This window comes from Rhipicephalus microplus, chromosome 7 (genome assembly GCF_043290135.1).
Source record: "Rhipicephalus microplus isolate Deutch F79 chromosome 7, USDA_Rmic, whole genome shotgun sequence".
NCBI lineage: Eukaryota > Metazoa > Arthropoda > Arachnida > Ixodida > Ixodidae > Rhipicephalus > Rhipicephalus microplus.
The window spans coordinates 31918126-32028055 of record NC_134706.1 but is presented as its reverse complement, the minus strand read 5'-3'; the positions used below and the strand labels follow the sequence as shown (position 1 = coordinate 32028055).

Sequence of the window (109930 nt, the reverse complement as noted above, 5' to 3'; positions counted from 1 at the left end):
TTGTGAAATCCGGCCCCTAGTGCACTTTTCAACCGCTAAGTGCATACCTATTCATATGTTTTGTTACCGTACACACGCACGCACACAAACACGCACGCAGTAGCTTGGACCAGCGCGCTTTATTATCGCCGAACGGGCTTGTTTTCATCGTGACACCTGTCGAACAAAGTGCGTTAAAGGGGCCCTGAAACACTTGTTCAAGTAATAATTGAATGAATTCGCTAGAAGAGCTCATTGGCTCACGAATTCAACGGCGCAAAAATTTTAAGAATCCGCCCAGTCCGAGTGGAGTTACCAAGGTTTGTTGCATGTCGCAATTGCAATATCTCTTCTCTCGTCCCGACAAAAGCGCTGGAAGCTAAGCAGGGAGGAGTGGCAGGGCAAAGAACCTACCGCGCCTCGTGACCTTGAGCACTTTTTTTTTCTTCGAATGCGCGGCTTTTTCAGCGTGATCGCACGCGCAACGCGTGGAGAAGTAGCGGGCCTCCCGCGGCTATCTCAGTAACTTGATTTTTCGGTCACAAACGCACAAACAATTTTTCACTCACAACCAACGGAGCCTACGCCGGCGGGGGGTTTTCTGCGACACGAGCTCTTCGACTCTATCGCTTTAATAACACGCTCCGACGGACACATTTCAGTTGGCGGCGCCTTGCTGCGCGAAGCCGCACCAACAAGAACAAGAAAGGGAAATGCTACCGGCCGGACGTGGCCACGAATAGCCACGGAGCAAGCGCTCCGTGATCGCAAGGGAGAACACGAGCACCGCGAGCGACCGATTTCACCCGGAACCGAAACCATGGCCTCTGAGATTGTGAGCGCATGGCGTGTTTTTTCGCCGCCCGCCTGCCATCTCGTAGGCAACGCCGAAACTGCAGCAGTTTTCTGTTCTGCCGCAAGAGAACGCCAGCGTGAATTTGCGCTCCGGCATTGTGACGTTATCTGGTCGCCTCAAGGAGCGGAGTTGAAGCTTCTGAACGTTCCTTCCTCCGTGCATGCTTTTGCGCTAAATTTTGGCCTAGCGAGATAGAAAAATATAGACAGGGAAACGAATAGACTAAGCGAAAGAAAGAAATAAATATAAAGGAAAAGAAGAAAAGATAGAAAAAGTATGAAAGGATAAAAAAGAGGAAGAGTGGATGAAGGAAACGGGAAACCGAAAAGACACAAAGAAGGCCGCTCAGCTCCGCAGTTAACTTCAGGCTTGGCAGCACTCAGAATAAACTACGCTAATTTTTTTACATCAGGTTTCTGGTAGCACATTTTACACGCGTGTGTACACTCCACGAGAATGTACAGTATTTTTAAAAGTCCTCCGCAACTGTTTCTTGACAGCTATACCACGTTTTTTTTCTCGTTTGTTTTTTTTTATTTCATTTTATGTTTTGCCTTAGATTTCTGTAAGCATTGTTCTTGAACCACATGCGTGGCTGCCTTCTTTTCTCCGCCATAATATGTCCTCCCCTTTCAATAAATCTCCCAGTTGTGAGCAAGCGACTTGTCCTGTAGTCTCTGCGCGCTTTCGTTTTATCTTGCGCCAAAGTAAGTTTTCAATATACAATGCAGTACGTCCGAAAGAAGCGCAATTGTCCGAGGTTTTCGTTTCTTTGCTAGACTGAACTAATGAAGCTTCCATACAGTATGTCGTAACACGTGTTGGCCGGACTACACTCTCTAACATTTGAGTTATGAACCATTGTGAGTTGGGGAGAAAGGTTTCTGAATTTAAAATGCCAAGGTAAATTTCGGAGCTTGCATAGAACAGTTGAGATGGAAGATGGGAGGAAGCTTTTTTGATGACATTCAGCGGATATTGCTACAAGCGTTATTATCAGAGTACTGGTTACCACGTTAAACAGGAGTAAACTAGCGCGGCGACTGAGTGTGCGGAATGCCGATTGATGATTTACTTCAAGAACTATAGCATGCGCTATAGGTCCACTGACGTCACGCGCTTGAATTATGTGACGTGCATTTCGTTTAAGCCGCTCATGGGACATGAAGGCAAACCGAAGGTGCTGTGCAGGTTTTTACCGCGATTATGCAGCTTTTAATGTATCTAGGGCTTCTAGTAGTGGGTCGTTGCCAGTGTGGTTGTGTAATACGTGCTTGAAAATCAAACTGAAAAATTGGAACTCCATAAAAAAAAAAACATTTCTTAGGGTATTACGTCCCAAAACCATGATAACCTTTTGAGAAACGCCGTAGTGGACGGCTCCGGAAATATCTTCTTCCCGGGCTTCTAAATCTAAACGTAAGTACATGGTACTCTAGCATGCACCTCTATAGACCTTTCTACTTAAGGCGTTCTGGGTGCTGCCATACTCCTCTCTGGGCTGGGAGATGATATAGACTCCAACCAAAAGTTTTGAAGAAACCAGATGTTTCGGAACCGACTTGGTTCCTTCCCCAGGGGTGACTGCGGAGGCTACGTAGCAGCGGCGTCTTCAAAAGAAGCTACGTAGCCTCCGCAGTCACTCCTGGGGAAGGAACCAAGTCGGTTCCGAAACGTCGGGTTTCTTCAAAACTTTTGGTTGGAGTCTATATCATCTCCCAGTTTCATATCCCAACCAGACAGACTTCTGTCGAATGTTTACATTCAAGTCCTCTCTGGGCTGTTTTTAGCGGGCGTGATGCCCCAAGAAATGCACTGCCGAGGCTGTGACGTTGTCTTTCATACTCTCGTGCAACAGCCCTAAAAGAAGGAAATCCTCCTCTCCGTAAAAAAAAAAAAAAAAAAAAAAGGTCCATACCATAAAGCGGCCGCCACCGCCGGAATTTGCACCCACGACCAAAATTGAAACCCAAGCAAACTATCAATTTATTTTAGTGACGTTAAACGTCTGTCATATTACAAAACAGTCTCTACAAACATTTGTCGAACTCTCACGAACATTTTTCGACGAGAACGGCATGTGAGATCTAATTTGAGCTTGATGCTAATTTAACGATAATCTGCGGTGCATACTGTTTTTTTTAAGTTTGCATTTTCGTGTATACGAACTTACTAGGTGGGTGAGGAGGCTCGACATTGAAGGCATGGCGCCAGAACACACGTGTCTGTGGTGTCCCGTGCCCTTACATACTGTGTGTGTCCCGTGCCCTTACATGCTTGTGCTCGTATATTTGATACTTGATAACCGTTGCGATGTTGTTCGTCACAAGAACTAGACCAATATTAATAATTAGCGGGGTTTAGCGTTTGAAAACCACGATACGATTATGACAGATGCCGCAGTGGAAGGCTCCGGAAATTTCGACCACCTGGGGTTCTTTTAACGTACACCAAAATCTGAGCACACGGGCCTACAGCATTTTCACCTCCATCGGAAATGCAGCCGCCGCAGCCGGGATTCGATCCCGCGACCGGGTCAGCAGTCGAGTGCCTTAGCCCCTAGACCATCTTGGCGGGTAAGCACTATAGACTAGGCGAGATTCGTGCTACAAGCATTTCTGCCTATAATCTATAAGACTCAGCGCAGTTAAAAGTTTGCTCTGTAAACAGGTGAACACGCGAAACAGCCGAAACAACGTTTTAGAAGCCATTGAAACTTATACGACTGGCTGAAATACGTGGCGCAAGGTAGACAATGAGAAAAAAAAAGAGGAGACAGAAAGAGCGCTAACTCACAACTCAGTTTATTTTCATGAAGCATTCATAATATTTAGGCTCTTGAAGGACATGCACAGATTAGGACATGCGCATACCATTTCATTCACGACACGTGCAGGCATGAACATTTTCATGATGTAATAACCGATAATTGCAATCGTGAGATCTGGGAACCAGCAACAACCAGATATGCCTAATGTAAAGACATCGAAAAAACCAAACACACCCAAGCCTGCGCAGAAAAAAAAAAAATGCGAGAAAAACCAGCAAAAAAGCAAAAAAACCAACAAAAAGGACGACTGGCCTCTCTGAGTATGCACCTATAGTATACTTGAGTGGAACGCAAACACTGTCGTCAGGCTTGTGTGCATCGCCCGTGTTACGTTATACTTCTCCGAACGCACATCGACTTATAACCGCCACTCTTAAAAAAAAAGAATATCACATAAACATCCGGGCCGGGAAGTGATAACGACTCGTGCAGACCCGACGCGCCAGCGGCGTCTCGCATATCGAGTCGTTTCCACGGCGACGCGCCCTTATCTACGACAATGGGGCGGATTGCGCATCTGTCGCCGATACAGCCAACGCCTCCTCTAAACAATGCCTGGCTCGCGCTCCCAGCGGAGTTGGCCTGCCTTCAGTTTTGAGCAAGCGCCTCGCGGTGGCGCTCGCGACCGAGACTATTATCACGGCAGCGGGCGGTACCAGGGACTACCACCTAAGCGTTTTTCATCTGCGGCCCATAGGGGCGCGTCACTCGAGGGTTGTTCGAGACCTGCAACTGTACACCGCTGTTTCGGAGGCTATGCAAGGTGTTGCGTTGTTGCACCGCCCGCCACAGGTGACGCTAGCGACCGAGAACATTCTAAAACAAAGAAGGGAAAGGGTGTGGCAGCCGTTTTTCTTCTCATGCGGCAGGCATCTTTTAGAGGAGGCGTTGATCAGCTTGCTCGCGGCTCTCAGTGCGTCGTCTGCCATCATGCGGTACGTAACACCGGTCATATGCTTCGCGGCTTATGTCGTCTGCTGCACGGCAACGGACCGACCAATTATAGGTTCGTACACACCTGCATGTGTTTCACTAGTATATAGGTTTCGTTTGAGCGCCCCCTTCGTACTGACGTTTACGATCGGCTGCGCACGTCAGCTAAGAAACGAGCGGAACGTTGGAACGAGTTCCCTTCGGCCTGATCGAAAATGCTTGCGGAGGATAACGCTTATCTTTTTTTTATCATTGGCACGCCTGTGTGTTTGCGCTTTGGGAACTGATTGATTGATTGATTTGTGGGGTTTAACGTCCCAAAACCACCATATGATTATGAGAGACGCCGTAGTGGAGGGCTCCGGAAATTTCGACCACCTGGGGTTCTTTAACGTGCGCCCAAATCTGAGCACACGGGCCTACAACATTTCCGCCTCCATCGGAAATGCAGCCGCCGCAGCCGGGAATCGAACCCGCGACCTGCGGGTCAGCAGCCGAGTACCTTAGCCACTAGACCACCGCGGCGCTTTGGGAACTGAAGGTTTATCGCAGTGCCAGGATGTATATGCAGATGTAGGAAAAGTTGTACGGTTTCACCGGAGCGCCTAAACTTGATTTATTCCTTTCCGATTTTATACGGGTAAGACTCGAGACAAGCGAAGAATCGGCCTTCTGTCAGTCGCGGACCGTGGGATCAACCTCTCATAGGCGTGACATTCAAATATTTGCTAAAGATACTGCTTATCTTTGTATTTCTGGCGTTCTCATCTGTTATCTTGCGCATAATATTGCCCGACTTTGGATGACCACCTGTGAACCTTTGTTTCATGCACGCAAAACGTTGAACCGATTTGGCGTATACTTAGCTTGGTATTTAGTTAAAATGCTACATAGCGGAACAACACCACGTTTACATCATTCATGGCGAGATTTTGTAGGCGGGTATACAATAAATTTTGTGCGTGACTGTCAGGAAAGTGCCAGTTACTTAGCGTAGTATACGAAATCAAATTCGGAATATTTTATTGCCCTAAACATGACGTGATAGTCAAGCACGCTTTAGTGGTTTAGCTCGGAACAACTTGGACAACTGGGGCTTTGTTTAACGTGCTCATAAATTTATAGGTATAACGGGTGTTCTTGCATTTCTCCCTCTTTAAAAGGCAGCCTTTGAGACCGCGGTGATGAAACCTATGTCATACAGCTTAAAAATTGTTTATGCTTACTCAAAATCGCGATATGATTGTGAAGGACGCAGTTGAGGAAGGCTATGTAGATTTCGACCGTCTGGGCTCCTTTATCGTGCAGCTAGAACTAAGTGCACGGACCTTAAGCTTTTCCGCCCCCGTCGAAAACGCGGTCGCCTTTGATACTGTGACCTTGGGGTCAGTAGTCGTGGCTGGGATTTGATACTGTGACCTTGGGGTCAGTAGTCGTGGCTGGGATTTGATACTGTGACCTTGGGGTCAGTAGTCGTTGCTGGGATTTGATACTGTGACCTTGGGGGTCAGTAGTCGTGCATTGTCATCACTGTAGCGGCTGTACTGATGGACGTCCGCGGGAAATGGGATGCCTCATAAATATTTGAGAAGAGCGGACTGCTGGGCGAGTCGGTAACTCGTCTCAATGGTGGTGCGCGGAAAAGTCAAGCACGAAAGGAAGAATCATTGACAGAGCGCGCACTAACAACTGAATATTTATTTGCGGCAACAGACATATATGAGGGGCTACATAAACACGAGTTGAAGAAATTGTGAGATAAAAAAAGATTGCGCTTCCTGGAAAAAATTAATTCAACGGCAAGTAACATGACTGAGGGTTTCCCGACACACATGTATTGCGGTACTGGCATTGTTCGTAAAATGCAGTTTTTGTTAGCTTTGTCCACGTTCTTCCTTTTGCGCCTCGTAAGTATATCGCTGTTTTGACGCGACCAAAAAAAAAACTATTGGGCTTAATAACAAATATCATTATTTCTACGAGATACAGGAATAAAACGCTCCATCAGACGAGTTTCCTAAAAAAATGCGCGTATAGTTACTTATTAAGTGCGCTAACTAGTGAAAATTACTTTTTGGTATGAATAATTCAGCACAAAACCGCGACTTCAATTTGTTCAAAGATGGGTATTGCGTTTGCAATTAAATAATAGTAAAACGCTGTTTGCTGTGCAGTAAACCAGTTCTTGTCACTTTGACGTGGTACGTGTTGCCGGAAAGGAGTGTCCCAGTTGAGTGCTGTGTTTAAGATTTGGAATTATATATATACTATTTTCATTTGCAACGGAATGCGATAGCGTTCGCTTACTCAGCCACAGCTGCACGTTTCGGAAGCACAGGTGGTCAGAAAATTGACTGTGAACGGCCGCTAGTGCGTCATTTCGTTTCTTTCTCCATTGTCTATTTCTTTCTTTTCTTCTTTCTTTCTTTCTTTCTTTCTTTCTTTCTTTCTTTCTTTTTTTTCTCTTTCTTTTTCTTTCTTTTTTTATTTTTTTCTTAATGTGATGTTGCTTGAAACTTTCGACTCCATATGTTAATCAGTCAAAGGAGGAGCTCTCCCACGAAATGGCTGATATACCAGCCCTCGATAGAGACACAACAGTATCCTGAGCGAGGGTGGGGGAGAGGGAGGTCAATTAAGAGTATATGCTTCTCTACCCCCAAACTTATCTGGGAAGGTCATGTGGGTTTCAGGTATGTGTCCCAGTACTGAGATATGAGGCCCAGGACTCAGCTGTATTTGGCCAGGGCTTCACTCCACAGGACCCATTCTAGACCATCGCCGTCATGACCTATATGGCAACCGAATTTGGTCGTAGACATGTAGCATACCGCTGCTAGCAACCTTTTTTATTTATTTATTTATTTAAAAATACTCTACAGCCCTCAGTTGAGGCATAGTGTAAAAGGGGCGGTACAAAATGTGAAAATTGGAATCGTTCACAAAATACAAATACGGGAACAAACTTAATGAACCAAGTGATGGAGCAGTACAACAGAAAGTATTCGTCAATATATTTCGAGATTTTTACCCTGCCAATGAGGGATTCATTTTTCTGAGTCTAAATACACTCTAAAAAAAGAGCGAGTAAAATACACTCTATTACACTCTAAAAAAAGAGCGAGTAAAAAGGGTGTCTTTTTGTCCCACAACAATAATCGTTATCTATATTGCGTTCCATCCTTGCGCTATCGCCCCGCGCCCGGTACATTCCGGTCACGATCGACATGCCCATTATCAGGGTTACATTGCATTCTCGATAGAAAAGTGGCCAGCGCCGAGTTTTCAAGAAAGGAAGCGCACGCAAGCCTGCTGACGATTATTGTTGTGGGACAAAACGACAGCCTTTTTACTCGATATTTTTTTAGAGTGTCCGTAGAAACAACTGATGATGACGAAATGAGGGCAGTATAGAGTTATGAAATAATAGGTTGTCTGTGTTAGCTGTTTTAGCGTTCGAGTTCCGCGTCTCTTTACACGCACATGTGGCTTATTTTTCTGCTTCAAACCGTGGTGCACAGTGCGTTCATGTTTGCGCCGTGGCATATTTCTTACCGCAATAACATCGCGCAGGTATCGTAGCGCAGGGCCTGGACAGTCGCACGTTCAATCTGAACGGAACGAGCACCTATATCGCCGCCTCTTACGTCAAGTACATCGAGGCCTCCGGAGGTCGGGTGGTGCCCATTTTGTAAGAATTTCCCCCCTTTTTTGTTTTAGGGGTGAAGCTCTTTAGGGTGTGAGTTGTTCCCTCCTCCGTATGCGTTATGTATCTAGTCGCCTCTAGTTTATGAATCGCTCACTAGATGGCGTTGTGTGTACGCGTTCTTGGAAATCATATCACTAGATGGCGTTAGTTGTTTTTGTATGGTTGACGATTGGAGAGGATAGATGGTGCTGTTATAATAAAAAATTCACAGCATATCCCCGGAGTGAATAATGACGAGTGGGGCGAAGCGTCCGTTAGTCAGTTAGTCAACAAACTTTACTCGTAAATTGCCATGAGGAGCCAATTTACGTCCGTCCGTCCATCCGTCCGTCCGTTCGATATGTGCTGCAGTGTTATAGGAGTGGACGGATGGGAAGACAGACAGATAGACGGACGGGCGGACGAATGCTTCGCCCCACTCATCATTATTCACTGCGTAGATAAGCTGTGAATTGTTTTCTGCATAGTTTGGATCTAACTTTCGGTGGTGCCAATACTCGCAAAACAAGGTGATGGCGTCACGCTTGAGTACCCAGTTCGAAAACTGGGAACCACTTTCACTCTACTGAATTGGTGCACCCTGAAAATTTGTGTGGCTCACCCTCTAAATTGACTTTGTGCGATTCAAGAACATAACCATGAGATCGCGTCAAGCGACATAGTCTATATTAAAGTACACATCGCTGCCGTAACTCTGAAGCAGCGTTTATTGCGTTAAAGCAACGTTCACAACCTTGCGGCAGTGCTGCGTCAACAATGCACTCTAAAGAAGTTCACGCGTATACAGGAAGCGTGAGGAAGGAGGAAGGGGGGAAGGGGCTGATTTTTTTGCACGTTTAGTCTAAGCATGGTGTGCTTTCACGCTAAGAAAACCACGCTTACTTTCCGTGACTGGAGACTTTTCTCTCGCTTAGAAAAGGTGTTAGAGAGGAGTTTTATTAGAGAGGAGAGTGCTTACTTAATGTGGCATTCTCCTGATCCTTTAGATGCTTTTCTGACCGTTAGAGGTCACATAAAACGACGTCTGAAAGAAGACATTTCTGAGGCTGTCTGGGCTTGGCGCCTGTTAGGAGGGTGTATATATGCTCGGAAACAATTGGCGAATAACGAAAGCTGATTTTCTATTTTGGTTTTGCTTTTCGGCGAACCAGAACGCTACACTGTGACAGTGCAAAACGAGCTTGCTAGCCACAATATAATTAAGTAATACTGTTTATAGTATAAGTAGTCACAGAAACTAAAAAAATCGAATCCCACAATGAATCGAGCTGAACCATTCTACACGACAATTAGGTATTTTACTGCAGAGCCACGCCAGGTCTTGAAACGGCTCTGGAACAAAGAACGCGCATTTTTACAAATGACAACACCATTGCGGGAATCTTTAGCTTCGCCTTTAAATGTTGAACGTGAAAGCGGTATTCTGTCCCAGGTGCGTAATTGAAACAGCGCATTCAATCTTTTTTCAACTTGCTATGCACCCACTAAGTGGCCTTAAGGGAATAGGCGCACTAACTTGTGTGCCTTTTGTAGTGGGTGATCGGCTTAAAAACATAAAGTCATTAGGATAATCACATGTTCTGACACTCGATGGCAATGCACGCTTGTACCACGCGTTATTACGGCAATATTTCATGATGTAAATTGTGAAGCGTGCATACAGGACGCGTGTGTTTGTAACACATGAAAGTTACTCTCACTGCAGTTCCAAGCAAAGGAAGTCATTTTCACTGTATTCACAAGCAGAGACGTGGCTGTGGCGCATACCCACTTCAGGCATGATTCTTCATTGTCGTCAGCCACTGCATTAAAAAAAACATTAAACAAAATTCCTTGCAAGTGTGTGGCGGATACTATCGCGTTTTTCTGAAGAGTGATGAAGGATAGCGTAGCCGGCCTACTACACGAAAATTATTATTGCTTATCACACAGTGGGTACCCAGAAAGTGTTCTTGTAGCAGTTAACCAAAGAGTGTTTAGGAAAGGATCTTTAGTTTATAATTAGTGGAGATGTCTCTCAGAAACAAGAGATGGTTTGACCGCTCGCTCAGCAAATATTTTTTTGTTTCTCGGCACTATTATCTCTAAACTAATTTTTCAGATTGGCTTTAACTTTATTTCAGTTTCATTTAAGTATCCAGCCACCCCGTTCTTGGCCCATCCCCCTCTGTTGGTGAGCGCCATCTATCTGGGGTCATCAGCATCAGCTCTGAAACGCTGCTTTTCCAGCTTTCGTCGTGACTGGGCTGCGCGTTCTGCGCAGGCCTGGCGGTTTTTATAGTTGACACAAGTGCGTGATGAAAACTGAAAGTTGATTATTGTAATTGGCTAATTCATGCGAGAAAACCAGTATTTTATAGCCTCCTGGCAGCCGCCAACCAATAACAAATAAGCCACTACAAATATTATATTCTTTTAGCTTCATTTCTCAGCTTCAAATATAACCCGTAAATGGTGAATTTTTTTATCAGGGTATATGTAGACTATGTACGTCACTTTCTGGGAGGTTCTCTGTATGAAGAATCACTGTACTCATATGCTGTAAGTGTGCGAGCATGTTTCGAAGTTCGATTAGCTTCTGCTTTTTTTGTTTTTTGCATGGGGTGACGTTCTTCAAGCGTCAACCAAACCAATGACTACTACAAGAAGCTCTTCAACTCCATTAACGGGTGAGTCGCGACTGGTTAGTGGTGGTTATAGCAGCTGTGGTCTAAAGGCCGTTAAGCTGGCTCACGAGTCAACTTGAGACTCGCACCACCAAGTATTGTGCCGTTTGTTCTAAGCTGAAGTGTGCTTCTCCGAGTAGTATCTCCAATAGTTCGGGTGGAGTGAATCCAACAGAATATGCTTTTTTGTTCTCATTAAACGAAAGTTTAAAACACACCAACAACACGGATTGGGAAAGGGGACAAGACAGCGCCTACACTCCACGGTTGCCCACACTGTCCACTTTCATCGATGATCCGAATATTTGGTACGATTCGAACTAATATTTAATTCCGAACGTCTAACAACTAGTCCAAATCATCACTTTGTCGGAATTGAATTTTTTTTAGTGGGCTTATGTTTGAGTACGACTTTCCTTGCCCAGAGGTGCACATGCTTATGCTATACCGTGGAGCCGCTTCGTGGGCATTCCTCAATCCACCCAGCAGCTTAGCATCGTGGTTGCACATGTGCATATCTATTTTCGGAAAGTTCTGAAGTTATTGTGTTTACATGTGCATCGTAAGCAAATGTAAGTTTGCCTGCTGTGTGTCTGGGCTCACGAATACGAAAACATTTTGTTCGTGCTGACTGACCATATTTTGTTGTAATTGACGTGCTGCGTGACTAATTTTGCGAGAATTGTTTTCCTTGCACCTGCATAGTGTTTTAAGAAGTTTTAAGTAGATATGTTAATTCACATGAACATGCGAATTTCTCTTCGCAAGCTTCATGTACTCACGCTCATGATACTGTGCTAGCGCTAGCAGAATGTATACTGAGACAGATATCGGTGACATGTAGTGTGTCAAACTTTGTGATGACATTTTTTTTGTCATGCCACGAGAACCGGTCGATTGAAGCCGGTTGCATGGTTTAGGAGTAGTCGGTTGTAGTCGAATATTTAGCCGGTTGGTTAGGTCAGAAGCAGCTTGTTTTGTTAGTGCTAACCTAGCCTACAAACAACTCTATAGAGCGTAATGTTAGGGCAGAACATATAATATTAATAATAATAATAATAATAATAATAATAATAATAATAATAATAATAATAATAATAATAAGTATTGTTGTTGGGGTTTAACGTCAAAAGCCATTATGTGAATAAGAGGCACCATAGTGCGAGGCTCCGGAAATTTCGACCACCTGGGGTTCTTTAACGTGCACTTAATTGCAAGTCCACGAGGATCAATCATTTTCGCCGCCCGCGAAAATGCACCGTGGCCGGGATTCAATCCCATGACCTGGGGGTCAGCAGCCGAGTGCCTTTGCCACTAGAACACCGTGGCTGGTTAGGGCAGAACAGCAAATGCAAGTGTCAGAACAGAAGTAAACTTTACGAAGGTGCATCGGAATTCATTTGGCTGTTCTCACTATATATCTGTGATTTATTTCGCGTTTGTCTTTGCAGTGTCCTTCTTCCCGGTGGAGGGGCTGACCTGAACAAATCTGGTTACTTGAAAGCCGCGAAGATTATTTTCGACCTCGCCATTGAGGTATCTCGAAACACTATCATATTTGTGAAGTGAAGAGTTTACAACAACAACAACAACAACAACAACAACAACAACAACAACAACAACAACAACAACAACAACAACAACAACAACAACAACAACAACAACAACAACAACAACAACAATAATAATAATAATAATAATAATAATAATAATAATAATAATAATAATAATATAAAACACATTGTCAGATTTTTTTTCAGACCTTCAACATCTGCGGCGACCGAGATTTCAGTGCACCCAAACAGAAAGGCGGTGGTGGGCTGATTGCCATTGACAGTTCGTTGAAATCCGACGAAAAGACATGGAATATTTCGAAGAATCTATCTAGTTAGAGATAAGCCTTGAGTGCCGGGAAAAACTGTTGATTGGATGTTTCCTTAATTACCACCTGGCATTCACCCTGCCATGTTTCACGATGTCATGTCTTCCCTTGAAGATATGGTATCGTCTCATAGTGGGCACAGGGTTATTGCTCTTGGTGACTTCGATGCGCCGGGAATTGACTGGAGTACGCTTACCTTATCTCTTTACAATCACTTCATTGAAAAAAAGTGCAGCCTGATCTTGGAATTGGGGGAGTTTGATTCCCTACTGCAACATAACACCGCCGTCAATTGCACATGCAAATTCTTAGAGCTCTGTTTGTCAAACGATCAACCGGCTGAAGTGTCAAGCTCTTACATCTGTCTTGTTCGTCCTGACGACTTCCACCACATCGCTTAGTGTAGGATTATCTGTATGCGTATGCGCTGAAAAAACGAGCTACAGTAGCCATTTTAACCAATCTTCAAGATTTGCTCTCAAGAGAGGTGATATACCCGGGCTTTTACGGTTACTTCTCAGCTGTTGACTGGTTACTGAGAAATCAAATGTTGATGACAAAGTTGAGCAGTTTGAGCAGCTCGTGCTGAGCAGCATGGTTTATGGTAGTATATATACACCGGTACTGACTGAAATATTTCATAACTGTCTGAATGCTTCCACATTTTCCAGCATGTGGAAAACTGCGCGTGTCTTTCCAGCACTCAAGTCTGGCTGCAAAACTGATATTTCTAATTGTCGCCCGATTTCTCTGCTGTCTGCCACGTCAAAGATCTTTGAGCTGGCTCTTCCCAGCACATTTTGCGTTAGCGTGAAAAATTCATTAATTTCTAATCAACACAGCTTTTCCCTAAATCTTGCTAGTTTCATTGTGCGAATCATTCCATCATTTCTAGGAGAAGACAGGTTGACGTAGTCCACTGTTGACTGAACAAGGCTTTTGACGTAGTCAGCCACTCACTTTTTTGGGTTAAGCTTGCAAACTTCCATGCTGACTAAGGTTGCGCGGCGGGTTTGTTGGTTATTCATCTTGTTCGAGGTATTGCGCATTCAGGACGGGACAATTCACTTGCGATTTCTTGCAATTCACTGCAAAGAATGCGGGTGTCAACCCCTCTTTAATAGCACCAGCATAATCGGAAGAAGCACTAACCAAAAGGCAAGGCTCATCATAGAAGCGAAATTCGTTGCTAAGTTTGGGGACGCGTGTATAAGCAAGCCATCGATATCATTATCATTGAAAGAATCGCATTATTTGGATGTCACATGAGTTGCAGTAGATCAGTTTTCTGGTTCTAGCACGTGATTGTGACGCGCCATGTTTGGATATAAGTATTGCTGTTTCTCGGATTAAACCGCATTGTTGAGAGTTAGTGCCGTGTATGTGTTCTGTGTCTTCTTCTCTGTCCCGTCCTGGATGCGCTATACCTCGAACAACATGAATTACACGCTGACTCGCCTGTTGTGAATCTTGGGCACAGCTGTCTGCTTAATAGATCATGCAGTGTTGCCGTAAGTGGCCAAACGTCTTCCTTGTACAAAGTTACCCAGCGGATTCTCTCAAGGGTCGGTATTAGGCGCACTCTTTTGAAGTTTGTGTTAAAGATGCTTCTTTTGCAATTGGCAATTCTTATTTTGTCTTGTATTCCAATCGCATCAAGATATTTTAGGAAATTCATTCGATTCACGATTTTCACTTGCTGCAGTCAGCGACAATCTGTGTGCTCTGCGTTTTCCCTTTGTGTTCTCAGCCATTTATTGCCGGTTTTCCAGCTTTGCGAAGAACACTCATCATGTTTTCACGTGCAACGATCTTTTATGCAGGCCAACAACCACGGCACCCACTTCCCGCTGTGGGGCACCTGCCTGGGCTTCGAGGCGCTGTCGCGACTGGCCATCGACAAGCTCGTCCTTCGATTGTGCCAGGGCCACGACCTGGCCCTGCCACTCAACTTCACCAGGGGTGAGCCGGGACCAACTGTTTAATCTGGCGCAAAGTAAAACCAAGGCGTCGCCGAGTCCCTTTAGCAAATGCTGGGAAGATGATATCATGTTGAAGGCACTCTTGATCAATTTGAATCACATTTGACCCACTTGATAACTTTAATGTAGGTTGATTCGCTCTTGATTCACTCTAAGTTGTGCTTATCTACACTTCCGTCTGTACAATTATTCTTGGTTCGTCCTTAAGTAACTGGATGATCATTTGTTGGCTGTAACGTACATTAATTCGAATATAAGTCCACAATTCGATCTTGATGCACAGTTCAAGTGACTTTATTTATAATCGATTTCCAACTCAATTTAGCCTAGTGTGCGATGACTGGCTTGGCACTCACTTTATCGTACGCTAATTCACTCTTGATTCATGTCCTTTCAGGCTGATTTACTTTGGATTCACTTTGAATAGGCTTTAATATATATACTGCCCACTATTTCACATTGTATACGTGCTTAACGTCGCAAAAATATTTGCCTAAATTCGTGTTCACGACAATACCACGCGCCGTTGTGGACACCTAAATTTCCGAGCGATGATCAATGTAAGAGTTTCGAAGAAACCGGACGTATATGACAATCGCTTTCACCGCATTCAGTCAAGGTGAAGCATAGCTTCCTGGATGCTTGAACAATGTGCTTTGTAATTAAATAGTTTCATTTCCGACAAGAGTATGCATTAAGGTTCCAGTGGTGATTTGACCGGCTCGATTTCTTCCTGCATCCGTTTCACACGTACTCTTGCCATCGCCACCTGTTCAGGTTTCCGGAGAAGCCGTATGTTCAACGGGCTTCCAAGGTCCCTGGAGAAGGCGCTGAGGACGCAGCCCATCACGTACAACTCCCACGGGAAGTGCCTTACGCCCCAGGTACGATTGTCGTACAGGAGATCTTAAAGCTAAGTTTTCTGTCAGTGAACTCTGCTGGTACTACTGACTTTAGCTGCTGCTCTGTACATAGGCAGGTCACATTAAAAAAAGCTACAGCAGACCTAACGTGTTCACACCTGCATTTTGTTTTGCTGCTTTCAATGGGCCAACCCGAAGTTCAAGGCACGAACTTGAGATCTTGTGCTCCCTACAGGTTTCCGCATCCATGAAGTCACCTTGGCGCGTAAGCTTTTGGACAAAGAACAAAAAGAAAACAAAGAGAGCAAACACTTGGAGCTGGGCGAGCTGGCACTTATTTCAAACAAAACTGATGTGTCCAAATAAAGAGAAGGACACAGAAAAGATTGGACAGGGACAAGCGCAGACTTTTCAGCTTGAAAGAAAGATGTGCTGGTAGAAGAGTAACCCGAGAGGGCACCCTAAAAACTTTGCCTAAGAACGACATCATGGGCAATCAATAAGCCCTACACCATGAAAATTGTCAAGTTATACTTCTACACCCAGTAATCTGTCCACATCCAGTTTCTTGCTTTTGGTCTCGACTTAGTTTCCTTCCAGTGTATGCATCATTGGCGTTTATGGTCAATCTAAAAAAGTCCTTCTAGATAGTTCCGGACAGAGATTATCACTGCCTTTGTGGTCGTCATTGTTGTTGTATACTGATTTTCTTGTTTGCAGAACTTTACCACTTATGGTTTGGACCACTTTTTTCGTCTGATCTCGACAAACGTCGATGAGAATGGCGTGGCGTTTATCTCCAGCATGGAAGGTAATTAAACTAGTCCATGGCGTTGTGTAAGAAAGTTACTTATTTCTAAGGATTGTTGGAACTTTTGAACACCTCTCTTCTCAACGGGTGGAAAAAGTTTTTCTGGTTCCGATATTAACGCGTTTGATGCAGGAACTGTGCTTCCTCTTCTTCGTGTTCATCTTTCAGTACCGCTCTAAAGACGTGTCTTTTCCAGAGCAGGGATAGCGTACGGCCTCCTACCAATATAATTAAGGGACGCTGTTTCTCTGTATATGTGGCATAGCAAACGGAATGTGAAAAGGGGATGCGAGTTGATCTCTGGTTGAATGTGAAGTTTAATAGGTGACAAACTGCGGGATACCTCTTTAAGGAGGGCTGCGAAAAAGGAACCGTAAGAATTCATTCATTTTTATAAATAATAAATGATTTACAGTATGGGTAGTTGTGTCAGACATCGTTTGAACGAATAAATGAATGAATGAACGAATGAAACTAGTGTCTCATTGATTAATTGTTCCTCGGCAGCATACTCGTACCCTTTCTACGGCGTCCAGTTCCATCCTGAGAAGACCAACTTCGAGTGGACGCAACGGAAAGACTACATCCACATTCCCCACACCGAGGACGCTGTACGAGTGTCGCAGTACCTGGCAAACTTCTTCCTGGAAGAAGGTATGGTACACGTGATAGAGCGCGGAGATGGTCGAGAGGGGGGGGGGGGGGGCATGAGGTCACGTTCTGTAGACACGTGACGTAACGTCTGAAGTGCGCATGGTACTCGGGGCTCAAGGGCACCATCTTCCGACAGGGACGTCACCAGGCAGAATGCAGAACTCAAAAAGTGCCAATAGGTAGGAAGGATAGCAACATCCGGGACGAGTGCTTTAGGGCCGAAGCTTCTTACGCCATGGGTCTACGTCCTATGTTGTCGTAGTCGTCTTAGTAGCCACTTGCGTTGCATTGCATGGTGTCGCAGCATATCGACGGAGTGAATGATGATTAGTGGGGCGAAGCGTCCATCAGTCCGTCCGCCTGTCCGTGCGTCCATTTCGGGTGGACTGATCTTCTATTTATGAACGATGTTGAGCTTCCAGACGCTGATGGACGAGACGCTGAGGTTTGCCAATTCCTAGTTTGCGTTACGTACTCGTATTACCAAAAGGACGGGCTGCGGAGAGCTTCACCCCACTCGTCATCATTCACCTCCTGGACATGCAGTGATGTTTTTTTTATGTTACATGAACACTCTTGAGAAAAACGTGTTTGAAATAGACCCTCATGTTCACGTAAAGTCAATTGTGGTTGCGGCACTGGCTATCAGATTTTATAAACATTACATAGGTACTCCTATCATACAGCCATCATGTCGGGTTAACGTAAATTGTAGTTAGGCGCCATCCGCTGAAGTTGATTTGTGTAGTAGTGTTGAGGGTTACCATCCTCGCGTGCACCAGCGCTAATGGCAGCGCTTCGATTGCCTGACCGCTTGCTCGTGTAGAATTTTCATACAATATTTACGATTGCTTTTTCTAAATTAATATACATTGGATTTTTTGAATACGTAACCCACTAATTCAGAGATCTTGCCGCTCGCTTCGTGGCCGCTCTTCCTTTGAGAGCGAGTGCCAGTATTATGATTGGATCATCATCATCATCATCATCGTCGTCGTCGTCGTCGTCATAATCATCGTCGTCGTCGTCATCATCATCGTCGTCATGATGATGATGATGATGATGAATCCACAGACATGGCTCGTACCCACTCAGGGGGATTGGCCAAGAATCGATGACTTAATTAAGTAAGTTTTTTTTAAAATATCGAAACCCCCACCAGAAAAAAAAAACAATGAAAAAAGTAAAGACACCCTAGTCAGAATGAATGGAGTGCAATAGTTGCTTGTCACTCGTGCAGATAAGACAACTATTCATTACCTTGAATAAGAATCAGGATAGTTAAACAATGCTCTCGTGTTCGTTGGAATTATTTTTTTTTCATGATTAATAATCACGCAATTAAAAGCTTAATTCTTTTACTTTCATTCAGGTACTTGCAAACTGCGTAGAAAACGTTCTCGTGGCTGAAGCCCAGATCGTAGGCACCGAAGGAAAGTATGTTTTCTATAGTGAAATTCAACCCCAGGCTAGCAAATGGGAGGGCTAAGAATGTTTTCCTAAGCAATTTGTATCGGCGACATGATAAAAAATAGTGCTCTATTGTTTCCAATTCTGAACAAAAGTTGCATAGTGGTGATATCGCCAGACCAGCCCTATGTGAATAGAAATTTAACGGGGGGACACGACATCGAAATCTGGTTATTATGGTTTCCAACTGTTTTGTAGGACACCAATGACTTTTCCATGGAAATCTTAAGTGAGTAAATTCTGGTGTTGACAATATTGCTTCCATAGCGTCTGCACTGAGCGCAAGCTTTCTGTATCTTGTCGCCGTTATAGTGGCCACTTCGGGAAGGACTGATAGTACTGGCCCTTCCAATGCTGTTCGTGCTAGAGAGTCGGCGATTTCATTTACTTCTAAGCCGCAATGACCGGGTGCCCATACTAATTTCAGTAGCTGCAGCTGAGGAGGAACTAGCATAAGGAGCGTCTTTAAGGCCATCGATTTTGTTGACGCCGTAATCGACGTACATACTGACAGGGAATCCGTTATTATGATCGCATTAGCGGCATTCAAAGGTAGCTTTCGCAGCGCTAAAACTATTGCCAACAGCTCAGCTTCAAAAACTGGGGTGAAATCCGGTAATCTTAATGAAAAAGACCAGTCAAGCGAATGTGAGTATATACCTACACCTGTCTTTTCATTCAATACTGAAGCATCTGTGGCTATAATGTTATTCGTTTCCGCATGTGCAAGATAATCCTGCAGTCGGCTATTTAAGACCCTATAGGATTGTAATTTGGCCTTAGAGGGAAAAATGTCATCGAATTCAATCTTAAGAATTTGATTTGTATCCTGCGCAGCAATCACATCTCGAATTTTTACATTTAACCGATCTAGTTGTTTCTGGACAAAAGCAATTTGAGGTGTTCGAAAGCGTGGCCAATGGGCAAGAAAAAAGCTGTCTGGGCCATTTATAAAATCATACTCAGATCGTCTTGGCGCATAGCTATAAAATTTCAGAAACGTCTGAACCGTTAGCATACGAAAACGGCAAGGCAATGTAGGTAATCGTGCTTCCTGATACAAAACATTGTTTCTTACAAACCTCGGAAGTCCTAGACACAATCTCAAGGCTTCTCGTTCCAGCATAACCAGAAGCTTTATTTTATAGGCAGGGCCACCTGAGAACAATACGCACCCGAATTCTAGGATTGGTCGCATATACATTTTATAGATCATCACCATTGTGCTTCTGCGTAGACCGTATCGGCGGCTGCTCAGTCTACGAAGAATTCCTAAGGCGCGTTGTGCTTTAGATGCCATGCTTTCTATGTGAGGAGTCCAGTTTAGGTTGGCATTATAAGTTACTCCCAAATATTTAAGAGATTCCACCTGTGGAATGGGCTCTTGTTTATAACATATTGAAATGGAGATGGGATCGGATAACGGGAATATCAATACTGCACTCTTATTTACATTTAAGGTCATGCAGACTGCATGTAGCCATCTCTCCAGCATATTGACATATCTCTGTAGCGTTTGATATAAAGAATATATGTCACTATGTGTCGTGAAAAATGCAATATCGTCAGCATATACAAACACCTTCACGTCCTGGCAATGCGGTATAGTGCTCATTAAGATGTTAAATAGAACTGGCGATAATACAGCGCCTTGGGGGACACCACGTGTTTGTTTGCACTTTGACGATGCGCAACCATTCTTAAAGCAATAGAACTCCCTTCCTCTCAAAAATTCCCTCACCCACGCCAATATAATTTTGGGATATTGTGGCTCTCTAATATGTCTAATAATACTGAATGTTCTACACTATCGTATGCCTTAGCAATATCCAATGTCACTAGTGCCGCATGTTGTCTTTTTTTGCGAGCAAGCTGAATGCAGCATTCTAAATCTGCGTGTGCACACCAGATTGAACAATCTCTTCTGAAGCCAATTTGATTTGGATTTAATATCGAATTTTCCTCCATCCATATTATAACTCTTTTATTGAGCACTCTTTCGATGAGCTTCACCATATTAGATGTAAGAGAAATGGGTCGAATGTTTTCTATGACATATCCGAATCCTTGTCTTTTTTGTATCGGCACTATTTTAGCTAATTTCCACTCATACGGAATCCAGGCATATTTTAACGAATAATTTACAGTGTTTAGTAGGTCACATGGTGATAATTTGAATAATATTTTTATCATAGCAGTTGTGATTCCGTCTGGACCAGGAGCTGACGAGGGCAAACCTTGTATCACTTGTGCTAACTCTTCCTTTGTAACTTCAGTAACTTCAATTGTTGACGCTGGTTTTTGTGGATCGTAAGGCTTAGTTGATGTAAATCTACACTCCAGGCCTTTAGCCATGGTTTCTAAGGATTTATTTGTTTCTTCCAAGGACATAATCTCAAACCCTATATTATTTTGAGATGGCATCATTTTACGTGATCTCATGAACCTGAACAGCGCCTTTTTGTTACAAGCTTTTGAAAGGTAATCATAATGTTTTCTATCATATTGTTCCTTAGCTAAGGAGACCGTGTGTTTGAAAATTGCAGCGTGATACTTGTAATCAGACCAGTTTTGAGGGCACTGGTTATACATAAGTTTTTTCCAAGCTGCCTTTCTTCGTCGGAAATCCCGGGCACAGTCCGAGTTCCACCACGGACTGTGGGTTGTGCTCTTTGCGGATTCCACAACGAATTCTGCATTTTTATATGTTCTTTTGATCAGTGCACTTAGTCTCATGGCTTTTGTATCTTCTTGCTCTTCAGAATGAGTTGCCAAAGCAGATTCTAAATCTTTCCTAAATTTGGTGTAATTAATAAACACTCGAGTCTGAGAGCCTGACATTATAACGTGGCAAGCAATCTCGAATAATATTGGCAAATGATCACTGTTAGTTGCACAATCACACGCACTCCATGACAAACTAGTGAGTGATGAACTCACAAAGCTTAAATCTAAGGCTGAACGAGACCTATCACTAATGTAAGTGGGTGTTCTTGAATTCAGGCAACACAAGTTATTATCCGCTGTCCACTCCCACAATCTCTTACCGCATTGATCAGTTCGGAAACCCCAGCACGTATGATGAGAATTGAAATCGCCGATTAGAATTTTATTTTGATAACTAGAAGTCACTGCAGCGTCTAAACATCGAGTATCTATTACACCTTTAGGAAAGTATGCATTCACCACCAAAAAAGGCATGCAGCCTGGTAAGGTTATTTCTAAGGCGAGAATTTCACTGTCAGGTGACATGAGCTTATACGCAATTTTTGCTTTGAGACTTATTCTATTATTAATGAAAAATGCCAAACCTCCACCTTTCGATGGACGGTCTAGACGGAAAGATCTGAATCTATTTAATTGAAAAGACTGATGCATTGAAAGCCAAGTTTCTTGCAGTGCAATAATATCTGGAGAAACTTTTGATGCCAAATATATTAGATCAGTTGCTGCAGAGTGAATTGATCGGCAATTCCAATGAAGAATTTCAAGTGACCCTATTTTTGCTCTAAAATAGCCTCAGCGATGGCCTTGTTTAGAATATTTTCTTTAAGAAAATCAGCTTTAGACAGGGTGTTCTTCTGGTACTTTTTGGTTTTTGAATCTACAGGTGCGATGCCTTTTTTGTATAAAGGGGATCTCGAGCGCTTTAGCGATCGGGGATCCATCTCCATTTCGTCTGAGTCCTCCACTTTCTTGGTAAGCTCGCATTGAGATACGCTACCTTCCTCTACTGAATCTGCAGCTACCATAGGTTGCTGTGGCGTATCGGAGCCATACTTCTTTGAAATTTTAGGGGAGTCACGAATGTGAAGGGCTTCCGTAGCCTGATGTGGCGTAGCAGAGTCATACTCCTTTGCAAACTCCGAGGAGTCACTAATGTTACGTGGTGCACTGTGGTTGTTTTCCGCTGTACCCAACATTTGAGCCATCTGGTTCGATAGAATCTGGGCCAAGGACTCACAAATATTCCCAGCGATGCGCTCCATTGCCTTCTCCACTGCCTTCTCAATCGCTTCCGCAATAGGGACAGAGAGAGCTTCCATTGTTGGCATATTACGAGCTGTAACACCGGCGTAGCCTTGTGTTCGTGCTTGTATTTCAAGTGCTGCTTCCTTCCGTGAACACCGTCTTTGTTCTACTATCTCTAGAATTTGCAGTTCACGTACCTTTGCCGAACAACTAGAGCTATCGGCCGCATGAGCTTCGCTACATAGGCAACACTTTTCTTTATCACTCAGACAGTCGCTAGAATTGTGACCTTCCCCGCATACCTTACACCTGACCGCTGATCTACAACCTTTCATTGTGTGACCATAACGCCAGCACTTTATGCATTGGAGCGGACGAGGAGAGAGCGGCTCTACTCTGTAAATTAAAGGCCAAGCCTTAATTTCTGATGGTCGGACTGATCCCGCAAAGGTCACAATTACAGACTCAGTTGGTATTTTGTTGTTATCAACCACCCGTCCACACCGATAGACTGAAATAGCACCTGCTGGCGAAAACAGCTCTAGTACTTCGGAGGGTGGCATGTTGGCATCGACGCCACGCACTAGACCTCGGGTACATGCTAAATGAGAAGGTATGAACGCGCTCACCGGCTGGGATGCAAACGTTGAGCACTTTAGCAGATCTAGGACACAGGACTGGTCTGGCGAAAAGCACAGTAGGCCTCCTCTGCCGAACTGGCGGACCTCCGTTATGGACTGGTATTGGGCAGTCACTGACCGTAATTCCGCCTGAATGATCTTCGGGTTTTTCATCCCAATGATGCCGTCATTGTTCGGGACTAGAGCCACTGGAACCGATGATATTCCGTTGTTCAAAAAAAGATCCACTGGCACCTCCTTTGGATCCGTAGAAGCAGACCAAAGAAAAGTCCCTGGCCCTGGCGAAGATAAGGGCATCTTGTCTTGTCTGAACTGCACAAAAAACACTGATCAAACAACTATTGCAGTATAAGAAACGATGGTAAATCAATTAACCAACAATAGCTACTTAATTCTTGGCCACACCCCGAGAGCAAGCTTCAACGGCTAGAGCACGGCCTGCGGACAAACGACACCGCGAAGCCTGACGGCTAGTCTTCTCCAAGCCACTCGCCTCGCTCACTTCTTCTTCTTATTGACTCGTGGCTCGAGCATCGTCGTCATTACCATTATCTTCTTCTTCTTCTTCTTCTCCTTCTTTTCATTTTTCCTTCTTCTTCTTCTTCTCCTTCTTTTCATTTCTTCTTCTTCTTCTTCTTCTTCTTCTTCTTCTTCTTCTTCTTCTTCTTCTTCTTCTTCTTCTTCTTCTTCTTCTTCTTCTTCTTCTTCTTCTTCTTCTTCTTCTTTTCATTTTTTCTTCTTCTTCTTCTTCTTTTCATTTTTCCTTCTTCTTCTTCTTCTTTTCATTTTTTCTTCTTCTTCTTCTTCTTTTCATTTTTCCTTCTTCTTCTTCTTCTCCTTCTTTTCATTTTTTCTTCTTTTTCTTCTTCTTTCTCTTTCTCTTTTGCTTATTTTTCTTCTTTCTCTTTTGCTTCTTTTCCTTATCAGCTTACCGCTTCTGGTGTTGCCAATATCAACGCTGCTTATGGCATCGCTACGAAACTGTTAAGTGCTAATATAAAACACACGTGGTTGTTCGAAGGAGCACTGACATCAAATTTCAAGATCGAGATGTGCCCGTCATTCGATCGCTTGGTATGCATGGATCTTCTTGGCCAAATTTGAATGGCATCTGTCATGTGGAAGTGTTTTTAATTCAATGTCAAACAGCGTAGAAAAGCTAAGGAGAAAAAACGGGAAATAGACTGCCCTGTGACATCGACACTAGTGCTACGTGTTCGGTGTGGTAAAATCCAAAAATACCATCCTGAGTGACGATACGCCAGTAACAATGACGTCGACAATCTGAATGTGTTTGGAGCCAACTACCGGCCAAGCTCTCACTAATGGCTCTCCTTGCTGTGTTGAAGCGTGCGTCTGATTCATCGTGTCACATGGACTGATTTGACATGTGCTCCACAGCGTGAGTATGATCATTCAGATTGACAATATGTGCCAGAATATTGGGGAACTGCTGCGCAGTGAGAACCTGCACGTCGATGCGCGGAAAAAGCGGAAATTACGTGGCGTTTCATGCCTTTTCAAGCCACGAACCTCAACACAGCCAGTGGATTGACTGTGTACGCGCCGATGGTCAGATGCACTGGATGCCTAAGAATAACAGCCACATTTGCTCGCTTCACTTAGCGCCGAGCTGCTCCACGGCAAATTCTGTGTTGGCGAACGAATTGGGTTTCACTGGCAGTACAAGTCCCCTTCTCGAGGCCTGGGCAAAAAGGAGAGGGGGAGAACGAGTTGCCGCTACTTAACCTAGCCGGCCGACAACGAATGGAGGGGCTTTAGTCTATATCATCAGAGACACAGCAAGACTGTCTGCACGGGCGCTCCTAGCAGACGAAATGGCAGTGTGCGTGACGTCACCTTTTTTTTTTTGTGCGAGCAGCATCAGCTGTGCAGCGGCCTCGACGTGGCCGCGAGGTAGCGCTGCCAGCACTACAATTTGGCGGGCTGTCGACCTATTTTGCACCACGTTGGATAGCGGATATATAAATCAATATTACAGATATTAATTCGTACCTCGGATGCGTTTTAGGTCCCGAATCGCTACTAGGGGGTCGATACCTACACGTTGACGCAAAAATCTTGACATCGGTAAATTAGATGTCAGTGCTCCTCTAAAGTAAGTGTGTGCGTGATTTTGTACATCTATTGAGCGCCACTTCATAAGGTCTCGCTCGCAAAAAAATAAACACATTCACTTTGCATTCGCAGGCTCCGCATAACATTGATTTGCAAGGTACGTGGGTTTTGCCGAATCCATTATAAATGGAGGACTCCGTATACTCATCGACTGTGATGCGGTAATTAGAGGTAGACACCGGCGCTCTTCCTTTCAAAAGGTTTCTCTTTATCTTAATACTTAATGTACATCCTTTAAATAGTTATTTACAAATGCTATGGCACTTCGCTTTGAGGTACACCGTTTTTCCTTGAGCCATTTTTTGGCCTTACATGTTTTCCTGCAATTGTTGTGCGTAAGCAAAAGTAGAAGTTGATTCATACAAAGTTAGTGATCCACTATCTAAATAATCGTTTCTTGGTCAATCCTCCAGTGTGCGTGAAAGACATTCGTTTAGGTCATCATCATCATTATCATCACCATCATATGAAGTTCAGTCTTCGATGTGGGTCATCCGTCCAGATTTTTAGCGTGGAAGGGTAGAAAGACGGAAGTAGAGTACCATGTCCAAGGTCTTCGAAGCGTCGAGGAATGGTCCTGGCAGGCTTTCATTCGAAATGTTTCTGGGGGTAAATATGCATAAGAAGTACGTTTCACTGGTGTACAGGCCGACACGCCACCATTCCCACGCCCACGTTGGGCTTACATCGCGTAGCATCGCACGTGGTACCACTTGCCGTACCCTAGCAAAGACGTCGCATTGAGGCCACGCAGATATCTTGCAGGTAATGAAGCTAAGCAAGGCGAGTGTCCTGTGCTTCGTAATGTATAGCTACACTTAATGCATTTGCGCGAAGAACTCCGGTGTGATGCTGTCTTCACCCTACGACTGTTTCGAATTTTATTGCCGTCGAACTTACCCTCGATTGTTTCTCTTTCACGCATGCGCAGCACGAAAGAACAACCACAGCTTCGCATCGGCCCAGGAGGAACTCAACGCGCTCATCTACAACTACCCGGTGACTTTCACCCAGAACAAAACACCCTTCGCCCAGATGTACATTTTTACTTCTTGACTCGGGAAGTAGCGTCGTCACCCACAAGGACTGTGGCCTACTTGTCCTAGTTGGCTTGCTTTTCTGCAGGACGTTCTTTGTCGAGAACTGCGCGTGCTTATTGAAAACGAGGAACAAAAACGATACGCAGAGAAACCATGCTAGTACCTGCTTTTTTCGCTAAGCTGTCTTGCGACGGGATTACGTTCATTGCCCGACGACAGGACAGCTACATATGGCATCGCTGTCACATGCTGCTGTCATAGTTGTCATATGTCATAGCTTGATTTATTTGTGGGGTTTAACGTCCCAAAACCACCACTTGATTATGAGAGACGCCGTAGTGGAGGGCTCTGGAAATTTTGACCACCTGGGGTTCTTTAACGTGCACCCAAATCTGAGTACACGGGCCTACAACATTTCCACCTCCATTGAAAATGCAGGCGCCACAGCCGGGATTTGATCCCGCGACCTGCGGGTCAGCAGCCGAGTCTCTTAGCCACTAGACCACCGTGGCGGGGCGTATGTCATAGCGACAAGTCTCACAGGTCCCTCATGCATTCACCTCCTACGAATCGAACTTGAGAGCCATCCGCTCGTTTTCTTCACAGTTAATGTATGCATCCTCCCCCGCCCTGCTACGAAAGCTTTCTGCACCTATCGTGTTGTTGCACTGCGTCCGAGATCGGAGGCATCGCAGGATGTTTTTGTGCTATCTGGTTTTGCACGGCATTTGTGATTGGCCTATTTCTAACCAGGCAACCATGTCATCACGTGACGCCATCGAATGTGGTGTCACAGTGGCGTCATGCTTGCACCGAACAATTCGACAACGTGTGACGCCATGAGACACCGCCATCACGTGACCATTTTTTTCATAACTAGTTCTGATGCTGATGGTCAGTTTTGGTGTTTAATAGAATATGTAAGTCTTTTGCCTTCAAAGTACGAAGCACCGCAAAGAGATATTGTTGTCGCAGTGCGCTTCGGAGAGTAAATTACTGTAAGTGACACAATGACATATGCTTGTTTTTTATACATACGCTCTAAGGGGTTCGCGGTGCTGTTACCGCTTTCGCTGCTTCTCAATTTGGCAGAATAGGCAGACGCTGGAAGCGTTTATGGAACAGCGTTCATTCTGCATTTTGAACGGACGCTGTAAGCGTTCGTGGTTGCGGCGCCGTCTTGTCGGCGTAACCCCCGGATGCGCTGACCGGAGCTGGGCCTCATTCGCCGGGTTTAAGCCACAGCCTGCACCATTCGTCACGTGGGCCACGGCCGGGTAGGAAATTGCGCGGCTGGAGCCGCAGGTAACGTGGCCGGCTCCACAGGTACTTAGGCCAGTGCAGGTTCTTCGGAGGCTGCCTGAAATTACACAGACACTGCTCAGAGTCGTAGTGACTGGTGCATCGCTTCACAAACGTGCTTTACTGAGCATATCTTATAAAATTATAAAGAAAAGGTTAAGGACGTGTTAAGCAGTACATGTGTTAGCATGCGTTGGGAAAGCGGTTGTGAACGCCGGCGGATTCCTAAGATTACTGCTGACAAATACGCCACCGCTGAGCTCATTTGTTTGTTGAAAATTTAAGAGTATACAGTTTACCTTCTCTAAAAGTTGTGTTCAGGTAAAGTATGTTAGTGATTCATTGAACTATGCATCATCATTTATTGGAGCTGCATGCGGATGGCCAGAATTTAGGTGTTTAGAAAAAAATCACAGCATATCCACGGAGAGAATCATGATCGGTGGGACGAAGCGTTTGTCTATCTATCTATCTATCTATCTATCTATATATCTATCTATCTATCTATCTATCTATCTATCTATCTATCTATCTATCTATCTATCTATCTATCTATCTATCTATCTATCTATCTATCTATCTATCTATCTATCTATCTATCTATCTATCTATCTATCTATCTATCTATCTATCTATCTATCTATCTATCTATCTATCTATCTATCTATCTATCTATCTATCTATCTGTCTGTCTGTCTGTCTGTCTGTCTGTCTGTCTGTCTGTCTGTCTGTCTGTCTGTCTGTCTGTCTGTCTGTCTGTCTGTCTGTCTGTCTGTCTGTCTGTCTGTCTGTCTATCTGTCTATCTATCTGTCTGTCTATCTGTCTGTCTATCTATCTATCTGTCTGTCTGTCTATCTGTCTGTCTGTCTGTCTGTCTGTCTGTCTGTCTCTGTCTCTGTCTCTTTCTCTGTCTCTGTCTCTGTCTCTGTCTCTGTCTCTGTCTCTGTCTCTGTCTCTGTCTCTGTCTGTCTTTGTCTGTCTTTGTCTGTCTCTGTCTGTCTTTGTCTGTCTGTCTCTGTCTGTCTTTCTTTGTCTGTCTCTTTCTGTCTGTCTTTCTTTGTCTGTCTTTCTTTGTCTGCCTCTTTCTGTCTCTGTCTGTCTGTCTTTCTTTGTCTGTCTTTCTTATCCCGACTGTGGCGGCTGCATTTCCGATGGAGGCGGAAATGTTGTAGGCCCGTGTACTCAGATTTGGGTGCACGTTAAAGAACCCCAGGTGGTCAAAATTTCCGGACCCCTCTACTACGGCCTCTCATAATCAAATAGTGGTTTTGGGACGTTAAACCCCACAAATCAATCAATCAATCAATCAATTGTCTGTCTTTCTTTGTCTGTCTTTTTTTGTCTGTCTTTCTTTGTCTGTCTTTGTGTGTCTGTGTGTCTGTCTGTCTGTCTTTGTGTGTCTGTCTGTCTGTCCATCTAGTGAACACTTCAAGTACCGCCATCTCACATCTTTTCAGTATATAATAATTATATAGAAGTACCGCCATCCAGTGGACATTCCAAGGACTAAACGAGAGGTGGGTACCTACTACTATGACAACGACTACAACTGCTACTACAACATACATCGTGCACGCACGACCCACGGCTTAAGGAGCTTCGCACTTAAAAAGCGTTAAACGATTTCGAGTACTGCGTACTCAACTATGGGAGAGCAGTGTGCCGCCCCGATAACTACAAGAACAAGCAGGGGGCGAAAATTTGATCACAAAGCTTTACAAGGACAAGCGCTCTTTCATCCACACACTTGTGGCGTCTTCATGCCATGTCTTTTTACAAAGCCTGCAAAGTCTCGTTGCCGTCTGCAAAGTCTTGTTGCAAAGTCTTGTTGCACCATCAGCGTTTCGTGCAGACGCAGACACCGCTGAGCGTTTGAGGTGGACGTAAAAAGGCGGGACTTTTTCACGCATTCAAAGACGGGATGTAACAACTGATAAATTGAAAGAAATACGAATATATTGTAGGTGTGAGCTGCGTCCTGTCTCAAATAGCTCCACGTAGAAAAAAAGGAACATGTATATTTCACGTTGAAAATACGGGTGTTACTTTGGAACTATCCTCACTGGCGGTAGGATGCATGTGATGTGGCTCCGCAGCTTGCCCTTCAGTGCCAAAAAGTTGTCGCTGAGTATAGGCACCCGGCAATGCAGTTTACGAGATCTGATGGTAGCGCCAGAACACACAGCCTAGTAGCATGTAGGCGCAGCAAAACCGAGCCTTTCAATGCGTAGCCTAGCGAGTAGACGCAGCAAAACCGAACTTGCACGTGCATATCATTTTCTTCTTTAGTTGTGAGCAAGCGGTCACGGCTGATTATGTAAGCGCCCAGGAAGCGTTCTTTGCAAACGTGCAAAAAAGGGCACTGACACTTGAGCGTGTCACTGTGTTCAGCGAACGTTCCATTATCTTAGTATCTCTGGCGGTCGGTACCAACAATGCTGAGGCGGCCCAATGAGCTTCGTTGCGCCCTGTGGTTCACTGTCGGGTGCCTATAGAAAGGTGAGTGATGTCTCAACGTACATTTCATTGGCCTACATGACAGCGAGTTGCATTTTGAGAGAGTGTGAACTTTTTATATTTATTTTTTTGGGATGTTCACGCAGTTTTTATCATGCTTCATTTTTCAAATCTATATAGATGCCGTTTTGTCGTCCTTTGTTTCAGAGTGGTCACATCGATTCGAAGGTGGTATAGGTTAATAGTTTCTGCACACTTGCTTTCGATAAACATTAAGCTGCGAGACAGCGCTGCGGTCTGTCTCTTCTTCGGAGTACGCATGGTGTGAGGGCTGTTTTTCAACTTGCTCAATAGCTAAAGCTCCAACTATCGCCCGTATTTCAATTCGTACCCTGTCCTGGCGAAGGTGCTCCAGATATCGACCATTGTTCGGCTGAACGCTCGCTCTTCGTCCGTGTACCACGAGGTCGAGAAGGGCTCGCCGAACAAGTAGAAAAGCTCGGACGTGTGCACAACGCCCATCCACGGAGGCGTGAGCGAGTTCTTGGTGCGGTATGCGAACAGGTAGAAGTAGACGTCAGCGCCCTGCAAGCATGGACATGTTTAGGGTGGACATACGCTGTGCGGGTATATTAAGAGCTCTTCAATAGACGCATCTGGTTTGTCTGAAAGCTTCTTGGTGTTCTAAGCACTGGTTAGCTGTGTGCCGGAAGAACAAAGCGAATGAATGGTTTAAGTGTGCCGCTGGGTGTCACAGAGCTCTACAAGGCACGTTTGCAGCCAGCTGTTGCTGTAAGTAAAGTCATCAACATCAAGCCATTGAGGACTCTCATTGAGGACGGACGGACGGACGAACGGACGAACGAACGGACACACACACGCGCACACACACAACACACATACACACACACACACAAAGTTTGGGCTGCAGCATAGTACCGTAGCTGTAGAAATACCGACTGTGGACCACTAAGGACATGGACGGCTGAAGTTGACGACCTGAAGAAAATGTATCTAACGCATCTATCACTTGACCATGCGCTCGACTTACGAGCTTCCTGGTGCTCTCCGATTGTAGAGCGACCGAAACAAGTTTTTGCTTGTTCAGGGTTCAAATACCGCATGAGGCAGAATGTTTCATTCATTAGAAAACTTTCCTCTCCGATGGAATTGATACGAATTTCTTTTTCAACTTCTACCTAAAAGCATATCTATGGCAATTTTCTTTTTCTTGAACCTTCCTATGCCTTACAAGCTACTTGGAACCAACGCGACACCGTTAAGGTACATTAGTCTCACCTTTCGGCTGAGTGCCCGCGCGAAGTGATGTGCCGGGCAGACCAAGAAGTAGTCGGCTATGCACGAAGACAGAATGTCGCGCAGCTTGAGGAACGTTGTGTGGCCCCGCAGGCCCATGTAGTTCCAGAAGATTCGACGTAGTTGCGACTTCGAGAAATTGTGCAGAAACGTGCGGTTGCACGTTTCGAACATCTCGGAGTTGGAGACCTTGCTATGGCTTTCACGCCGGAAGAACTGCGGATAGGCCCTGGGCAGGATGATTTGAATACATGCTTATGTGAGTATGTGTGTATGCATGCATGCATGCATGCATGTATGTATGTATGTATGTATGTATGTATGTATGTATGTATGTATGTATGTATGTATGTATGTATGTATGTATGTATGTATGTATGTATGTATGTATGTATGTATGTATGTATGTATGTATGTATGTATGTATGTATGTATGTATGTATGTATGTATGTATGTATGTATGTATGTATGTATGTATGTATGTATGTATGTATGTATGTATGTATGTATGTATGTATGTGTATGTGTGTGTGTGTGTGTATGTATGTATGTATGTATGTATGTATGTATGTGTGTATGTGTGTGTGTATGTGTGTATGTATGTGTGTATGTATGTATGTATGTATGTATGTATGTATGTATGTATGTATGTATGTATGTATGTATGTATGTATGTATGTATGTATGTATGTATGTATGTATGTATGTATGAGTGGCTCAAAGCCCTGGATTACACTTGGACAATCATATTTTAACTGACTGTACGAAACGGCTACAAGTTTGACTCAACGTCTCCACTCTCTCTCTCTCTCTCTCTCTCTCTCTATATATATATATATATATATATATATATATATATATATATATATATATATATATATATATATATATATATATTGATAAGTATCACTACTAGGAAAAACAAGGGAAGCGCGGGTAGAGAATGAAGACGACGTTGCCTTCACTGCGATCCCTCTGAGTGGGTACGAGCCATGGCGGTGGAGATCGTCATCATCAGACGGTGATCGCGGACTCAGCGCCCATTAAAAACCCCCACTAAGTTACCTTGCCTTGTGTAACAATTTGGTGGAAAGTGCTGGGTACGACGAACCCAAAGACGGGAGCTTCACTACCAGGACTTCGTCGCAGCCGCCGCCTCGCCGGACTTCCACCTTCGCCGATCGTAATGGCCCAAGAGCAGCCATCCAACGCTTCGAGGCCAACTTGGATGGGTTCTGTGCCGTACTAGAGAGTGCCGCCAAACTTCGGCGGAACCTCAGGAGAAGACGTCGACGTGTGGCTCAAGAACTACAAGCGGGTGAGCAGAAGCAAAGGCTGGGACTCGAACGAACAGCTCAATCATGTCGTATTCTCGTTAACTGACACCGCCCTCATGTGGTACGAGAACCACGAGGACATGTTCACGACTTGGGAACGTTTTGTTGATGAAGTGCAGATGTGTTTCGGTGATTCGGATGCAAAGAAGAAACGCGCGGAGCAGACATTGTCTCAGAGGGCACAGCTTCCAGGAGAAACATGTACGACATACATTGAAGAAATATTGAAGCTGTGCAAGATCGTGAATGGCAGGATGTCTGAAGAAGACAAAGTTGGACACGTTCTCAAGGGTATAGCCGAAGACGTGTACAATTTCTTGATTGGGAAAGACTGCTTGAACTTTGTGTCCGACGTGATGAAGCACTGTCGTACCTTTGAATCCCTCAAGATGCGACTAATTTCTCCAAAATTCGGCCGCCTGTCCAACGTGCCCACTGTGGCTAGTGTTGAAACAGTGCCGCTTAACGACCTTGCTTTGACCATACGGCAGATCGTCAGAGAAGAGCTGCTTCGATGTCAGCAGACCTATCATCGCCCCAGCGATTGTCAGGACGTGTACGTAAACGAACCAGAACGTGTGCGGACTCCTGTTTCTCTTCCACCATGGCAACCATCGATCAACGCAGCAGACGCTTATGAATATCAAGACACACGGCAAGCTGCATTCCCACGTCAACCACCTCCAAACTATGAACGAAGTTTTCGCCCGCTTGTTTACTCATTACTCAACATCGACTGCCTACAGTGCCCCTGAAGGGCGGCGCCACTATCCCGAGCCTTCCGAAAGGAGTCGCTACTTTGAGCAGCCACGCGCCCCTCGACCAATTCCGGTATGCTACAACTGTGGCGTCCCGGGTCATATTGCACGTTTTGTGACCACCGCCCTTATCAGCGACAGTCTTGGCAGATGTATCACCAACATTTCGACCTGCCGTACTCCACGTCACGGAAACCTGGCGCACCTACCGGGTCACGCTACCCCTCGCCGGCCTCTGATCGAAGTTTGACGCCTCCACCAGCTCCCCGTGCTCCATGATCGCCGTCGCCACGGTGACGCGCACGTACACCGCCGCCGGAAAACTAGTCGGTGCGGCCAGTGGGGGTGAAGTCGCAAGATCACAGGTGCTATCTACAGATATACCCCCATCAGCGTTCATGTTGAAGAACAAAGTTCGTGTAGTTGTCGATGGAGTCGCTACTATGGCACTTGTGGATACAGGCGCGACAGTCTCGGTGATGAGTGTAAATATTAAGAACCTGCTAGGACCAAAAGTGATGTTTCGCCTGAACCATGGGGTGACATTTCGTGGTGTAAGCGGTGACGTGTTGTGTCCGGTGGGATATTGTACTGTGGACGTCTCGTTCTGTGGCAAGGTGTTTTGCACAGAGTTTGCGGTTATTCCATGGTCTACACATGACGTTATCTTGGGTATTGACTTCTTGTGTGAGTGTGGGGCAACTGTAGACTGTAGAAGTGGGCATCTCTGTATACACGGTACTTTCCCAACGGCGCTCTTGGAAAATTCCTGTCCGGAGGAATGCATCTTTTTCGTCTCCGTGGATACAGTCGTTCCTGCATTATCTGCTATGTGTGTTCCCGTGACATGTTCCAGTAACAACTGTGGCACGTTTGACGCTACGCTCGAACCGATTTCCTCGGCATGCCTGAAAAAGAACATTCTCATTCCCCATTGTATAGTGTCAGTCGTTGATGAACGGGCAGGTGTGTGGACAATGAACAGTTCCATGGAGCCTGCAATTCTGCCAGGCGGCATGAAATTTGCAGTATTTAAACCCGAGTCATGTAGCACGCTGGTTGCGCTTGTTGATGCTACAAGCCAAAATGAACATCTGGGCTTAGAAGGTTCAGAAGATGCCCAATTGCTACAAATGGTCAGCAAGTCACTTGACCAAAGCGAACGTCATACACTGCTCGACGTTCTGTCTAAGCACTCGAAAGTGTTCGATTTTTCTAAATACAGCCAAAGACCCTTAATACCAGCATCCCGGATACGTCATCAGATCCACACCGAGTCGGCGCATCCCATTAGGCAGAAACCTTACCGAGTGGCACCATCGGAGCGCCAGATCATCAACGAGCAAGTCCAAGAGATGCTGGAAAAGGGAATAATACAGGAATCGGCAAGTCCGTGGGCTGCTCCCGTCATCCTGAGAAAGAAAGATGGTACGTGGAGATTTTGCGTTGACCACCGACGACTGAATTCTGTTACCAAGAAAGACGTCTATCCACCGCCGCGCATTGATGACGCTCTAGACTGCCTGCATTCCGCGTCCTACTTTTCATCTGTCGACCTGAGATCGGGTTACTGGAATATTCCGATGCACGCAGCTGACAAAGAAAAGACGGCATTTGTTACGACCGACGGACTTTACGAGTTCAACGTTATGCCATTCGGATTATGTAATGCTCCTGCGACATTCGAAAGATTTATGGACTCTTTATTGCGTGGTTTAAAATGGTATGTATGCATGTGTTACCTTGACGATGTCGTAATTTTTGGACGTACGTTTGAGGAGCACAACACTCGCCTAGACATCGTGCTCAGCTGCATTAAAAAAGCTGGTTTTGTATTGAATTAAAAAAAATGCCACTTTGGCGAGCGACAGACATTGGTGTTAGGACATCTCGTCGACAAAGATGGCATTAGACCTGACCCACAAAAGACAGCGGCCGTTGAATCGTTCGAGCGTCCTAAATCTGTGAAACAACTGCGTAGCTTCATCGGGCTCTGCCCGTACTTCCGCCGATTCGTACCCAAGTTTGCGGATGTCGTTCACCCCCTGACGAGCCTTCTACGCAAGAACAGCCCGTTTCAGTGGACCTCCGAGTGCGATGCCGCTTTTCACAAGCTGAAGCGTTTGTTAACTTCGCAGCCAATACTTCGGCACTTCAATCCTTCGTCGCCCACGGAAATTCACACAGACGCAAGTGGCATTGGTATCGGTGCCGTTCTCGTTCAGCGTTCTGGCAAGAAGGTACACGTTGTGGCGTACGCAAGTCGTTCTTTAAGCAAGCCTGAACGCAACTACACAGTGACCGAACAGGAATGCCTAGCGGTAGTCTTTGCCGTGAAACGGTTTCGCTCATACATCTATGGTCGCCCGTTCACTATCGTCACAGATCACCATTCCCTGTGTTGGCTGGTCAACCTTCGTGACCCATCCGGCCGCCTCGCACGATGGGCCAATTGTTTGCAAGAACATGTATTCACCATTTCATACAAGACTGGCCGTCTACACGCTGATGCGCATTGCCTCTCGAGAATGCCGCTACCATCGACAGATTGTGAAGGCGATAACTTTGACAACCTTATCGCTTCTCTGTCGTCTGGCCTTCCCGATGCCGTGACTTTCGCCGCTGAGCAGCGTAATGACCCAAGCTTGAAAGCTCTCTTTCCTGGAGCGAGAAATTCATTAGGCGAAGGCCGATTCTGCGTCCGAAATGGTCTTCCTTAACAGAGAAACTTGTCCACGACGGGCGCCCGCTTTCTGCTAGTTGTTCCTGCGTCCCTTCAAACGCCTGTTCTGCGTCTCACGCATGATGACCCCACCTCTGGCCATCTAGGCACCGCACGAACATATAGTCACACGAAAGAGCGGTTCTATTGGCCGAAAATGAGCAAGACAATTCAGAACTACGTGGCCAGCTGTACGCAGTGCCAGAGCCACAAGCGGCCCTCCTCGGGTCCAGTTGGTCACCTGCAACCTGTAAAGCCTCCCGGTTCTCCTTTTGAAAAGGTCGGCATTGATCTGATGGGACCATTTCCACGCTCCTCGAAAGGTAACGGGTGGATAATTGTATGCGCCGACTACCTGACGCGGTACTGCGAGACGGCTGCCTTATGCTCCGCCACGGCAGACCGGGTTTCGAAGTTCCTGTTGCATTCAGTCATCCTCCGACACGGACCTCCTCGCGTGATGATAAGTGACCGTGGACGACAATTTACCGCTGATATTGTCGAATCATTACTTCGTTTGTGTGCCTCCAAGTTCCGACACCCAACTGCGTATCATCCACAAACTAACGGCCTCACCGAGCGCACAAATAGAACGTTAATCAACATGTTGTCAATGTACGTCGCCTCCGACCACAAAAACTGGGATGAAGTTTTACCATTCGTCACGTACGCCTTCAACACGTCGAAACACGAAACGACAGGCTACACCCCTTTCTATCTGCTCTACGCTCGCTCACCTCGACATACGCTGGACACTATCTTTCCTTTTGTCGTCCATGACGATTTAACAATTGCGGAAACTTTGTTTTGTGCGGAAGGGACACGTCTACTTGCCTGCCTATGTACACTGGCAGCGCAAGAGTCCTCTAAAACTCGCTACGACAATCAACATAGGCATGCAACCTATGCCCCCGGTGATCTAGTGTGGGTGTGGACCCCAATACGCAGACGTGGCTTGAGCCAAAAGCTACTGGCACACTACGCCGGTCCTTTCGTGATACTCCATCGTCTCAGCGAGGTCAACTATGAAATTGCACGTGTCACCACTAGTGGCCGACGTTCATGCAAGACAGAGGTGACGCATGCTGCCCGCCTGAAGCCGTTTACACGAAGGATGAAAGAATGACTCGCCCAGCGGGCTTCGTCTGAGGCCGGAGGAATGATAAGTATCACTACCAGGAAAAACAAGGGAAGCGCGGGTAGAGAATGAAGACGACGTTGCCTTCACTGCGATCCCTCTGAGTGGGTACGAGCCATGGCGGTGGAGATCGTCATTATCAGACGGTGATCGCGGACTCAGCGTCCATTAAAAACCCCCACTAAGTTACCTTGCCTTGTGTAACAATATATATATATATATATATATATATATATATATATATATATATATATATATATATATATATATATATATATATATATATATATATATATATATATATATATCTGTAACTTGAAGTCCACAAACTCCTCCGTGGCTTCAAAAAAGACTCCGACTGAAACTCTCTATGGTGTTTATGCCTTTTACACTAAATCACTGGAATTTAAATATCGAAACTGTGTACATTTGAACCAAAGTCCATACTTCCGAAGACTAAGGATTGTGTTTGACAGAAAGGCTCGAATAATGCCTTTGAAGCTAATGTAGACCTCGATACGCAGCGAAGGGATTGTGGAGATGTTTCACGCACGTGCTGAGAATGCTGGCTCCTTCGTCAGGTGTGATGCCGATGAGCAGCTTCAGGTTCTTGTTGAAGAAGCCGTACTTAAGCGCCGGCAGTATGTGCATAGGGAGCATCTCGTCACCGAAGACTGGGACAAACACCCTGAGCATGCCAAAGAGAACCGTTGTTGCGTCCTGCGTAGATTCAAAATAAGTACAGTCTCTGAAGCTTATGCCCTACGAAGATGACAGATGGAGGTATTGCTGTTGCTGCAATTAGGCGCATATTATGATGGCATATTGATAGCGTTACGGTAACCTTCTCGGCCAGTTACGTTCGCCAACCTTCCCCCTCTTCGTAGACTTATTAAGTTTCTTGCTGATCTTCACCAATTGTAGCGCTACATTCGGAATCGGTACTTCTTTCACGAAGCAAACTCCTGGTTTGGGGTGAGCACCACCGTAATCGCGTCGCAAGTGATGGCGGCCAGTCGAACCACAATGACGTAACGAGATGACATCACTGATGGCGTCATCTTGCCACAGCGCTATTCGACATTCTGCCCAGATATTGCCAAATCGCACAGTGCCTCACCAAGACGCGCAAAGTGTCGTCAAGTTTCGTTAACTTTCGTTGTCTCCTCATAAGGCATATAAAGATTTTACCATAATAGGCGCGAAACTCGACACCGTGAGGAGCTGGAGACAGCTGTGCCATTGAAACTGCCACAAGATAACAGGGTTCATTATTTTATTTAACACCACTTTTGAAGATTCGAATCGCCGGGAGAGAATAACGTGCCCATTTTTCGTAGCTTTAAAGACAGGTCGACGACCCTTTATGGCGCACTCTTCGTGACATCTGGTCTGTTATAAAGAGAAAGCTCTCCTGCGCTCCGTGTATCACCAGCGTCAAAAGGAGTATGTAAGTAGCTATGCAAATAGCCTGTCGTAAACTTGCCGGAGGAGGTACTACGAACGTTGGTATGATCTGTGGCCAAGTCGTCAAATTCCTTAAATTCAGCGTGATATATATATATATATATATATATATATATATATATATATATATATATATATATATATATATATATATATATATATATATATATATATATATATATATATATAGATCCAATAGAATCTCGCCAGGTTTTAGCTGTCAGCGTCACCTCATGTCATATATATATATATATATATATATATATATATATATATACACTTTTAAGAGGTTTATTGGCGGACACTTCGCGATGACTCACGACAGCGACATTCAATGCGGGTTCCGACTCTCTGCACGAGCTGCTGTTCTTATGAAAAGGGAGACCCACCAGAAGGCGCTGGAGAGGATGACCCACTGTTCAAAGGCATTACCACAACTACCCCGGGTACGAAAAGGGAGCCACCTGGCGACCTAACAGCTGTTTACAATGAGCGGGTCATGGTAGTCCTTGAGGCGCTCCACGTTAACAATGTCGCGTCCTCGATGGCGCATGTCCGAAGATGGTTAGATGGGTTCAATCAAGTAGTTGACTGGGGAAGTGCGTTTGACGACACGGTAGGGGCCTTTGTATTTGGGCAATAGTTTTGAAGATAGGCCAGTTGCAGTGGTAGGGATCGAGAGCCAGACGAGCACTCCAGGGAGGAACGTGGGCGCAGTAGTGCTGGCGTCAGCGGGAATGCTTTTTTGCCGCTCTTGATTATGCGCAGTGAAGGTCTTTGCAAGCTCTCGACACTCTTCAGCAAGCTTGGCTGTAGCAGAAATAGGTGCCCACTCAGACAGATCTGGCCTGTACGGAAGTATCGTGTCGATTGTGCGTGACGGGTGCCTTCCATATAATAAAAAGAAAGGTGGAAAGCCAGTAGTGCTCTGAGGGGCGGTATTATATGCGTAGGTGACGAAGGGTAGAATGGAATCCCAATTTGTGTTATCGGCGGCGACGTATTTGGGGAGCATGTCGCCGAGCTTACGGTTGAAGCGTTCGGTGAGGCCATTTGTCTGCGGGTGGTAAGCAGCAGTTTTGCGGTGAACAACGTTGTACTCTTTGAGAATGGCTTCAACGACTTCAGACAGGAAGACACGGCCTCGGTCACTGAGCAGTTCCTGGGGTGGAGCGTGTCGCAGAATGAATCATTGGAGCAGAAAGGAGGCCACATCGCTCGCTGTAGCCACGGGCAGAGCGGCCGTTTCGGCGTATCGCGTGAGGTGGTCCACAGCGGCAATGACCCAGTGGTTACGAGCCGACGTTAGTGGAAGTGACCCATACAAATTGATGTCAACGCGCCCAAAGGGCCTGGCAGGGCAAGGTAGAGGTTGCATACCTACCGGCGACAGGTGCGTTGAAGCTTTGCGGCGCTGACAATCTATGCAGGAGCGGACGAATTTCGGCACGTAGCGGTACATGCCGCGCCAAAAGTACCGTTGGCGAATACGGTGGTAAGTCTTCGATACCTCGGAGTGCGCACATTGCGGATCAGAATGAAAGAATTCGCATATGTAAGAGCGCAGACTGCGAGGTATGACTAGTAGCCACTGGCGGCCGCCACCGTTGTAATTGCGCATGTGTAGGAGGTCGTCGCGAACGGCGAAATGGTGGGCTTGACGACGCAACGCGCGAGTGGATGGAGTGGATGGATCAGTCAGCAAGTCTATCAGTGAGGCAATCCATTGATCCTTGCGCTGTTCAGTAGCAATGGTATCAATGCTAATCGAAGAAATGGCAAGGTGAGACGCTGAGTTGTTGGAATTGTCGTCAGGCAAGGGAGAGCGCGACAGGGCGTCGGCGTCAGCATGTTGCCTTCCGTTGCGGTACAGCACGCGGATGTCGTAGTCTTGCAGGCGAAGTGCCCACCGGCCGAGACGGCCTGAGGGATCTTTCAATGACGACAACCAGCATAGTGCGTGATAGTCGGTGACGACATCAAATGGGCGACCATACAAATAAGGTCGGAACTTTGTAAGGGCCCCGACAATTGCCGAACATTCTTTCTCGGTGACGGTGTAATTAGTCTCGGCCTTAGTAAGCGTACGGCTTGCATACGCCACGACATATTCAGGGAACCCTGGTTTGCGCTGCACAAGGACAGCGCCAAGGCCGACACCACTGGCATCCGTGTGTACCTCTGTAGGGGCTGTAGGGTCGTAGTGGCGGAGTATGGGAGGCGACGTCCACAAACGACGGAGCGTTGTGAAAGCGTCGTCACACTGTGATGATCACGAATGGAGAGGCTCGTTACTTCCGAGGAGCTTCGTCAGCGGTGACATGATAGTCGCGAAGTTTCGAATGAAGCGCCGAAAGTAGGAACACAGCCCTACAAAACTGCGCAGTTCCTTGACGGATGTCGGCTTGGGGAACTCGGCCACGGCCCGAAGCTTAGCTGTATCAGGAAGAATTCCGTCCTTGGAGACGACGTAGCCAAGTATTGTCAGCTGCCGAGCTGCAAATCGGCAATTCTTTAGGTTCAGTTGCAGATTGGCGTCGCTCAGACGCGTTAAAATATGCCGAAGGCGTTGAAGATGTGTCGAGAAGTCCGGAGCGAAAACGACGACGTCATCGAGATAGCACAGGCACGTGTGTCATTTCAGGTCGCGCAGAACAGTATCCATCATGCGCTCAAAGGTGGCGGGCGCATTGCACAGACCAAACGGCATGACGTTGAATTTGTACAAGGCGTCGGGGGTGACAAAAGCGGTCTTCAGTCGAGCGTCCTCACCCATAGGTACTTGCCAGTACCCTGAGCGCAAATCGAGGGATGAAAAGAATTCTGCTCCTTGCAGGCTGTCAATCGCGTCATCTACCCGCGGTAGTGGGTACACGTCCTTACGAGTGATCTTGTTGAGGCGTCGGTAGTCCACACAGAACCGCACAGAACAGTCCTTCTTCGTGACGAGAACGACAGGAGATGCCCAGGGGCTGCTAGAGGGGCGAATAACATCGCGGCGAAGCATGTCGTCGACTTGCTCGTTGATTACACGGCGTTTTGTGGGAGATACGCGATATGGACGTTGCCGCAGCGGTGGCTGTGCGCCTGTGTCGATGCGATGCGTAACGGTGGATGTGCGGCCGAGAGAAGGCTGAGCGACATCGAAAGAAGAGCGGAATTCTTCCAACAGGCCCAAAAGCTGGGAACGCTGGCCTGGCGTAAGGTTGTCGGGTATGGAGGGACCAAATACATCATCGGATGAAGAAGCAGATGTCGAAACAGCACTAAGCGTACAGGAACTTGAGCAGTGCATGTCATCGGGTTGATCCATAACTTGCGCGTCTTCGATGGGTTCCACGCTGCCGAGACATTCCCCTCGCAGCAACGTAACGCTGTAGGCAGATGAGTTCACAACAAAAATAGTGGTGCTGCCGTGAGTGAATTGCACGGTCGCGAAAGGAACCAGCAAGCCTTTTTTTATGAAAAAACGATGAGATGGCGAGAGGAGTGCAGCGGTGTCAGAAAGGCTTGCGCAGTAGAGCGACACCGCCACGGACGAGTTTGCAGGCACTTGAGCGTCGTCTTTGAGGAGTAACTTGCTTGCAGCAGATGGACTGTCGGCCGGCGTCCAAGAAGAGAATTGCGGGAGTTCTATTTCTGCTGGTGCGCAATGAATGACGGCGTCGTGGCGGGAGAGAAAATCCCATCTTAGGATGACGTCGTGAGAGCATGAAGAAATTATGATGAATTCGACCGCATACATCACGTCCTGAATCATAAGGCGGGCTGTGCACATCGCTGTAGGGTGAATGCTTTGGGCGCTGGCTGTACAGAGGGAGAGCCCGCAAAGCGGCGTGGTCACTTTGCGCAGTAATCGGCTAAGTTTTGCGTCCATCACGGATACGGCGGCTCCAGTATGTACAAGGGCAGATGCACGAACGCCATCCACAAGCACGTCTATCACGCTCGACGGGCTTTCCTGAGGGCTTCCGCAGTTCGACAGCGTCGCAGCCCTTGCCTCGTGGACTGCGACGACTAGTTTTCCTGGTTGCCCTCGAGTGGACGTGGCCGCATCGGCGACAGTGAGCGACGTCGTGGAGATGGTGAACGGCGGGTAGATGGAACGGGGCGGGACGACGGTGACATAGGCGGCGGTTGGTCATAAGAGCGGCTTGATTGGCTGGGAAAGTTGGGGGCGACCTGCGGTTGCTGCACACGATTGCAATAGCGTGCTACATGACCGACGCAACCACAAGCAAAGCAGATGGGGCGATTGTCAGCAGTGCGTCATCGGTTCGCGGGTCCCATCCATGTCGCAGAACATGATGGGAGAGCCGGCTGCTGATATGAGTGCATGCTAGGCGGCACTCGGGGCACGTCGGTGGCGCCGGCGTATGTAGGCGAGACAGTTTCTCCGAAGGCCTGGGGCCTCGCGACGGTGTCGGTGTAACTTAGGGGAACAGCGACAGAAATCGGTGGGGGCAGCCTGGCGACAACTTCGGCATAGCTGAGTGGCGCAGATGCAGGAGGCGGCTGGTGGTATTCAGGGACGACCTCCGCGATTTCCTGCTGAATGGCTCGGCGTAGCGGAGGTAGAAGTGTACTTGATGGCTGTTGAGCATGTTGTGGGGAAGCAAAAGCCAGTAAAGAGACCTGGCGGGCAACTTCCTCACGCACGAACGACTTGATTTCGGCGAGCAAGTTTGCGTGGTCAGGAACTGCTGACAAGGCCGAGAGATCAGCATCACGTGGTGGCAGTCGACGGGTCATCAAGCGCTGCCGCCGCAGCTCGTCGTAACTTTAGAATAACGTAATTACTTCTGCCACAGTGCGGGGGTTCTTTGCCAGGAGCATGGTGAAGGCATCATCGGCGATACCTTTTAGAACATGCGTGATTTTGTCAGCTTCTGACATGTTCAGGTCGACTTTCTTGCACATGTCAAGGATGTCCTCGATATAACTTGTGAAGGACTCGATGGTCTGCTGGGCTTGTTCACGTAAACGCTGTTCAGCTTGCAGCTTACGAACGGCCGGACGGCCGAACACGTCGACGACTGCGGTTTTAAAAGCAGACCACGTCGGGAAATCAGAGGCGTGGTTGCTGTACCACATGCCGGCCACACCCGCGAGGTAGAAAAACAGGTTTCCGAGTTTACCTGCCTCGTCCCAATGATTGGGGACACTGACGCGTTCGTACATGGTCAGCCAGTCCTCGACGTCGGTGCCATCCGCGCCGGTGAAGACAGGAGGGTCGCGGATGCGGGGGACACCGGGACATGACGTCGGCGTAGGAAGAAGCGTTTGCTGGGCAGCGTCTTGGTGCATGGTTGAAGGCACGGTACGGGATCGAAGCTCCAAGGGCATCGAATTCCGACCGAAAGTGTTTGAAGGGCACAGCACTCTCCACCAAATTGTTACGAGGTTTATTGGCGGACACTTCGCGATGATTCACGACAGCGACAGTCAATGCGGGGACCGACTCTCTGCACGAGCTGTTCTTCTTCTTATGAAAAGGGAGACCCACTAGAAGGCGCTGGAGAGGTCGACCCACTGTTCAAAGGCTTTACCACAATATATATATATATATATATATATATATATATATATATATATATATATATATATATATATATATATATATATATATATATATATATATATATATATATATATATATATATATATGTATATATATATATATACATATATATATATATATGACATGACGGTGACGCTGACGGCTAAAACCAGCCGAGATTCTATTCGATCGCAATAAAATTGGAAGGGCGCGCCCATAGTTTCGTATATTATATTGCGGCGCATTCGTCATATGTCATCGGATTTCTTCATCGTGCTGAAAAAAAAGTACGACCACTGGCGTCTGGCGTTGATGGCATCAACAAAACAAGACTGATGTGAAGTAATAATCATGGGATGGCGGAACCACATGACGTCATGGGGACGGCACAGATTGTCAACACAGCGAGGTCACTGTGGCGTCACAGGGTGTCACTATGACATTCTGAGGCAGCATGACGTCGCCACTTGGTTATAGGTTGGCGATCGTAGAGGCAGCGGGGAAACGGACGAGGTGAAAAAAAGCTTGCAATACCACCGGCTCTGAAGGCCGTGCGAAAGATCGTTAGGTACAGAAAGTTTTCGGAAAGGGGGTTGGGGAAGGATCAATACGTCGACTGAGAAGTAAAAGAAGATGGATTTGACCTTATAGTCTTCTCAGACAAACGCGACATTGTGAGATTGTGACATTGTGAACCATGTGACATTTTTGGAAGCACTCAGTGTATGCGTTCTAGAACAGTGAAGCTCACCACTATCTTGTCTGCCTCGATGCGCCGCAGGCAGGACACGATCTGTCGCGGGTGGGTGGTTACGGTCATTCCTCTGACAGCACAACCGACCAGGTAGGCCAGCTTGTCAGCGATCTCCAGCGTGTTGTTCTCGCGCGCTATGATGGACACGCATGGGCTGCCACTCTGCATCACGGCACGCTTGATGACGTGTCGAGTCAGTGGTGACGTGGCCTGCGAAGAAGGGCGATAACGATTGCTTCCTGTACGGGAACGAAATGAAATCAACGCGCCCGCCCGGTGTCCTTTACCTAAATACTCATATTTGCCGGGCATGTCAGTCGCCATCGTCATTATCATCAATCTGACAACGCCCCCCTGCCGAGCAAGCCTCTCCCATAGTTCTCCAATCGATCCGGTCCAGTGCTGGCTGCCTCTGTCACACCTGTCCCGTTATGAGGGAGGCGATCGCCGGGCTAATTCCAAGAGCCGAAGTATCGGCCCCCCGAACCGCACCACGAAAGCGTGGACAATTTAGAAGTGGTCCTTTTTGGCGCGCCAGCGGACGCCGGCTGTGGCCCAAAGAACAAGTCAGAGCCGAGAGTTGATAAACAAACAAATTATATTCTCAATATTGGCAGATCGAAAATAATACACACGTATGCACACTCCACAATAGTTACATACAATACGTCACCAAACAGACAATGTACTACACAGTACAATCAACCACACTTGAAACAACGGACGCAGACAACAATACGCACTACAATGCAGTCGCATGCATTGAACAACCAAGACACTTAAAGACTAAAGAGATATAAAACCTATTCAGTCCAAAGTCCTTGGAACAAAAGTCTGAATGATACTCTTCCGAGAATCACTCACTCAAAGTCCAGCGTTGTTGTCGTTCCGCAGCTCTCGAAGTTCTCTTCCAGGAAACCTCCCGTCTTCAATTGGCCACTCTTCAAACTTCAACTTCTTCGCCGGAACACGTCGGCTTCACACTCGCAGCGGTTGCCACGGGTCTTCGCTCGATAGCGGTAAACACACACTCTTGCCTGTAGCTCGAGCCGTCCCTACGGACCACAAACTTCGCCGACTATACGGCGGACTCTCTACGCACTCTGGCGCTCACTTCCGTCTCCTCCTGTTCTGTCACTACGGGCAGAACCTTCGCCGACTACACGGCGGAATTCCTACGCGCTCTGGCGTTAACTTCCGTCACCTCCTGCTCTCTCGTCTCGGCTGCTCGATTAAATACGTTCCGCGCCACCTTCCAGAACCTTCTCATTTCGTCGGCGCGACGCGCAGTGAAGGCTGGGGAGAGGCACGAGACGGTTCGACTGCCCTCTCCGGAGAATGATTCACTTGGTCTGACCCCGCCTCCTTCGTTCTAGAAAAATCGCGGCCTTGCTGGGCCGCCGATGTGGGGTGAGGAGGTTCGTCTGCGAAGCCATGCTTCTGCGGGGAGAGCGCGCGCCCGGGAGCCTTGGATGTTTGCTTTCTTTCTTTTTTTTTCTTTTTACCTCGCGGCGTTTCTGCCGCCCGTTGTCGCAAGGATTTGGCGGCGCGCTCTTGTTTTGCGCTCGTTCTGTGACACTGCCCCCCACTTTAAGAATATTATCTCATAATATTCAAAACCACACAAACGAGCGCGAACAGTCACCACACATTCTCACAGACTGTAACACAATCCGTCGCTCATGACACTTCACATTCACAATATATCACTCAATACAATCGTACAATGTAGTTCAATTCCACAACACATGAAATATAGCCACAGGTACATGCCTACAACACTTCATCACACATTCTAAACAATACAAACGTACAAAGTTCGGTCTATCCAACAATTATACAACACTATACATCACACCATCGCACAGAACACTGACTCGCTCGACATACACTTGAGACACAGGATAACAAGAACAATAACACAACATATGGCACTCAGCACTGCCCAACACACTCTGATTCGACCTCAGCACTTATCCTGAATACTTCGAACAGCGCTTGCGCCCCTTTTTGCGGTGCTCGCTCGATCTCTTCTTGTTTTTCCTTGTACCTTTTCGGCGAGCCTTTTCCAACGACGATATCTGAGGCGTCGTCTCAGCCATCGTTGTCTCTTCCGACACCGTTAACGCGTCATTACATTCGACGGGTCCTGCCTGTTTATTTACCCGCTTGATCATGCCTCTACATTTTGCCCGGCGGGCCAACTCCGTCTCCTTTACACTGTAGGTCGGTTGAGGTCGTGCAGACGTAAGTCCGGTTGCTCGGCCCGTGAACTTATTCGACACGATCGTCTTCTCCTTCGCTGTCTCTTGCGCCGCAGCTTCTCCTTGGGCTCTAGTGAGACCCGTCACGGGATGCTCCTCCACTGTATCTCGCGGCCGCTGTGTTGGCGAGGGCTCTATCTTCGGGTCTTCTCCCAAACATTCTGGATCACTTGGCCCTAGCGCCCCGTCGATGTTTCCGATGACAAGGTCATACAGGGGGGTCGTCATGCATAACGCAGTAACCTTCCCGCTGAAGTACGGGGTTTCAACCTCAATTTCTGCTTCGGGAAGCATCCGGACCGTACGGTCAATTAGGCAAACCGGTTTCGTTCTGCCTGTCAACTCTCTTTCCCGTACCAAATTTCTCCTCACGATAACCGTGGAGCTACCGGTGTCTCTTAGAACCGTAATCTTCTTGCCTGCAATCTTTCCAGGAAGCGTTGGCATTCCCTTCGTAACACCGGTTGGCTGTTTTGACATTACAGCACCCACAATAGGAATTTTCTCCCCATTCTTCAACTCTACGAATCCATCAGTGACGGCATTATTATCAGATTTCGGTGCCGCTTGCACACAAGATACCTGGTGAGTTTGACTCACTCCGTTCCGACAAGCGTCTGCTTTGTGCCCAGTCTGACCACACTTAAAACATTTTACCACCGTAGGGCTCGTAAAGATCGTTCGACAGTTTTTCGCGCGATGACCCACTCGGTTGCACAGAAAACATCGCGGAATGCTCTCTGGTGCACGCTTCTTTTCTTCGGGAGCCAATTTCTTCGAATCATCGGGACAATCCTTCTTGACCTTGTCCAAATTAGTGCCACCTTGCGCTTCCAAGAATTGATCAGCCAATTCAAGCATGTCTTCAAGTGAGTCAGCCTTCCTCTCTTTCAAGTACAGCGACAGGCTTGGGTGGCAACTAGTAAGAAATTGTTCTCAAAATTAGGAGCTCTCTAAGCTCATCGTACTCCTGCGCTGTCCCTGAAAGTTCAATCCATCTGTCGAAATAATGGCAAAGTCGGGCGGCATACTGCGTAGCCGTCTCACCATCAGCTGGCTTTCCTGTCCAAAATCTGTCCCGGAATCCTTCCACAGTGAATCTAAATCGCTTCAACAAAGCAGCTTTCACCTTTGCGTAGTTGGCTGCATCGGTCGGCGTCAGCCTACCGTACACACTGAGCGCTTCACCACTCAAGCAGGTACTTAAAGCAGTTGCCCATTGATGTTCCGGCCAATTCTGGCTCTTCGCAATCGTCTCAAATCGGTGAAGGTACGCGTCAAGGTCGTCCTTCCTTTCATCAAACGCTACGAGCAGCTTGCTTGGGTTCAAGCGGAAGCCGTGATCTTCCCGTTCGCTGCTTTCAACTCTAGCTTGGACGGGAGTTTCGCTTCGCTGTTGCAAACGGAGCCGCTCGAGTTCCATCTCGTGCTGCCGCTGCCGTTCCCTTTCAGCCATCTCCGCTTCTCTTTCTTTTCTCGCCCTTTCGGCTGCCAACTTTTCTCTCTCCAGCTCCAACTTCAATTGCTGCTCTCTTTCTTCCTTCAGCTGTCGCTCTTTTGCCTCTCTTTCTTCTCTCGCCCTTTCGGCTGCCAACTTTTCTCTCTCCAGCTCCAACTTCAATTGCTGCTCTCGTTCTTCCTTCAGCTGTCGCTCTTTTGCCTCTCTTTCTTCTTTCAGCTGTCGCTCCTTTGCTTCTCTTTCTTCTCTCGCCCTTTCAGCGGCCAGCCTTTCTCTCTCCAACTCAGCTGCCTTTTCTTCCTTGGCCCTCTCTGCCGCCAACCTCTCTCTCTCCACCACCTCTTTCTCCTTCTGGCTTACCCATTTCCGTAGTTCGGCGCCGGAAAGACCCATCTTCTCACCAAGCGCAACTAACTTTTCGAGATCCATTGTGTCTCGCAACTCGCAAATACAACCTTGCCGCGTGCAAAAAGTATCTGCCTAAATCAGTCTATCGGAACACTCCCTTGCACTCGTTAACGAGAACACTGAACAACACACAGAATCGTTCCGATAGCAGTATCACCAACTCGAGGCTCTTTCTTACTACTTTGGACACACTGTGCACCAAAAGATCCTATGTCGCGGACGCCAGATTAATTGCCACACCTGTCCCGTTATGAGGGAGGCGATCGCCGGGCTAATTCCAAGAGCCGAAGTATCGCCCCCCCCGAACCGCACCACGAAAGCGTGGACAATTTAGAAGTGGTCCTTTTTGGCGCGCCAGCGGACGCCGGCTGTGGCCCAAAGAACAAGTCAGAGCCGAGAGTTGATAAACAAACAAATTATATTCTCAATATTGGCAGATCGAAAATAATACACACGTATGCACACTCCACAATAGTTACATACAATACGTCACCAAACAGACAATGTACTACACAGTACAATCAACCACACTTGAAACAACGGACGCAGACAACAATACGCACTACAATGCAGTCGCATGCATTGAACAACCAAGACACTTAAAGACTAAAGAGATATAAAACCTATTCAGTCCAAAGTCCTTGGAACAAAAGTCTGAATGATACTCTTCCGAGAATCACTCACTCAAAGTCCAGCGTTGTTGTCGTTCCGCAGCTCTCGAAGTTCTCTTCCGGGAAACCTCCCGTCTTCAATTGGCCACTGTTCAAACTTCAACTTCTTCGCCGGAACACGTCGGCTTCACACTCGCAGCGGTTGCCACGGGTCTTCGCTCGATAGCGGTAAACACACACTCTTGCCTGTAGCTCGAGCCGTCCCTACGGACCACAAACTTCGCCGACTATACGGCGGACTCTCTACGCACTCTGGCGCTCACTTCCGTCTCCTCCTGTTCTGTCACTACGGGCAGAACCTTCGCCGACTACACGGCGGAATTCCTACGCGCTCTGGCGTTAACTTCCGTCACCTCCTTCTCTCTCGTCTCGGCTGCTCGATTAAATACGTTCCGCGCCACCTTCCAGAACCTTCTCCTCATTTCGTCGGCGCGACGCGCAGTGAAGGCTGGGGAGAGGCACGAGACGGTTCGACTGCCCTCTCCGGAGAATGATTCACTCGGTCTGACCCCGCCTCCTTCGTTCTAGAAAAATCGCGGCCTTGCTGGGCCGCCGATGTGGGGTGAGGAGGTTCGTCTGCGAAGCCATGCTTCTGCGGGGAGAGCGCGCGCCCGGGAGCCTTGGATGTTTGCTTTCTTTCTTTTTTTTTTCTTTTTACCTCGCGGCGTTTCTGCCGCCCGTTGTCGCAAGGATTTGGCGGCGCGCTCTTGTTTAGCGCTCGTTCTGTGACACTGCCCCCCACTTTAAGAATATTATCTCATAATATTCAAAACCACACAAACGAGCGCGAACAGTCACCACACATTCTCACAGACTGTAACACAATCCGTCGCTCATGACACTTCACATTCACAATATATCACTCAATACAATCGTACAATGTAGTTCAATTCCACAACACATGAAATATAGCCACAGGTACATGCCTACAACACTTCATCACACATTCTAAACAACACAAACGTACAAAGTTCGGTCTATCCAACAATTATACAACACTATACATCACACCATCGCACAGAACACTGACTCGCTCGACATACACTTGAGACACAGGATAACAAGAACAATAACACAACATATGGCACTCAGCACTGCCCAACACACTCTGATTCGACCTCAGCACTTATCCTGAATACTTCGAACAGCGCTTGCGCCCCTTTTTGCGGTGCTCGCTCGATCTCTTCTTGTTTTTCCTTGTACCTTTTCGGCGAGCCTTTTCCAACGACGATATCTGAGGCGTCGTCTCAGCCATCGTTGTCTCTTCCGACACCGTTAACGCGTCATTACATTCGACGGGTCCTGTCTGTTTATTTACCCGCTTGATCATGCCTCTACATTTTGCCCGGCGGGCCAACTCCGTCTCCTTTACACTGTCGGTCGGTTGAGGTCGTGCAGACGTAAGTCCGGTTGCTCGGCCCGTGAACTTATTCGACACGATCGTCTTCTCCTTCGCTGTCTCTTGCGCCGCAGCTTCTCCTTGGGCTCTAGTGAGACCCGTCACGGGATGCTCCTCCACTGTATCTCGCGGCCGCTGTGTTGGCGAGGGCTCTATCTTCGGGTCTTCTCCCAAACATTCTGGATCACTTGGCCCTCGCGCCCCGTCGATGTTTCCGATGACAAGGTCATACAGGGGGGTCGTCATGCATAACGCAGTAACCTTCCCGCTGAAGTACGGGGTTTCAACCTCAATTTCTGCTTCGGGAAGCATCCGGACCGTACGGTCAATTAGACAAACCGGTTTCGTTCTGCCTGTCAACTCTCTTTCCCGTACCAAATTTCTCCTCACGATAACCGTGGAGCTACCGGTGTCTCTTAGAACCGTAATCTTCTTGCCTGCAATCTTTCCAGGAAGCGTTGGCATTCCCTTCGTAACACCGGTTGGCTGTTTTGACATTACAGCACCCACAATAGGAATTTTCTCCCCATTCTTCAACTCTACGAATCCATCAGTGACGGCATTATTATCAGATTTCGGTGCCGCTTGCACACAAGATACCTGGTGAGTTTGACTCACTCCGTTCCGACAAGCGTCTGCTTTGTGCCCAGTCTGACCACACTTAAAACATTTTACCACCGTAGGGCTCGTAAAGATCGTTCGACAGTTTTTCGCGCGATGACCCACTCGGTTGCACAGAAAACATCGCGGAATGCTCTCTGGTGCACGCTTCTTTTCTTCGGGAGCCAATTTCTTCGAATCATCGGGACACTCCTTCTTGACCTTGTCCAAATTAGTGCCACCTTGCGCTTCCAAGAATTGATCAGCCAATTCAAGCATGTCTTCAAGTGAGTCAGCCTTCCTCTCTTTCAAGTACAGCGACAGGCTTGGGTGGCAACTAGTAAGAAATTGTTCTCAAAATTAGGAGCTCTCTAAGCTCATCGTACTCCTGCGCTGTCCCTGAAAGTTCAATCCATCTGTCGAAATAATGGCAAAGTCGGGCGGCATACTGCGTAGCCGTCTCACCATCAGCTGGCTTTCCTGTCCGAAATCTGTCCCGGAATCCTTCCACAGTGAATCTAAATCGCTTCAACAAAGCAGCTTTCACCTTTGCGTAGTTGGCTGCATCGGTCGGCGTCAGCCTACCGTACACACTGAGCGCTTCACCACTCAAGCAGGTACTTAAAGCAGTTGCCCATTGATGTTCCGGCCAATTCTGGCTCTTCGCAATCGTCTCAAATCGGTGAAGGTACGCGTCAAGGTCGTCCTTCCTTTCATCAAACGCTACGAGCAGCTTGCTTGGGTTCAAGCGGAAGCCGTGATCTTCCCGTTCGCTGCTTTCAACTCTAGCTTGGACGGGAGTTTCGCTTCGCTGTTGCAAACGGAGCCGCTCGAGTTCCATCTCGTGCTGCCGCTGCCGTTCCCTTTCAGCCATCTCCGCTTCTCTTTCTTCTCTCGCCCTTTCGGCTGCCAACTTTTCTCTCTCCAGCTCCAACTTCAATTGCTGCTCTCTTTCTTCCTTCAGCTGTCGCTCTTTTGCCTCTCTTTCTTCTCTCGCCCTTTCGGCTGCCAACTTTTCTCTCTCCAGCTCCAACTTCAATTGCTGCTCTCGTTCTTCCTTCAGCTGTCGCTCTTTTGCCTCTCTTTCTTCTTTCAGCTGTCGCTCCTTTGCTTCTCTTTCTTCTCTCGCCCTTTCAGCGGCCAGCCTTTCTCTCTCCAACTCAGCTGCCTTTTCTTCCTTGGCCCTCTCTGCCGCCAACCTCTCTCTCTCCACCACCTCTTTCTCCTTCTGGCTTACCCATTTCCGTAGTTCGGCGCCGGAAAGACCCATCTTCTCACCAAGCGCAACTAACTTTTCGAGATCCATTGTGTCTCGCAACTCGCAAATACAACCTTGCCGCGTGCAAAAAGTATCTGCCTAAATCAGTCTATCGGAACACTCCCTTGCACTCGTTAACGAGAACACTGAACAACACACAGAATCGTTCCGATAGCAGTATCACCAACTCGAGGCTCTTTCTTACTACTTTGGACACACTGTGCACCAAAAGGTCCTATGTCGCGGACGCCAGATTAATTGCCACACCTGTCCCGTTATGAGGGAGGCGATCGCCGGGCTAATTCCAAGAGCCGAAGTATCGCCCCCCCCCGAACCGCACCACGAAAGCGTGGACAATTTAGAAGTGGTCCTTTTTGGCGCGCCAGCGGACGCCGGCTGTGGCCCAAAGAACAAGTCAGAGCCGAGAGTTGATAAACAAACAAATTATATTCTCAATATTGGCAGATCGAAAATAATACACACGTATGCACACTCCACAATAGTTACATACAATACGTCACCAAACAGACAATGTACTACACAGTACAATCAAGCACACTTGAAACAACGGACGCAGACAACAATACGCACTACAATGCAGTCGCATGCATTGAACAACCAAGACACTTAAAGACTAAAGAGATATAAAACCTATTCAGTCCAAAGTCCTTGGAACAAAAGTCTGAATGATACTCTTCCGAGAATCACTCACTCAAAGTCCAGCGTTGTTGTCGTTCCGCAGCTCTCGAAGTTCTCTTCCAGGAAACCTCCCGTCTTCAATTGGCCACTCTTCAAACTTCAACTTCTTCGCCGGAACACGTCGGCTTCACACTCGCAGCGGTTGCCACGGGTCTTCGCTCGATAGCGGTAAACACACACTCTTGCCTGTAGCTCGAGCCGTCCCTACGGACCACAAACTTCGCCGACTATACGGCGGACTCTCTACGCACTCTGGCGCTCACTTCCGTCTCCTCCTGTTCTGTCACTACGGGCAGAACCTTCGCCGACTACACGGCGGAATTCCTACGCGCTCTGGCGTTAACTTCCGTCACCTCCTGCTCTCTCGTCTCGGCTGCTCGATTAAATACGTTCCGCGCCACCTTCCAGAACCTTCTCCTCATTTCGTCGGCGCGACGCGCAGCGAAGGCTGGGGAGAGGCACGAGACGGTTCGACTGCCCTCTCCGGAGAATGATTCACTCGGTCTGACCCCGCCTCCTTCGTTCTAGAAAAATCGCGGCCTTGCTGGGCCGCCGATGTGGGGTGAGGAGGTTCGTCTGCGAAGCCATGCTTCTGCGGGGAGAGCGCGCGCCCGGGAGCCTTGGATGTTTGCTTTCTTTCTTTTTTTTTCTTTTTACCTCGCGGCGTTTCTGCCGCCCGTTGTCGCAAGGATTTGGCGGCGCGCTCTTGTTTAGCGCTCGTTCTGTGACAGCCTCCGTGTTATTCTCGCAAAGCGTCGTATTGTCATTCGAATAACAGCGTAACCATCTTCATTTCCCTGTCAGGGTACCAGGCCTTCGCTCTCTTGGATTCCAGTCTGTCCCTCTTATACTTATCAACAATTATCTTTGCTTTTCGCTGCATAAAGTGGCTGGCTGGGCCATTTGATTATTGATACTGAAGCTAAATAGAGCGAAAATGCACGGCCACAAAAATCAAACACATGGGACAACACCTTGTCCTGTGTGTTTGCTTTTGTCATTTGTTTGATTTTTGAAACCACGCTGTTTTTTTGCACTGTTTTATTTAGGTTCTCCCTACATGGCTGCTCACGCTCGTTTTTAATCTCGGTTTCGGCGAAGATGTCCTCAACACCCATTCATCCCGCGAGACAATATGCTCTCTTTATATATCTTGATTCTGTCGTCACATTGATATTTAGAGAAGGAAACGTTACGTTTCTGAGTGTTCCTAAAGCCGACGTCTAGTATATTGAGCGACGCCTAGTATATCATACTCCTATGATGGTTTTAGGATGTTAAACCCCACATATCAATCAATTAGTATATTGAGGTTAGAGATCAGAAGCGGAAACGGGAATAATGCATAAAGATAACGAATATCGAAAACGGACGTGGGTTAACATACGAGCACTAAAAACAGTGCCATTTTACACGGTCGTGCTCCTGACACATGGAGCTGACGCACCTTTGAAGGTGCACCTAAGAACGAAACTAACATAGTTAATGCCTTATAACAAACACTTTTACCTTACTAGCCGGTGGACAACTACATCACGAGTGTGCCTCTCAGGTCCTTTCGCCTTATGGAGATAGTGTCGCCACATTACTAGCTTAGAGGGCAGGGTGAAAGTGCTTGTGGGTGAGCTGTGCCAAAGCAGAGCTGAAAGGGCAAGTAAGTCGTACCCGTATAGACGCTATTTTAAAGCATAGTTGTTAAACGATTATGCCGTCCCAAATGATTTTGCGAGTTCGCCTTTTCGGACCATTTTGTCTTCCAAGAGTCATGAAGCTTGGCATTCCCAGTGCACCACATGACCTGGCACTTACCATTAGACCAATGGACATGGCGCCCGCACTATTCCCGAAGGCGGTGATCCTGTTCGGGTCACCTCCGAAGAGCTCGATGTTGTTGAGGACAAACAGAAGGGCCAGGTACTGGTCGTAGAGGCCCATGTTGCCCGGAGCGTATTCGTGGGCACCGTAGAGGAAGCCGAAGGCTCCCAGCCGGTAGTTCATCTTCACTATGACCACGTCGGCCATCGCTGTCATGTACCTGCCCGGTCGAAAGAAAAAAAAAGCCACAGCTTTGCCGGAAAGCGAAGCAATGAACGCGAGAGCATCAAATTGAAAGTTCACGCACAGAATCGAAAGCAGATCGAAACATGCCCCGCGTTCTTCACGCACGAATGACGCACAAAACGTACTCACACGTACGGGTGCACGCGAATAAGCGTCTCTTTGTTACTTTGCTGTGTCTGAAAAGCGCGCGCTTTTCGCAAACGGAAACTGCAATAATTGCAGTCATCTTCGCGCACCCGGTAACTACAGCAGAATTGCTGCAGGTAAAGCCAGAGGCCAGCCAAGGCGTATGGCCTTACCCTCCTCGCCGCCGCCAGATAAGGGCGCGTGAGGGAGCGTCGCTCCCCTTCTCTAAGCCGGGCAAAGTACGCGTAAGAGATTAGAGCGGGCGCCGATGTAGCGACGCGAGCTCATTGCGCCATCTTGCTGATAATGCTGAAAACAAAATCCCCCCCCCCCCCTGAGATGCTCGTGAGCAGAGGTAAGTGGTGGATATAAGTACCTTGCTGTTTGAACCGTCAAAGATGTGCTCCGCGGTGGCTTGGTGGTTAACGCCTCACCTTCATGACCCTGAGGTCCCACGTTCGATTCCGTGCGCCGGAGTGTTTTTTCTCTGCATTTTTCTTGTGTTTTCACATATATAGATACATGTACATATGCAATGCATGACATCGACGCCGACGCCGGTGACGAAATCCAGCTGAGAGTGTCCATATAATCGCTATCGCAATAAAACATCAGCGTTTTACGCATTCATAGGCATAGCGTGCACGTCGCGCTATGCGTAGGTGTGGCCTTCGAGATTCACAACTGGAGATCCGTCGCTGGGTGTTCCCTTGTAGGCCATTTGTGATTCATATATATAAGCGTGCGTGCGTGCGTATATATGTATGTATGTATGTATGTAGAGAGAGAGAGAGAGAGAGAGAGAGAGGTTTATTTCCAGAAAGGCGGAGGTCTGCCTGAGGGAGAGTTTGCTTTAGCCGGCTACTCTACACTGGGGGAGGGGAAAGGGGAGAAGAAAGACTAATGGATGACGATGGTGATACAGATAGGTGAGTATGTAGAATTCTTTCTAGCTGAGACAAATTTTATGGCTGCGCATATAGTCCAGTTGCTTCCAAAAATGTTATAACCGCTCTTAAGGCCACAATTGCACTGTTGGTGTCTGGCTAAGGGCCCGACACGGTCTCATCAGGTAATGACCCACTGCGATATCGTTCAGTAGAAGAAATTAGTCTTGGTCGTTCACGTGCGTATGGTGGGCAGACACAAAATATGTGCTCAAGTGTTTCTGGCACATCACAGTGTTCGCAATTAGTACCGGTGTCACTGCGACTGATGATATATGCGTGACGTCTGGTGATGTATGTATGCATGTTTAAGAAATCGCAAACAAACAAAAACGAATAAGTCGATAATTTGACGGTGTATGTCGTTTCCGTTCCGACAATACTAATGAGAAATAACGGACAATAACGCCATGAAATGTAAAAAGGCTTGATATTTGTAGCATTTAAAAATATTTGACGATTTCGAGTACCATGAATGCTCCACTATTAAGAGCCGTACGCTCTGCGAACAACTGGACACTAATTACAGTAGAATTATGAAGAAAATAATGCGGACGAAAGAATAACTCGCCGCGCGCAGGCACCAAACTTGAACCCTTCGAATGGTTTAAGCTCTGGTCCTCGCCGGCGGCAAATTGGACCACCAGCATTTAAATAATTGAAATTTGGAAATTAAGTCGACATCTACTATTAAGTGAAGTCACACGTTTGCTTTACATTCGCCTAAGACGGTTCGAAGGTGAAGGCCATGGGACTGTTTCTTCTCAGTCGATCGTATTGATCGCGCCCGCCCCCACAATTTCCGGATATTTTTTGCACTTGGCGTGGTTCTGCACTGTCTCCGCGATCCGCGTGCCTATGACGAAGTGACGACGTTTTGTGATGACGTCATCACATAACGGCATATCGTGACGTAATCATGGCTTCACAAATGATACGTAAAGATGACGTCATGTGGGGACGTTATCACACGACGATGATCTTTTGCATCACTTATGCTAACACTGCCGACTTCAACGGTCACTTTTAGCGTTTCATGAAGTTTCTAAGGCTTTGCCTTTATTAAGTGCTTGGCCCTGGAAACGCTGAATAAATACCAGTCCTGGACATACGCACCTGAGGTCCCGCTGTATGAGCGGTCTCTCGAAGGTGTACGCTCCACCGTGGAAGTATACCATGACGTCAAGCTTCCGCGAGGTGTTCATAGTCGGCGTCCACACGTTCAGGTAGAGGCAGTCCTCTTGGCTCAGCACGCCTTGCTACAAACAAGGAGTGTCGTAATGAGAGACAGTCACTTCTTGGACTTGTCAGTTTCAGTGCGAGCTGATTGGCTACGTGTCGAGGAAAGGCGCAGGCTCGTTGGCAGAGCTAATCAACCGTATGCGTCATTAAGCTGGCATCAGCCATTTACGAGACAGTACTGACCAGTTGAGGGTAAATTCACTTGTGGAAGTAGTTAGGCCATGAATATAGAATCTCTACAGAGAATACATGTAGAAGCTAGTTGGGTAGACATCGTCTTCAAAGTATGCTATAGGTGACAATGGCAATTTCTGCACCAAGCGCTAAAAAAATGACAGGGCAAATCGCGTGCTCTCAAGTGAGACCAAATAAAATAGATTTGCATTTCCTGTAGAGTGAGTAGTTTATTACTCTTGAATATTTCTACAGATAAGGTGGTGTTGCGCTACACCAGAGAGTGGTCCACCCATGATCAAAGAACAATTTCATTGACGGCATCGTATTCCATACTGATGTCGTCCTCGCATAAAAGCACTGCGCCGTCATTGCACGCAATCGGGGTGACCTTTACACACTACGCCATAGATGACATCCTGGGCATGTTATTCACATTACGTTGCGTCATCACGTTACGCCACGGTATGCCTCTTGGTCACGTTACCTCTAGTGTCATTTTGTGTTCGGCATGTTTTAGGACACTGCAATTTTCAACAGAGGAATCACATAAGGCTTTCGCCTTAATAAAATAATTTTTCTCAATTCTTTTACTTAATATCTTGCAACGGTGAGGCACTTCGCTTCCAGACACTTACGTCGTATGGGTGCCGGGGCGCGAAGGTCTGCAGGGAAAAGCGGCAGCCCACGCCGCTGGCAGCGGGTACGTAAGCCAGGCTGCCCTCTACCCACTGGATACCCGACGCGCTGTTGAAAAGGCGGAGGCTGTGCAGGACACCTATTCATCGCTACTCCAACACTACCGACTGGAGCTACGAGTGTATACCCTCCACCACACCCACAGCTTACAAAAAACATAGAACACAATATTTAGGTGACCACAAAGCAGAACGTACACACACGAAACATTAATGCACCACCTCTACCCAACGAAGCATAGCTACACGTATCTGCTCTGCAGCGTACCGGACACCCTGGTACACTTGATCCTTGAATGTCTCTGTCATGCAAGCCGCTACATTCAAGATGACAGAGAATCAGGCAGGATGAACGAACGACGACCACCCAACCGAAACGTGGGAAGTCAAGCTTCCCCTCGAGGATTTTGTGCACCAGCGGAAATTCGTCGCCATGGCCAAGCGGGCAGTCGAAGCCAGAGGGTTGCTGAACTAGGGAGCCCTCCCACTTTAGAAAGATACCGGGCATTGCTCAGAGCAATGTTTCCAGAATAAACGTTTATTTCCCGCTGTCCAGGGAGGCTTGCAGATAGACCTCACCTGCATGCACCGGGGTGGCATCTTCGTGGCACGGAGCACGTCGGTCCAAGGATCGATGGGGACCGGCCTGCGGAACCGCAGTCGCCCCACGGGAGGCTTGGCGAACGGAATACCCAGGAAGAAGTGGATGGTCTTGTTCAGAACTACCTGCACGATGGGCGTAAACGACGACAGGGTTAGAGAGATGCATTGCGCGTATGAGCCATTCCAGTAGTAGTCTATTGTTGTTATTTTTGGAGCATGGGTGATACCCAATGCAGGGGATCGACCGCAGTTTCGATGGGTATCTAGGTCCTTGGCTTTTTCTTTTTTTTTGTTTCTTGATTGCCAAAAAATAATGGAGGAACCCTCGAAAAAAAAGACATAGTTGCGGCTTCAACGAACCTCAACTCCTAACATTCTCTAAATATGGTGCGAATGTTGAGCGTGGAATGAAGATAACATAGAGGCGTAGAAGCCCGAAGTTTATGTTAAAATGTCACTAAACAGAAACCTTGGTTTACATCGATAAACTGTACTTTTAGAACTCTAATGCCGTAAGTGTCACCATCACAAGTTCATTATTACAAGTAAAAATTATGGTTGAAGTTTTGTTTTTAAAGTTTGCGCTGAAATCTCTGCACGCGACGTCGCAACTTTAAAAATGTATTTTTCGTATTTTCGCAGCCTTGGCTCGATTGAGCTTTATGAAAGTTTATAAAAGTTAGGTCTATGGCCCCGCAGATCACAATGTACTTCAATATTATACAGATTATAAACGACATAGGCATTATCACACGCCGTCAAATTCTTCCACGTCTTTGTGTTTGGTGCGGTAATCTTAAGGTGGCATCTCAAGCCGCATTCTCTATTCCCGTGTTCACCGTCTCCCGGTAAGAGGGGCGTTTTCGGAAAGGGGAATAGTACTTTACTACTACGCAAGCAATCGTTTCTCTATTTAGTGTCCTAGCTACTAACCAACATCATTGAACGACGTCGCAAACTGGAACGCAGCACAATGACAATTCCTTACTTCACGGAAGCCTTGTACCGGACCGAGTGTCGTGTTGACGATTTCAGTCTTGTTGATGTGTTTGCCATTGTGGGCCGAGGTGGTGGGCAAGGTGTTGACAGCCAGGGTCAGGAACAGTACGCCCAGAAGGGGTCGTAGACCTGCAGAATGGTGAAAAACGATCTCGTCTGTCGTGTCTGGTGCCGAGCCATGACGATATACAATTATTTTCCTCACTGACACAGGGAAGCAAGTTGATTTTGTATATTTTAGAAGAGTGACGAAATTTTGAAATTTGGAGCATAGCATCAAATGGGAGCGTAGGCGTTGGCTAACCATGAAACCATGCACAACACGTTATTGTCAACACCTTGCCATATAACACTTTCTTTTATGACGTGCCTTCTCAGGTTATGTAAAAAAAGTTTGAAATGTTTCCACGTATCGCTTCTGGTAAATGCTGCCTGTTGCAGATGATCCCCATTATGTGCTAACCGGCCCATCAGTGAAGATTCCAATTCATTTCACAGCTAAACGTCATGACTTTAAACCATCAAACTTATAGGTCTATAGGTATTTACAGTTAGTAATTAAGCAGAAAGGTCTCGCATGGCTTGATACTCTTTGGCTTGAAATTTCTTCCAGCCACTACTGCTGCTGAAGATGCAAGCTTTGTGTTATAAGCCCAAGCACACACACAAAAAATTCAGATATGCAACACATTAAACGACAGTATTGTTACATCGTGCATAGTGAATAGCGCAGCATAAACGGAGACATCTTGTTTATTTCATCTTCTTCCTTCTCCCCCGTGGCGGCCACCGAGCGCGTGCCACCGCACAGCGCTGTAGTCGGTAGCGACGCCTTATACCACATATCCCCTCTTGCAAAAAAAAAAAATAAAATAAAATAAAAATAAATGGTAGAAACACACAAAACTGTTTTTGTCTACTTCCTAACGAAGTCCTTCAATTTCTTTGGGGTCTTCTTTTTACGCTTGCTTTTCCTTGCAGGCGCATTAAATCCTGGACTGGTCAAAGCTTGCGTGCCGTCTGGTGGAGATGATACGGGGTCTGCCCTTTCATGACCATCCGCTCTTGATGTGTCCCATTGGGGCGCACTAGATGACCGATCAGATGCAGGGGACCAGTTCATAAGGGCAGCGGTTTCAGGCTGTAATGCATGAGAAGACCGATTAAATGCAGGTGTCCAGTTCATAACAGCAGGGGTGCCCGATTTCATTTTGTTGACCGCTCCGGAGTGAACTGCGATTAACTTAGATGCGTTCCACACACGCCCATCGTCCAAAAGGTACGAGGCCGGTCCCCGTTTTCCAATGATCTTCTTGGGCGCGGAAAATTGTGAAGACAGCTTACCGTGAGCTGCAGTTGTCTTAACGCGCACGTAATCACCAACGACGAAACTGGGTTCCTTGGCTCCACGTTTTTCATCGGTGTAGCTCTTCGAGATCATTTGCTTCTTTTTGACATGCTCTCGTAGCTGTTCAATCGCCCTTGACGGGTCCGTGCTGAAGCATCTGTCGGGCAATCCCAATATGTCAAGTCTGGTGCGAGGTTGGCGTCGATGAAGAAGAACAGCGGGTGTCGCACCAGTAGTCGCGTGAGGCGTACAGCGATATACTTGCAGGTAATCAAGCATGGCTGTTCGTACGTCACGACGTTCAAGCAGGGCTAGTTGAATGTACGACTTCAGCACCCTATTGAATCTCTCCACCAAGCCGTTAGCTTATGGGTAATACACGGAAGAGTTGTAGTGCGTTATTCCACGCTCCGTGAGAAACTCGTCAAAGCTTGCTGAAGAGAACTGTGGTCCATGATCGGATACAATACTACGTGGGTAGCCTTCTCGCGCAAAAAGTTCAAGTAAAAACTTCTTCACTGTAGACGTGGTCGCATCTCGCACGAACGCCACTTCAGGCCACTTGCTATAATAGTCAATAACAGTAATCGCAAAACGGCAGTCGGCCGAAGCTTGCGTGAAAGGTCCCACAATGTCGATGGCAATTTTTTCCCACGCCGCGTCAGGAAGAGGAACAGGTTGCAGTGGCGCTGGAAAGGTACGTGCGGACTTGTCACAAGACTGGCAAATCACGCATGTGCGCACCAGTTCTTCAATGTGACTATCCATGCATGGCCACCAATAGGACTCTCTCAGGCGAGCTTTGGTACGACTAATGCCTGGATGTGACTCGTGGGCCAGATCCATAAGGCGGCGTGTCAACGTTGCAGGCACGACAATCCTGTCACCCCGGCATAGGATATCACTTACAACAGAGAGTTCAGCCTTCACGTAAAAGTAAGGTAGCAATTCTTTTGACAGTGATTTCTTGTCAGGCCAAGAAGTAGTCGTGAAGTGCTTAACTTCACAGATAATCTGATCATTGGCACTTGCTTCTTGAAGTTCTGGCATGGTAACTACGGGAGACAACAAACAGATAAATTCCTCTTCTGGTGCATCGCGGATTAAACTCTGGACGGGTAGCCTGGAGAGAGCGTCAGCCACGACGTTTTCGCTACCTTTCCTGTATTCGACGGTATAGTTGTAGCAGAGCAACCGTGAGGACCAGCGCGCAATCCTTAATGGTCGGTGACCGGTGCCTTTCGTCGAAAGAAGCGTAACCAGCGCTGCGTGATCCGTTCGTAAGATGAAAGGTCGTCCCCATAGATAAACGTGCCAGTGTTCGCAAGCCCAAACACAGGCAAGGGCCTCACGTTCGCCGACTGAGTATTTCCGCTCATGCGGTTGAAGTGTGCGGGAGGCGAATGCGACAGTTTGCAGTGAGGTCCCGTTGTCTTGCTGAAGTACTGCACCTAATCCATATCCTGAAGCATCAGTTGTAACGAACACAGGCAAGTGAGGATCGAAAAGATGAAGCACTTCGCAAGATGTGAGCAGAGATTTCAGGCGCTCCAAACTGCTCTGTGCTGCCGCACTCCAAACGAAAGAGGCTTGTCCTCGTAGCAAGGCGCGCATTGGCTCGACAACATCCGAAAAATGAGGAATGAACTTGGAATAGAAGCCTGCAAGCCCCAGTAGCGAGCGGAGTTCGTTAATATTTGTAGGTGATGGTACCTTTGTTATCGCCTCAATGGATGACATCAACGGAAATAATCCTTTGGCGCTCACAACGTGACCTAGAAAAGTCAACTCTGCCACGTCAAAGACACACTTGTTGTTGAGCCGGAGGCCAGCATCAGAAAGACGTTGCAATACAGCGCGCAAGTTTCCCAAATGGTCCTCTCGGGATCGCCCATACACGATGATGTCATCAATGTAAAATAGGACACATTTGCACCCTTTCAAGATCATGTGCATCATTTTCTGGAACGCTGATGGCGCCGACGCCAGTCCGAAGCAAACCCTCTTGAAGCGAAATAGTCCATCGTGAGTGATGAACGTGGTAAGGTCACGGCTCTCTAAACTGAGCGGTAACTGGTGATATGCAGAAGCTAAGTCTATCTTCGAGAAACGCTGTGCCCCAGCCAGGCTGTTCAGGAGCTCCTCAGTTTGTGGCAAAGGAAAACTGTCTACTACCACAGCTTTGTTTGGCTCCCGTAAGTCAACACACATGCGAATCGAGCCGTCTTTTTTTCTGGCTACGACAATAGGGGAGACCCACTCAGAAGAGTCGACACGCTCAATGATGCCCTGAGCTTCTAATTTCTGAACTTCTGCCGAGACTTGCTCGCGAATGACAAGTGGCAGTCGTCTCAGTTTGCTGGCCACCGGTTGTACAGACGCGCGAACTCTGACCTTGTGAGTGAAACCTCTCACAGTTCCCAGCTCTTTTGCAAATAGGTGCTCAAACTCAGAACGTAATTCTGGAGGTAGCACCGGAGTTTCTTGCGTCATTAGAAGACACCTGAGCGGTGACCCTTGGATCTTCATATCCAGAGCAGCGATGCCGTCTAATCCCAGAATGGTCGTTCCCCCAGGCACAACGTATAGTAGAACAGAAGTGCATCGGCCGTGAAATGAGGCAGTAGCAATGAAGCATCCTTGTATAGGAATTGCTGCCTTTGAATAATCGAGAAGCTGGACGGATGTAGACTTCAGTGGATACGCTTTAGAAAAATAGCGTTGGTAAAGTTCTTCGGCCAGGATCGAAACCGATGATCCTGTATCGATCAAAAATGGTACAGAAATTCCTTCTATTTCCAACGCTGCGTAAATTCCCTTCTTACGGCTCCAGATCTGACAACCACTTAAATGGTCGTCTGGATCAGCTGTATCGTTACCTTCCGCTACATGCTGAACATTCTTCTCAAACTTCCGCAATGACTTGCACACCTTTTCAAGATGGCCAATTTTCTCACATTGTCGACACCTATGTGCTTTGGCCTTGCACAGAGAGCTATTTGCAAGGTGTGCCGTAGAACCACAACGATAACATACTTGCTCTTTCGGAGATATGCGACTTTGACCGTGCATGTTATAGCAAGTACATGTGCTACAATGCCGTTCTCTGTGATTTGAAGTATCTTTTACACGATGAACTTGCAAGTCATTTTGTGCAAGTTCTCTTGCTTCATTAGTCGCTTGATCATGCTGTTTGGCAATGGTAAGAGCCTTAGAAAGCGTGAGAGACTCTTCCAGCAGAAGGCGTTCACGTAAGTATCCACTTGTGGTTTTCTCTATGAGCTGGTCGCGTATCATGTCGTCCGTTAGATCACCGAAATTGCATGCTCCTACAAGACTTCTCAGCGCGGTGACGTAATCAGCCGCAGTCTCACCTGGGGCCTGCGTACGTTGACGGAAACGGTGACGCGCTGCAGTGACGTTCAACGTGGTTTTGAAGTGACCTTCCAGCGTCGCGATGGCGCGGTCGAACACATCAGGACTAGGGGACGTCAGTGTACCTGCCGCAGCGCTCGCAGGCACGAGGCACGGGTCGTCAGTAGTCGTCAGAGTCTGGAAGATACGTTGTCCTTCCAAGCCCAAGCAGTTGAGCAGGATCGCCTTCCGACGAATGGCAGGTAGGTCGAAGGCGCCCGAAGCAACCATGTAATTCTTGAAAGCCTGGATCCATTGCTCCCATGGAATGTCCGGGTGTCCAGGTGACGACAGGAACGGAGGTGGCGGCTGTAGCCCCGAAATACTCATCGTAGAAGATGGTAGGCAATAAACGAGGGCACAGATGAGGTTCAGGCCGGTAGCACATGGGCTGGTGAATCCTCGTCGCCAAAATATGTTACATCGTGCATAGTGAATAGCGCAGCATAAACGGAGACATCTTGTTTATTTCATCTTCTTCCTTCTCCCCCGTGGCGGCCACCGAGCGCGTGCCACCGCACAGCGCTGTAGTCGGTAGCGACGCCTTATACCACAAGTATATAAGACGAATAAAAAAGTTTTGTGCGATTTATAGAACCATTCAGTGGATATGTGTTACACGTGTCATATAAAATGTCTCCATGGGGATGTTTTAAGCGAACATGACTTATCAAGGCCAAAGGGTTGTCAATTGTTTCAATTTTCCTGGTATCAGCGGCGTGGTGTTTCTCGAGGATAGGCGGGACACCACGGCAATAAGGCAAATTAACCGCACAATAAGTAACATCAATTATAACTGAAACAAAAACAAAGTTTAGAAAACACCTACCGGTTACCATCGCGAATGCTGAACGTCGCTTCTCGAGGACTTCTCCAGTAGCTCTTGTGCAAGCGGCTGCGTTGAATTTCTAACTGCATGTGCCGAGAGAGTGGCTCAGTTTCCGAACTGTCACATGACGAGCGGCGCAGAATTTTGAAATGACCGATCCGTGGGCTCCTACGAGTAGTCGCCGGCGACGGAATAGTCTCCGTCAAATATCCATGTTTGATTTTTGTTAAATTTTTTCCTCTCCTCACACTTGGTGAATACCCACTGACATGGTTGGGTCTCGAATCGGGAAGATTTAACGCGGTTGCGTCAAAGAGCTCGTTTCGCAGAAATTCAGGCGTTGGTGTCGGCGTGGGCGTAGTTGGATGTGAGCGAAAAATCATAATCTTGTCCGTGACCGAAAAATCACGAAATATGCAAATAAAATAAATAGTAGGAAATCACGGCATACACACGGACCCAATGACGATGAGTGGACGAAGCAGTGGCATCATTCGATGTTACTGTAGATTCCCCCTGACATTCACCACTAATGCATGTTATATGCAATGTTTATTGATCATGACTGCTATGTTGTGTTGAAGTTGTGAATGTCGTTCTGCCTTCATTATTACTGCTTTGTGGTGTGGGATCGAGCTTGAAGTTGGCAAAGACGAGGTATGCGCACGTTCCCTGGTGGTTGTTATTTACAATCGTGGGAAATGCATCGTAAAGCATATTCAGACGTCATCTACTGCCCAAGCCTGTTGTTGTTGTTGTTGTTGTTGTTGTTCTTTTTCTCTGCAAATTGTTCGTACCTAATGGAGGGGATTGGCCGATTATAAGGTGAATTTGAACAATACTTTCAGCATTGCGTCATTCTTGAAAAACTTTTGTTATTTAATTATGATTTTATTTATCATGATTTTATTTATTTAATTTTATTTGATAATTAGCAGAAAAAATAAAGAAAAAATAGTAAGACCGTAATTTAGCAAGAAAATTGTTTAGTAGCAGTGATGTATTCCTGAACGGCGAATAAAACGTCCCTGTGGCTGAAACCCGGTGTAGAGGCTCCAAGTGAAAGAAGATCAGGTTGTGATAATTTCAAGCCCAGTTTTTGAACAAGTGGTACGTGCTAGTATGCTTTGCCTAATTAAATCAAAACGGCGACAATGTTATGAAAAATGACTGATCGTTTCCTCTTGATTACAGTAAATGCGCATAGGCCAGTCGTTGTCCGTGATCATCATCATCTTCATCGTCGTCAGCGTCATCCTTAACGGTGCTACGGCGCACAACGCTAACGCAAACACACAAGCCTCGACTGCAAGAAGCTTCGCCTTTAAAATTACCGGGTTTGAGTGAGCATCGGACCCAGAACGTTTGCGTGGCTAGAAGATGTCCTACCACGCAACTACGCATCTGCTTGCAACTAGAGTGAAAATAACGTCCTCTGGTTGGAAAAGCCGTCAAAATAACCTCCATGCTTTACAAACACTTGCATGCTGTATAAGGATTCGCAGTACAACATGTTACATCGCCGTATTATTTTAGTGCAAGCATACTTTGCCATAGGGTGTCTGAACACGTGATTATCATGACGGCTTCTTGGTTTAAAGCTGGCCACCCATTACTGAAATGCCTATTCGTTACTGCTCGTATTCCCTTGAGATCACGTAGTGGGTGAATAGCGAATTCGGAAATATTTTACTCGCTTAGTTGCTCGTGGTTTAAAGCATGCTACACATTTACGAAAAGAAAACAGGTATATACAATAAGCCAAAACTCGCCTGACACAAGCCACTTCCAGCTTTATCGATTACATTGTAGTAATCCACAATTCGAACTTCTCGAGTAACAATATATTGAAAGAAAAGTATGCACTAAGTGGTGGAAGTAGGAAATAGGGACAGGGTATCGCTATCGTGGTGAACTCTTAAAAACGAAGCCTCCAGACCACCCAATTTTCCTTCGGCCAGCATATATAGCCTTCAGCTTGCACACATGACCGATATAATCCGAAATTCGGCAGCGTAACTCAGCTCAGGAATAACAAAATTGCAGCACTGCAGATTATCACAAAATCTGTCAGTGATTCCTAAACTTATCTGACAGTGTTATCATTAGAAGGGACCTTTGTCTTTCAGATAGTGACAAAAATTGCACCGTGACAAATCGTTTTTGTGTTCCGTATTACTTTAAAGAGAAAGCATTTTGCAGACACTTTTGGGACGTCCGCTATCACTATAGCACAAATTTGTTTTTATACTTATCAATTTGCCTTCTCACTTTTCTACGTTATGTTTGGCTGGCCCTGGAGATTTCGCTAATAGCCCCCTTTTATTCTAATAATCGCAGTGCTATTGAGGACGCTGAAACATGAGAATGACTAGCGTAAACATTTTTTATACTTGTCTGCTTTCGTTTGCGCTGTGGCGATGACAAAATACTTACAGAATCGCCACTCCTTCTATGGTGTTCTGTACCAAACTGAAAGTTAGCCTTGCCTATGCGAATAGTGTTTGTCGCTGTTTAGAAGGTACTTCATCAGTTAATAGAGAGAGAGAGAGAGAGAGAGAGAGAGAGAGAGAGAGAGAGAGAGAGAAAACATTTATTAAGAGTCCGGCGATGATAAATCGGGGCGGGCTTGAACCCCGGCCTAGACATCGGCCACGAGCCCTTGGGCTCGGGCGGCTTCCTCGGCTCCTCTAGGAGTTACTAGAGTTATCTAATAACTGACTCTATGAGAAACTTCTCTAGGAGTTACTAGAGTTATCTGAACAGTGGTTGTGTCGAGCTAGAACAGTGCCGTTCTCTTCCTTGTCTTCGTCAATGCTTGTCTACCTCAAGACTTGTCTTCCTCAAAACTAGTTCTGTTTTAGCCTTGAGGAAGAAAAGCCTTGTTGTGGTAACGCCGGCTCGACAAAACCACTGTTTAGGAATTTTTTTTTATCGCACGCTTATCTCTTCCTGTTCCTGGCGTTTTCAGAGTCAGTAAGGTTTCATCTCTCTCTCTCTCTCTCTCATGAGTACAAGCCTTGGAGCCTCCTCCTGAATGTACCATTCACCAAGCGTTCCAGTGAGGTCGTTAACACGAATTCCTGATTCGTTGATTGAAAAGCGTAGCTGTTCTACAGAACACTACAGGTTACATACACACACGTCCAATAAACTATTCATAATGGGCGTTTATTACAACATACACTGGGGTCTTCATTAACAACGATTGGCCATAAAGGTGTTTATAAACTGTAGGCCTTTGGCAATCTAATGTTGCAAGCTTGTTTATTGCGCTCGTCAGACCCTTGCAACCGTGATGGCGAAAGGCTGGCGCAGCTTGTGACCGATGTCGAACAGGTACAGCGTCTGCAAAGCGAGAGCGAAAGAACGGAACGTGCAGCGTTGAGAGAGACCGAATAATCATGAAAACAGCACGAACATGTGTCAAGCCACTTTTTTTTACCGCAGCTTTTTCGCAATATATATTACGGCCAAATTGGAATAGGCCGTAATCAGTACATCCTTCAGTCTCATTATATATCAAGACGAAAAAATCATGAGCTACAGGTTACGGAATACAACTGCACCACTAATCGTTTTCAAAAGCACTTTTTTCCCTAAAACAGTTTCGGAACGGAATCGTTTGGCTGCGGACAAGGTCCACATATTAGATAGCGAAACCTTTGGGGGCGCTCTTTGACACCTCGTTTTGTTTTCGGCTGCAAATATTTGTATGCAATGTTTTGTCATTATGACATGGTTTTTGTTTTCTTTATGTTTGTAGCGTATAATTTAATTCTTGTTTTTCTCTCTTTGTCTAGGTTAGGTGATTTTTATGACATTCATGTGAATTGATAAGAATGAATGCCATGATTTGTTTCTATAGTAATCATGCTTAAAATTCTGTTGTTCTTCTCTCTACCAATATTCTTGAAATGTGGTATGTACAAATTCTCTGTGTATACCCCCCTCCTCAACACTAATGGCGCTGTTGGTATGAATGTGAAATAAATAAATAAATAAATAAATAAATAAATAAATAAATAAATAAATAAATAAATAAATAAATAAATAAATAAAACGTAACTAGCGTTGCCAAAGAACAAATTCAAACTGTTGCGGCTATGTGGTTCAGGGCATGCTTAGAAGAACTTTGGAGGAACTTTGTTCCTAAGGATATGGGTCAAAGGGCCGTCAGCTTGATGGTTGCGGCCCCTATTCCAGTGCTTCCCTCTCTCGTCTAGGTTAGGTGGCTACTCCCGCCTGCCTGACGTGACCCAAGACCGCAAGTTACGAGACGGCAACCTGCTAATGATCTGAACCCACCCCCCGCACGTATGCGAACTTGAGCGGCCTCTCGTTGAGTAGTACGCGAGCTGGGCCTGGACCCGGGACGCCAAACACCGTGGCCGCTCGGAGGGTCGCGCTCCACTTGCATGACGAGCAGTGGCCCGTCAGGATGCCCTGGAATCGCGGGATTAGACGCACCGTGTGCGTTATAGAAAGCTCTGAAGCGATTACTGAATGGAAAAGGAACACTCGGACAGTCAAACTCTCAGCTAATACTCGACCATATCCAACGAAACTCCTGTCGATGATGACGATCCCTATTGAAGATCCTTTTCAAAGCGAGGGTGACGAGAGGCAGCCACCTGTCTACAGCCTACTTGTCATGGGGTGCAACCACTCGGCGTTAAGCCGTCTAGCATCCGGGCTATTTACTTTTTTTAACAAGATGGAATAGCATAGACTACTTATAGGGATTCAAAGCAGCCACCCCGCGAAGGGAAACAGTCTAATACACAAAGCACCGCGTTCTGTGTGACACTTTTAATTTTCCATGGTCTCTATCAAGCCTTCCTTACCACATTACTTCATTATTGAATATTATACTCATTCATTTATAGTTATTCATTGTATCCTCCATTTATTTGACGAATCTATGCCTCTGGTGACTTTGATCTTACCACCAAAGTTTGTGCATTTTCCGCTCGACAGTGTAAGAATAATGTGTGTTCGACGGCTGAACAGTTAACACGTCCATTCACTTTATGATTCCAATTCTCCAAATGAAGCTCGCCTTTGCCATGTCCCACTGGGCTAATATAGTGGCAATGAAGTACAGTATAAAGAGTATATATTTTCTTGATTTAGGCCGTAAGGAACGCACGCGTCAACAGGTTGTACATATCCGTCCCGGCACGTTTTTGATCTACGGCAGCCAACGCAATGGCTTCAAATAACATTGTGAAATGAAATACAAACATTGTCTTCTCGTTTGGTTTATGGCATTTGCGGATAATCCATAGCGTATTTTTTTAAGTTCAATCGTTAAGATTCAATCGGTAATGTTTGTATAAAATCGAATGCATGTGCAATATCTTGACCTAGTATTCTACAACATTTCTTAAGGTCTTCTGCGGAGTATTAAAGTGGTGCAGCCTCCGTTACCTTCCCGATGTGGTGCTTGATCCTCCGGTTAGGTCACATTAAGTTTGCTTGCCCGACAGAAAGGGACCAGCCTCACATCACCACCACACCGATGACCATCATCAGCTGAGTAAATCTTAATAGAGGAGAGACTTGGGAGTAGGGATTCAGTACAAACGACGCGGAAAATTACATCCGCACGTTACGGTCAAATGAGGTGGATTTTCATCTGGCTCAACATGTAAGGATGCGTGGCTAGAGGAGGGTAGAAGGGGAATTTTGTCAAGATGTTCTGCCCGTATCAAGCGAAAAAGTAAAACGCCGCATTGCAAGGCTAATAAAAGAAACAACAAACGCGATTATTGACGACCATTGGTCATATCTACAGCAAAAAGTCGTATTAACGCGTCATGAAAATGTATTAACGGATGCCGGCGGAACACTTCTTCATCAAGAAGAGAAAACAGTGAAAGAAAGGCTGGATGGGAGCTGCTTAAAGTGAAGTGCACTTTGGCCGGTGGTATAACTGAAGAGGATTGGAAAACAAACCACGCGGATGATCTAATGAAACCAGGAAACACTTGGCAAATGCTGTCAACTTGTAAGTAAGCCTAAACATAAAGAGTGGTAGAGCTCAAGTAGATACGCTGCCGTGCATTACCTTGTCAATGTCATTAGTGCTAAATTTATTGTTTCGCTGTCCAGCTACTCAGCACAAACGAGCTTGCACTGTGCATACAGGAATTGATATTGTGTTATTTTGTTTGTTGATCTAAGAACTTTCACTTGATTGCACAGAAGATTACCTAATTACGCAGTAATATATGCACTGCTGTGTTTTTACTACCTCACTGATTGCCTGATGTACAGAGTTACAACCCAATAGTGGCATGCCAGTTCCTCTTTATCACTTTACTGTACACCCAGGTCCTCGGTCCACTAGGGTACAGTAAAGAAATACCCAAATAGCAATATAAGATATATACATTGACAAAGAGGTGGCGATACATCTAAAAAGCTGCGGATACAATCAATCAAAGTTACACTTAAATTACCTTCATGTAGGAGAAGTGAAACATGGAGTAGCGACCGGTCAAAAATGTTCCTGTGAATAAAGAAAAAAGAGAACGCACTAGGTTAAACGAAAAATTGCAAAAGAAAAAAAAAAGTGGTAGGATAGCTCGCCACCACTATTTATGCGACTGACGTTTCCGCAAAGACGCACCGGACTTCCGTTACAAGCCGGAGGGGCCGCACAATGGAGAGAAGATTATAACGCCTGATGACTGATAAACGATAAACGAATGCTGACTGATAAACGATAACCCTAAGAATTCTGATTATGTGTTCGCCCTTTTGGAACAAACTGGGTCAGCGTATTATGAACAAAAATCTAGGATGTGCTCGTTTGCGAATGAAGTTTGACAGGGTGGTGACAATTAAGACCTCGGAAATGGGGCTACGAGAATGATACGGAAGCTGGTTATATTTAACCAACTTTCCTATAATGAAATTTGGGCTTTAATTACGTCGATTACAAGAAGATAGCAGCTCAGAAAAACTGAGCAGCCTGACGAGGGCGTGCACCACGAATCTGCGACAACGATTTGAACAAGAACAAGAAAATCGTATCATACAAACATCCTTATGCCACAAGAAAACATCACGGACATGATGTGTTACCTTGCGATATGTGTGACAAAAATATATATATTGGCAGCTACATTACACATTAGTCAGATATAATAGTCGCGCGTTCCAACCATAATGAACACAGCTAGGAAAACCAAAACTAGAACACAGACAGCAGTTTAGGCTGTACGCCCCGTTCACAACGTCGGGCCCTTACAGCTTTCCCTACAAATCCAGACACAAATGTCACAACTCAAGCAACCCCTTCGTTAGAACAGGCAACGTGTGCATGTCTCGGTGACGTTATAATTGCACTGTGAGCACCCAAGAAAGAAGAGTAGCGTTTCAGTGCTTTACAAGTTAGTTATTATACACAGGTATTAGGCGGCCACTGATGAACCTCGACAAGTGTCTCACCTGGCCTGACACCATCATCGATGACGAGCTCCCCGTACGCGTAGTCCGAGCTGTCCGGCGATACTATGAGATGGATGTCGGTTAAAGAGCTAAAAAAAAGCAAAACGCCATTAAACAGAAATCAATTGCAGTGTTGTGAAAACGCCGGAGTAATGACTTTCTAATCTACCGAATCACGGTGCGTATACCGTTTTCGTTTAATGTGGCTATTCATATTTTAAGGTAAAGAGGTTTCTAGCTCGTGCTACAGTGTAGTCCGGTGCATGAAATGAACTTTACAGAATACTGTATTATAATGATGAGGTCACGTTTCGTGTAACCACAAATATTGATACTTTTGTTTTCTCAGAGTGTCTTCAACGAAAAAACCAACAGCTTGAAAAAGCAGCTGGCTCAACTTTACGCCGACTTTAAGAATTGCGATAAGACTTTTGTACATTCCTGGCTCATCTCGACGTCGCCAGATGGCACTACCTACCAAGTCTATAAAGTTTAAGGCTACATAATGCGATATAAAATTTACTCAATGAACTTCCCGAACAAGCTAAAACAAGCTGTCTGCACACGTTCGCATTTCTTATTTTCCCTTATTTTTCTCGCCCAAGTTTATCTATCTATCTATCTATCTATCTATCTATCTATCTATCTATCTATCTATCTATCTATCTATCTATCTATCTATCTATCTATCTATCTATCTATCTATCTATCTATCTATCTATCTATCTATCTATCTATCTATCTATCTATCTATCTATCTATCTATCTATCTATCTATCTATCTATCTATCTATCTATCTATCTATCTATCTATCTATCTATCTATCTATCTATCTATCTATCTATCTATTTATCTATGTCTGTCTGTCTGTCTGTCTGTCTGTCTGTCCGTCCGTCCGTCCGTCCATCTGTCTGTCTGTCTGTCTGTCTGTCTGTCTGTCTGTCTGTCTGTCTGTCTGTCTGTCTTTGAGTCTGTGAGTCTGTCTGTCTGTCTGTCTGTCTGTCTGTCTGTCTGTCTGTCTGTCTGTCTGTCTGTCTGTCTGTCTGTCTGTCTGTCTGTCTGTCTGTCTGTCTGTCTGTCTGTCTGTCTGTCCATGTTAGTACCCCACATACCGGTTGAGTGCCCTGCCCGCTATGATGCTGCCGCCTCGGGTAAACAGGGCAACGGTGGTGTTCGGGGACGGCACAAAAACCACTTGGCCGCGGCTGTCAACGCGCCGGCTGTTGTACCAGTCGTACCATTGAGTGGCCGGAAAGTACACCTCCAGCAGAGTCGAAGCCTGCGGGGATCGGTTCGCTATTAGTATGGTTAGAATTTGTAGTCAGCACTATTGTGCAACCTACGCCTGTCGTAGAAATGTCACTACCGCAAACGTGGCCTGTTAATCGTTTCTTGTGTTTCACTTTTCATGTTAAAATTACGACATGGTTACGAGGCTTGCCTTGCGAGTTTAGCAGTGGGACACTTAGGCATACTTTGCTCACATTGCGGGTGCATCATCCGAATGATAATAACAGCGCAGAGGAGGGAACGCTAATTGCAGATATTATCTTACTTTTATGGATGTACTAATCTTCCCAACAAAAAAAAAATAAGGGCAAACACCCGCCACGGGGTGCTGGCACTCCTCTGTTGACGCGAAGGTCACGATATGAAATCCCGACCTCGTGGGCCGCAATTTCGATGGAGCCAGAAATGATTGAGGCCTGTGTTTTTAGATTTAGGCGCACGCTGAGGAACTCCTAATAAGCGAACTTTGCGGAGCCCTCTCCTAGGACAACCCTCCTAATCATATGTTTGTTTTGGGACATTGAATCCCAACAATCAATTGATCATAGAACAAGACCATAACATTAAAACAGGGAAGATGCGGCCCATTGCCGTGCTCAGAATACAGTGAAAGCGTAAAACCAACGCAGGACTACGCGACGCATCTCAGACCGAACACCAAAAATGCTCTACTATATAGCTTGGCTTAATCTCGTTTCACCTCAAAATTCCTTCCGCATACTAACCGCCTCTATCTGTGGAGCGACCAGGAGGCTTGGTCCGAACATGAACTGCTTCGGATGCGCGTGTGTCTTCGGATCCCCCGGAAAACTGTGGTACAGAAAAGCGAGAAAAAAATAGAGAGATGAGAAAAGTTGATAAGCAGATTGTGAGAGAAGTCATGGATAGCGCTAATTCGGACATAGAAGCGTAAAAAAATGAGCGGTAGTGAGCACGGCACGAGTATAAAAGTCATTGTTTTTTCACTTTGTTTGGAAGCTTCCTTTAGGCGTCTAGGCGTCAAAGTTGAGAGCATAATGAAACTATTGCAGACTAGCTAGAAAAACATGTGTAGGCTTTGCTTTTCATTGCTTCCCCAGATGCATGGCACGTACCCACTTTGGAATATTGGCCAATAATGCAACGTAGAGACTGTTAAATGTTATTTTAGCTAAGACATGAAATTTAAAACCAAAAATAGAGAAATAACATGGCAATAATACGTAAAATATTCAATTTAACTACAAGTATTAAGCATCTGAGCCTGTATTCGAGACTTCTGTAATAACCTGATGGGATTAATTTTGAAAACCTAACTTTTAACTTAACGAAACGACGATCAATTTGAATTACCAGATTAAAATGGTACTCGTTGAGGAAGTGTAGGGTTCGTGCACCTTCTACTTCGCACAGATTCCTTGCAGTTTGCCGCCTGCCAGCGTCAGTAGTGAACTTATATCTGAGCTTATATGACCATCATCCGAATTTAATTCTTGCACGCCATAGTAGCGTAGAAAATGAGAATATGGGCAAAACACTCACTCGATATAGGTAGGCCGCGACAGCGTGCCTCCGCCGCGCGCTGCCTTCACCATCTGCGTGTAGGCGTAGGGCAGCAAGAATCGCCGCACAGCGGTGGCCTTCAACGCCTGTGTAGTCACGCGCCTCTGGATAGCAGTGGTACCCTGGTGCATGCGCAGAAAAGAGGAACAAGAACATTCAAGAAAGTGAAAAATAGAAAAAAAAACTCTTGCAGTTGCTTCGTGTACGAATACAACCTATGAGCGAAGCTTCTTACAAGTGGCACGCGAGCGACTATGCGTTTCATCTGGCGGCTGGCTTTTATGTAAGCGGTAGCGTGGGGAGCGGATGGAGGGAGCGTTTGCCGTGCTTGCTAGTGGGGACGACTGAGCAAGTGAGTGTGCGGCGCTCACGGCGCCGCGCGAGCCATCTGCCGCCGATCCTACGCTTTACCACTCGCCGGGAGGGCGCACCTGTTGTTTTGCTCGGCACGCGCGCCCGGCGCCAGGAGCTTCGACGGCGGCGGCTGAGTGCGGCCTTGATGAGTTTCGCGCCTAAAGAATGCGCGCAGCCCCGCTTGGCGGACATTTACGAAACAGCGAAGCTGCTAGCTTACAAAGCGAAGGAGGCTTTCGCTTCGTCTATTTTTCTGGTTGAATGAAGTGGGATTACAACGAAGTGGCAATAAGTGGGTGAATGAAGTGGGAGGAGTGGCGGCAGCACTAGCGGACGCAGTGATGAGATGTGATAGTAATACCTGGGGTATAACGTCCCAAAACCACGATATGATGATGGGAGACACCATAGAGGAAGGCTCCGGAAATTTCGACCATCTGTCATTCTTATGCGTGCACCAACATCGAACAGTACACGGTCCTCGACCATTTAGCCTCCATCGAATTGGGCCCGCCACGGCCGGGATCGAACCCACAGCCTTCTGGCTAGCAGTCGAGCGCCGTAGCCAGTGATGCGCCAAGGCGGACATGTGAAAGTAGTGGGAGTCATGGGAGCTGTGGCACATATCCGTAGTGGTATTTACCCAATCGCTATGGAAAATGGAGGAATCGTATTCCCTTGTATTGCACCCTTCTTTTTTGGTGTATTCTGTGGAGTACTGTGGTGACAGTTGATCCTTTGTACATTTCTTCCAGGATGTTTATATATGCTTGGTTGAAGCCCAGGTTCCACAGTAACTACATCAATGCTGATATCCCTACTGAATCAAATGCCTTCTCGTAATCTACGAAGGCTATGTGTAACGGTTGGGTGTAGTCTGAGTATGGACTGGGCACGCACCAAGAAGACGAGATAACCGCTGGTCGTAAAGGATCAGAGCTCGGATTTCGAAAGCAGGCAAGTGGATGAGGGGGAGACTGGGAGTTAGGTGGGCAGATCAGATTAGGAAGTTTGCGGGTACAGAGTGGCAGAAGCAAGCACAGGACCGAATTGAATGGCTGAACATGGGGAGGCCTTCGTCCTGCAGTGGGTGTAGTCTGGCTGATGATGCTGACGATGTGGCACAAACCGTTTACGATTTGCGAAGACACTGGACACGAAATTGATTGATTGATGTGTGAGGTTTAACGTCCTAAAACCACCATATGATTGTGAGAGACGCCGTAGTGGAGAGCTCCGGTAATTTAGACCACCTGGGGTTCTTTAACGTGAACCCAAATATGAGCACACGGGCCTACAACATTTCTGCCTCCACCGGAAATGCAGCCGCCGCCGCTGGGATTTGATCCCGTGACCAGCGGGTCAGCAGCCGAGTACCTTAGCCACTAGACCACCGCGGCGGGGCGCCGGACACGAAAGCCCCGACTATGAATAACCTCGAACTTTGTTAAAGATACGAGCATCTGGAGATGCAGTCAGCGTTTTATGAGCACACGTCGGCAAGCACACCGCAGAAACTTTGTTTCAGGTACTATGCATAGTATTATTAGTCAGCGTCTGCTCGTAAATGATTCAAGGGCTTCACGTGTCGCCAGTTGGCACATACGAGTGTTTCGCACTTGCCGTCATGGCTACTAGCGGCGCTGACTAACATTCCGTGGTTTAAATGCACACGAAAGAGGGCATGGCTGCTGCTGTAGCTCAGTTGGTGGAGCATCCTGCGCGTAATCAATTAATTAATCCATTATTTCGTTCGTTCATTCATTCATTCATTCATTCATTCAAGTTATTCAACCAAGTGACGACAGCATAGGACAAAATACGACAACTTAGGCCCCAAAATGCTCAGCACTTATGATAATAAAGGCGCTCGAAGAAGAAAAGGAAGAAGACTTCTTGGCGCGAGCATGCGTTCATATTGCAATGTTAAAGATGTTTTTTGCTTTTGTTACGCTAGTAAGTGACAACCTACGACTGCCAGGGCCTCTAAAGTGCACCTAACTTGATATCATTATCAAGGTCGTCGAAGAACAAGAGGAAGAACTTAAAAGACAAGACCGCACTTAAAAGACAAAACCACTATAATCATAACCTGTTGCTCAACCGGCACCCCATGTTGAAAGATTCATGTAAATATATGGGCATTACTTAGCCGTTAACTTACGTATTGTGTTCTGTGAGCGCTGTATACTTCCTCAACCTTGAGCCATCCTACTCGCGGGTAACACTACGTGCGATGATTTCGTCCGATCCTTCGTGAATATACTCAGAAAGCAGCGAACAGGAACGCCGCCAGGCGTTGCACGCTCCGACGCACCTTTCCGAGACTTTGGTGAACGGGGAAGAACGTCGAGAGGGAGAACCATCGCAGACAGAGCTCGGCCTCCGATTCGCTAGCCACGTCCGCCAGGTTGCAGGCACCGACGCCGTACATTTGGACGCCCAGCATGCCGAATGTCAGCATCTCTGCATTTGCAAAGGCAGCGATTAAATTTCAATACCCGTGTTCCCAAAACGAAAGTCCCCTCCCCTACCTATACTGCTGCTGCTGCAGATAATAATAATAATAATAATAATAATAATAATAATAATAATAATAATAATAATAATAATAATAATAATAATAATAATAATAATAATAATAATAATAATTCTGACTAGTGTACGTGTATAACAAAGACACGTTATATCAGTGGCCACTGATGTAGCGTGTCTAGAGCAAAATTACGAGTCAAGTTTAGCGGTCGTCGTTTGCACGTCTTTGCGTGTGCTTGTTTTGTTCTGCTATATCAAGTATTATCGCCGAAGTGTCCAATGTCGACGTTCCAAAGAAATGCACATGGCACATGACGCTTTCTCTCTTAAACACGTGCGCCACGCCTGCGTTCATATCAACGTCAGAGGCTGCGCGCAGCCGGAGACTATCTCGGAGGCAACGGTTTCACAGTGTGGATTGCCCCCTCCTTCAATTGATGGCGCTGCGTTGCATGCGGCGCGCAACACAGCGTGGCGTCTAACACTGTGGTCAGTATTAGGACCGCTCTAGCCAGTATCATCTCCAACTATTCTGCTTTACCCGTAGCTATTTCAGGATCTCATGTATTCTACACTATGGGAAAGCTAGCCATCTTTTTTAAAAGACCAGTAATCCCTTTCGTTGTTGACTTCGCTTTTCAGTTACATTGCGCCAACTCGTCCAACAAGCACCGCTGCGTGGTCTCGACTGTTAGGTGTACACGTGGTTAGCACCATTCCAGAGCTCTTACCCGCCAACGTGTCCCCGAGTTCCTGCCAGGTACGAGGGGCTCCCGCTCGCTAGTAGCCACTCCACTTCCCCTGACCTGCGAAGGTGGCGTCAGACAGAAGCTTCGGCCTCGTATACGTCATCGTGGTTTCATATCTGCAACAGAAAGGGTGTACTGCCACTTTAGGACTAGGTCACTTCAACGAATTCTCGCGACGTGAAAGAATGGTTGTAAAATAGAAGACAGTCATCAATCCTTCCTTTAGTTGCTGAGACATTATTCCTCGCCCAAGGTCCGAACTCAGGACTAACACAAATTTTAGGGCAACTGCACCGCTATTGCGTCGCGAAAAACAAATGTGAACTTTTTTGTAGCTCTGCGCTACAAACAAACTGTTGCAATATTCCATTCCATGAACTCTGTTGTAGCCTTACATATAGAGAGAATAACTTTTCGTAGTGTGAACTTTAGGATGTGAACAGCATCTCGATGACAAGCGCAGCGGAAACCGGATGGACAGAAGCAGGCGTTCCCGTTACCGTTGTGCTTCACTTTCCAAACTGGCGTTTCGGATGGATGGATATGTAGGGTTTAACGTCCCAAAACTACGATATGATTTTGAGAGACGCCGTAGTGGGGGGCTCTGGAAATCTCGACCACCCGGGCTTGTTTAACGTGGAAAAGTGGTGTTTAGTTACACGGAAAAAAGTGGTGTTTCGTTACATAAGCAGTGCGTATCACGAGTTCCGTTCTATACATACGAATAGTTTCAAATGAACTTGCCTCGCAAGGTCACCGGCTACAATGTATATATATAGAAGTACAGTATGAAATTAGTTACTGCACCTTAGTTTTTCAAAAGCTGGTTAGTGTGATTTCGGCGTTTGCACACGTCCAATGTGCCGAAGTTTATTTTTGCACATTTTTAAAGACGATAGTGTTTCTTGGGGTACTTCGACGCAAAAATGTTGATTTGCCTGCCTGCCTGCCTGCCTGCCCGTCCGTCCGCCCGCCCGCCCGTCCGTCCGTCCGTCTGTCTGTCTGTCTGTCTGTCTGTCTGTCTGTCTGTCTGTCTGTCTGTCTGTCTGTCTGTCTGTCTGTCTGTCTGTCTGTCTGTCTGTCTGTCTGTCTGTCTGTCTGTCTGTCTGTCTGTCTGTCTGTCTGTCTGTCTGTCTGTCTGTCTGTCTGTCTGTCCGCTCTAACAGTACTTCAAGCGGCACCAAGCGATTTCCCGAACGGCCAACCCCATCTGCAGCACCCACAATATTGCTCAAGTTTCAGCGTTCGTACTTGTGCGATTGTCAATCAAAAAGCAATTATTGTGCATATCGGAGGCACCATATCAACACGTCGATATTTTGTATGTGTGGCTTTACACTAACGAAGGCATACATAAGTAATTCTAAGGATCATAGCGTTTATCACGGTGCGCTGACAATGCAACACGATGCTCAAAAAGGCAAGTGTTTCCAACGCTTTGCTAAGATGATACGGTGGTGGCACCTGCCCGTCATTTGCGTTCTACACCTTATCGCCTCCAAGATGGGTGCGCACGCCTTTCTTCGTTTCCGAAGATAGCTGTCAGATAGCACTCGTGTCTAACGTGCCTCAATGCGCTCGTTCGCCTTCGCTGCATGAATCGAGACTGTCTAACGCAGCGCCGTCAGGATGAAATTCACAGATTTTCTCGCGCAGAACATCAAATATACGTTTTGTTAACTCTCTCCAGACGCAAGTCTCATTTGCAGTGAAGCACTCAGATACGGGGCCAGTTTTTTTTTTATTCTTACTCGAACACTTTCCCTTTCTAGTATTTTGGTAACGTTCAGGAAAACACCCGTGTGTCTGTCTGAGCACGTGTGTGCAGTGTCAAAAGTTCAGAAACCATGATGCACAACAAAAAGCGAAATTGGCCGTCGCTTCGGCAGGCAGGCTAAATTATTTTCAGGCTGTTCTATAGAGGGCAAACATGTACTTGCTCGACAGTTAGGCCGAATGCAGCCTGGAATTACTGGGAAACGCAACGTTTTGTCAGACCTAGCACTTTTGCCGCTGTATGTATGTATGTATGTATGTATGTATGTATGTATGTATGTATGTATGTATGTATGTATGTATGTATGTATGTATGTATGTATGTATGTATGTATGTATGTATGTATGTATGTATGTATGTATGTATGTATGTATGTATGTATGTATCTATGTATGTATGTATGTATGTATGTATGTATGTATGTATGTATGTATGTATGTATGTATGTATGTATGTATGTATGTATGTATGTATGTATGTATGTATGTATGTATGTATGTATGTATGTATGTATGTATGTATGTATCTGCTCACCTGTGCGTCATCTGGGCCAGCATGTACGGGTAGGCGTTTCTGAGGTCCGCGAACGTGGACAGGTGCAGCCGTGCGCTCCCACGAATTTGGCCAGCTGTTATGGCGCCTTGTGCTGGCGCATCTAGCATAGCAGGTCCGGAAACCTTGCACCGCGGTTTTTCCAACAGCTGTCCAAAAATAGATAGATAGATAGATAGATAGATAGATAGATAGGTAGATAGGTAGATAGATAGATAGATAGATAGATAGATAGATAGATGGATAGATAGATAGATAGATAGATAGATAGATAGATAGATAGATAGATAGATAGATAGATAGGTCTCCTGTAAAGAATGCACCGCCACATACATACTATTGTTGCGGCGAAGAAGCCCTTGAATGTTGTAGAAAACTGAAACCGAAGTTATGCTTCGCGCGATATAAATATAACGTATCAACAAGTAAATAAATAAATAAATAAATAATAAAAGAAATTATGGACTACTCATTATTTATCAGATAAACTGAGTGTCTTAAAAGCTGCTTGATACATAGATAGATAGACAGACAGATCGATCGATAGATAGATGGATAGATAGATAGATAGATAGATAGATAGATAGATAGATAGATAGATAGATAGATAGATAGATAGATAGATAGATAGATAGACAGACAGACAGACAGACAGACAGGCAGAAAGACAGACAGAAAGACAGACAGATAGATAGATAGATAGATAGATAGATAGATAGATAGATAGATAAATAGATAGATAAATAGATAGATAGATAGATAGATAGATAAAACATAAAAACAATCTTTAAATGGGAAGGTCGAGAACACACAGCAGATACCCTACATTTTCCAGTGTAATCGCGCTTGTGTACATAACAGAAATTATATTACAGCAAGTGACTGACCAAGTAATCGACGGTTGTGTTCAACACTTCGGATAAATTGGACTGTTGCAGCATCGCATCCCAATGCTGCTGGGCCATCGGATGTGTGAAGTCCACGAAATAGACGACCTTGTTGGGCTTATCCTGGGAGATAAAGGAATAGTTTTATCATTTTTTCTGAGAACTCTTTGCCTTGAACGTTTGCACTTACAGCGAGGTGATCATTAGGACAAAAACGATGGGACCAAATTGAGTGTCCAGCAAGGAAGCATTTCAATGTGCTCACCGAAGAAGACGTGGATTAATTCAGATGATGTCGTGTCGACCTAATTTTGACTCGAACAATCAAGTCGGAGCTGACATTGCAGTTCCATATGACAACAGTTTAGAGCAGAGATGGATTGACAGAGGATTTTTACTAAAAAAGTCGGCTTTCGGGAGAAGCTGGTGTGCTTTTCTTGGGATAGAGATTTATAAAAAAAAAAGCAAGATGGATGAGGCAGTCAAAATATCCGGACCATCGTATCAGTTTTGACACTTATAGTACATAAATTGATTGGAAAATACACATACTCAAGTGTCGTATGTGCGGAAACCATCAAACTAAACGTCCCATTATTGAACTCCACAATCAAAAATGGCAGTGGCTTAGCTCAGCTATGCCAGGATATACGTAGCGTTAGCAAAGGTTCAGCTGATTATCCTTAGCTTTCCAGATATCATGCTTACATCTGTTCCAATGACACACGCACCGTATACGTATTATACGGTACATGTATATTTATTTTGCTGGGCAACTACTTCGGGATCCGATGAGCTAAGCTTCCGCGCTCTACTGCACCGTTGAGCAGGATTTGCACTCTCCTTCTCCATGGCTATACCACAGTGGCAAACACCAGTCAGAGGCGCTATCAAGCGACTCCAGCGCAGTGTCAGATGGCGACTGCACAGGGAAGGCGCGCGCGTCGGCGTCCATATGTCTACCAAAGCTATGACGGCACTCCACTGGAAAGCGCGCACCGGCGGCGGCGAGTCGCGCGCGGCCGCGGCCGCGTGCGAGGGAGGTGCCGGCTCCGGTGCGTGACACCACTGATCATCTGCGCAGCGCATCGAATTGCGCGCACACCGGCGGCGAGTCGCGCGCGGCGGAGGCAGAGTAGCATTGCGCATGCGCAGACCAGTGCCACGCGAAATTGGCTCAGGGAGGCCAGTGTAGCTAACTCTACAAAACAAAGTGCAAACAACATGCATTCTCCCACGCAAACGGTCTATTCGCCGAGAAATGACGACACGTACGAGCTGTCTGTCGAGCATGTAATTATTGTCGCAATGTGACAAACAAAGCAATGTTGACCACATAAGCACAGGCATGTGCGATTTTCAGCCTCGATGCAGCTCTGAAGGTCGTACTACAAACAAGCACATGGCACGATAACTCTCTCGTTCCGCCATGACACGAAATAATTTTCCCTGACGAGAGCCGAGGTCGCCGCATGTATGCCGCTTTTCGTCAGTCGCCAGGAAATCTAGATGTTTAGGCTAGTTTCCTGCAAACTCATTTTTTTATTTCGGTTGCGGAATTAACTCAATCTGAGGAACACTGCACACGAAAATATGCCGGGATTGTCCTTTCAAAGAGTCGCAAGATGTTGATACGAACACTCGGTGTGAACACACAAGGAGTGAGCTTAGCTTTCAGCATAGTGAGAGTGCACACTGCAGCCGCTACATGGCAGCACATTTCGCATAAAGGCCTGACCACATGTACTCGTCGCAGCGCGTAAGCACGTGGCCTTTTGCCGAGGTGCCGCGCTCTGTTTCCTTGGAGAGAGAGGGCATGTAGCTTCGCATAGTTATGTGTCGTCTCTCTCTTTAGGGAGGGGGGGCGGCGCCGCGTCAAAGAAGCTACGCGCTGACGCGCTGTGACGGGTACATGTGGTCAGGGACGCGGCGTCGTGTCCTCTTCCAATGAAGAGAGTGAGCACGGAGCTTTGCGTAGCCATGTGCCCTCTCTTCATAGGAAGAGGGCGCGTCGCCACGTCAGAAAACTACGCGCTGGCGCACTGCAACGGGTACATGTGGTCAGGCCTTAAGGTCTACGGATGAATCAGTAGCGCATGCCAGTCCCTATGCTAGCAATTTTGATGCCGCGTTTGGATTCGGTAGGACTGTAAACGCGCTTGTGACACCATTTTGCGTGAACGTCATACTTCTGACTTGTCAGAAGAGAGTGTGAAGGTTCTGCCAATTTCATAAAGTATTCGTTAGAGCTCATTTAATTTTTTTGCGTGTCTATCTCGGCAATTTAGGAAAAAAATAAAAGTTAAAAATGTGGGATCTCACGTAGCACTGGTACGGTTGCTTGCCCGTGCTATCCCGGATCACGACCTCATGCGTGATGTTGATTGTCAAGTTTCTCTGGATCTTGTACAGGCCCAGTCGATTCACTGCGCGCTGCGAAAGAAGAGACGCAAGGTCAGGCAACCCTGTGTAGCACCTCGCTAGCTGCTCTAAGCATTCGATGGGTGACTCATGCACGCCCTCTTGTTGGTAGCACAAACTCTCATTCAACAGAGTCACCAATTATTAATGAAAACGTCGAATGGGTACATTTTTTTCGGCCTGTATATACTCTTCGTCGATAGTTTCTTACCCCCGTTGACCTCGTATATCAGTAAAGAGGAAGGCTTGGAAAGAGAAGTGCGACAGATATCAAAATACTGCTAGTGTGAAAGTAAACAGACGCCCAGTGTAAGATATACGCTAACGTTCCCCGCCTCCACGCTTGGGCGAAGAAACGATGGACTAACGTCGAACACCGGGGAAGAAGCTGCGCGTTAGCGTGACATCTGAAGCGGCGGTTACTCGGCACTTATGCGCCTTACTTATTCGAAACAGACGCTCTGACTTGTTTTCTCCTTCAGTCACCGACTGCTCCGGCAAGTGGTGGCACATTCGGCGTGGACGCGCTTTCTCTGATTCGCACAATGAGTACACAGTGTTGCAATTACGAGTCAGGGCAGGGAAGCGAATCAGCCGATTGTACGGCATCGGGGATGGTCGCTACAGCGAAGTCTAACGGACGGTTCCCAATGGTGTGCAAAACGCTTGAGAAACACTGCGTCACTCTCTTGCTCCATCTCTTCGCTACTCGTCACTCACCGCTAGGTGCGCACTGGTGACGACGTTGGCTAGCTTCACGGGTCCGTCGGAGGGCATCGGGTTCTGCAGTGTGTGCACCGAGGGCATGCTGGGCCGACCGACGAGTCCCTGGTACTGCTCCAGTACAGACTGGGGCGTTGGTCCACAGAACAGGAAGAAGTCGAAGTGGCCGCCGTTGACGCGGAACGTGAGGCTTCCTCGAGAGGACGTCACTAATTCTAGGGCGTACCGAAAACAAAAAGAGGTAGACAGCACCATAATTTCATAGAGATAAATGCATCTATGGTTGCTGTTTAATCTGCGGGCTGCCAGCATTCAGGCGGCAATAGCCATATCCAACGTAACGGGTGGCGAGCGTTAGGCAGTGTTGGTATAATGCGAGTAAAGCGTTATCAGGATTCGGTCAGTGATCTTTTGTTACAACAGGTAAGTGAAAAAGACCCAAAACATCGTTCTTGATTAAGTTCTGTATAGAAGAAAGACGTCGGGCTGTGTTTGGAAGACTGCCCGGAATCAAAACGGCACGTGCGTCACAAGAGATGGGTGTTCTAGTTTAGCTACCGAGTGTTAGAGACGGTTTCAAGGTTGCAAGCGTTGACCCCCCCCCCCCCCCCCAAGAAACTTCGGTCACCTCATGTACAAGCTCCTAAAGTCAACATTAAAAGCACGTTTTCAAGTTCTTTTCAAGGATAAGGAAAGTCTCTCGTTTTTTTTGTCACATAAAAGGAACGTGCATAAAGTACATAAACATTTTTTATAATTTTTGAGTAGCTCGAAAGAAGATTTACATCAATATATTTTGTCAAATAAGAAAAGGAAACTGCAGAAAATAAGCGGGTTATATTCAAAAGCTCCCGTTGTCCACCGATACTATTGAGGCACATGCTATTGAGGCACATCGGTGGACAGAACCGGATGTCATGAGGGGCCTGTGTTTGTAAACAGTGAAAGGATCCATACGACTGACTTTCTCAGCAAATGCTGTTCTCAAAACTCTCTTTGTGCATTCTATCTATTCAAAACACAACACGCTCGCCGCGAGCTGCGCTTCCTACTTCTTGCATGGGCCGCCGGTAGACGCAGAGCTAGTGGAGCAAGATATCAAGCGGCACTTTATTCAGACCGGAAACCAATGTGAAATTACACTTCCTCAATAAAGTGCACTAACCTGCGCTGAAACACAATGTTTATTAATTGTCCCTGGTGAAACAACCGTATACCTCTAAGGCGCGTCGGCCATCACTACCGCACCCGCGAAAATCATTGCTCAAGTCGCCGTTGGCAGTTCTGCAACTAACAAATTAGCAAACGGTAGTTAGAACACAGTTTTCGCCCACCTATTTCATTTCCGTTGTGCAGGTACAGGCCGTGCGCCGGTCCATCAGAGGGGGGTGCCAGAAGCATGAACGGATGGTCGGCCAAGTATGCGTAACGTCGGCCCTGCGTGAATCATAGAGTTTCTTATTATACACTAGAGGGAACTCTGGCGATATAGTGTCTACGGGAGCTGCAACGCACGGCGCTTCAGCGAGCATGGGAATGATGGGTAGTACACACATTTGTCTAATCTTCGTACTTGTGGCCTGCTTCTGGCTCCGTGTGGGTTTGTGTGGCTTGAAGTTCTTTTTTTCATGAAACGAATATTAGCAAATATTCAGTGGTTGCGCTTCAGCATCCTATTTTTTTAGACTTACCTTTCGAAATCTGGTCATGAAGTTCAAAAGGGTTAAATGTTTCTCTCAAAACAAAACCGAAACACTGCAATAAACGAAGCCGCAAGTACGATTCGCCGTCCGCAAGTACGAGGACTAGGCAGATGTGTGTACTAGCCATCATTCCCATGTTCGCTGAACGATCGCAGTGCCAGAGTGCCCTCTAGTTAATTTTGGGAAACTCTATGGCGTGAATGAACGCGCAGCGCTGTTATTTATAGGCGGCAACGTATATGACCTCCCCGCCCCCCCCCCCAATTATTAGGGTAGGAAGTGAACGAGAGTCGTGAAGTGGGCTTGTCGGTCGAAAATCTCAGAAGTCACTGAAGCGCGAACTTGGCCGAAGGACAAAAGAAGGGACAAACAAGATGCACGCGTTGCGCGGCGTGTGTGCCCTCCTTTGTATTTTATACAGTCGGCCTAATCTTTAGCTATCGTGCGTGAGTGTCAGTTTTTAAGGGGCGACGCTCCTTTTAGTCTAACCTTGTCCTTCGTGTGGCGTAACTGAGAGAAGAAAAGACCAGAAACCGAGAGAAGACACGAGGAAAAAAGGAAGGCAGTATCTCTCGAACAGTATAATAGACAGTATTATCTCATAGAAGTACGTAGAAAACGCAGTTGAGTGAGGATATTCTAGATGGCGCTGTACCACTACTCTCTGATCGGCTACTGCGTGGGTTGTGCCTAGGTTGAGCGAAGAAGGAGTGCCTTCCTCAGTCTCCTGGATAGTCGCCGTACGTGGCGGATCGTTGGTGGAGCATGGACGATGCAGAGCGGTTGGCGCACAGAGCAGCGGGTGAGACGCTTACGCTCGGCTTCCTTGGCTCGCGTCTCGTCGGTGTTACCCGCGCGCGTTCTCAAACGCGATCGGACGCAGGGACGCATGCACGGACGGACGGACAGACGTAATGGTGGACAGACAGGCAGACAGATGAACGGACGGACGCATGGGCGGATGCACGGACCCACACACGGACAGAAGCACGGGCAGATGAACGGACACAAGCATGGATCATCATCATTCACTCCGTGGATATGCTGTGATTTTTTGGGTATAGTTGCCCTATGACTGAACTATGTTCCAGTTGAATTAAGACAAGTGTATGCCCGCAAAGCACATGACCACGAAGCCATTTGCGGTAACTTCGTTCCTTAATATAACGATGACAGACATAAACGTGGCCGCTGCGCACAATAGCTAAAGTTTTGGCCGACTGTACCTGGGTTGAGTTTGTGGTGCAACCACTTGCTCTTTGGGGGGGGGGGGGGTTGTGCACAGAGGATATGGTAAGTTTAGGAAAGGTGGGAGGGGAGTATATGATGACGGTAGATAGAGGGCCTATTTTTATGCCCGCTCTGGGAAAAAAAATCGAGCTGTTTCAAACTACCACCAGACGCTTCTTCGCCTGGCCATCAAATCACGGCCACATAGCATTGGCGTCACCGGCCCGCATACTAAAAGTTTTTTTTTTCTCCTCCATACTTTCTTCTAAACGGGGGCAACGAAAGGGCAACCAGACTTTTTAGCAATGCGTGAAGTAGGAACCTCAGCATAGTGCGATTCTCGGGCGCATCATCAACGGCCCCGCCTACGGCGATTATCGGCATTACCTAGCTTCAGCTTCCTCAATGTGGAGAAAGTCATTCGGCTTAAAGCCTCTCTAGAATATAAATACAGGGACTTTAACTCATGTCCGCTCACAGCGACATATAGCGGCTATATATGATTATAGATGTAACAGCTGACGCTCACTGTGGCATCAAGCGTGCATCGTTCACGTCTTCAGAAAAAAAAAATTCCCAGTGTAGAATGTAGGGAAACCAATTTGGCTGAAATTGTTATACTTTCTTAAGTTTTTGGTTTCTATAGCTCTAGTAGGCAATTAAGTCTTGTTCACCTTGTTTACTTCGAAGGTGTGAAGACGCAATAAGGTTAGAATGCGCCAGGAAGGTCCACAGTTTATCCGCAAGCCGCATAGCCACACTTCACATGGTGGATGACTCTCGGCTATAGTGACGCAAAACTATCGGGAAACTGACTATCGTTAGTCTCGATAGATTTGTACACTTGTTCCTCACCCTCGTCTACTTGCTCCACCACATACCACACACTCGGGGAGGTTACGCTGCAATCAGCTCGCGTGGTTGACTCTGTATTATCTGTGGCAACGAATTTGCTATCGATAGGGCTTCGGGCAGTTTTTTCTCTACCACCGATAGTGCAACAGCGACTACTATCGATAGTAAGATACAAGAAGAGAACAGAGAGGATTAGGAAACAAACCGGGGTTAAGGATATCATAGTTGTAATCAAGAAGAGGAAATGGACATGGGCCGGGCATATAGCACGTAGACAGGATAACCGCTGGTCATTAAGGGTAACTAAATAGATTCCCAGTGAAGGTAAGTGGCTTAGGGGGAGACAGAAGGTTAGGTGGGCAGATGAGATTAAGAAGTTTGCGGGTATAAATTGGCAGCAACAAGCACAAGACCGAGTTGACTGGCGGAACATGGGAGAGACCTTTGTCCTGCAGTGGACGAAGTCAGGCTGATGAAGAAGAAGAAGAAGAAGTAGATGATGATCGATAGTATCACTAGTGATATCAATAGTTCTGCGTCACTACGAGTCTCTGGCCTCCTCTCTCTCGCAGACTGCCAGGTATAAAGGGTCGTGTTAAGCACACCCCAGGTACTTAAGAAGTGCCCTGAATGTGCTGTGTGTCTCATGTTGCGAGTGATGGTTTCCGCTTCTGTAGAAATCTCCTCACCTTCGCCGAGACGCCTTGTCCCCGGTAGAAGAGGTGCCTCGCCGATTGCGCGCCTATGTCGAGGAACGGCCGCACCGACGGGGCGCTTCGGATCCCGTAGGCGAACCGAGCGCGGGGCCTCAGCGTGATGATCTTGTCACGTTCCGTGTAGTACAGCCGGGGAAGGTCAAATTCCGAGCTGCGAAAAATTGTTCGACGAGTTCGTGGCGTACCACAGAGAGCGCTATGCATGTGCAGGTGCTATAGTTGTTCTTTGTCCTCACCCAATCGTGCTTTTCAAACTTATGACTTACAATCAGTAAACACACCAATGCAGTTGGTGATGATGATGACGATGATGATTAAGACTTTATTTTGGTCCAGAAAAGACGCAGTTTCATTGTTGGTTAGCGTAGTAGCGCTTGGTAGTCCAACTTTCATTGACACGTTATAGGCCTACGCACCATGCCACAAATTCATTGCAGCATCGCCTGCAGCGCTGGTATGCGTCAGCAGTTTCGAAGGTGGTTAAATACTTTTTTCGCTTGACGTAACTCGGCGCATCTGGCATGTGTTTTTTTCTTTACGCTTACATTGCAACCACAAAAACGTGTTATATAGGCCCAGACTGAACTCTTTCCGGGATTGGCCAGCCATTGTTTTGGGATAGTACGAAATATTTCACGGGGAGGTAGCCTTGTAATGGCTAGGCATTCGAAAATAGCAACAAAGTTAAACGAGCTCAAAATGAGTAACTTGTGATTATCGCAATGTACATACTTGCAGTCCACAATGTCGCATAATCTAAAACGTACATACGTCGCATACATTTCTATGGAAGACTACAGAATTATTTTGGACTAAGCTATGTTGGATAACACGTAGAAGTTTCTATTTTTCACCACATAACTATACACCTAAGTGGGGACGAAGGCAGGATAAAACCTGACTTATGGCAGCTTTACTGGTCCTGCCTCCCATATGCAATAGGCAGTAACATCGTAGAATATTTATAACGCCAAATTGTGGAGAAGTGAAAAAAAATAAATACAAAGGAGCAATTACACAAATGTCCTAGCTATGAATGGACGAAGAAATGTACTGTTGAAGAAAAACGAAAAATCGCGCATTGTTAAAAAAAACATTTGCGACAACAGCTTTTTAGATACAAACCGTTTGCATTTAAGGCATAGTTTGTACTTATTTAGGGTTGAGAGAAAATGATAGGAGAATGTTTGAAGGCAGTTTTAGTGTGTGAGTGCGGAACTGCTTCGTGTTCAGTAAATCGATTTACGCAAGGACTCCGTTAGTCAAGTGTAAAGTTCGATACATTTTCGATATGAATAGCACTGCTAATGATATAACTTTTGAAGGAATCCTTAACTAATACTTCTAAAGATTGTCTGTTAGTAAAATATTTAGTTTCAGAAATGAATCCTGCGCTTTTGCATTTTAAAGCAAGTATGGCGCGCACGTAGCTCGAACGCATGCCGCCGTACGCTATGAGGCGCTGCAGTCAAGGAATTTGAATGCAATCGTTGCAGACCAGCGAGAGCTACGTCAACGTGATCGTGCCGCACTCACATCACTTTTCCGGTATCCTTAGCCACGACGAAGAGGACATGGTCGGTACTAAGCCTAGCCGTGCAAGCGGAAGTCTGCGAAGCGCCCGAAAACTCCTCTTCGATGGCCGGCACCGGAGGTACAAACTCAAGCCTGGTTCTGTCCCATATCTGTGTCGTGAGAGACAGAGAGAAAGAGAAAGTGGCAAGTCATGCATCAGCGTGCAATCACGTTAAAATGACGCCATTGTGTATGTAAGAGCCTCGACTAATCACTGCACGATTGTAGATAAACGTTGCCGATTGTCGCGCCACCACACATGTTGGCATGACAGTAACATCTTCGTAGGCATCAATCTTATGCACCCAGAGTACGTAGCCTTGTGTCTGCTCTCGTTATCGTCATTGCCCTACGGCCACTTGGTTACGCGTATATTCTTACTTCGTTTTGATGTACTGCGTCATAAAAAAGGTAAAGTATCTCCTGCGCTTCCATTGTTTCTCGTGTTGTCATTCTAAGGTCATCGGAACCCCCCCGTGGTCTATTGGCTATGGTTGCGCGCGCGCACGCACGCACGCACCCCCCCCCCCCCACACGTTTGAACAAGTGGTTAAGTCTTAGCCATAGAAAAGAAGAGGGCCATAGCCTGTGTTTGCGGATGATATAGGAGGGGAAGTACACATTTATGCTGGAATACCCACGCGTATTCGGATCGTGTCGTACGTGACTCTGCTTATGTCCACGGTGACGGTGGCCGACTCGCCGGGCACGGGAGCCTCCATGCGGTTCAGCGTCAGCCGGGACGACACGCTCGTGACGTCACTGTCCAGGACTACGTACCGACGGTACGATGGGGGCATGAAGCACGCTGGAGTGAAAGCGAAGGAAGAGGGCGTAAGGAGGCGCGGCTAAGAGCGGCGCTGGCTAAGGCTCTCGGGATTACACAAAGATATGTACTGACTAAATTGGATGCGGCAGTGATCGCAGCTGTAGCTCAATTGAAACAGCATCGGACGTGTTAACCGAAGGGTGTAGGCTGGATATATTGATTGCCCAGCAACGGGAATCAATTTCCGTTTATGTCATCATTATTATACTACCGTTAAAGCGTACAAGTAGTGTCTCAAATACCATAACAAACATCACTGTCTGTTGTTTTCATTAGATTATTCTCAGTTAGAGAAATCGGGAGCAGGAGGCCCAGGATTGATATGCCCTGCAGGACATGTGAAACGAGGATCACTAATGGCCAGCCCTCAATGACTTGCCTGGTGGCCGCCCTTCTGGGGAAATCCAGCAGCAACCACGGTGCACGCAGTCCTCCTCACTGGCACCAATGTGCGGAGGACACTCGACTAGCGTTTTTGTCCTGCTGAGCGAAGAGCACGCCGTCTCCAGGCTGGCGTCGACGGTTTCGTTCGCCTGCGAATGTTCGAGGGCAGCACAGAGATTGTTTGGGAATCATAACATATAGAGGTGAACACATGGACGTAACAAGGACACTTCTTTTTCGATAATACATGGCGAAGAAGGGAACCAGAGTATTGGAACACAATGGAGAGGTAGTATGGCCAGTATTCAGTGCCTGAGAATGGAGGGCCCACGTTTCGATAGGTGGACCTGTCTTTGCCGATGGCATGTAGTTGTCGCTGGAGTCTTAGTTCGAGAGGAAGTTGGTCGTGGATGTCGAATCCCGTAGTCTCGGTGCGCATTAACTTGTATTCTTTACCAGAAGAAAATAAAGCACATTGACCTTCAAAACGGCGACACTCTTCTTCTCACGTGCGTTTTTCGATAGGACATTCAATAGGCTTCGGATAGAACAGTGGCAGATATAAAAAGTGTCGAAAATATTACTAAGCGCAATTTTAAAAACAACAATGGCGTTACATGAAGCATACTTAGTGCATATTGTTCCAAGTAGACTGTTGTAGCCATCACTTAATGAAGTTCTATTAATTAGGCCTAGTTTATAAGTCGTCGAGCACTCACCTAATCATCAAATTGCGAATGAAGCATATCTAATAGTCCTGTTCAAATGACGTCTGAGTGCGCTGTTTTACACAGCGTGCTACTTCGGCGCTCATATATCGCACCTGACAACGGTCGTGGATGTCAAATCCCGTAGAGTTGCTGCGCGCTTTTACTTGTCTTCTTTACCAGAAGAAAATAAAGCAACTTGACCTTTAAAATGGCGACACCTTTCTTCTCACGTGCGCTTTTCGACAGGACATTCAATAGGCTTCGGATAGAACAGTGACAGATATAGAAAGAGTCGAAAATATCACTCAGCACGATTAAAAAAAATGATTGGCGTTACATGAGACATATTTAGTACATATTGTTTCAAGTACACTGTTGTACCAATCACTTAATGAAGTTCCAATAATTAGGCCTAATTTATAACTCGTCAAGCACTCACCTAATCTTCAAAATGTGAATGAGGCATATGTAATAGTCCCGTTCAAATAACGTGTAAGTGCGCTGTTTTCAACAGCGTTCTCAATGGACGCTAATTTATCGCGTCTGACAAAGGAATGCTGTGATTTCTTAAAGTCGACATTGATTTTGTACTTCGTGCATCATGCGTTGCGGTCGCGAATATTTAAACTCGGCAAATGGGGGGCTGTGGTTAGCATGATTCCAGGTGACAAAAACGGTACATGGACCACTATTGGTGTCCCGATACGTCGATGAGCGTCAACACTCGCTCTTTCTAAGTCCATGCTTTCTGTATTCTTTGTCTCTCCTTCTTCCCTCGTGAAGGGCAGCCAACCGGGCACGACTTGATTAAACCTCCGTACCCTTCCTTTGCCTTTCTCGGCCTCTTTCCTCCCCTTAACGGAATAACAGCAGAATCAACTACGTGTCACGTAATAATAACACCCAGGTTCTCCTCAAGGACCTATCTTCTCACCATGCTGGCACTGCAACAGGAAGGTTTGAACGGTGACCACGGAAGCCTTTTAAAACATTTCCGAGAATGTGCATCGTTCTAGGGTTGTAGCGCACTTTTTTTAGCACAGTGGGGCGTCCACGATTTGCACCCATATATAATTATTAGAAACAGGCCGAATTTATATGACATCAGAATAACTAGAAAGTTTTTTTCGTAGAGAGAGCCATACTATCGTTTCAAGTCAGTTAGACGAAGCTCATGTGAGTCGCACTATACGGTCCGCCTTGTTCTAATCGGCTGAAGCACTGTACTTACAGCGGAGCGACAAAGATGGAACGTTAAATTCAAGCTAGGAAATGAACGATGGCCTTATTTTCAATCGCTGCATAGTTGCGATGGGGGGAACACAACAACGCGAGCGTGCTGTGTGCTCACTTGGGTATTTTCTTGCTTTGCAGGCACGTCAGTGAGCAACTTCATTTCTACCAAAAAACGGGCGTGGGCGTTCGTGGTTTCTTGCCTTCGTTCCAGATTTCTGAAAAAAGAGCAACAAACTTACATCTCGTGAAGAAATAGTGCGGATGTAAAAAGGACGGCAGAACTATAGAAGTACAAATACAAGACGACCTTTTCTTTCCGTGTTGTTTTAGATGCGGAGCATCTTATACTCGCGCCTTGTAGTGCGCCGTCCGCACCGCTTCTCGAACATTCGACAGCTGACGCGCGCGCATGCGCCGTCGCGCCGTCGCCCACTCTTCCACCATCTGTGCATCCCTTCCTCCTCTACACACCGCGCGCGCTTCACTCCTCCACCATCTGTGCACCCTTCCTCCTCTACACACCGCGTTCGACATCTACAATTCTCCTGATTCTCCAGTGGACGCGCATGTGGCGTCGCGCTTCGAGAACATTCAACAGCTGACAGTGCATACGCCGTCGTGCTGTATATATACTCAAGGTCGGCGCTCGCTCGCTCAGTTGCCGCTCGTCGGTTGGTTTGTACGGCGCGTCGACGTCCAAGGTCGCGGTGAAATGAATTCCAACGAATCCACAAACACAATGATCGATGTCCCTTCGACCAGCGCCGCCCTTTCGCATACGTGTGTACGTGTTCACTCATTTAACACCCCCTCCTACAACCACGTTAACCAATTTAGCCATCGACCCAAGTAAGTCGCAATTTAACACCCCATTTCACAACCACGTTAACCAATTTAGCCATCGACCCAAGTAAGTCGCACTTTAACACCCCGTTAACCAATTATATGGTCCGCATCCTCCTCAGTGTTCCCCCGAGGGAAGCTGCGGGCAATTTTTTAGCAACTTCTGCGATAATCTACTCGCCCGAATGTGCATCGTTCTAATATTTCTTGTACTTACAGGATACTGCAGGCTCAGAAATGAGCCCGTGCACATGTAATACAAATGTTCTTACGAACAGCAAAATTGAAATGCATAATCGAAACAAGCACTCAACGCACAGGTATTCACATATAATTAGTATACTCATACATACGCCCTTACATATAGCAATTCATATTTAGTACGAATATATGCACATACGTAACAATAAAGCGTAACGTAATGGTATATAGCCCTATAAGTTCAATGGGCCTTTTTTTAGTGAGCAACTTTCATTACCACAATCACTCCTCTTGCTGTTTCCCGCTATTTTTATCGTCGTTTTTATTGGTGGGATGTTTTTTTTTCACAAAATTGTGTGATCGCAAACTCTACCAGATGGGCGCTATTCAACAACAAATTTATGAGGTAAATGTCTTTGAGAAAATGTAAAGTTCGCTGCCTACATTTTATATGACCACAGCGGCGGTCACGTGGATAAATGGTCCACCTCGAAAGTGGAGCAGCAATGGGTTTGATTTCTGGCACTCGCCATTTCATCTTACATGACAGACAAGTGCTCCGACCTGGCACCAGATGTTGTAGATGCTCGTTAACGTGATAGTGGTTGTCACTGGTCCCGTTACTTCGGGAGGCGATCGCCTGGCTAATTTCAAGGGCCGAGGTATCATCCCCCCGAACCGCACCACTAAAGCGTGGACAATCTAGAAGTGGTCCTATTTGGCGCGCCAGCGGATGCCAGCTGTGGCCCAAAGAACAAGTCAGAGTCGAGAGTTGATAAACAAAACAAAATTATATTCTCAATAATGGCAGATAAAATCTCCGTGACGGTTAGCTGCGTCCGCAACTCCGTAACACGGCAAATTACAGCCAGAGTAGCCAAACAATGCGTTTTAATGGGCAATTGCGTAAGATCAAGCACAAATCTATAACTAGTTCTATACGCGCCAAGCAACGCCCCTTCAACAGCGTGAGTTCCTTGACGCCCGGTCGCCACGTGCGTGCGGAATTACGCCGAATGGCTTTCAGCTGGAAAAGCTTCGCTGCTTCATCCGCCTGAGAGTGGTCCACTCGTGTGCCGATTCCGTCGATAGTGTATTCGGGCTTCTGTATCTTCATCCGCGCTGTCTACGTAATCTTATCGGTCCTTTTAACCGAGTAGGTAATCCCAGGCGACTGTATCAAGTGTAGACTGCGGCCGAACAAGAAACAGCACAGGCATCCATCTTACGGCTGTGAAGTTTATCGGAAATGTGGTGCCTGCGTCGGTCTCTCTGCCGAATTCCTTTATCTGACGGGTATGAATGGATGTCGATGACGGCTTCTCCTCGGTCTTGGGAAGGGTTAGCCGAAACATCCGCTCCATCACATCTCTCTTTCGCACTATCATCGGCGTCTGCTTTTTTGTGTGCCGGTGGGCGTCCCCTCTTCGCGGTGGTGGTAGCAGTGTTCAACATCGTGGCACACCTGCGCCGCACCGTACGTTGCAGTGCCGTGACCTGCCCAGCGAAGCAGCTTACAGCTAGCGGGCGCCGATCTCTCGAAAGGGCTTCCTGTCTCTCGTTGAGATTTGCGATTTGTAGGTAGCGCATCCGCTGCCCAGATTCCGGACTCGGCGAAGAAACGGTCCCTTTCTTGCAGTCCGAAGCTGCGGGCATTGCATGTGTGCTTCAGGGTCTGCTGGGCATGGCGACGAGTAAGCGATGGTTCTTTCTTTCACGCAACCGCACCTCGATGACCAGGAAGCAGTGCGCAAAGTTCCGTCATTATCAGCCTCCAGGTACGTGCGGTCGGTGACCTTGGAGCATGGTCGCGACCGGTCGAGGCAGTCATATTCTTCACCGTCAGGATGTTGGTAGGAGACGCGGAAGAACATGGCCTCGAGGAGTATTCCCAATTGCGGCCTCAAGTTCACAGCTGCCAGCGCGCCTTCTGGAATCTTCTGAGCTTGCGGGAAAACTTGTAGTCGATCACTAGGTCGTATATTTCAGGACCAATCATCCCGGTACCTGTAGGTACTAGTAGGTCCCGACGCGAACCGTTCTCCGGCAGGACTCCTCTCGCGTTCCTCACGACCGTGTCCGATTCTGTGCGAACCTTCCAGTCTGGTTTTTCAACCACGATGACTCGGTCCTCTCCAGTGGCGACACCGTATGAGCTTGCGTTGCATTTTTCCCTTTCTGAGCACTCGTAGTTTCTCGATAATAATGGCGGAGCGTTGACCTTTCCAACGCCAATTCTTGCTTGGCTGACTGCTACAAAGCCCATCATTTGAAAGGCGCCAAGATCCGGTGTTAGTGTCGCGTATTCGGCAACGTCGCAGCGACGTTTGTACCCTTGATCAGCGTTCGGCGGCTGCGTTGTGGAAAGGGCGAAGAGTTCTGGAAGGTTTGCTTGCCTGTTGGAGAGACGGCTGCTCGAAGCGTCGCTTGTCGGATCGCGAAGGATGGAGTCATCTCGAAGCTTCCACCTGCGGCGCTTCATGGCAGCGATGGTTGACATGTCTCGATGTTGGCCAGGCTTGCGGTGGTATAAGCGGATGTTTCGGAAGCGTTCCGATGGAAGAACTGGAACGCTCTATCCGTGAGCTGCGTGGAGCAGGTAATCCGACGGTGAATCTAGAAATCCAGCTTTGCCTTGTCTTGTCGCCTAGATCTAGATCCAGCTGGCGAATGCTGGCCAGTCTCGTGGAAGCAAAGCGCGAGAGCTGGCGGTCGTCGTTGTCCTCTGATAATGTTTCATACCCATTGTTGCGTAGCGTGTGTTTATCAGCTCGCGACTGCTTCTGCGCAGAGCCGATAAGACGAGCGGACGAGACGACGGTGAGTTAAACAAGGTTTATGTACAGCATATATACAGAGGCGTTACAATTTCGGCACTGGGGCCGACAGAGACTCGAAGAGCCGAGCTCTCCTCTCTAACACATAGGTCAGCCTTTCGCCTAAGACCACTGATCGCGACACGCCGCAGAGCTTCTTTTATTTGCACCGGGTCCAACCAAAATGTCCAATCAGAAGCGCCGCTGGTCGTCAGGGCAGATTCCGCCAATGGGAGCCGCCGCGCCATGCGTCAGACCACCAGACACGCGGCCGCCGGCTCGGTGTCACGTGCGCCGCTGACTCACTGCACATGGGCCAGAGGGGCGCCGCGCGTGTTCACGCCATCGAGGTGATCGCGCCAGGCAGACTGCGGGTTGGCCTTGACCCAGATTGCCTTTTTCCGAGGCACGGACGTTTGACGAGGACTCGCTGGCATAACAGCACCCCCGCCGCCAGACAATGCACCGGAAAGACGAGCTGCTTCCACGGGGCTCGGATGTCAGGTGCGCTCGTTCGCCAGGTCCCTCCAGGTTCGCCTCTAGGGCCATGGGGAGAATACAGCTCCAAACTGTTCCGGGAACACATCCCATTTTTGACGACGGATCCCAGCTCCACTGGCTTGTCGCCACAACTTGCTGACCAGCTTCACTCGTCTCTTCTGACCATCTTCGGTTTCAGCACTTGTCGATGGTTCTGCAACTTGCCAAGAACGAATCGACAACAGACAACACACGACACATGCAAGTGCCTTCGGTCACCCGACAGAACACCAGACAAAGTATAGTACAACATATACCTATCTACGTGTCTATCGGAATTTTGTTCCCTCTACATCAAAAGGCACATGTGGGACAAAAGACCCTTAAAATGACAACTCAATTTTTTTTTCCACGTACAACAACGTAACGGATTAGAATACCACATAAAGTTGGTCCCTTGAGATCACTCTAAACGAGAGCGCTCAGCCCAGGTCGTGATGAGGTCAAAATTTTGCCCCGAATCGCCAGCCAGAAACCGAAAGGTTGAGAAGTTACTAGCTGGAACGCACTGCTCAATGCACCTGCATTAGCGTTTACCTTTCCTTTATTTTTTTTGATAGCGAACGTCAAAGTTGCGCTGTGGAGCAACATGCTCCACTTCAGTAACCGGCCACTTTTAGGCGACGATACCTATGCGGCACCAAGAGCGGCTCACACTTTCGACGTTGCACAGGGGAACAACGATACGGCTTGCTACTGATTGACTCCTCACCGCTTAGCTCGATATCGTGTTCGATCACCGTCGTGTCTCCGGGACGGTCCGACAACACATACCCAAACTCGGAAACAATCTTTCTCAGGTCCTCTTTCTCAGGTCCTCCTTCACTTAAGCTAGGCTCTAGGTTTATCTGCTCCCGGATTACTTTCGATCCCCCTTCGATCACCTCACTAGAACTCAAATTTTCTGCTTCCTCTTCCTCTGAAGCCTTCAACAGCTGATTTACGACCGCTTGATGTTGAACATTGGGTTTCATCAAATTGTAAACTTTGTTCTGCCGCCTTCCTAATTTCACTTCATAATTTGAATCGCAAGGCTTCGATAATACTTTGGCGGGCCCTTCCCGATCAACCTCAAGCTTGTTCCTTTTGGATGGCTGCAGCCGCATTACCTGATTATCAACTTCAAAAGCGCGCTTCTTCCCCGATTTCTCGTAGTGCTCCTTCGACAGCACTTTTGCCGCGTTTTTCTGGCTTTCCACTCGCGCTTCAATTTGGCTTTCCACTAGCGCTTCAATCGAGAGATCCTCACGCTGCTCTCGAATGAGCGTCTCTCGATCAACTCTCGGCAGCTCGCTCCAACTTTCCGCTACAGGCGAGAGCGTTGCAGCCCTCTCTCTCTGATCCAATGGCGCCATGTCGTCTCCCCTTTCTCCGGAAACCGCGCCGGGCGTGTCGGCGACGGGCCGCTCGCGTGACTGCTCACATGACTCATGCGGAAACTTTCCTTTCTGGGGTTCCGTCGACCCGCCGACAAGGTCACTTGAGAGTTCACCGCATGGAACCATGTCCAGCTTCCGCGAAAGCTTTCGCGCTTGCGATCGCGTGAGAGCCATGCACGCTAAGTTGGGGAAGAACGATTTACCCTGCTCTTTGAGAAGCTGCTCCGAGTTGTTGGAGAAAAGATAAGAAAAACGATCATTTAGCGCGGCAGACACAGCCGCTTCGGTGCGAAGCTCACCGAACGGGCCTTTAATGACAACCTTGGCGATTGGTAAGCGAACACTCTGCTCCTCGGCGACCTGCCTGATCCACGCGCATTCTCCTGTGAAGTCATCCGGAGACACCAATGAAGGATGGACAACGTCCATGGTTGCCGCTGAGTCTCTAAGTGCTCGGCACGTTTTCTCATTCACCCTAATTTCTTGGAGATACGGCTCCAACAACCGCATGTTTTTTTCTGATTCTCGGATCGTTGCGAAAGCAAACTTTTCCTGACAGTTTCTCGCGATGTGCCCTTCCTTTTTGCAGTTGTAGCAGATTAGCGGCTTCCGTTTGTTTTCCGATTCAAATGCCTGTGTGGTAGAAACCTCACTCGATTTCTCCGCTTCTGTTTGCCCTTCCCCTACACTGTCCTTCGTAAGAGACGGGTCCTTTTTGAAATTACGGTGCGAAACGGGTTTCCGTTGATAAGGTTTCCTTGAAAAGCCCTCTTTCCTTTCATCCTTTTCAACGCGCACTGCCCTGCTGTGCAACTTTCGGCGAGTATAATACTCCTCAGCTAACTCTGCTGCCTTGTTTAGCTGTACTTCCCCAAGTCTGTCCTGCAGCCAAAGCCTGACATTATCCTCGATGAAGCGGTAGAATTGCTCCAATGCAACGCATTCCACCACTTTATCGCGGTCGTCATAAACACCTTCGCCCTTGAGCCATTCAATTAAATCGGCTTTAAGACGAAACGCGAAGTCAACGTGTGACTCATTCCCCTTTTCCGCATACCGGAACCTTTGCCTGAAAGCCTCGGGTGACAACTTATAACGTCTTAAGAGCACTTCTTTAACCTCGTCATAGCTCTCAAACGCTTCCCTCGACAAGCAAGTTATCGCGTCGGACACTTCGCCGGGAAGAAGAGCTATCAGGTTCTGCGCCCAAAGAGACCGCTCCAAAGCGTTTCGCTCACAGACGTGTTCAAACTTGACGAGATACTTCGCCATGTCCTCGCCTACTACGAACGGTGGCAGTTGGTCTCGAATTCTAAAACCGCTGACCTGAATCGTCGGAGAAGCTACGCTAGGCGCCTGCGAACACTGTAGGATTGCCAATTCTAGTCGTTTCATCTCAAGGCGCTCCTGTCTCTCGGCCTCCTCGCGACGTTCGCGCCTTTCAGCTTCTTCACGTTCGCGAGCTTCGCGCCTTTCAGCCTCCTCACGTTCGCGAGCTTCGCGCCTTTCAGCCTCCTCACGTTCGCGAGCTTCTACTTCTCGCCTTTCAGCCTCCTCACGGCGTGCTTTAATATCCACCCAGGCCTCATCGACTTCCTCAGCCGACACTCCCTCATCCTTCATGATCTCAAGGATCGCTTGCTTTCGTTTCGCACGGCCCAAAGTAATGCCGAGTTCCTCACAAATTTCGATGAGTTCCTTCACCTTAAGGTTCTCCATCGTTCACACTAGCCTCTTGCTGTTTGCCCCTGTTAAGAATCTACTTGCCGTACCCACTATAAGCCTACTAGCAAGACGCGCAAGCAATTTTTCACACTCCCGGGTTTACCCCCTCCGCATTAACTTTGGTTTCAAAGCGCTTCGACTTGGCTTGAAACGATCAAAGCTCACTTCAATGCTTCACACAGCCCTTCTCTAAACTACTACAACCTGAGCTAGAGTAGTCTGGTGAACTGAGGGGAAAACATCAGGCACTCACCGCATCGATGTCGCTGACGCCGGTCGATCCCGCAGCTGCCAACCACTGTTGCGTAGCGTGTGTTTATCAGCTCGCGACTGCTTCTGCGCAGAGCCGATAAGACGAGCGGACGAGACGACGGTGAGTTAAACAAGGTTTATGTACAGCATATATACAGAGGCGTTACAATTTCGGCACTGGGGCCGACAGAGACTCGAAGAGCCGAGCTCTCCTCTCTAACACATAGGTCAGCCTTTCGCCTAAGACCGCTGATCGCGACACGCCGCAGGGCTTCTTTTATTTGCACCGGGTCCAACCAAAATGTCCAATCAGAAGCGCCGCTGGTCGTCAGGGCAGATTCCGCCAATGGGGGCCGCCGCGCCATGCGTCAGACCACCAGACACGCGGCCGCCGGCTCGCTGTCACGTGCGCCGCTGACTCACTGCACATGGGCCAGAGGGGCGCCGCGCGTGTTCACGCCGTCGAGGTGATCGCGCCAGGCAGACTGCGGGCTGGCCTTGACCCAGATTGCCTTTTTCCGAGGCACGGACGTTTGACGAGGACTCGCTGGCATAACACCATACAATACCGTGGATCGGTTGGCGGGTGGATTTGTTCCGTTATTTTCGGTAGAACCATTTTTACATGCTACAGTTACTTATTATATTCATTCACATCGCCGAATATTAGTCGATGACTAATTCAAAACAGAAGAATTCTACATTACATTCTCTCAGTCTCAACGATAAAGTCTTCATTGGCGAAGAAAACGTCGCTGTAGCTGTATGTCTTAGTAGTGGCCCCAAAAAGAAATTAACCGGTTCTGTAAACTCCAGGCAAAACTTTCGAGGAGGTGGCAGGGGTATTGTTTTCCCCAATGTTGTGAAGCGATTGCTGTGGTGGCGGTGATGTTGGTAATCATCATGATCATTATCATCTTGATGATGTCCTGCAGATATCGCTCGCACCGGCTCCGAGGGATTGGCCAAGAATTGCCACTTGCGCTTTCCCTTCCTAAATTGGCCCGTACGCTCTCCACATCGTACCGATCATTTATTTGATGAAGCGGCCTACAAAGGACGCAAACACAAGAACTGTATCAGTAATTCTTTATTGATTCGTGAAAATTCCACAAAATGAAATCCAGAAGCTTTTTTTATTAAACACGAGATATTTGAGTATAACGCATGGACTGGTCCTCGAGTTGTTATGCTGAAACTATGACGACCGATTTGCCCTTCGATCCCCCCTGGACCTCTCAACTTTTTCTCATTACCTGATGGCATCATACCTGTTGCTTGTCCTGTACACTTTATTTTATTTTGCGAATGAATCGTTCCGTACATAATTCCAAAATGGAAACTTGAATGTTTACTGATTGCCATGAAAATCATCGTCGCCAATTCCACGAGCACACGCGTCCGCCTTGTGCTCACGCATTCGATGCGCCTCGGTGGCATTTGCTGGCTGGATTTCTCGATGCGCGTTCTGGGCCCGAGCTCTGTCCAGCTCTTGGCCATATCGTTCCGCGTATTCCTTCGCAACCTTCGTTGTCGGTACCAACGCTCTTGAGACGATTCGCTCGTACTCCGTCACTAGTTCTGGCCAGCTTCGAGCCATGGCAACCGTCGCTGCTGCTCTGAATCGCTCCAGGAAGGGAGAAAAGTTCAAGTTGACGCGGTTGTTGTTCGATTCGACATGCGGTGGGTCCAGCGACTCACCGTTGCCTTTCGACGCGCGAGCAAACCTTGCAGAACTCTTCGCCCTTCTCACGACGACGCGCAGGAAGCTGATCAAGATTAGCGTTGGTGCGACTTTCCCCGAAACGCGACGGAATCGCCCCGTTTGCCGCCGCTCCTTTCGAGGTGACCAGCTTCCGGCGACTCCTGTGACGTCGTCGAGTCGGAACATCAATGCTCGGTCATCGTCAGACACCGCCGGGGCTTCGGATAATGAGGATTGGCGGGCCTCGAGCGCTTCCGAAGCCGTGACTATGAGGGCGGAGCAAGAGCCGAAAGCTCTCATTGAATCGGGTGAGGTCGGGCACAAAGACCGAGGCGTCCTGCTTCTGTATCGGCTGCGTTCTTCGCCACGGGTCCTGGTGACCCTGGAAGGCGCCCCTTTAGGAACCGGTGGCCAGGACTTCGAGCGTCGCATCAAGACCCGTACGCCTTCGTCTACTACGACCACCACGACGATCTTGACGAAGACGAATGCGGCCGCGCATCTTACGTCCGGCACGAAGTCGCAGCCGGGTGACAATGGATTTGCACCCAGCGACACCGGGTGGCGCTACGTGATGATGGCAGGCCATGTATGGTTTCTACGTGGTCGACGAGCAGTTGTCCTTGCCCATTTTCTCGTGGTTAGAGAGGAGGTAGGCAACGTCAACACCTACGAAACAAAGAAGCCAGAAGCCAGGTACTACTGAACCCTCCTTGCCATTAGCTGTTCCAGCAGGCATCAAGCGTGCTGTGTCCTGCTGGAATGCGGCGTGCGGCCGGCTTTTGCCAGAGTTGCAGTGTGCGTCTAAATAGCGCAGCTCCAGCAGGGCCTCAAATGCTTCTAGAGGGTCATGCCTTCAGTGTGCGGCAGCTTCCTCTCAGCGCTCAAGCAGCTGAAACGTAAAATTCGTGGCACGGTGATTGTTCTTCACCCTCGAAGATGTGGAAACGCACAGGCATGAACGTGGCTGTCACGCAAGGCACTGAGCGGCCACGACAGGGGGAACTACTGCTTCTGTTATAAACGATGTTATTTCGTATATTATACTCCATTAATTCAATTTTTGTCTGACTGAATAAACGTAGTATTACCGAGTTGTTGTTTCTGTATTGGACTAAAGATGGGACAAAATCGGAAACTGAACTACCTCCGTAGGCGCCCACAGGTCCTCCATTTGGGGGAGCAATGCTTTACGACAATGCTAATGTTCAGCACGTATGCTTTTCTCTCGGCAGCTATATTTCTCTTCTGGTGGCCAGCCCCATCTGTTTGCCTAGAAGTTCTAACAGTGCCTAGAACTTGTTAGGTTCTGGTGGGAAACGTTTATTGATATGTTTACTGTGAGTGGCATGGATAAGGAGCATCTGAAGGGCTTCACAAACAATAGGACTGAGGGATCTTTAGTCCACTATCCCTGTAGTTCCTGGTCTAACATGTTCTAGGCACTGTTACCAGTTTTATGTTCTGTCGTGATCCGCTCCATTGGCTGGCGTAATTTGTTTCGGCTTAAATTACCCTTTATATATTACGGAAGCATGACTCGTATATTAAGCATCCCAAACAATATGCAGACAGTGACTTCCATCTTGAGAACAGTCGCCGTGACGTCACAGATCTCGCTGGCACCTGCTAGTGGCAAGTACACAGACACTTTCGTGAGCTACTATGGTTCTTTTGATATGAAAATCATTCCTTAGTGAATTTCAGGCATTTTAAACGCGTATGTATATTGGCATATCTGTCTGCATCTCCTTACCTGGGATAGACACAAATTAGTACGTGAGGGTAAGAGAATTTACGCATATGCATGTTCAGCTGATCATGGCATGAACAACGTGATAAGACGGTGACGTACGCTGTAAAGCCTTTTCCTCCACACACGTATGACGCGTATTGGTATACCTCAATTAATCCAGCAGACCATTGTCACACAGGTCCCGTTAATTCGGGAGGCGATCGCCGGGCTAATTCCAAGGGCCGAAGTATCAACCCCCCGAACCGCACCACGAAAGCGTGGACAATCTGGAAGTGGTCCTATTTGGCGCGCCAGCGGATGCCAGCTGTGGCCCAAAGAACAAGTCAGAGTCGAGAGTTGATAAACAAAACAAAATTATATTCTCAATAGTGGCAGATAAAAACGATACACAAGTATGCACACTCAACAATAGTTGAATACAACATGTCGCCAAACAACGTACTACACAGTACAATCAGCCACACTCGAAATAACAGACACAGACAACAATACGCACTACAATGCAGTCGCGTGCATTGAACAACCAAGACACTTAAAGACTAAAGAGATAGAAAACCTATTCAGTCCAAAGTTCTTGGAACTAAAGTCTGAATGATACTCTTCCGAGAATCACTCACTCAAAGTCCAGTGTTGTCGCTCCGCTGCCTCCGAAGTTTCTCTTCCAGGAAACCTCACGTCTTCAATTGACCGCTCTCCAGGCTCCAAACTTCTTCGCCGGAAACACGTCGGCTTCACACACGCAGCTGCTGCCACGCGTCTTCGCTCGATAGCGGTAGACACACTCTTGCCTGTAGCTCGAGTCTTCACCCCTCAGGTGGAAATCCTCTTTTTCTCCTCTTTTGTCACAGAAGACAAAAGGCTTCGCCCACAAGGCGGAACACCCTACGCACTCTGGCGCATACTTTCTTCTTCTCCTGCTTTGTCACTAAGGACAAAACCTTCGCCGACTACACGGCGGAATACCCTACGCGCTCTGGCGCTAACTTCCGTCTTCTCCTGTTTTGTCACTGAGGAGAGAACCTTCGCCGACGACACGGGCGGAACACCCTACACACTCTGGCGCGAAATTCCTTCTTCTCCTGTTTTGTCACTGAGGACAAAACCTTCGCCGACGACACGGCGGAACACCATACGCACTCCGGCGCGAAATTCCTTCTTCTCCTCATCTCTCATCTCGGCTGCTCGATTAAATACCTTCCGCGCGAGTTTCCAGAAAGTTCTCATCATTTCGTGGGAACGATACGCAGCGAAAGCTAGGGGAAAGGGCGAGACGATACGGGGGCCGTCCGTGACAGATGACTCAACCCGGCATCACCACGGCATCAACCCTTTCCATCGAGGAATTTCCAGGGCTTGCTCGGCCGCCGATGCGAGGAGGTTTCGTCGGCGAACCTACGCTTTCGAGGGGAGAAGGACGCGCGCCCGGGGAGTCTACGGATGCTTGTTTTCTTTTTTTTTTTGTCATTGACCTCTCGGCGCTTCGTCGCGAGAATTCGGCGGTGCGCCCTTTTTTGAGCGCTCGTTTTGTGACAGCGGTAAAGGGCCAACGTTTTGCGAAAATTCCGGTGTCCTTGCTAGTGAGCGCAAAACCACCTTTTTGTGTGACAACAATTTATGAATATGCAAATCAAATAAAAATAATAAAAAATTCTGGGTATGAGAGAGTATTGAACCCAGGTCGTTGGCGTGGCAAGCAGATGCTACAATACCGTGCGTGCCTGCTTGAAAATACAACAGAAGTGAGGTTCACCTGCTTTAAAATGCAGTGGAAGTAATTTATATGCATCTCAAACACACACGCCTAGTATACATGCCTCACAACAACATGTGAGTCAATAAAGCTGCGTCACAAACGCAGCCATAATGCGTGGTACAAGTGTACATTGCCATCGGGCGTTGAAGCATGGGATTAGCATAATTACTTCATAATTTCAAGCCAGCCCCTCACTGCGAAAGGTAAACACATTTCTGCGCCTATTCCCCTAAGGCCACGTAGTGGGTGCATAGCAAGTTAGAAAAGATTCCGCGCGAATAATTGCTTGTGGTTTAAAGCACGCCACGCATTACACAGAATGAACCCATATGCGAAATCTTTACCGAGACAAGCCACTTCGAACGTTATCGATTATGTTGTAGTAATCAACAATTGAAACTTCGCGGGTAGCATGAAGCAATAAAAAATATACACTAAGTGCTTACTTGAAGTGTGCACCAAGGGCAGGATATCGCTATTGCATTCAACATTTGAGTTAAGGATCCTCCCATTTTTTTTGTCCGTGATGATATGGCTTTCATTTACTGCTACTTTCATTTGCTTGCTACTTTCACTGCTGGGCTACTTTTGGTGCGTCAGCTTAAGGGGAACGATTTAGCGCTTGCAGGGTTTCACTTACTTAGTGAAGATTCGCAGCGTCAGCACAGCCAGCGGCACGAGGCACACCAGGGGCAGGCAGCGACGGAACACGTGGCGTTTTCGTGCGCAAGGCAGCACTACGGACTTCCCCAGGAATGTCATGGCGTTGCCGAAGAGGGCCACTTGCTAAAAAAAGAAAACTCTAAAGAGAAACAAGGTTTTAGTGTACACCTTAGTTTTAATTATCGACGCATTTTTGATGATAGCTCTGTGCTGGACGAAGGCGCATCCCCCACAACGGCTTAGAGAGTAAGGGTGGGGGGGGGGGGACGGCCATTTTTTATGTATTAGTACTTAATTTTCGAATAAATTTTGGAGAGCGGCTGAAAC

At 47.1% G+C, this 109930-nt stretch overlaps 4 protein-coding genes across 4 annotated transcripts; 1 reads left to right on the top strand and 3 right to left on the bottom strand.

The window, feature by feature from the left end:
* The first annotated feature begins 4516 nt into the window (after positions 1-4516).
* Positions 4517-26578, top strand: LOC119179292 (gamma-glutamyl hydrolase). Its single transcript, XM_075868944.1, has 9 exons — positions 4517-4671; positions 8172-8289; positions 10926-10976; positions 12425-12509; positions 14679-14817; positions 15615-15721; positions 16421-16511; positions 17019-17165; positions 26319-26578. Exons 1-9 carry the CDS (start codon positions 4596-4598, stop codon positions 26441-26443), a joined length of 939 nt encoding a protein of 312 aa, XP_075725059.1. The 5' UTR covers positions 4517-4595; the 3' UTR covers positions 26444-26578.
* Positions 26579-27537: 959 nt separating this feature from the next.
* On the bottom strand, positions 27538-66649 carry LOC119179293 (acetylcholinesterase). The gene is made up of 10 exons (XM_075868943.1): positions 66441-66649; positions 60839-60978; positions 59827-59973; positions 58250-58392; positions 55809-56034; positions 45239-45451; positions 38014-38180; positions 31487-31733; positions 30579-30772; positions 27538-27787 (listed from the first exon to the last, which is right to left on the bottom strand). Exons 1-10 carry the CDS (start codon positions 66448-66450, stop codon positions 27649-27651), a joined length of 1626 nt encoding a protein of 541 aa, XP_075725058.1. The 5' UTR covers positions 66451-66649; the 3' UTR covers positions 27538-27648.
* A 3041-nt stretch (positions 66650-69690) lies between these two features.
* On the bottom strand, positions 69691-75996 carry LOC142766889 (uncharacterized). Its single transcript, XM_075868094.1, has 5 exons — positions 75918-75996; positions 75015-75181; positions 73902-73990; positions 72908-72957; positions 69691-69788 (listed from the first exon to the last, which is right to left on the bottom strand). The coding sequence occupies exons 1-5, from the start codon at positions 75957-75959 to the stop codon at positions 69720-69722; spliced, it is 417 nt and encodes a 138-aa protein (XP_075724209.1). The 5' UTR covers positions 75960-75996; the 3' UTR covers positions 69691-69719.
* Positions 75997-76709: 713 nt separating this feature from the next.
* Positions 76710-98888, bottom strand: LOC142767733 (lysosomal alpha-glucosidase-like). Its single transcript, XM_075869952.1, has 14 exons — positions 98743-98888; positions 98480-98660; positions 94020-94173; positions 93453-93619; positions 92773-92921; positions 91210-91387; positions 88067-88169; positions 86730-86947; positions 85911-86021; positions 83589-83711; positions 82684-82826; positions 80430-80488; positions 79406-79554; positions 76710-76856 (listed from the first exon to the last, which is right to left on the bottom strand). Exons 1-14 carry the CDS (start codon positions 98886-98888, stop codon positions 76710-76712), a joined length of 2028 nt encoding a protein of 675 aa, XP_075726067.1.
* Positions 98889-109930: the final 11042 nt, after the last annotated feature.

Bases quoted from the DNA above. Each gene is read 5' to 3' on its own strand.
- LOC142766889 (XM_075868094.1), bottom strand. From the start codon at position 75,959: ATGTTCGGACCAAGCCTCCTGGTCGCTCCACAGATAGAGGCG. The intron at 72,958-73,901 runs GTGAGACACTTG...CTTTATTCACAG, and splicing joins CGATGATGGTGTCAGGCCAG to GAACATTTTTGACCGGTCGC. The intron at 69,789-72,907 runs GTAATTTAAGTG...CTCGCTTTGCAG, and splicing joins TTCACTTCTCCTACATGAAG to ACGCTGTACCTGTTCGACAT.
- LOC119179293 (XM_075868943.1), bottom strand. The intron at 59,974-60,838 runs GTAAGGAATTGT...CCCATCGTGCAG, and splicing joins CGGTACAAGGCTTCCGTGAA to GTAGTTCTGAACAAGACCAT. The intron at 30,773-31,486 runs GTGAGACTAATG...CCATGCTTGCAG, and splicing joins CGCGGGCACTCAGCCGAAAG to GGCGCTGACGTCTACTTCTA.
- LOC119179292 (XM_075868944.1), top strand. From the start codon at position 4,596: ATGCGGTACGTAACACCGGTCATATGCTTCGCGGCTTATGTCGTCTGC. The intron at 8,290-10,925 runs GTAAGAATTTCC...ACGTTCTTCAAG, and splicing joins GGTCGGGTGGTGCCCATTTT to CGTCAACCAAACCAATGACT. The intron at 16,512-17,018 runs GTAATTAAACTA...GTTCCTCGGCAG, and splicing joins GTTTATCTCCAGCATGGAAG to CATACTCGTACCCTTTCTAC.
- LOC142767733 (XM_075869952.1), bottom strand. From the start codon at position 98,888: ATGTTCTTCCGCGTCTCCTACCAACATCCTGACGGTGAAGAATATGAC. The intron at 98,661-98,742 runs GTGCGGTTGCGT...CAATGCCCGCAG, and splicing joins ACTGCTTCCTGGTCATCGAG to CTTCGGACTGCAAGAAAGGG. The intron at 86,022-86,729 runs GTGAGTGACGAG...CTTCTTTCGCAG, and splicing joins TCACCAGTGCGCACCTAGCG to CGCGCAGTGAATCGACTGGG.